General features: G+C 41.7%; 1 pseudogene; it reads left to right on the plus strand.

Moving 5' to 3' along the window:
• Positions 1 to 38,163: 38,163 nt before the first annotated feature.
• Positions 38,164 to 38,260, plus strand: LOC119810896 (annotated as a pseudogene).
• The last annotated feature ends 105,919 nt before the right edge of the window (positions 38,261 to 144,179 follow it).

The raw sequence follows: 144,179 nt of genomic DNA on the forward strand, positions 1-144,179 counted from the left end.
GAGTCAGGAGTAGGAGAACAGATAGGTAAAGGTGTGCATCCATATTCACCAAGTGCATTTTCCACAAAACACACACTGCTGGATATATCCTACAGCTATTTCTTAAGTACATTATTAGCAGTATTTAATGATTTTTTTTTTTAAGCCCAGCACTCGGGAGGCAGAGGCAGACGGATCTCTGTGAGTTCGAGGCCAGCCTGGTCTACAAGAGCTAGTTCCAGGACAGGCTCCAAAGCCACAGAGAAACTCTGTCTCGAAAAACAAAAAAAAAAAAAAAAAAAAAAAAAAAAAAAATTAAAAAAAAAAAAAGAAATTGCTGAAGGTAAGTTTCTCGGATAAATGAATTGAGGTTCTGTGTGGTTAAGTAATTTTCTCGAGGTTACAAAGAAATAAGGTGGCAGAGTTAGGATTCAAACTCAGATCCGTCTTACCTTCAAACCTAGGCCACGACTATAATGGCTTTCAGCTGCATTTCAGTTCCCCGGGAGACCTCACTTCCTTCATGTAAAGGAAACCCTGGCAACGATTTGTACAAGCTGATCAGCAGCACAGAGGCGATTCTGATTGAGTCGCACGCCATCAAAGGCACTGCAAGTTGACGCTACACTACTCAAGCTTTCTCCCAAGGAGGTCCTTGCAATCCGCGCCAGAAAGGAGAGAGTGAAAAGGAGGAGGCAGCCTGTTGTCGCGATGAGTAAATGACTGCAAGGGCATTGCTAGGAGACTCTGACCAAAGGTACTGTACTTACGATTACTTCTACAAAGATGAAAACAGAGAACCGAGGCTTTATCCTTACATAGACTCAAACGACACCCAAGAAAACCTCCGAGGAGGGTCTCATGGGGTGGGGGAACTAGTTTTTTAAATCGACCCCATAATGTGCAATCCAAATAAAAATCCTACTACCTATTCCCCCATCTTCATTTACCACCTCTATATGACTGTACAGCTAGCTATGCAGCTCCTTAGATGGCTAGGGATTCGGAAATAGTCACCGGCTGCCTACTCCAAACTAGCTGGGTTCCTGGACCCACTCTCAGATGGTCCCAGAGCTACTGTCACAGCCTCTAATGCTATCGCTGCACTAGCTGTGGGTGTGCAGTAAAGGGGGAAGGTATGAAGTGGGCTGCAAATAAGCAATAAGTAATGACATATACACCACGTATGCCACCTGGAGATACAGATTAAATGAATAAAACATCACCTTGTAACCATTAGAATGATCATAATTCAGAGCATGGATGCACCACATGGTAGCAAGGATATGGCACGTCAAGAACCCTCTTGATTGCTTTATTGATACAGAAGGGTAGATACACTGGGTGGCAGTTAGGCAGATTCTTAAAAAGCTAATCATCTCTTACTGTACAATCTAGAAGTTGCATTCCTTGTTATTTTACCAAATGGAGATGAAAAATTAGGTTGACATAAAAACCTGCAGGTGGTTATTTTTTTGTTATCACAGCTTTATTTGCATCTACCTAAACTTGAAAGCAAGATATCCATCAGCAGGTGAACACACAAGTTGCTACATCCAGGTGATTATCACTGTCTGAAGCAGTAATAGAATATTGCTCATCACTAAAAATAAATGGACTATTGAACCTTGACAAACCACAGGGGAAACGTAGGTGTGTATTACTAAAGGAGGGAAGCCATGCTAAGAAGGCAGCATATTATCTGACTCCAGCTACGTGACATTCTAGCATGGTCAAAACTATGAAGATAGTAAAGATTATCAGTGGTTTCCAGGGACTATGGGGAAGGGGAGATAAATAGACAGGAACACACAATTTTTAGGGCAATAACATGGCATTATAATGGTGGGTATGGATTATTTTAAATTCATCAACACCCAGATAATATACAACACCAAGCATGACTATGGACTGTGGGCGCCATTTGTCAACGCAAGTTCATCAACCACAGCAAATGTCCCATTCCAGTAGCAGCTGCTCATTGCAGGAGAAGCTATGCTATGCACCACAGTAGGGGATCGGTGTGAAATCTGCACACCTCTACTTAAGTCTTTGGTGATTCTTATGAAAATTAAAGGTATCACAACATGCAGTGAAATAATAGATACATATTAACCTGGGTTCAGGTGTCTTCCAGTCACTAATGCGGGTGCTGGGTCGGAGGTAAACAATGATAAACCAAATATATTCTTCGGACTTCAAGGAGGAGGTGGTTCCACAGCTGGGTGGGTAGAGCATGTTTACAGGGGAAGGGAGCATTGCCCCTGGCAGAAACTGAGATGCTAATCTACATTGCCTTCAGCAAATACTCACTCTCCTCCCCACTTCCACAGTGGGAGCTTGGGCTTGGCCACATACCTTTCTTTAGCCAGGGAATTCCAGTAACTACAACCTAACCCAAATCCTTAGTTGTACTCACATAGATGGCTTACTGTTATTGTTTACTGAGTTTTGTTTTCTATTTTTGTGTTTAGCCAAGAGAACATTCCCTTCAAACTGGATTCCACCCTATTTGACCCTTACCATGAATCAGAACAACCCAGGTGAGCCCATTTTAGATCAGTTGAGCTCACTTACAGATATGGCACCTTGGGCCGGACTATAGCTTAATGATATAGAGTTATTCTACCGTGAGTGTGGACCTGGGTTCGATCCCCAGCCCTGTAATTGATAGGTAAACAGACCAAAAGCCTGTCAAGGACAAGAAGAAAGTGGATTGTTTTAAGTCATTGACGTTTGTAGTGGGTTATTAGATAGCAGCCATATGCCAATACAAACACAACCAAGGGCCACCTAAGAGACATGCTGATATGCTCAAAGTTAGCTTGCAAATGAGCTATGAATTTAACTGGCCAGTGGAGAGGAAGACTTTGACATGCCCACAGGCATGACATGAGCAATGACAGGCAACTAAAAGTGGCAACGTGCTTTGAGGGTCCACTGAACAAACCATTTTAGCTAAAGCAGATGATTTCTAAGAAAAATGGCACCACACAGCCAGGGCTGGCCTCAAACTATTATGTCATCAAGGATGACCTTGAACTCCTGATCCTCTTGCCTCTGCCTCCCAAATCCTAGGGTTAAAGGCAAGTGCTACAAAGCCTGGATGAAGAAGACTTTCGTGACTTTCTTTTTTGGGCATTATCTTAAAAGTAAATTAGAATGAAGTTTCGGAAAGCTTTGAATATTGATGTGTATGACTATGACAAATAGCCTGGGAGGAATAGGGAAGAAACACAGTAGCTGCTGCTATGATTCAGACCCACCCCCCTTACATGAGTCTCAGAAACAGTAATGAAGCAATTCTTAAGGAGACAAGGTTTTAAAAGTCAGTTCTCCAAGTCATGAAATGGGCTCGGATGAGACAGCATATCTTGCTCTGTTACATGTTTATTTAAAGATGGGAGTTCAGTGAGGGGCTAATGAAGACGTTTTAGGTGTTCAGAAGATGGACTTTTCAGCCTAGATATAGATCAACAGAGGCGGCTGAATTACATCACTCTGTAAGTTGTCCAGACAGACTATTGTGAGTCATCTCCTCGGTGAAGATAAGGAAGGTGAAGGGAACCAGTGGAGTGAGACTTTGATTTGGATTTCTTTCTTGGAGGGTGCCGGAGTGACTGGAGAAACTGTGTGCAAAATGATGAACTTCTCTCTGGGAGAAGCCACCTAGAACAGATCTCGACGCTAAAAATCTCAATCCCTCTTGCAATAAACTCACCGATCCTGTAGCACAGGGAATGGGGAAAGTTCAAGGGAGAGCAGGGCCCAATGAGAGGTCACAAGTGACTCAAAGGACTGAAGCTCACACTTGCGGATGACAATGTCAATCTGTCAGCCAGAGCCAGGGAAGAAAGAGCTTTTCAAATGGAGTTCCTTCCTGGAGGAACTGCTAGGAAAAATCTGCTAGGGAAAAAAAGAGCATGCCCAGATGGCCAGAGCCTAGGGGAATATGAGATGGGACGAAAGGAAGTCAGGCAAAGGAGATAAAATAAATTCTACATGCACTGCTTCTTATTGCCACTTTTGTACAGTTGCTATGGGAACTGTATTTCGGAAGCTCTCCGAGGCTGTATCTTACCCAGTGCAAAGTGTTTGGGGCTGAAATGACCAGTCAGTTTGAGCCAACTGGTTTAATTGATTTATTTCCAACTTGTGTGTCGTCCCCCCACCCCCACTCAACCCCAGTCAAAATTGCTGGCTGCTTAACTGGATTCAGTGGCAGCTTGCGGCAATAAAATTGGTTTACCTGTTGTGTACATTTGTGTTCTCGCTTAATGATAAGCTTAATTGCAACCTGCCTTCTGTACCAGGGCCCCGTTATTTCTGAGGTTATAAGCAGCTCTAGGACAGCTTGCATACTGATTGGGAAGGCAGGAAAAAGACTATCTGAATAATTCATATACTGATGCCAGGGACCAAGGTAAACACACACACACACACACACACACACACACTAAAGCATTGGACCAGAGCCCAGACAGCAAAGCCCAAAGGAAGCAGGAGCAAGCCCGTACATGAAAAAGCATGGTACTGAGATGTTGGTGGGAAGCAAGGGTGCTAGGCTTGAGGCCAGAAGCTGCATATGTGGAGGTCAGAGGAGAACCTCGGGTACTCTTCCTCAGGAGCTGTCCACCTTGTTTATTCAAACAGGGTCCCTCACTGGCCTGGAGAACACCCAGTAGGCTAGGAGGACTGGTCAATGAGCTCCTGGGATCCATTTGGCTTGAGATACCCATCCCTGGGATTGCAAGCACATGCCAGCATGCCTGGATGGTTTTTGTTTTTTCTCCCAGTTTTGGTGTTCTGATGGAAGTCCTCATGCTTGTGTCCTCATGGTTCCTACATGTCTATCTGCTTCTTCCCAAAATGCCAGCTAGGCTGCTCTGAGGTCAGAGGTCAGAATTTCAGGCTAACTAATGATCTGAACAGTGTCTCAGCTTTGGTCCACTTCTATCTCTGTCTCCTCTCCACGCTTCTCCTCCAAAAGAAGGAATAAAAGGGAATGAAGTTTTATTACCAGTGAGAAGAACTTATAAAGTCAATATTCATTTAGCATTTCCTGGGTAAGGAACTCTGATGCTAAGTGAATCTTTACAAACAGAACTGCCTTTGATGTCATTACACTTGAAGATCTTTTTTGTTGTTGTTATATATTGTCCTGCCCCTTAGTTTCTGAGACACTGTCTTGTTCTCTAATTTGGGGCTACTCCACGTGACCCCAAGCATGTGGATTGCTACTCAGATAGCTTTATATTGTCACCACTTCATTCCTTTATCAAATGGCTGTGGCTGTCCCTGTGCCTTTTTCTTCATAGTCAGTAACACACCTTGCCCCAGTCATGAGCCCATGAGGGTCTCAGCTTTGGAAAACACCTTAGACATGGAAATAAGAGACCGTCTAAACAAGAATTCTTAATGAGAGGTCAGTTAGATTGAAGAATTAATTCTCTTTCTCTAAAATGTGCTTGTTGTTTTCTAGAAGCTCAAATTTGTACCCTGCTCTAATGAAAGTCAGGTTTGTTGTCAGTATTGGAAAGGTTCACCGATACCAGGTGTGGTGGTACAGGCCTTTAACCTCAGCCATAGGGAGGCAGAGGCAGGTAGATCTCTGAGTTTGAGGCCAGTTTGGTCTACAGAGTGAATTTCAGGACAGCCAGGGTTAGACAGAGAAACCTTGTACTAAAAGAGAAAAGAAAAGAGAGAAAGAAAGAAAGGAGAAAAAAGGGTTCACTGATGATTAATAGCTAACATGTCCCTTGAGTTTATGAAGGCCTTTAAGTATATTGTCTCCTTGACTTCTACTTTAACGCATAAGGTAAATAACTTGTTCTGATTTTGCTTTCTGTTGCTGTGACGAACACAGACGAAAGCAACTTGAGGGAGGAACAGGTTTATTTGGCTTACAGGTTATAGTCTAGCATTGAAGGAAACCCAGGCAGGAATTCAAATCAGGAATCTGGAGGTAGGAACTGAAACAGAGACAATGGTGGAATGTTGCTTGCTGGATCTCTCTCCCTGGCTTGCTCAGCTTGATGTTTTAAACAATCCAGGACCACCTGCCCAAGGGTACTACCAACTACAGTGAACTGGGCCTTGCACATCAATCATTAATCAAGAAAATAACACACAGTCGGGTCCAGGTGAAACTCTGAAGGCGATAACTCCTCAGCTAAGGTTTCTTCTTCCAAAGTGAATCTAGTTGATGTCAAGTTGACAAAACTAATCAGCAGAGATGTTTTACTCAGCATTTAAGAATTTAAAAACTTAAAAAAATCTAGCCTAAATGCTCAGACTGCAAACCCCACCTTCTTGCTATATTTTAATGGGACCCCTGGTCATTTAAATCTGTATTTTTCTATTGCTCCGGCCGGTGGTTTTGAAGGCATCAATTTTCCTTTCTTTCATTTTCCATATAACTGCCTGATAAACTATGAACTTAGAGTTGGATTCACATCTAAATAATGAATTGTACTGACATCTACTGAAGTTTCTCTTATTGTCAATAAAACATTTCAAACCCCAATCTTGCATAGAAACATTATTTTAAAATTCTGCCTTTCTCCACCAGTACAAGACAAAATCTCACGTTGAGACTGGATATCCAAGGGCACTGTGAACTGTGAATAGGTTGGCTCATTGATCTCTGATGGTATCATGTCATTGTTCAAATGGAACTACATATATAAATTGGGGCTCTTACTAGTGTGATCTAGTTGCTAACTTGTGTTTATTTGTCTCTGTGTGTCTGTCTGTCTGTCTTCTCTCTCTCTCTCTCTCTCTTTCTCTCCCCCGTGTGTGTGTGTGTGTGTGTGTGTGTGTGTCTACAAACACACATGAGTGCATGCATGCGTGAGCACTGGCTGGGCAGGCATATCAAAAGGGTGAGCGATGGGAAACATCAGCCTGTCCCTTTGAGTCAATTCATGTGTTAGCTATGAACGAACACTGTCAATGCTCCCTGGATTTGATCCCTGCTCTTTCATATTAGCGTATGACTAATATGAAATACTCAGTCATGATGCTGATTTTAAGAATTTACTTTAGGAGATGATTGATTTGTAATTTGGTTCAATCACTTGTGGCTGTTATTTTCACACAAAAGCAATTAATAACCATTGGAAATGTTCTAATTTGAAGCTAGTGTCTGCCCAAGAAGAATGGATTTCTCTGTGGATTTTCATAATGATTTGATTATGACTAGAATGGGACATATCCTAAACATCTAATTCAATGATAGAATGATGGACTGCCAGGGTGCATGGGGAGGAGCTCACTTTACAAATGGAGCAATCTTCCTCAGGACAGGCTTCTCACGGTGTTAGCAGAGTGCTGCCACCAACTCTTCCTTGGGGCTGGCTACAAAAACCAAACAAACATAAGGCGGGTTTTCAGATACTAGAGAGGAAGGAATTTTACAATCCTTGAGACAGATTTTCCTGAGGCTTAAGAACTAGCATTCTAGATCCTAGTGAAGAAATAAACATGATTTTATTCCATGAAAAAATAAATTGATCTATACATAGTAGTGTATGCTCCAAACTGAACTAGTTTGGGTCCTGGAGATTTGGAGTGTTCTAAACAGATAGAATCAGTTTGCAGATTAAAGTGACAAGCTTGGACTATTTAGTCTGTGGTTATGAGGTTCTTATCAATGGGACAAAGGTCAAGATTCCAAGGCCAGTTTTGGAAATGGTTTAGTAATTCTTCCTTTTCCTTCCAGGCAAGGGAAGGCAAAGAAAAGGGTCGCATCTCTACTTTCCAGTAAAAGAATAATAGATCCCTGAATTCAGCCCCTTACACAAGTTCGCAGGCTGCCCTGACCCCAAGAGACAAATAACTAAGGATAAGGCCGGTTTGCTGGCAAACTCAGGGCAGAAAAACAATGAATAGGTCCAGGGCTTGAGAGGAATGAAAAGGAGATCAGGGAACCTCTGAGACTGAAGACCTCAGGAACAAATGTAGGCCATCTTCAGGCCTGTCTTCTCCTGGGTCTTCAATTCCAGTGAGACGCAAATAGGAATCAGGCCTGTGACTAACCATAGTTTACAGAGGAATTCGGGCGCAATTGACCATAGTTTGCAGACAGAAATCAGGCCTGTGATTGACCATAGTCTGCAGAAGAATTAGGGCTGCAATTGACCATAGTTTGCAGACAAGAATCAGGCCTGTGATTGACCATAGTCTGCAGAAGAATTAGGGCTGCAATTGACCATAGTTTGCAGACAAGAGTCAGGCCTGTGATTGACCATAGTCTGCAAACAGCATCAAGCCTGTGGTTACTGCAATGCATCCTATTCTCTGATCTGCTCACCTGGCACTTCCGGAATCTATTTCTTGCATCAGTTATGTCTGGTACAGAGATTTCTTAAATAAGAGTTGGTGCTTTCCCAATGAAACTTAACTGGCTCCATGGAGTTTCTACAGTGTGACCGACACTGTGAGAGACACAAAGTTTACAAACCTGTCCTGGAGGAATGAAATGAGTATTCAACAATATTTGAGCCAAGATAAAAGTCAAGTATGGTTAGTGAGATGCCCAGGGCCTGGGGTGGGAGTGGGAGGAGGTATGTCTCAAGTAGAGGAATAGTCTCATTTCACCCTACAGACCAAACCAACTTTCTCAAACTTTCCAGGGTGATACTTTGTTTCAGTTGTTCAGAGTAGGACACTAACCCCTCCTTATCTGAGGGCTCCATATCCACAGATTCAACCAGCCTTGATCAAACAGACAGCTTCTGTGATAGAATTTGAAATAATACAGCACAATAACAAGATAGCAGGTACACAATAATTGCACTGTATCAAGTATAATAAGAGGTGATTTACAGCATATAGAAGGATGCGTGTGGTTACAGACAGACACGATGCCGGTGCCATTTTATTTAAATAAAAAACTGGAGCAGCCTCAGATTTTGGAATTCACAGGGGCTCTAGAACCAATAAATAATCCACTGTGGCTATGGAGGGACAACTGTCCTACAAACTGTTCCAGATGGTAAGGATGGCAGGGTCTAGGCGCCATTCTTCCAGCTGAGAACAACACTCTTAGTAGGCAAACTGCAGATTTTGCTTGCCTCTTTGGAAAAATCTGCCTCGCCAAAGCTCACAGCTCTTGTGGCCAGCCAAAATCTAATCTGAATGAAGGTGTCCCACCCATTTATTCCCTTCAGGGTCATCTGAAGCATGATGTCAACTCCAGAATTCCACCCAGGCATCTCTCAAGTTTTTGTGTGTGTGTGGGAGGGGGGGGCAGATCTTCATACATGAGCACAGCATCCACTACATTCCTGCCTTTCCCTCCCCACTCCAATTCCCATTCCTCCCTCCCCCTCCAACTCCTTCTACATATCTGTTCCCAAATTCATGACCTCTTCTTTATTGCTGTTGCAAGTATACATGTGTGTACATGTATATACATGTATTTACAACCTACTGAATCCAACTAGCATTGCTCATATGTGTAATGTTCCAGGGATGACTACCGAGAATTGGTTAACCCCAGGGAAATCTGATTCTCCATCATCTATGTGGACATATTTTTCTTTGCATGGGCTTCACACTCTGCACTACCCCGTGTCTACACCCTCAACCTCATGTACCAAGAAGTTGACCTGTCAGACAATCCAAACTAAGAATTGTACACAGCAATCCTTCCCAGAAAAGTTTAAACGTCATTGAGGGAGAAGATGATCAAAGATGCCATTCTACAAATCTACGTAGTTCTTTCTTACCCAACCCATCACGCAGCATGACCAAGGCATGGGGTTTTCTCCTGATGATGAACCAGAGGTAAAGACCACCACAACTTCTCCTGGCTCCTAGCAATGTCTGAGAGAAAACTCACCGCTCTCCTTTCTGCCAAATGAGGATCAGAAAGGTGACAATCCACAGAGACAAAGTCAAAGCTTTTAAATGTACCCTCTGGTCTAATTTCCTACAGAGTGACTTTTAACTGCTGCTTCTTTCTGTCCAATTTTAACCCAAATGTTTCACGTATCCTCTCTCCGACTTCCCTGAATAACTAGCCCTTCCATAAATAACTAACCCTTGCCTGAATAACTAGCCCTTCCCTGAATAACTAGCCCTTCCATAAATAACTAGCACTTCCCTGAATAACTAGCCCTTCCCTGAATAACTAGCCCTTCCCTGAATAACTAGCCCTTCCCTGAATAACTAGCCCTTCCCTGAATAACTAGCCCTTCCCTGAATAACTAGCCCTTCCCTGAATAACTAACCCTTCTCTGCCCTTTCGTCCTCCTTTTTTTCACCTCTTAGCCCAGATAGAAGATGCTTTTCAGAACGTGGTTGGAAAAGGAGGCCAGTGCAATATATGCGGAATTTCCACTTCCTGAAACAGCAAGGTTTGGCCCTAAGCAAAATAAATCAGTATACTCTCTTGGCCTCAGCTTCCTTCTGGGGGGTTCTTCTCTTGCTCCATGCTTACACTGCAGTGAGCACACCCTGGAAACTTACTCCTTTTGAACTTTCCAGCCTCTTGTGTTTTTTTGCCTAGTAAAATCTTTATAATTTATTTGACTTCTGGTAGGTCTTTGGGATACTCTTAACACATGAACTACAGTGTATTGTATATATTATGGGGATTTGTTAGTTATTCTTCTCATGTTTTCCAAGGATGTGGTCAAGCAGTTCTGTCAGAAAACAGAAAAGGAACACTCCTGAGCAAGGTGAGCTTTTCCTAGGTTACTGAGAAAGAAATCAACTGGCCTTTTCCTTTTTCTCTTTTGTTTCCCAGGCTCCAGAAAAGCCTATTCAGCGCTTACCATGAGGCTTCATTAAAATAAGCCCATAACAAATCAGTAATACAAAAATACAACGTGGTCAGTTTTCCGCAGGCACATAGAAGGGTTAGCTCTCTACCCATCTCACCTCCACTACCCTCAAATCTTCACAATGCTGTCCTCAGCAAGGACTAAGGGATGCAAAAAATCCAAACTCCAACTCCAACTGACCAGATAGGGGGCCAAAAGAGGGAAGCAGAAGTATTTATCAGTATCCCAAATAATCCTACCCATAAATCAAACCTAACCCGAGTAGAGCCAAGGGAGGGAGAGGCGCCTCAGGGCATAAGAGCCACTACCATCTTAACCAGAGAAACTGAGATCACACCCAAGGGACTGTCGCAAGATGATCAGACTTACTGATGTTCCCTCACAGCAGGAGGGGTCAGGAAAGAGCATTAAACCCTCTAGTGAGATTACAGATACTCACACACTCCTGCCCCAACCCAGGTCTCAGAGTTATGGGAGTGCCTATGAGGCACCGGGTTAACTGGGTGGGGCAGGAGACAGGGTGGGGAGGGGAGGAAGACTGCATGTAGGCAGCTTTGGTGCTGCAGCTGTCTAGGGTCACTCAGGCTCCTGTAAGTAACCCCTCATCTGCCTTAGTAAACTCAGTGGTTCACCAGGCTAGACCAGTGTGGAATCGTCTTTAGTTTTTATTAATGCTTTCTCTGAGGTAAATACACATTTGTTGATGTCTCCACAGGAAGCATTACTATAATAAGAATTTCATCCCAGGCAAAAAGGCCTAAGCCATCCTCACAAACCAGGCTTTGGGACAGGTTATTTCCAGAATTGCATGTCACATGCTAACTTCTACTTACCCTCAGCCATCTTTTCAAGGACATGCACAAATTACCACAAGTCCAATTAGCATAATGAGATGGTTGCAAATTAAACACATCCCTAGAACATCGTCTGTAAGAGCCACTTGTAAACGTCTTGTTTCTTACTGTGCACGCTTGGTTTCCATAGAAAATATTTTTGTTTCCTTCAAAAACATTTGCAACCAGTACACACTCAACTGATCGAGTTGGAAGGATAAAGAAACCTAAACCAACAAGCTTCGTATACTTGAGTTTCTCTCTCTCTCTCTCTCTCTCTCTCTCTCTCTCTCTCTCTCTCTCTCTCTCTCTCTCTCTCTTTCTCTCTCTCTCTCGATTATTCCATAATTGGTACTTACTAAGAGCTTTTTACCAAAATTGTTCAAGGGTTTTTTGGTTCTTCATCTCTTACGTTCCTGTGAAACTCAATAAGCAATCATTGCTAAGTTCCTCCAGAATGGTTTCTATTGTAGCATGCATATTTGATATAATTATCTCCTGGGTAATACTCTCCATACCACCACCTTTCATCAGGTGACTGCTGCTTGACCCAGGTCCTATTTAGCTGTCTTCTCTCCATGGCAGCAACAACTTCAGTTTTGTTTTCGTTCCTTGAGTGTAAAATGAGGGCCTGCTTGTTAGGGTTTCTGTCCTGCCTGGTCCCCCAGCTGTTTAGCCCCAGAGAAAAATCACACAGAGAGTCTACATTAGGTTATAAACTGATTGGCCCATTAGCTCAGGATTCTTATTAGCTCTTGTAGCTTATATTAACCCATTATTCTTTTCTATGTTAGCCACATGGCTCAGTACCTTTTTCAGCAGGGCAGGTCACATCCTGCTTCTTTGGTGATCTGAGCAGGACTGTGGAGGAATGGGCTTCCTCCTTCCCAGAATTCTCCTGTTCTCATTGCCTCACCTTTACTTCCTGTCTGTTTGTCCCACCTATACTTCCTGCCTGGCCAATCAGAGTTTATTTAAAACATGATTGACAGAATACAGACAATTCTCCCACACCACTTGAGGTCTGGTTTCTCTCTCCTAACGCTGTAGGTACACTTTGCAAGGTTTTGCTGCTGCCTGTTACTGCCTGAAGCCTTGAACAGCTGATGCTTCTTGCTCATCTTCCCAGTGGCTCCAACAACATCTCCTCCACAGCTCTGTCTGCCACTTCTGGTTCCATTATATGACATTCAGGATTTCTAGCTCTGAAGAATTTCCTGACTTCACTGTAAACAGTACTTGTTGTATTAAATACTAAACACTTAATTTCCCTTGTTTTGCTTCGTTCCTGGGGAAGAAAAGAGTAGGCCCCAAGCTATCTTTCACAACTGCGCCAGACAGCCTGCCTCTGTGGAACTACGGCAAAAGCAAGGCAGAGCCCTCTATATACTGAAATTACTTAAATATTCTCTTGGAGGGTGAATTGTGCAGGGGAAGAGCAGCTCACTCGATGGAGCAGAGAGAGCAGGTAAAGCGTGAAGAGGTGTCGTTGAACTAAGAGAAAATGGGCTGCTAAGGCACATCCCACCCTCTCCACTTCCAAGGGTCTTCCTGTTGTGCATTGAGATGAAGTCCTCAGCTAGCAAACACGTCAGCTGATGCAGCCAGCTGTAGCTCAGAACCCGACAGTCCATCAAGTTCAGCATGCATGGGCGTGGTCCTGTGAGGGACAGATTCTGTCCCTACTTCTCTGAGTGACTTACTGCGTTCTTGGCTTTTTCTCCCATTTTACAAAGTAAAAGGCGATAAATATTCTGCTCTCAGTACTCAGGAGTCTCTTTACTTTCATAAGCTTTCACAGGGGCAAGTGACTCAACACTCTACTTCAGTTTCTGCTGTTTTTTTCCATATGTATTTGAATTATTCATAATATATATGAATAATATATATATTTCAAGAATTTCATACATGATCATGCCATATTTACAACATTTCAATGTCTCACTCTCCCACCTTGGATTCATGACCTCTTCTATAATTATTGGTACACACACACACACACACACACACTACACACACACACACACACACACACACACACACCTACTGACTGCACTTAGTATTGCCCTTGTATACATGTGCTTTGTCTAACCAGCTAGGATTGGATAACCTATGAGGCTATTAACCTATCAGCTTCACAGAATAACTTGAAAGAGGCAGTGGAAAGATTGGAAGGGACAAAGGATGAGCACACCTGCTGTGAGAGGGTGACATCTGTTCTGTGTCCACAATCCACCTGTTGGTGTCCAACAACCTGTTGGGTGTCCCTTGTAAGGTTTTGCAAGCAACTCTGACTGACCACAGTTAAATCCATTAGAACAGTGGAATCTTCCATGATGAACATACTTTTCTTAATTGTTTTTATATAGTTTTTAAATAAAATCAAACCATTATTTTTTTAAAAATCTGGGTTGCAACAGAACATCATGTTAATCCAAGTCTGCTATTCCTCATTAAGAGGTTGAAATAATAACATACATATACTTGTACAGCCAATATGTTAGTTGCTCATGACTATAGATGAGTATTTATTTGGTTTTCAATTTTTACTGCTACAAATGATGCCGGGATAAGCACCATTATTCTCACTCCTCTATGCCATCGACACAATCCTCCTTTTGATCAATAGCAGAACAACCAAGAATACCACGATTCCCTTGGCTTGTTTTTACTTCTCTATTCAAGTCAATACCACTTCCAGTCCTACATGAGGACACATGTCCCCACTGTCACCACCACCTGCACAGTGGTCCTGTGTTCCCTGCTGTGGTTCGGATGCCCACTCCCTCTTTCCTGAATGATGGTAGGAAGTTGACTCTCCTTTTAAAATACATTGGTTTGGGAGTGCTACATTATACAGCATTGTCCCCAAATATCATCAGTCCTTTACAAACTGTGCCTGCTCTAAAATGGGGATAAGGTATGCAGCCTTCCTCAAAATTATTTTATTATACCTTGGGTTTTTTTTGTGTGTGTGCATAGCAAGTCTTACAGGAAAGTATAAAAATGATTTGGAAAGTGTTGTTCTATGTGACTCACCATCGCCAGCTTAGTAGAGTTTGTTCTCATTTTTTAAGGTAAATTCATGTCACACAGACACAGTCATACATCTCAACTTAACACTCAAGGACCACAATCCAATACTGCAGTTGCAAACTATTATTCTTCAGTGTCCATGGTAAAATAAATTGAGTAAGCCTTAAATAAAATATCACAATTTCAGGCAACTATGATGGGGAAAGGAATTGAAAGGAGCATACAGTTATATACAATAAGACATAAGTCATTCAATTCCATCTACAATGCAGAATTACCACTCCTAAATAGTAGTAAAATATATTTAGCATGGTTGTATCTATGGTCAAACCAACCACTTTAAAAGTAAAAGGTACTATTCAGACAGATCATATCATACAACAAATACTTAGGAAAGAAATAAAAAACTTTTAACAATACCAATTAACAGAATCTCTTCCACAGAAAACTCTAGACGGTTGGCACACACAGCAATGCTTGCTTCTAGGTCCTTTCTTGTCGTTCCCCTAGAATCTTCTAGATGAGGAAGTACATTTGCTTAGTTTCTTTTTTAATAGGCATCTGGCTGTACCTGGCTAAGGGAAGGGGCTGGTAACACAGCAGAGAGAGGAAATAAGGAGGAGACAGAGCAGAGGCCCCTCTCTTATCTGTCTTACTAGCTGTCTTCAGCAGGTGTCCCAGTGACTCAAGCCATAATGTGGATAGCATGTGCTTGGGAAGCCTAGGTGCTCTGCAGAGCTTTCCTGGACTTTGGACATGATCCCCCACCCAACTCTAATGTCTTTGCAACATTAGAGTAGTTACAGACTCCTGCTATTGCTGATCTCCATTTCCTCACCTTTCTCCAATTCTTTCCTTTCCACACCTAAACATTCTACTAACACCCCCAATATCAAAGTGGTCCTACCCGTAATAGCCACTAGAATGGAAAATGGAGTGCATGATATATTTTAGGAGATTAGTGAGGAGTCATATCATGACCCATTATACCTTATCAATGATATTATTTCAATGTAACTCTAATTCTCAAATGATTAAAAACACATAAATATATGAACATATAATAAAGAGCAGGGGGACCAGCTAAGCTGCCACTGATGAAGAATGGTGTCTGTTTACATGCTAATATGGACATTATGAGTTCTATAAATCTAGATAAAAAATGTTATCATGACATTAAAATAGAATGAGTCTACCACCACGATGATGAAACTGGAGCTAAAGAAGCAGTCTATCTGAAATAAGGCTCCAACTCCTTGGCTTATTGGATTCAGGGCTAAAATTAAGGTACTATCTTTTTGCATTCCCTCATCTATAAACCAATTAAGGAATGCATTGACATAGTGAATTTTATGATTGAACCCATGTAGCTTCTTACATGTTTTGGAGACTGCTTGCTATAGAGATTTACATTGGTATGGATTTTGGTTTATTGATACAAGCTTTAGGTCAGTTTTGTCATATGTATATTTCTGCTCTTGATTAAGGTGCTATAATTGTGCAGTTAATTTAAAAATGTAATGTATAATTAAGAAATATAACTTAATAGATACTCATCTATAATAGTTAAGCTTGTAGTCATGTTAGTTAGATTTTCTAGATGTATAGAGATATATTTCAGTTAGATAGGTATTCTTCAAATCTTTCAGAGGCCTTCAGAATATAGCATTTAAAATGTTTTAATAACTTAAAATTTTCATGACAGTGAGACACGATTGCTCCTGGCAGCACCAATCTATTCCCTAGAGAATGTTGAGCACCAAAGACACTCCACTCTAAGTTTGTTTCCTTCATGGCAAAATTGGCCTTTGGGCAAGGAACTGCCCATGCTTCAACCACTGACAAGGTACATGGTATCAAGAAATGGAAAAGCAGGACACAAGGAAAAAGACTGTCAAATCTTGCCAAGACAAGGTAATATGGCTTTGAAAAATTTCCTGCCTCTGAAAATGGTCTGTCAGTTAATCTAAGCCTTAGCCAAAGTTGGTTGCTTCAATGTTGCAAATGAAATTTTGGGTGATTACCCAGGTAGCCAGTTGCCTCTGTCAATTATTGCACATTTAGGAAGTTGCTTGATTGTACTTTCTGCTTACTCAAGTAATATTTTCCCTTCTCTGATCTTTGATGGGGTTGAAGACTCAATAGTTGTAGTTACTTTCTTCTCATGACTTGGCCAAGTTATTTATTATACAAGACTTAAACTCATTAGGATAGGATAATGATTGAATATATTTGCTCTTATTGTATATAATTTTGTATTAGGCTTAGAACTCTCTTATTTAAACAAAAATGAGAGGTACTTTAGGAAATCCTACAGCCAGTATTCTTTAAGTTACCTGCCTACTGGGGCATGGCCTCTTATACTATTTATGCCAATGTAGAATGAGCATCCAGCCTCTTTTCCGGCTGTGGGATTCCATTGCTGTTTTCCGTTCCAGCAGAGGATAGTGATTTGTGAGTCTACCCCCATGAATAACCATATATTATTCTCAACTCTGAGCTAGTGGGTGATTTCTTTTAAGCGTCCTTCTTCAACTGCTCACTAACTGTGGCCAGGTTTCACCACTGACATCTTTTTATTATTGGAAGTTCTAGGTTATAAAAGCTGTAGGATTCAAGAATAGAATCTAAGATACATACAAGGAAGTATTTCTGTGTGAATCAGGGGTCCCCAAAATAGTGTTCTCTCTCTCTCTCTCTCTCTCTCTCTCTCTCTCTCTCTCTCTCTCTCTCTCTCTCTCTCTCTCTCTCTCTCTCTCTCATAAAGATGTGAAAATTGTCTTTGTGCAGCATGGAGACATTTTATCCCTACAGTCTTATAGAGCTTGCTTCCTATAGTGAAGGGAAGGGAGTGGAGTGTGCTTGTTTTTCTTCTAAGTCTGGAGTGAGATTGAAACAGTGCAGCAAGACCTTCTGACTCTGATCTTCCTTTGTTTTGCAGGCCTGGGGCTTGAACTCACAGCCCGGAGACTGTTAGACAATTGCTCTACTACTGTGTTTACATTCCCAGCCAAGACCCCCTGAAGGAAATACAAAGAGTTTTTGTTTGCTGTGGTAGGTGCTATTGCTGCTTCCCCAAATACTTCTAGTTTCACCTCCATATCCCGATTTGGTGGAGCCACATAACAAGACTTGGAAAATGCATTTTGATGGGATGATACGGTTCGGTTCATTTGAGGACCAGAGCTGAACTCCCGTCACTAGGGCCTTTTTCTCTCTAGGGCCACAGTCAGCAGTATTGGAAATAGCTGCTATTTCGCTTGTCTGAGTGATCATAATGACTGGAAATGGAGCATAAGAAAGACACAAGCTTTGTGTGATAAGTCACTGGCATTTGGAGGCTATTTATCATTATACCATCACTGAGAATGTCTGGTAAATTTAAGAACTAAAAGAAGTAGCAAGAAATATAAGCACAGATTATCATTCCCAGAACCATAATGCATTTATTACAGTTGTAATTATTTTTGGCACCTAATAATTATTTCACAGTGGCAAGCAATTAAGCCTCTTGTACTAAAATGACCAGTGGCCAGGTCAGAGAGAAGGGGAGGGATAAGCTCAGATGGCCTTGCATAGTGGATAGGTTTCACATTTTGAGGCTTAAGGATTTAGGACACTCAGTTTACATATGCAAATGTCAGGAAGGCTACAAACTTCCAGGGTACAAGACTCACCACGCCCTGGGAGCATTTTCTTCTAATGTAAGGAAAGAGAAAAGTAAATTTAAAACTGAGTGGTGGTGGTACTCACCTTTAATCTCAGAACTTGGGAGGCAAAGGCAGGAGGATTTCTCTGAGTTCGAGGCCTGCCTGTTCCACAGAGCAAGTTCCAGGACAGCTGGGGTAACACAGAGAAACCCTGTCTCAGAAAAAGAAAAGGAAAATACAAATACAAAATACTAGCCAGGCAGTAGTGGCGCACGCCTTTAATCCCAGCACTCAGGAGGCAGAGACAGGCAGATCTCTGTGAGTTCGAGGCCAGCCTGGTCTACAAGAGCTAGTTCCAGGACAGGCTGCAAAACTACAGAGAAACCCTGTCTCAAATAACTGTGACAGTATCTGATATATTTTATTTACAATGAATAAAAAGAAAGTATTTTTAAACAAACAACAAAATTTAATATAATTGGGTCCTGTGTGATAGAGGAGTCCCCAGTATACTTCCTAATAAAAACTGAGATTTTTAAAAGCTCAATAGTTTACAATAAAAACACAATAATCATTTATAGATACACACCTTAAAATGGAGGCTAAGAATGTCATTTATTCTTCCAACTATATGGCTGTGGATCCATTTCTTACTTTGTCTTTTACCCCAAAAAGTAACTGTCATTCTGATTCAACGTTCATCATGGCTTCATGTCCCATAGTGCATATCTTTATTGCATCTCTACACATTTGTAAAACATATTTAAATTTTCACTGTTTTAGTTTTATTCAAAGAATATTATTTGCCATTGAGAAAGCCTTGACAAAAAAATACTTAAATCATCAGAATATTCTGTCTGCCCATATGGAATCAACTAGAGTTTAATAACACAAACAAAACCAGAATAAACTTAATTACATGAAAGTTGAACAGTATACTCATATATAAATTATGATTAAAGGAATTCCCAGTCTGTGCTGGGAATATACCTTGGCAGAGTGCTGCCCCTTATGCACCAAGCCCTGGATTTGAACCACAAAATTTGAAGGCAGAAGGATCAGGAGTTGAAGGCCACTCCCACCTACATAGTGAGTTCAAAGTCAACCTGGACTACATGAGATCCTGCCTCAAATTACCAAAAAGAAAGAAAGAAAGAAAGAAAGGAAGGAAGGAAGGAAGGAAGGAAGGAAGGAAGGAAGGAAGGAAGGAAGGAAGGAGAATAAAGAAAGAGAAAACAGGAGAAAAAATTAGAAAATAGAACACATTTGGAATTGAATAATGGTAAAGAAAACATACAAAATAAACGCTGAAAGTGGGGAGAATGTCCACAAACACAGCAGCTACAGATATCTGCAGAATGTCAACCCAGTCAAAACTCCAGCACTGATGAGAGAGGAACTCAAGATGTCCTACCTCCAATGGCTACTGGCAATTGATAGTTACTGAGGAGGGGTGGATAATTTTGAGGGTGTGGTCACTAATAGGTTGCCCATGCTCAACTGGATGGCCCTATATTCAAGCACATATAGGTAGCACTTAATGGATTTAGAGGGCTATCAAAAAAAGAAAAAGGATATGAAGTTGGGAGGTAGACTTGTGGCTAATATCTGGGGAGAGTGGAGAGGGAAAATCTAGGTGAATATGATCACCATTCATTGAACACACATATGACATTTGTAAAAAAATAAAAAGTTTGAAAAGAAGTAAATAATGAAAATAAACTAAAATGCTAGAAATTATAAGATAATTAAAACAACAACAACAATCCAAATGTTTTCTCACAAAAGTGATCAGTTCTACAAAAGAAAAAGATAAAGAATCACAAATGGAAATGAAGACAGAAACGTACGATTTCAAATATTTTAGAAATAAAACTATGTGAAAGAAAGGGCCAAGATGATGGCCCAATCAGTAAAGCTTTTGCTGCGTATGCATGAAGTCCTGAGTCCAGACCCCTGGCACCCACATAAAAACTGGATGCTGTAACCTGAGCACCTCTGTTGAGTGAGGAATTCTACCTCAAAATACAAGGTAGAGAGGAAGAATGGAAGACATTCTATGTAGACGTCTGGCCTCCATACACACGGGCACATAGGCACATGTGCATTCTAAGACATGTACATAGACAAACAGTGACACACAAGTACTACACACACACACACATACACACACAGAGAGAGAGACAGAGACAGAGACAGAGAGATAGAGAGAGAGATGCACAAGTAATGTTTAATTGGAAGCATCTTACGTAACCATCATGCAATAAAGATACAATTTATTGAAAAGTTTCTCAAACATAGAAGCTATTGAAACTAAAAGGAAAAATGGTAAAAATCTTAAAAGTTTTACATCTATTTAAAATAAATGACTGTTTATTTAAAGTCCAGACAAAAAGAAAAACTGACACCCAAACGGGTTTGTGGCAAATTCTTCTAACTGCAGAAGAAAGCAATCGCAGAATCTCACACATAGTCCTCAAGCATAAAGAGAAGCGGTAAGATTCTAGGAAAAATACAAGAGAGCATTTCCATGACCTTCAAGTAGTCACAGATTGCCATGACAGGATCCAAAAAAGCACAAACTCTTAAAATAAAATTCTAATAACCTAGACTTCATTAGAATTAAGACGTTCCATTTGTCACAAGACACAACTACCAAAGGAATGAGAGAGTAAATTACATAACAGACTAAAAGCATATAAAGTATCTATGTAAGTATATGTCTATAGAGACATATATATATAGATATGCCTGTATAAAAATAGATCTGGAAAGGACATGAAATCTATAACATATAAAGAATTTGTAAATCAAAACACAAATACTGAAAATATAATAGAAAAACTAAACAAAACTTGAACAAATTCTTCAGAAATGATGCTGCTTAAAATGACAATTGACAAAAAAATCATAAATGGTTGCACAGTCAGAGAAAATTTACATATAGCAGAGAATCACACAAAAGGATGCTTAGACATCAGTCACTGGGGAACACAAATAGCAACCATGTACAGTAGCAAGATGCACCTGCAAATGACTAAAATGTAAAAGCAGGATTATCAAATGCTGGCAAGGATGTGGGAAAACTTATAAACCACTGGGGAGATGTAAACTAGGGCAACCAACTCTGTAAAATGTTCTGAGGGGTTCATGACAGGCATTTGTATCCAAGGAAATGAAAGCTTATGCTCACCCAAAATGTGTACTCAAATGCTCAGCATGGCTTTATTCACAATAGCCCCAAATTGAGAGCAACACAGCTGTCCATCAGCGAGTGAATGGCTAACAAAGCTGTAGTGTGCACATACCACTTATCATCACTGAGGAGTGGTATTCTAGGGAAGCAGAGCCTTCTCAGGAGGCTGTCACTTTCCATGCAAATTATTAATATAGAAGATCATCATTAACACACCCTCTCATTAAGTGGATCAAGACAGTTATGGGGAAAGGCATCTAGACATGACCGACACAAAAGAGTGCAGTATTCTGGCAACAAAAGCAAACATTAGGGACATAAAGTGCTAAGAACCAACACATCTCCTTTACTACACTTTGGCAGCAAAAGTGACAGTTCCAAGCAAGGACAAGAGCACTAGACTTAAGTACTTGACATCCCCAAAATGCAAATGAGTTGAAAATTTAGCTCTGTCACTTGTCGTTGAGTTCTCCCCTCCTGCTCCACTTCATGCAAATCTTTAAGCTACACATGGTTCCTTGGTCTTAGTTAAAATTTGTATTGCTGTGAAGAGACACCATGACCACAGCAACTCTTATAAAGAAAAATTTTAATTGTGGTGGCTCACTTACAGTTCAGAGATTCAGCCATTATCATCACGGTGAGAAGCAAGGCAGCATGCAGACAGATATGGTGCTAGAGAAAAAGTTGAGAATTTTACATCTTGACTCACAGGCAACAGGAAGTGGTCTGTCTTACTGGGCATGGTTTAAGCATAAATGAGAACTCAAAGCCCACCTCTGGTGTGGGAGGTCCTTCTGTCTATGTGTTGCTTTTATTGGTTAATGAATAAAGAAACTGGCTTTGCCTGATAGGGTAGAACTTAGCTAGGCAGGGAAAGCTAAACTGAATGCTGGGGAAAAGGAGGTGGAGTCAGAGAGAAGCCTTGTAGCTCTGCCAGAGACAGATGCCAGAACTTTAGCTGTAAGACACAGCCACGTCATGATATACAGATTACCAGAAATGGGTTAAATTAAGATGTAAGAGTTAGCCAATAAGAAGCTAGAGCTAATGGGCCAAGCAGTGATTTGATTAATACAGTTTCTGTGTGATTATTTCAGGGCTGAGCAGTTGGGAACCAACAAGTAGCTTCCTCACTACATACCTCCACAGTGACACACTTCTTCCAACAAGACCACACCTACTCCAACAAGACAACGCCTCCTAATAGTGCCACTCCCTTTGGGTGTCATTTTCTTTCAAACCATTATAATGAGTGAAAAACTCCATCCCTTCATAGAATAATGGAGATATGTTTGGGATAAAGAAAATGACCATATATCTCTGGAAGATATTGAAGCAAGGCTGTTTTAGATTCATTTTACCACAGATGAGAATGGTTTCTTTGTTAACTAACATTTCAGAAATGAGTTTGCCCAACTGAAGAAAATCTAATGAAGGAAATAAACCACTTCAACACAATGTCTCTGCAAAGTCTAACCCAAGCTGCAACTATCAGTTTGTAGGATCTAGAATCAACTTTGAGATAAATCCTAATCATGTCTGTGAGGGATTTTTCTAGATTAGGTTAATTGTCATGGGAAAACATTTCTAAATGTGGGCAGCACCATTTCCTGGATTGGGGTCCTGCGTTGCATAAAAAGAAGAAAGCTGGCTGTTAAGAAGCATCCTTTGCTCTCTGCCTCGTCACCAAGAACACCTTAGCTGCCCAAAACCTCAGATGCCAAATGTTTCCTGCCATATTGGACTGTAAGATAAAAGACCCTTTTTTCTCTAAGTTACCGTCCTCGAGTATGTGGTCATTGCAATAAGAAGAGTAACTAATACACAAGCCAGGTGAGATTTGCACTAGAAATTCAACATAAAACCTGGAAAAAAGTTCAAGGCCAGGTTCTCAAGGTTAGAAAAAAAAGCAAACACCATGCTCCATCATCACCTACAACATTACAAATAAAAGGAAGTGACTGAAATGGGCCAGGCCAAACTCATTTTCCAGATTGCTTTGAGTCCACTCTAACCCCCGTGTCCCTTTAAGAGTTCAGATGTGTCAGGCATGGTGACACATGCTTTTAATTCCAGCACTCAGGAGGTAGAAGCAGGAGGATCTCTCTAAGTTTCAGGTCAGCCTGGTCTACATTGTGATTTCCAGGCCAGGCAGGGCTACATAGAGAGAGACCCTGTCTCAAGACAAAACAAAACAAAAATAAGCAAACAAAACAAACAAACAAATAAGAATTCCAGAAGTAAGCAGGTGAATGTCAGAATACCACTAGACAAGGTTCTAGAAACCACGGTGACTACAGAGAGCAATGAGCATGCAGCATCTACTGTTCAGACGGAGAAACTTAAGGGAAGAGGAGAAAAGATGACCATGTGTGTAAAAAGGCTTTGATGTATGTAAAAGGCTTCGATACCTTGGCTACACTAATTTAGAGTACATTTGAAAACAGACTGAAGTCATCAGCAGAGGGGTTTACAATAGAGCTTCTGGGAAGCCATCAATAAGGTCATGGCCGAGGCAGGCTTAGGCAAAGCCAGTCCCCAGCCATCTGGATGGGACATAGCAAAGCTTGGGGCACAGATTGAACCATTGCATCTTCTCCCTTAATTTATATTCTACCAGGTCACCTTCTGCTTCATTCTCAGGCTTCCTGTTATAAGGCTGTTTACACCACTTTTTTCAAAAGAGTTCAAGAGCAAGCAAAAATGGAGGGAGAAGTTCTTAAAATATTAGGTGGGAATTATGTGATAATGAAGTCAACCACTGGCGGGCCTCTGAAGGGAAAGCCAGCTGTGGGAGTCTATGATGCTTTGTTGAAAAAAATTATAGAGGAACGGCCTTAAACTCTATCCTGCTGTTAGGTAAAATGTGTCCCTCCCAACCCTACGGTCAATCTGGACAGTCTGCTTTTGAAGTCATTAATATTACATCCCGCAAAGACTTCAAACCACAGTATCAGTTGCAATGCCTGTGATAGAAATTATCCTACAGGAATTGGTGTTGATGTGAGACAGTAGAATTCAAAGACGCAGTCTATGACCTGAACAAGTCCCGCCCCAAATGCGACCGAGTTGCCGTGAGGCTCAGCTGACTTTTATGTTGTTGAACATTGAGATCTACAGTCAGAGGAAGAAATGTGTTACGGTGCTCTCGTTCTTCCCGTGAATATTTACCGAGCGAGCATCTGCTGTCTGCCAGACACACCCTGCGCTAGGTGTTAGAACACAAGAATTGCAACCAAGCTCCCGTCCTCCTGGCAGCTAGACTCTGAGAGAATGAGAGGAAATTAAACCAATGATTATTCTCTTGCTTATTAACAGATGGGGCGAGTCTAGTTGGATCATTTGGAAGGAGGAAAGAAAAAAGACGAAGCGGAGGGAGACGCTCCAAAGGTCAGCTGGGAAGGTGAGTCACAAAGGCAGACAGAGCAAAAGCGTGTTCTACGGAGCAGGATGGGGACCAGGTGGAAGGGCTGGCTCCACTGTCTAGGAGGTATGAGATATCAGAGCCTTTTCTGGTGCCTCTGTGTCAGAAGGATGGCCGCAGGCCACACGCCCGATCTCTGTAATCATTGCGCGAAATACGCTCACGGCGCACACAGCACTGGCAAACGCTGCTTGTCATCCCTTCAATATTGACAGTTACTACTGCTAAAAATAGCTGTCTTAACAGCAAGCCCAGTGCTTTTATCTCTGCATCTCTCTGCCTTGATATCATTTCATATTTTTTTCCTCCTCTTTTCTTCCTAAGCATAAGAAGTTTCCTGGAAAGTAGGTCAGACTCCAGCAAACTCTCAACACTGTGGCTTCGAGATGAAAGAGGGGGCATAGGGAGCCTTTCAGCAGCTCTGGGTGCCCATCCAGGCTTCCGAGGGATGACAAAATATTTCCATGAGGATTTATTTAATTTTGTCCCCAGGCTTGTTCATAATTCTGACCATCTGGTACTGGAGGTTTCTCTATTTTTAATATTTCTACTTTGGGTGTTTTGCTTTTTTAACCTATTCTAGGATTAGTCGCCCCCTTTCAGCCACCCCCATGCTCTCCACCAACCCCTGCTTTAATTTGCTTGAATGTATTCTTCTATATGACAAGTTCGCCCCAGCCTCTAACTCTGATAACCTCAGAGCTGTAAAGCGGAGGCATCTCAAGTCATAAGGAAGGTCACTGCAAAGTCAAATGTCATCCTTGACACCTGGGCCACTGTTCTAGCCAGACCACCCCAAGGAATAGAACTTCCTGAAAGGAAGCTCCCCTATCCCAAAGTCTTAACAATCACTCTCATCAGCGCTGGTCAGGTGGGTCTCCCAGAGAGAAGCAGCCTGAGCTACTCACGCAGGTCCCTATAAGGCAACTGTCCTAGCATGACTGCCCAAATGGTCACCTGGAGCAATATTGTCTTGAAAAAGTCAGTTTCCCCAAGAATAACTCTATCGTGAACTAGGTCATTTCTTTTATCTGGCTCATCATTTTATGTGGTTCAGGGTAGGAATCCATAAGAGTCCACGGATAACGACTTTGGGGAGAGTGATACAGAAATGTCCCCTGTCTAGGATGTCACAGTCCCTTGTGCTCACTACTCCCTTGCTCTCATCTGTTCTTCACACATCTACTCAGCTATTTCCTTATCAGCCCCGAATACTCTGCTTCTCCGTGGGGTTTCAAGAAAAACGTTGGAGTAACGGAGGGGAGGGGTTGGCGACCAAGTGTTGAAAATATCACAGAAAACCACAGAGACAAAGAGTGCAGAGGACTATATGGAGCTTGGAAAAGATGGAGGACAAGAAAAACGAAGGGTGTCTGTGAACTAAACTCCCAGGATGAACACAGCCACTCTCTCTCTCTGCCATCCCCACGAGGCTTTGTTTTTTGTTTTTGTTTCTTTTTAGAAGATAAGGCGTCTTTTATCTTCCCCCTTGTTCCCTGCATTTTATAAGCACTTCTGTCTTTCATTTATGGACCTGCTAACCACCAGAGCAGCAATACACAGGGCAGATATTATTCCCATTTCACCAATAATGGAACTAAAGATCTGAGAAGTGATAAAATGTGCCCGAGATCACACAAGTGGCAAATTTAGCAAAAAGAATCTAGATCTTTCCTTTTTTCCCCCCATCTGATAGAGCACCCAGTGTCTCTCTGGTTTACCATGCTCATTTTTTAAGGGGAATGGTTCAGGGCACTCAATAACAACAACAGAGAGAATGTAGGGTTGGAGTGTAAACTCCAATCTCGAATAGCATGTTGTTTGTGTTCGTTGGCTTCTGTCGCTGTGACACAGCCCTAGAGAAAGCCCCTTAGGGGAGGAAGGATTTATTTTGGTTCATAGTTTAGGCCCATGGTTACTTAGCTACTTTTTTCTGGACCCACATTTGATAAGACAGAACATCATGGTGGAAGGGCACGATAGAGAGGAGCTCCTTTCCTCTGACAGACGGGAAGCCGAGGAGGACAAATGAAAGGACAGCCCCTGGAATAAGACACAACCTTCGAAGGTGTGTTCCAGTGACCCCAGTCCTCTAGCTGGGCCCCATCTCCCAACAGTCCATTGGCCATGACCTCATCCACTTCTGAATCCACCAATGAAGTCAGAGAACTCGGGCTTCAACCACCTCTCCCAGGCCCCAGCAGCCAATCCTTCAGCACATGTGTCTTCAGGAAACAATGTTTACAGTCAGACCTTAACATGGCTTTGTTTCGACCCCTGCTCCCTTACGATTTGCATTCCTAGGAAACAACTTGAAAACTCCTGTTACGAAACACAGCAAAACTTGACAAAATAGAACATTCTTTTATTCTATATTGCTAAGCTCTTAGGAAAGTAAGAAACATCCTTGGGAGCCAAAATCCAAAGATAAAACCTAAAACCCTGAAAGTGTGCAGCCACACTGAGTCAGTGTGGCAATAATTACCATGGCAGACTCAACTCTTACCACTCAAAGGACTTTTCTTAACACATTATGTCATGTGCCCTTCTATATATACAGACACAAGCATATGAGGGCTCACATATATCACAGGCATGCATATACAAGGTTTATTTTAAATGGCAATAATAGATAGCGCATCTCAAGGGTAAAGTATGGTTAATATCAGCAGAGTGCTTCAAAGGCACATAAAATAACAATAGGACTCATTAATAGGTCTTACTTATATCTGCTATGTGCTATGTTTAAAACAAGAATTATATATATATATATATATATATATATATATATATATATATATATATGAGACAAACCAAGTATATGGGTAGGTCTGAAGTGATTCTAAAACCTATAATAGCAACCTAGAAGATATCAAAGGGTCAAAGATTTGCACCTTCATGATAGAAATATTTGACAACACCCTTTGTAAGTCTATCCATCCCCCTGGTGACCTTGTCAAGTACACACTGCCACAGTGTCCAGTAACTCTGAATTCAGAGGAAGGAAAAGCATCAGTAAAAATACTGTGGGTCCTCCCTTGCCTTCAGTTCAGTTGCGGAAGACATCAGAAACAATTACACCTTTCAGATCCATCATTCTAATTGCCGATTAAACAGACTCAGGTGGCGTCCCTTTCTCTTGGGAACCTGCTAGAGTTAACAAAACAAACACAGCCCTAGTCAGCAGGTCCTGTCTAAAAACAAAACAAAACAACTCCAAAGAGCACAGCGGCAGCTCAGGCCAATAAAAGAGATTCTAAACACATCGATCTGTGAGGGGACAGGCTCCAGGCTTCGGTAATTCTCAGGTTCCCCATTTCTTAGCTTCTGCGGGCAAAGCTGCTGTGATTGGACAGGCATCTCTCTCACGTGGCTGTGTATTATTCCATCATGGTACTTTCAAAGTCTATTTTAAAGAAATGCAAATGCCACTATTTTAATCTCCTAGTAAATAGATATTTTCTCCCTCAACAGAAACAAGTCTAGCATTTTCACAGCTTCAGGTTAGATTAGTTCCGAAATAATAACTGTTCCTTATTCCCTTTCTTTTGTGCTTTTGAGGATAAACCCATGAATTGAAATAACAGAATAAAAGGCCCAGTATCAAGTAAATTTTTTTTTCTTCTTTTGACAGTGGATTTCTTTCCTGGGAAATGAAAATACCTTCGCATTGCAATAGCAGGCCAAGGTGGTTTCTCTTCTGAATGGAGCGTTGAAAAGTCCACATTCCGAACCTATTCAGTTCTTATTTAGCACCATTGTTGCCAGGGACAAGTTATCAGAGCAAGCCCATCTCTCCAGAGTTACTGCATGTAACAAAAAAGCTCAGTTTGGGCCCAGGGGACTTGTATCAAGTCAGCTCTGCCAGTGTCTGGCTGTGTGACCTCAAGAACGTCACTCTAGGTCTCTGAGGCTTCGGGTGCCCATTGCACAAAGGCAGAATGTGGGGTCTCAGTCCCCTGCAGTGTCCAGGAGTTCTTTGTCTCCTGTACTGCAGCATATCCAGAAATACTCCGGGGCTTCGCTTCTTCTTCCAAAGACGAGATATCAAGCATTGAAGACATATTTACACAGTTCCTACTCTAGCTAGACGGTGTATTTCGTGCCAGATAAACTAAGAGATATAAAACAATGTCCCTGCTGTCACAGACATATAACCCATAATGGCAGATGAGCAGGTTGAGAAGAAATTTCAACAAAGGGGATAACCAGGAGTTGCCGAATCCTTTTTACAGAACCGCCTTTTGGGATGCTGCAGAACACAACGAACAGGATGGGGTGGGTACTGGAGCTTGAGGTTGAAGCAGATAATCGTTTTGAGTGGAAAACGTCCCGTTTAGGTGATAAAGGAAGGGTACAGACCCCCATAACCTTCAGAAAGCCTCATATTTAAAGTAATAAAGGAATGGTGTGAAATATTAAAAACAGAAGGATGGAGGAAGGCTGACCTGCACAAGGATGAGTACAGAAGAGAGCTTGTGACCAATTAGACTCAACTACCTTCTCTTATGGATGAAGAGATGGGCCTGGTCAGCCTGCTGGAGGGAAAGTGAACTGGGAGCAGCTTAAGGTGTCCTCCTCCTACACACACTATGTTGAGTTTTAGAAAGGGTTGAGATAATACAAGAATGGGCTGAGGTCCTTAAAAAAAGATTGGGACCCTTCCCCCAAATTGCTAAGTATAGATAAATGAAAAGAGTTTCCCAGGTTGATCCCCAGCACCAAATAAAAGGTAAAATTAATCAATTCAGCTTGCTGCAAAATTCCAGTGAAGGACACTCAGCACAGGGCAGTCACAGACCTGACCTGCTCCTTGGCATCACTGATACCCTCTTTCTCGGGGAATCATCAACGCAGCTTTCTTTCCCTTTTAAAAAAAAATACTTCTTTTTCTTTTGAGATTCAAATGTAATTACATCATTTCCACTTTCCATTTCCATCCTCCAAGCCATCCTAGCTAGTATCCCTCCTGGTTCTCTTTTAAATTCATGGCCTTTGCTTTCTTAATTGTTATGTATGTATAAAGTACACACACACACACACACACACACACACATGCACACATACACACATTCCTAAGTACATATACACAACCTGATCAGTCTGTATAATGTTACAGTTCCACACTGGTAAGACCGTGGGAGATCAGTCCTGCCATCCATCAAGGAAGTCCCTCATCCTGTTGAGTAAGTCTGTGACTCCTTCTGCCACTCAGAGCCTTTGGACAGGAGGCAGATGCACGCCGCACAGCCCTTTGCGCCACATCTCTACAGCTCTGGAGTTTATTTTGTCCCAGCGCTCGTACTCAGTCTCTCTAAGCATCAGTGAGGAGCATCCACTGCCTGGGAGTCCCTGAGCTAGGTTCTGCCTTCAGATAAAGCTCACCACATAATAAACTATAGCATCTGAGCAGCAGCCACGGTGAGAGAAGGGACAAGAAGAGCAGAAGCTGAAACTTCTTATAATGCTTACCTGTCCCATGGTGACAGGATGAACAAATAAACCAATTTTAAGTGCTAATATTTACCCCAAATTATATTATTCAAAATGAGAATGCTAACTGCCATTCACTCACTATCTCCATCCTCACCACAACCTTCTGAAGGAGGCACTATTGGTGTCCACGCTTTAGAGAGAAGGTCATTCTACCCCAAACAGAAAACAACCAAATTTGATAGCTCATGAATGATGGTGTCAGGATGCAAAGCCATATGAGTCTGCTTCTAGAATACACACCTCTTAGGAAACATGGTAGTTTGACACCACCAAGAAGAGCAAGCAGATTGAAAACCAGAGAATGAAATCCTCTAAAAGACACTGTTTAAATGCTCTGTGGTAGATTTCCATTCCGGTTTCCTGGCAGAGAACAAGTGTCAGTCTCCCTTAGGATTTTAAGTGACAGTGTGTGAGGCATGTGTGTGTGTGTGCGTGTGTGTAAGAGAGAGACAGAGAGAGTGGATGTGTGTGAGAGTGTGTAAGTGTGTGTGTTACTTTCAGTACTTGTGTAAATATGCTTCATCCTCTCTTCCTTCATGATGTAATGAATGGGGACCTTGTAGTCAGGGCACAGGTAGGAGCAAGCAGTCAGGGAAGAGGGCAGAGGGAAGAGAGGAGACAACTTTCCCAATTAATAAGTCGATGAAGGTTTCTGTAGTTACAAATCACAGAAACTATCTCCAACTACCCTATACAAATAATTAATTTATTAAAGGATATGAGTTCATACACAAAATTTCCTGGAAGGTCAGAGAAACAATAAAATGTCTACAGTCATGAATAATGGCAAAGTCATGCCACCAAGCTGTTTCATCAGGAGCATCATCTAACGCCACTGTGTAGTGTGGAGCTGTGGGCAGGCCTGCTTTTCATCCCGCCCGGCTCCAACATGGCCAGCTTTACACCCGAAATAACAACACACAAATTGTATTCTTTTAAACACTGCCTGGCCCATTATTTTCTGCCTCTTACTCACATTTTGACTAACCCATATCTAATAATCTGTGTAACACCATGAATGGTGTCTTACCGGGAAATATTCAGCATCTCTGACCTGGCGGCTGGCTTCATCGCATCTGTCTCACTGAGGAGAGGCATGGTGGTCTGTCTAACTTAGGAGAGGCGTGGCATCTGACTGAGCCATCTACCTCACTTCCTTCTTCCTGTTCTGTTTACTCCACCCACCTAAGGGCTGGCCAAGGCAGTTTCTTTATTAAAACAGAAGACCGTCCCACATCATTTCCCCTTTTTCTGTTTAAACGAAAAAGAAGGCTTTAACTTTAACAGCAGAATTACATATAACAAAACAGTTATCAAGTAAGAATTACAGTTACAATATTTATATCTACTTTATCTTTTATCATAACTAAGGAAAACTATAACTATCTATCCATTCTTCAACTCCATCAAAGACTCCAGAAGGATATAATATTACCTAAGTAAATGAGAAGTAAGCAACTTGCAAAACTCTAGAAATCACAGAGACATTTCCCTTCCTGGACAGTCACCCAAAGTTCCTCTGTACCATTGGGGCATCCATCTTCGGCCTATAGGCCCATAGTTTCCAGCAGACATTTCCATGAAGCAGGAAATTTCAAAGGCAGTTCAGTCACTATCTGCTGTGTCCTGCAGAATGTCTCAGAGACTCTTTCATGAATCAGGAACCCCGAAATTAGGCAAGTTCAGCAGTCCTCTTTCTGTGGGTTCTTTGTGTCCAGTTTATGCCAACAGTCCAGGCAAGAGCAGTTTCTTACCCAAATGGCTATCAAACTCCATAAGGATCCTCTTCGATGCCCATCTTTCTTTTTAAGTAGATTGGTGCTGCCAGGAGCAGACGTGTCTCATTGTCATGAAAAACCTTAAGTTATTAAAACATTTAAGTGGAATATTCTGTAGTCTTTGAAAGATATTAGGAATGCCTAATTAACTATATATAGTTAATTATATATAGAGATATATATATCTCTATATATCTAGAAAATCTAACTAACATGACTATAAGCTTTACTATTATCAATGATTATCCATTAGCAACCTATATTTCCTAATTACACATTACATTTTAAAAATGAACTACACAATCATAATACCTTAATCAGTATCAAAAATACATATAACAAAATTGATCTTAAATCTCTATCAATAAAGCAAAATCTATACCAATGCAAATTATTCATATCTATATCATATCCCCCTTTAAATGTAAAAGAACATTCATAAGCAATAGTTGGGAATATGGGCGCAGTTTTTTTCTCTCCAAACTGCTTCCTGCTGAATGGGGACGCTGTTAATCAGATCTTTCATGGTGTAACCTGTCTGCCAGTTTCATCTCAGTCATCAGTTGGGTGAAGTAATTTTCTGAAGTTGTTCACAGCAACCTTTCAGGAGGGCATGGTCTATCATACCATATTGGGATAGATGCAAGCCATAGGGTCTCATTTTCTGTAAAAACAAAAGAATCTCTTTTCCAAAGCATCATATCCTTAGATCCAAATTCTGAAGTAAAGGTATTTTCAAGATATCTTTCTTGGATTAGTTCAGCAGCATTTATAAACAAATATCTTTTAGTTGCTTCTTCCTCAGCATTCAAACAATTCAAAGAGAGCATAATAGCATACAGTATCAAGATTTTCTGTGTATTTTCCATCTTTATGCGACTTTACTTTAACCTCTATTTCTTTTATTTTTACTTTTATTTTTTGAGACAGGTTCTCTGTATATCTTTGACCTAGAATAACTCTGTAAGCCAGGCTGTCCCTGAACTCACAGAGATCCACTGTCTCTGCTTTCCAAATGTTGGGATTAAAGGTGTGTACTACCACACCCAACTACTCTTTCTATCTTTTTTCTAACTTTTAAGAACTTTAACCTTTCGCCTACGTATATTCCCAACACATAGTAAACCATTTAGACATTTTCTTCGACTTTGAATCTTTCTTTTACTGTATATCTCTCTTTTTGTGACCACATGAGTCTTTAGTTTACCAAACAACATCGGTAGGACTAAAGCCGTGACTTTGACAGCTAGATCCAGCCCATTCCTTAGCTTTCTGCGATTCCGGCCTTGTGGCGGAGATATCAGCCAGAGCCATGTTCATTGCCATAATTCTACAGTGTTTCAAGGTCCCTGCAACAGTGTTAAACAACAATCAAAAGCTCCATAGTCAGGACCACCTGCTTGAAAGAGTCAGAGTTTGCCCTGGCAGGACAGCCCAGAAAGCCAGCATTTTACAACAGCACAACCTTTTTCCTGCTACAGCTGAAAATCGAAAAACACATGTTCAGACCCGAGAAATTGCTGCTACCAAGAAGCCATGCTTTACTCTATTCTTTCCCAAGCTTTCTCAGGCTTTCTGTGGATTCAGCCATCCACGTGGGTGCCATTTGGGCAGGCCTGCTTTTCATCCCGCCCGGCTCCAACACCACTGGGGGCCTGAGAACTAGGATTGTAGCTCCAATGCAGTAATTAATGCTCAGTATCGCACGGATGCTTGGAACCTCTACCTTCAGGAGCCTGATGTAACACCACCACCCTTGCCATGGTGGTTTTCCCCACGCTTTTATTTTCAGTTGAGTTTGGCCCAAGTATCCTCTTTGCAAACACTAAATCCACATGTAGAAACACTAGTCACAAGGGAGACTGGGGAGACGGATGTGTTTGTCTTCCACAGCGGAAGGCTGACTTTAAGGCCACAAGTCAACCTCACAGAGAACAATGAAAAGAAGCTGAGTGACAGAAGCATAGCAATAAGATAACCATCCATCTGGTCACCTTCCAGAGAGAATGAGGACATATTGATTTGTCCGCATGAGAGTATTGACGGGGACAGAAACCCAGAATGGCCCACCGTGGAATTAATTACTTTTGAAATAATCAAGGAAGGAGAAGTAACCAGTACCAAACTACTGATTCCCTCGCTTCAAAACACATGGTCTACCTCTATTTTTAAAACACACTCAAGTCATTTTAAATAAAATAACATGAGTTGACTGTCAAAAGCATTCTCGATGGAGTCCTTTCGCGAAGTGAATGACTGCCTCACAGTGTGTTTATAAGCCCTGGTTGGTTTACTCTAAGTAGGACGCAAGCATTCAATTAATGAACTAGAAAGAAAAGGATAGTGGTTATTAAAGATGCAAAGAGTATCTGGTGAAGGGTAAAGTGTCTTTGGCCGAAACTTATGACCTGGTTATTTAAGAAGACTTCCTATGGGGGCCCCTCTGGCAAAATACCAAGGTTCACAGAGACCCTGGGAGACTCAATAGTGGAAGAGGGAACTGTCTTATTATATGGGAAGGCCCTTGAATTAAATCCCTTTCAATAAATGATTCAGCACCTACACCCTATCAACATTTCTGTGTCCCTTTGACATACAAAACACTGGCCAGGACTCACCACTGCGAAGACAGGCAATCGGCCCAGTCCCTGCCCATAGGGACATCTGAGCTCAGTTTGAAAGATGAGAAAGTGGAATGGGGATGACAAAGGAAAAAGTTACTACAGTGCAAAGGTACAAAACTGCACTGTGTACCAAGGCAGCGAGAGTGAAGTACGGTGCGGGTCTAGACAGCTGAACAGGAACAGACTAGGGACCTACAGGCGGTGGCATACAAACCACAGGACACACATGAGAGTGGGGGAGGGGCAAGCATGACATTGGGGCCATAGGTGTCAATCTATACAATGAATACACTGGCCACCCTGACCTTCAGTGTCACACCGTGACTTATTTCCGGTAAGTCGGGAAAATACTTTTGAGCCCAGCAGTAGCAGACATCCTGGCTATACATTTGCCGACACACTGAGAAGGACAAGGAGGAAGAGTTGTAGGAGAAGGCCAATGTAAGAGTTAGCTCAGAGGAACTATGAGCCCCTAGTGGGGCAGAAGCAGGGAGAACAGGAATTAGCCTGGGAGAGCAATAGGTGATATCATATAGGGGTGTACATGTAGCCACTAGGTTGGGTTATTTTTTAGACTACAGTGTACAGGCAGAGACAAGAACCCAAGCACATTACAGAATAGAGACTAAGAAGAAATTCTAGGCTGGGCTGCTGTGGTTCCATCCTCAAAAGTCCTTTGCCTCTACCCCGTAGACCACAGGGTTATATTTAACAACAGAAAGGGCTCCATGTTGTATGATTACAGTCCTGCCCCAAACTATGTGCCCTGCCTTTTAGTCACCGTCACCTGCTCCCCCACATCCGATTCATGCCTCTAGATCTCTGAGACTTCATTTCGCTTCATCCCCTCTCAACTACAATTCAAACACCCCGGAAAGGGAAGAATCCTTACATCCTTATTGGTGTCCACTCAATAATGCTTCTCTTATCAGACGCTCTCTTATCTTCGCCAGCTTCGCCTCGTCTTTACAGAACTAAGCCTTTGTTTATCTTTGCTCTCCCATCCCGGTTTCTAATCTTCCGAGGGCAGAGACCCGCTGTGTCTTTTTCATCTTTGGCATCTCAACCACTAATCGCATGCCCTGTATACTGAGTGATAGATATTAGATGGCAGATTTTCCATGAGGAGCTGAGACCTTAAACAAAGTCATTTAACCTCTTGAGCTTCCTTATCTCTAACCTATCTGCCAGAGGAAAGCAGTAAAATCCACTCCTTGGGTTGTTAAGAGGCTTGTATGGGGACAAAGTTGGCAAACTCTAAGTCACTGTACAAGAACAAATCAACATTTGCAAGCCGCCAGTGTAACTCCTGGCGAGTAAGTGTGCATTGATCAGATGAAGGAACAAGGGAGCATCTTGGTCAGGAGCACCCTTTCTCTCTTCCTCAGGAGGGGAGAACAGAGAGGCGTCAGAGGCCAGCCCAGGATAAGGATGCTGGCATCGCAGACAGGCGTGTGTACCTCCTTCTGATGCTGAAGCTTAGAAGGAATTGCATCACGCTCTGGTTCTGGGGCCTTTCTCTGGAAGAGACATCAGGCATGCCACACTGCCAGACCTCGGCTTCTCAGGCAATCTCCAATCGCAGCCTCCTCAGACTCCCTCCTTCTCTGTCCCAGTCAGGGCTTACGACTCATGCGTCAGCTGTGGCACCCAGTTGCAACTTATTTTCATTTACCGGGGTTTGGTAGCTTCTCCGAGTTTCTGCATCTGTTTCTCTTTGAATCTGTTAACTAAATATATATCTGCTGAGCTCAAAGTATTTTTACTTCTTTTCCTTCTAGCTCCCTAGTCAATTTTGAAACCTGCCTCTCTAAAACAGTCCATTTATAAGTGGGTTGATTTGGAACAGCCTTAAGCAAAGTTCATTCTCGTTATTTCTATCAACCCATTCTCATGATTTCTAAGCCCCCTCATTCCTTTCTGCTCTCCTCCCTAAGAAACATCAACTCCATTTAGAAAAACAAGAGGCACACACAGTGTGAGGGCTATGGAGACACAATGTGAAAAAGTCATGGAGAATGTGGTTAGTAGGGTTATGCCCAGGAGCAGACGGTAGAACTGAAGGAAGGAAGGCTGGCAACAGGGACTTCAGCAATCACCCCTAGAAGGGGAAATGCAATAAAGCAGTCATTTAGGAGAAGTAACCTTTGTCAGGAACATTAGGAATTATGAGATAAGAAAGCAGTGGAGGACCAGGGGTCAATACAAAGCAGGTGCTTTCATCGTCAGAGTGTAGCACAGGATCCCCTCCAGAGGACAGACAGCTCTGAGCCTTCATATTGGCATCTTTGACTATAAACTGAGAATTAACGGCATGGCTGGACACATCCTAGCTCAAGTTAGCTCTCAGTCCATCTGTTACCACTTATCTGGGTCAGTGAGAGTTAAGAATTGAGCGAGTTAGAAGGAAAATTGTCTAGTTTGGTGGGGCCTTTTATTTCCTCTTCCAACTGCAGATATAGCTGTTGAGTACCTGTACCACAAAAGCCTTTGGTAACAGCCTGGAAATCTGTGTATAAAATTTAGCCTCTGCACAAATATACAGCCATGTTTAAGTCTGAGCGCCCAAAAATCAACAATAATTGCTACGTTGGTGAAGCCAGACCGGGGTGAAATAAAACTTTTTGTCGCAGAAGAAAACAGTTATCTGTAAAATAAAGAACTGGAAAGAACCAACTACGAAGAAGAAAACCATTTTTTTTCTGGAAGAGAAGCCCACAAACACAATGAGTAAGTGAGTCTGAAGAATCTGTACCGGTCTGAACCGTTGGAACTGGACAGAACCGGTCTGAACCGGTTTGAACCGGTTGAAACCAGTCGGAACTGATTTGAACCGTTCGGAACCGGTCTGAACTGGTCGGAACTTGTTTAGACCAGTCTGAACTGGTCTGACCCGGTCTGAACAGGTCTCAACCAGTCTCAACTGGTTGGAACAGGTCTGAACCGGTCGGAACCGGTTTTAACCGGTCAGAACCGGTTTGAACCCATTTGGACCAGTCACAACCGGTTTGAACCCGTCTAGACTGATCTGAACCGGTTTGAACCAGTCTAAACTGGTCTGAACCCATTTGATACAGTCGGAACCTGTTTGAACCTGTCGGAACTGGTTTGAAACAGTCTAAACCAGTTTGAACCAGTCAGAACCGGTTTGAACCGGGCTGAACCGGTCTAAACTGGTGAAGCAGTTTGAACAGTTCTAAACCGGTTTGAACCGGTCTAATCTGGTGGGAACTGGTTTGAACCGGTTTAAACCAGTCTGAACCAGTCTGAACTGCTCTATACCTGTTTGAACCGGTCTAAACCGTTCGGAACCAGTTTGAACCAGTCGGAGCCAGTCTGAACTGGTTTGAACTGGTCTGAACAGGTCTGAGCCATTGTGAACCGAGAAGATTAGCATGGCTCCTGCACAAGGATAACAAGCAGATTTACTAAAGTGTTCCTTCTTTCTGTGTTTGATTTTGTCATTTTTCCTTAGATGCCTGTTTGTTTTGTGGTGAGATACATAAGGATGTGTATTTGGATGGAAGGGGAGGTGTGAAGGAGCTAAGAGGAGTAACAGAGGGGAAACCATAATCAGAACAGTGTGTAAGAAAAATCCATTTTAAGTAAAATAATAAATAAATAAAAATTAAGAAGTAAAAGGCAAGACTGTTGTTGGAAATTAAAATTGGTACAGATACTGTGGAAACATTGTTAAAGTTATTCCAAAATATGAAAGAGAAAGTACCACATGATCTGCTCATATTATTCCTGTGCATATGCCCAAAGAAATCTATAGCTGCATACTCATGGTTTTTGTGACACTATCCAAAACGGCTAAGACAGGAATTCAGTCTCTGTGCCCATTAACATATGAATGGAATATAGACACACAGATTTATGTATGTGTATGTATGTATATATGTATGTATCCATCCATAGTGGGGTACTATTTAGTCACACACACACACACACACACACACACACACACACACACGCACACAAAGATCCTTTTACTTACAACAAGAAGACACAAGTTAATCTAAATAAGCCAGGCACAGAGGGACAACTATCATATGATCTTTCTCATGTGTGAAGTTGAAAAGCAGAGCTGAAAATGAATGAGAAATTATGAGGGACTGAGAGAAAGACTAAGACTAAAGTGTGGTAGGACACCATAAAATTACCTACATAAAAATATAGCAGTGAACACCATTAATTTGTGCAACAAATAGACGGTAGTCATTATATATTTTTATATTGAGTTTTGATATGTTTAAGTGTGTTCTTGCATGTAAATACATACACCATATGCATACTTTGTGCACACAGAGGCAAGAAAGAACATAAGGTCTCCTGGGACAAGAGTTACAAATAACTGTGAGCTGCCAAGTGGGTTTTGGGAACTGAACCTGGGTTCTCTGCAAAAGCAACCAGTGCTCTTAACCACTGGGCCATTTCTGCAGCCTTTAAATTATTTCTAAAATGTGTAAATAAAAAACACCAAGGAAGAGAAAGGGGGAGAAGAGAGGGAGGGAAGGAAGGAGAAAGAGAGGTAGGGAGGGAAGAAAAGAGAGAGTATTCTCCGGTGAGGGCTTCTTTGTAAAACTCCATTCTCTTCTGTCTTACACAAAGTGATTTTTAAATGGCCAAAAGACACAGATGAGTATTGAGAGACAGTCTTCCTACATCCTGAGAAGGTTCTGGAATGTAGAAATGCTTGTTTGTTAGTTTTTTTTTTTTTTTTTTTTTTTTTTTGGTTTTTCGAGACAGGGTTTCTCTGCAGCTTTAGAGCCTGTCCTGGAACTAGCTCTTGTAGACCAGGCTGGTCTCGAACTCACAGAGATCCGCCTGCCTCTGCCTCCCAAGTGCTGGGATTAAAGGTGTGCGCCACCACCGCCTGGCTTGTTTGTTAGTTTTAAGGCATAATTTCAACATATACCCCTGACTTGGGATTCTCTAGATAGATCAGGGAGATCCACCTGCCTCTGCCTCCCAAATGCTGTGATTAAAGGCATGCACCACCACACCTGGCCATGTTCTTAAAAGAATCATTACCAGATGTGGCCTATTGCACAGATTGTCGAATCTGCTCCAATTCTATTCCAAAAATATTAATGAAAACACACTAAGCACCAGGCATTATACTAAGTGCCAGGCATCTAAAAGTAAATAAAGAGGAAAAAGGAGTTTGTGACTTAGATGGGAAAAAAAACAGTGCCATGTAATGTTATGGATATGAGTACTTTGCATTGTTATGGATCTTGGTCTATTGATACAAATTTAAGGCTAATTTTGTTATATATGTATACTTCTGCTCTTGATTAAGGTATTGTGTTTGTACATGTAATGTATAATTAAGAAATACAGGTTAGGATTAAAGGCGTGCGCCACCATCGCCCGGCAGAGGCAGGCGGATCTCTGTGAGTTCGAGACCAGCCTGGTCTACAAGAGCTAGTTCCAGGACAGGCTCTAAAGCCACAGAGAAACCCTGTCTCGAAAAACCAAAAAAAAAAAAAAAAAAAAAAAAAAAAAAAGAAAAAAAAGAAAAAAGAAATACAGGTTAATAGAGAGTCATCTATAATAGTCAAACTTGTAGTAATGTTAGTTAGATTTTCTAGATATATAGAGATATATTTTAGTTAGATAGATAATCTTCAAACCTTTCAAAGACCTTCAGAATATGGAATTTAAAAGTTTTAAGAGTTTAAGACTTTTCATGACAATGAGTTGCATCTGCTCCTGGCAGCACCAATAACTTCAAGAGGAGGATGGGCAACACTATAGTGTTGGTTAGCCATTTGGGCAAGAAACTATTTATGCCTGGACTGTTTGATCCTATGCTGTAAGAACTGGACATGCAGGACCCACAGAGAAATGACTGTTGAACTTGCCTAAAGGTAAGACAGTCCTTCGGGGACTGCTTCATGAAAGAGTCTGCCAGACATTCTGCAGGACACAGAAGAAAGTGACTGACAAACTGCCAGTAGAGGTGGAGCTTTCTTTGAAATTTCCTGCTTTGTGGAAAAGTCTGCTGGATACTATGGGTCTGTAAGCTGAAGATGGGTACTCCAAAAATACAGAAGAACTTTAAGTGATTGTCCAGGCAGCAAGATGTCTCTATTAATTCTAGAGTTTTGGAAATTGTTTACAAAGCTCTTCCTGGAGGATATAATTACTTATGTATTATTATATCCTAATTACCTATAATAATACCTAATTACTTAGGTATTATTATATCCTTCTGGAGTCTTTGATGGAGTTGAAGAATAGATAGTTATAGTTTTCCTTAGGTATAATAAAAGATAAAGTAGATATAAATATTGTAACTATAATTCTTGCTTGATAACTGTTTTGTTATATGTAATTTTACTATTTTAAAGTTAAAACCTTCCTTTTTATTTAAATAGAAAAGGGGAAATGTTGTGGGAGGTCCTCATGTATATGTGTTACTTATATTGGTTAATGAATAAACATTGGCCTGTTGATAGGGCAGAGTAGAAACTAAATGGGGAAAACTATACTGAATGCTGGGAGAAAGAAGGCGGAATCAAGAGACACCATATAGCCGCCAGAGGGGAAAGACACAAGCTACCAGCTGGAACTTTGCTGGTAGGTTGCAAGCCTTGTGGTAAAATATAAAATAATAGAAATGGGTTAATTTAATATGTAAGAGCATGCTAGGAATATGCTATAGTGATTGGCCAAGCAATGATTCAATTAGTACAATTTCTGTGTGGTTTTCAGGAGTCTAGGCAGCTGGGAAAGGAACAAGCAGCCTCCTACAACAATGTAACGATACCACAGAGGTATCTCAAGCGGCAAACAATTGCAGTAGTTACCTTCTTTATTGAAAATCTGTCTGAACTCCTTGACTGGGAAGAGGTGAGGCAAAGGAAAGAGGAGAGAGAGGAGAGAGAGAGAGAGAAGATGACGAGAGAAGAGGAGAGAGAGAGAGAGAGAGAGAGAGACGATAGAGAGGAGTGAGAGGAGACCTGAGAGAGGAGAGAGAGGCGAAGGAGAGAGAGAGAAATCAGGTGGCAGAATGATCAGGGCAACAAGTATCGGTATGTTCTTTTGTGGGGGTTGTCACCTCATATTCAAGCAACACAATCCTAACTTGCACGCTAACTCATGAAACAATTCTTGGCAAATTTGGCCATCTGTTGTATTCAGGATCTGTAGTCTTATCCTTCTGAGAAAAAAAAAAGAGCTTGTTCAAACATTTCACAGTGAAATGCCCATCGGTATTTATGGCATTATTATTATTATTTCTGGAAATATACTGATGTAAAATTCAGTTATGAGAATTTCAATCATGCTGATGAATCAGGTCAAGGGCAAGGCAGAAGTTGGGGAGATGGATCATTTGGAGCTGAGCATAACATTAGCCCAAGCATGTAGACACTTCTTGGTAATTTCTTGATGCAAAGCCATGTTGAAACAGCTGCTGTAAAAAAGAAAAAAAAAATCTATCATTGATTCGAGACACCCAGAAAAGGAAATGAAGGGGAAAGGGTGGGTTCTTTGTTTTGTTTGTTTAATTTTGTTTTTGTTTGCTTTGGTTTGGTTTTGGTCTGTTTAAATGTCTCTTCAGGAGCCTCATGTGGGAAAGGGAAGATAGATTGCTTTATGTTATGCAAAGCTCAGAGCACTTGAGTTTGCAAACGTGATTTGTTCTTTGCTCCTGCTGTGGTGGCTAAGATGTTACTAGCGGTGTGACCAGTTTGGGGTGAGGATGCTTGGTGAGACCATGATCGTAAATGTAGTGTTCACAAAATGTCTGGCAGTTGCGCAAGTGAAGAGTCTTCCTGATTCCAAAGCCAGTGGTGTGAGGTGGAGTGGAAGAGCCCAAAACACCATCCAAGACTGCACCTCCATCTGGAATTTACAGTGCACCGTGGAGGAACTGGGCCAAGATTACCGATCCTCAGAAAAATCTTTACTCATACCGAGTGTGAAAAGACATGAAAGTGGTATTTTAGAGAAAGGAGTGGGGGAAAAGCTTTTGAACTACATATCAAACATGTAGTTCATACGAAAATTACAAGCTAAATACTCACCAAACCCCATGTTGAGCAGCTATAGTGTGCAGAAGAAAAGATGTGCCTACTGCAGGGCCCTTTGTCCTCACATGGAGATAACTTCAAATGCATTAAAAAGACTAGGAAATGCAGGGCAGGGGAGGAAACATTAGCAAATATAGGTATCCTGGGGCTGGAAATGTAGCTGAGCTCGTGGATTGTTTGCCTAGCGTGCAGGAAACCCTGGAATCAGTTCCCCACATAGCATAAAACAGAGTATGGTGGCACATACCCATATCCCAGCATATGAGAGGTGGAGGCAGGAGAATCAGGAGCTCAAAGTAAATCAGAGTACCATCCTTAGCTTCATGGTAAGTTCAAGGCAACTTTGAACTAAAGGAGACCCTGCCTCAAAAAATGGAGGGGTGCTAACCAGCAAATGAAAGCCAGGGATTCATGACCTAAGTCTGTTACTTATTTGCTGTGAGGCCTCTTGTCCAACTCATGAAGCCTCTGTTCTCATCTATAAAGCAAGAGGCTTCAAATGCATTAAGGCCAGAAAACAGATTTGCAATTAGGCATTGACTCTGACCAATCAGTATGCAGGGAGCTGTGATGATAACGGGTTCTAAAACTACACCCAGGTTCAGTGGGGGAAGTGCCACTTGAGATTTGCAACAACTACCAGGAATTTTAAAATGCAAAACGTTGGAGGAAGAAAGCTGCCCATATGCCATCCCTCTGAGCAGATGATAAGGATGTCTTCCAGCTCTGAGTGGAAGAGGCAGGTTTCTTTTGCATCGGCTCGCACACCTCCCGAGCATCTCACGAAGGATTGCCACTGCTCTGCACCTGAGCACGGAGCTAATCGCAGAGACCCAGCACTTATACAGCTTGAACTGTTTTAGAAACACAAACCCTGTCCTTCTAGAACACAGTATGACTGTGTGATTATGTAACTGTACACCAAGCGCTCCATGAGCATAAAAGGGAAGATAGTACTGCCTGGGGATGTGGTCCTCGGGACTGACTTTGAAGAGCAGTAAGTGGCTTCTAAGTGTAACATGCAGATAGAGTTGCACATGTGTGCAAAGTGCTCCCCACGCTTAGGACAAAGCAGGGAGCCCAGTAAAGGCAAATATCAGGTTTTGCTTGGGAGTAACAAGAAATATCCCAGGAAAATTAAATCAAGACAATGTGGCATCCTCTTGGTAGGCCAGAATATAAAGGGTATGCTAATCAGGTAATGAGGAGTCCAACCAACAAGATTTTTTAAATGAGACAGAAATACTTGAACTTAAATGAAAGTGTTCTGTTCCTCCAGAGCCCAGGGAAGTCCAGACTGGATGAGCAGTCAGGTTTGAAATTCTGCCTGTGAGGCAAAGGCTATGTTTAGGAGATTTCTACATAATCCTACACCCGAGAAGCAGACCAGGATTAAAGCCAGGGACACAAAAGGCTCTTTGGAAAGAATGGCAAAATCAGGAAGAAGTAAATGTAAGAGAATTTCAACTCGATAAGAGGGGAAGAAGCTTAGGTTGATCAGGAAGAAGTCCATGAAGAAAGTTGATGCTGAAACTGGGGATTTTCAGTGACTGGGTATCCATGAAGTCAAGCTGAGAGCAGCTATTGAGACTATTCAAGTCCATGGCCCTTTCTATTTAGTCATTCACTTCTATGTCTTCAGTACTTGGTAAAATGTGTGTTCACAGATTTACCAAGTATTATTAGGCCTAAGATTATCGAGATCACCTGGGGGTGGGGTTGGGGGAGGTGCATGTCTTTAATCCCAGCGTTCCAAAGGCAGGTACAGGCAGATCTCTGTGAGCTCAAGGCCAGTTTGGTCTACAACGCGAGTTCCAGGACAACCAGGGCTACACAGAGAAACCCTGAAACCCTGTCCTAAAAAACCAAAAAGAAAAAAAAAAGATTATCAAATTTAAGGACAATAAAAAGCATTAAAGGCCAAGTTAGATGACTGAGTGGGTAAAGGCATTTGCTGTCAAGCCAGATAACCCAAGGTCAGCCCCCAGGAACCACATATTAGGATAGAATTGACTCCCAGAAGCTGTCCTCTGACCTCCACACAGGTGCTGTACCATGCGTGTGTATGCATGTACACACACACACACACACAAACATGTACACACACACAAACATGCACACACACTAATGTAAAAGCTAATGTTAAATAGGATTGTTTCTATAGGGCCTTGCAGGGTCTCTAATATATTATCAGTGTGCTTGTGAGTCCAATAGCCGTGGGATGCAGCATCCAGGGAGCACCTCACAGGATGGGAGCACCTCACAGGATGGGAGCACCTCACAGGATGGGAGCACCTCAAAGGATGGGCGCCCCACAGCAACCGTAGCCCAGGACCAATTGTCTGAAAGTACCTGTGGACTGTTTTAGAGAGCTTTCGATTTAAAGAAACATAGTTTATTTTTATTGTCATTTTTTTTCACAAAGAAGTCATTTTCTCTTTCATTTTTGAGGCGATGAGGTTGTGTTTCAAAGGGCAATAAAGTGCACACAGACAGAAGCTCAAGTGGAAATGAGGGAGCAGAAGGGATGAGTCGCTAGGGAGGGGACTGAGACAAAGCGCACCCTGGTGCAGCTAGCAACACCTACAGAGGAGCTATTTCTAGGGAGATGGAGGGGATGGGGAAGCGATGAGAGGAACAGGAAGCCAAGTGTGGGATGCGCCACACACACCGAGATGGGTTCTTCCCATCCCTGTGAGTTCCAGCACCGCGTTTCAGCTACAGATTTGCCTTTTGCTGTCGACCGGCAGCTACTTCAGTCTTTAAGCTACTTTTGATTATCAGTTCTCCAAATACAAACGTCCCTGGGCTACCCACCATCATAGCCTATTGGGGAGAAGAGTTTGACTTCATATTCTCCTTCGAAATATCATCAATGTGCAAAGTGGGCAAAGCCAGAGCCAGAGCTCACTGCAGTCTCTGTGAGGATTAGAGATGGGCGCGCCCTCTGGCAGGCGCACGGCTTGCTGAGGAATAGTGCTTGGTGGAAACCAGTCAAAGGAAATCCTTTCTCCAAGCAAATAAACCTGCTTGGAGAGTGTGTGGCCTGAAGGCAGAACACAGAGTCTCGGTTCACACCCACATCCTCAGCCTATCAGTCCCCAGGCAGTATGCAATCAGAATCACTGTGGACAGAATCCCTCTCAGGCTCAGCTGGCCCCTCTGAGCCCCACGGCAAATGCTCCAAAGGGGACAGGTTTTCTTTCTCTTCTAGCTTAAGTGTCCTAAATCAGAATTTTGTCATCCACCAACTGTGAAACTGTGACCAAAAAAGATGAAGCTATAAAGATGTACCGCAAAGGAAGAGAAGCACTAGGTATTCTTTCCCTCCCCCTCCTGCCCTTCCTCCTTCTCCCCCTTCTTCTTTTAGGGTGTTAGGTTCCCCTGGAGGCAGACTTCCAGGTAGTTGTGCACCCTCTGGTCTGGGAAACTGAACTGTGGCCCTCAGGAAGAGCGGTCAGCTCTCTTACCCGAACCCTCTCTCCAACCCCAAGCTTGGATTTCTCTGAAGATTCTTTTATATTTTTAGCCACAGAGCCTGAGAGTTTGAGAACATCAAGGATAAAGTTTATGGAAACCAAACATGCAATCTTAAAAGCGAACGTGGACCTAAGTACCTAGAAGCATCCGTCTCTGCAAGGTCTGTAACAAAAGTTAATATGGATAGAGGGAATAGTTTCAGTGGAATAGTTGACAAAAGAGCCTCGTCAGTGCTGGCAAAGTGACAGAATCTGTACATCCATCGAGGTCATGATGCAAGAGTTTCTGCGCTTAATGATGTTGAAAGAGAACATGAAGCTCCCTTTGTTACAATAGGGACCACGTTGGAACAATGAATCACCAGGAGCCCCGTGGCCGTCTTCTCCCCATTCCGGTTAAGGAGTCCCTTTGTTTTGCAGGAGTCATATTTTAGATGCATCTTGTAGATCTCAAAGTCCTGGAAAGAAAGGGAGCACACACTCAAAGGTAATTTAGCCTCTGATACTTGACACTAATCTTTTGACATATATGTGTGTGTATATATATATATATACACACACATATATATACACACAAATACATACATGCACACACACATATAGCATGTATATATATGTACATATATATATATATATATATACACACACACACACATGCGCGCGTACACACACACACACACACACACTGGTGTTCATTTCAACCAGAAGAGATAAAAACAGTAGACTATCTTGGAGCAAGAAAAGTCAGATGAGAAAATACAAAGAGGGCCACAAATCTGTACACAGTGACCTTTGATTGTAGTTTCGCATAGCTATAAAAGGAACAAACTCCCCTGAAGAACTGGAAGATGTCTCCTGGATGTGACAGGTCATTCTTTCCTGGAGGACCAACAGATGGCAGAGAAAGAATGCGCCATGGGCGACTAGACACAATGTTTATTCTGAGATTTGTTCAGGAGAGCCTTCCCTGTCTGCTGTGCTGTGAGAGAAAGGGGATTTCAAGAAGACATCAAGAGCAGCACTTTCTTCCTTCAGGGTGATTGTCTAGAAGAAACAAGCAAAAGCTACTCGGGGCGGGCTTGGTTTTGAAGGGTCAGATGCTGACATTTTTAACTTCTAGATAATCTAATAGACTTGAGTTTACAATATGTCCAGGTCTGACTTCATTTTATTTCCCCCGTCTCTAGTCAAGTATGTAAGCACTCTCAGTGACTTGTCCATGGGAATAAATCACCCAAACAAGGATCCATTTCACAGCTTTTGAGAGTCTAGGGTTGTCCCTTAAAGAAAGGACAATATTCACATAGAGAACATCTCCCCATTCACTGTAACACTGTGCCCTCTCAGTCAGGTACCCGAAGCCTGTTGAGGATTTAGAGCTAAAACACCTCTAGGACACCAGCCTCTTGCCACCCAGGGTCTTGGAGTTCTCAGTTCTCCTGTAGTAATCGTTGCCCTTGTTTTCCCTCTGCTACCTGCCTACTCAGCTCTTGGAAAGCAGGCAAGAACCTAGCTGGAGATAGTCAACATCTCCACCAACTGACTGTTTCATTTCAGTGTGTTTGGTCAGGAATCAGGAATGGCTCAGGATCATTGAGAATCAGGTAAATCTCCTGCTAGGTCAGAAGCCCAAGGCAAGGAGGATTCCCTGCTCATCAGTGACCTCTACTTCTACTGCAAGGATGTCAGGCTTCACAAATGTCTAGGGCTGGTCATGTTGACCTTGGATGACTTCCTAGCCCCCTCCTCCAGAAACTTCTGCAGCCAATGTGTGTTGAAGTCCCAGGCCTGCCAAATTTGCTGAGGACTAGGTGGACCCTGATTGGCTATCTTTAGTAGATTATAGCCATTCAGGGAAAAGATTTTAAAACATTACCATCACATTTGGTTGCTATGGAGGTCTTTGAAGGTCCCAATTGGCTGTTTTTCTGTTGCTATGGTCAGGTTTTGGGCTCAGGCCTTGTGCACCTGGGGATTTTGTTTCTCTCGTGTCCCCTGTAACTTCATGTTTGAGTTTCCCACCAGTCAGAAGGCCCTGTACCAGACAGAAAGCTCTGCACTCATGGGCAAGCTCTGTACTGAGAGCCCTTCTACCCCACCACTCGCATGACCTACGCGACCATCCCTTTACATCAGCACTACACCAGCATGTGCATACATGCGTGCTTCAGAATTTCCCTGTTTTCTTAAGCAATCAGTCATGCTGGCTATAAAATAGTCTGATACCCTATGACTTCATCTTAATGACTATATGCAAAACTCTTACTTCCAGATAAGACACATTCATAGGTTCCAGTGGACATGAATTTGTGGAAAAGTCTATATAATTCAGTCTAATACAGGAGACTGGGTTTATCTTATTGTCACTGTTACCCCAGCATATGGCTAATGGTAGATTCTATATTTTTCCATTATATACTTAATGTGTAGCTCCATGTATATACATGTACATATTTTCATATATATTAGCAAACCAAGTAACCATTTTATTGGAAAGCATAAATTCATAGAGTACATTTAACATATAAATCAGTTAATTTGATATAGCAATAAAATATTATAAATAGCAGGCTGGGGATACAGCTTCAATTTCTGAAGTGGAAATATCAACAAATTCCTCTAATGGAAACATGTAAGAATTTCTGCATATCTAGAGCCTCACCAATGCTTAACATGCATAATATTTTAAAAAATGTTTCCAATTCCAGTGTGTTTTGGTATCTATTTGTAGGTTTTCAATTTATATTTTTTGTTAGCACTAATAAAGTTTAATACCTTTTGGTTATTGAACATTTTTTATAAATCCTCCTTTTCAAATGCTTCACCAATTTTTTTTTTCTGGGATTCTTTACTGTTCTTAACTATCAGAAGTCATTTAGACAATTCTGTTTCTGTGCCCTTTGACAGTTAGGTAAATTGAAAATGCTTTCTCAGACTCTATAGCTTTTCTTCTTATTCTTATTGCATGTCAAAGCTCAGCCTTCCTAGAAGGCAGGCAAAATTTAATAAGCGGAATAATTCTTAAAGAATCTTCCCATGCTCAATAACTGTGTCAAGGAAAAGCCAGGAAAGGAACAGCACACCCAGGGAAGCAAGCTTGCGATGCAGGATTTGGCTAACAGGAGCAGCCTCAGCTAGGACAGGCTAGCCTGCCCTTCGGATCTGACACCAGTAGAGACAGACAAATAGCCCTTGTGCTTCTCTATTAATGACCTCTGTGACTGAGACAATTGCTGATGCCAGTCGCCTGGGCTGTGTGGCCACCAAAAATTGTGTGCCCCAGCAGCCCAAGCAGTAAGCTCTACCAACCTCAGCGTGATGCTTTTCTTTCCAGGGACAGACATTCTTGATTTTAGCGTTACCCATTTTAACAACTATCGCTCTTTATCTTTAATGCCATTTAAAAGCATTTTCTTACTTAAAACCATGAAGACATTCTCCAGAATCTCTTCATATTTAGACACACGACCTCCTCAAAGGTTGACCTTTTTTATATAGTATGAATCAGGCTTAACTTTTTTCCACACTGATTTGTAATTCCTCTCAGCATCAATCTATCAGACAAACAGAACAGAATTGATCATGGTTGGTCAGCAGAAAGCCAAGTGACTCTTATGTATGCCTCAGGTACATAGGAGTCTGAGAGAATGCTCAGAAGAAATATTAATTTGAGCTGATTCAATTCTACTTGAAGTCTTTTCTTGTGTTTTAGAATCTCGACAGCTTGTTCTTATAAGCCAGTTAAAGACAGTTGCCTATAAGGTTTAAATTAAGAGCTAAGTGTGAAATGATAAGCACATTCTGGGAGCTCAGTAGATTTTTGCTGTTGCTATTATTCCAGGGCTAGGGTCAGTCCCAACACATGGCTTGTTCAAAATACTAAGAGTGATCACAGTCTCATTTCAGTAGAACATATTCCATGATTGGGGTGTGTGTGTGTGTGTGTGTGTGTGTGTGTGTGTGTGTGTGCTGTTTAATTCAGGGAAAATCCCCACATTCATCCTATCAGTCTTATTTTTATGATTCCTTCTATAATCAGATGAGCCTTGACCAGTAGCCAGACAACACTCTCCACAGGATGTCACAACACCTGTTTGAAAGCAGATGCACAAAGTGCTGCCATTTCCAGGAGCGGACAAATGGCAACTCACCCAGTCCAGAGTGGAATGTGGCCAGCATAGCTCCTACCATCACATTTGCCAACCTTCAAACACTTTGCAAAATAAATTCTAAGCAGCTCAGTAATGCAAATAATTCATGAAGAATCTGTGCTCCTAAAACACATATGCACACAAGGAAAGAGCAGCCTCAGCTGAACTGCGTTTTCCTTCACTGGTGTAGTGTCTGGTCCAGATCCAATTTCTGAATAACACAGGCATAGGCGAGAGCATCTCCTGGACTGTGGTGGTTTTTAACTGGTCATCTAGTTAAAGACCAGAGCTCTTTCCAACTTCCCACTCCACTATCCTTGGAGGATTGACTCGCATCCCAAAGCATGCAGCTCTCGGTAGCAAGGGGATGCTCATCCTCCACAGGATCTCTAAATGCTGGGGTGCAGAAGCAGTTTCACCTTTTTCATCAGAGACTTAAAAAAAATCCCTTGGGTCTTTTTGCTCTTCCATCACTCTGTTCTAGGAGACATTCCCACGCAGCGGTGTCGCGGGACACTCGTCTCCTTTTAGCTTGATCACTGGTGAAGAATAAGGAGCTGTCATCATTGGTTTCAGTCCCTCCTGTGCTGACTCTCCATTTACACCAGGTATACCACTGCTCAACAGGGTTAGAGCTCCGACTTTAACAAAGGGGACTCTAATAGGGATGGAACCGGCAAGCCACCAACTCTACCCCACACTCTATAACACACGAACACTCGGTTATGGTGGAGGAAGGCCTACCCCCAGAGGATAATACCAAGTCCAAACTATGCCTCTCTTTGGGTGCAGATGACTGTGCTGGCTAGGTTTTGTTTTGTCAAAATGACCCTAACTATGCTCATCTGGGAAGAAGGATTCTTAACTGGTTAAAACGTCTCCATCTGTAGGGAAATCTGGCAAGGCATTTTCTTGATTAGTGGTTGATGTGGGAGGGCCCAGCCCACGGCAGGCCATGGCACCCCTGGGCAGGTGGTTCTAAGTTGTATAAGAAAGCAGGCTGAGCAAACCTTAAGAGCAAGCTGGTGGGTGGTGCCCCTCTATGCCCTCTGCTTCAGTTCCTGCCTCCGGGATTCTCTGTAGGCTGTAAGACGAAATAAAGGCTTTCCACCTCAAGCTGCTATTGGTCGTGAAAACTACAGCAATGACTAAATTCATTGTGTTTGGGACATGTAAGGGTGATGTTTCTTTCTCTTTCTAATGTTGCATATTTGTATTCTACAGTAACTCAGCATTGTTTTCATAATTAAGGAAAAGACTTAAGAATAAAAGCACTTAGAAGCTCCATTACCTACAGAGAAACCAAAGGACAAATATCTTAATTGCAAAAAATCGCCCTGAATCTCCTGAGGAATGAATTTGAATGGAAAAAGAACTTGATACATTTGGCAAGGCCCCTTGCTATCAACAATACCTGCTTGAGAAAGCAAGTTCTTGGCTCCTACGCTCTTTTCATCAGTATTTTGAGAGATTGTGGGAAACCCATAAGCTTAAGTGTTCATTTTTGTGGCCACATGTTTGATATCAATATCCTTTTAGAGAAAATTCTTGCTGTAATTTTTACCATTTCTCTGAACAACAAAGCCCTAGATGGATTTATTACCAGGACGGCATTGCATGAAGCTAATATCACAAAAGTACTTGAAACTTTTTACTGGTGTTCCACTCATGAACTCTGCCCCTGGAATTTTAAACTCTGCCTGAGAAGGATCTTGTTGTGTTGGTTCCTTGTGTCATGGACGAGGAAGCAGTAAAAAAGAAGAGAGAGAAAGCGCATGGGCTTCTACTGTCACTATGGGGGTTTTGTTTGTGCCAGATGATACTGATTCCTCTAAAGAGAAAATAGCTGAGTATCTGATGCCTTTATAAAAGGTAATTCTGAAATGATTCCAAAAATCTTTATTCTGCAGGGCAAAGGACAGAATAAATACAAGGTATTTATCATTTATTCATCAACTAAAGCATATGATGTATTATTACCTGAAATACAGCAATACACCATTACTAATAGTAAAAACAATCTCATCTGTTTAGTTTGAAATAACTTTCCAAAATTTGTTCTAAGAGTTTTGCACAATTTATCATATTTAATCCTCACACGAAACACAGAAGCTATTGTTATTATTTTACCAATGAAGAAAGAATTTATATTTTCGCAACATCACAGGTTAGGATGCAGCTAAACCAAGTTTTGCAATCTTCCCAAATTCCAGATTCCATACGCTTCCTTCCTGCTGCCCCCACATCAAAGCGTCTAGCAAAGGAGGCAGAGTGATAGGTGCTGAAGCCACAGGGAATCTTCAGAATGTGGAAAGAGTAAATTCATACAAAAGACCCCAGATCATCGAGGCAATCCTAACTGAGAAGAACAAAGCTGGAGACATCACATACTTAATCTCAAAGCATTCCATGAGGCCATAGGACCCCAAACAGCACAGAACTGGAATAAAAGCTGACTCATGGATCAAAGAAACAGAATAAAGATATGAGAAACAAACCTATGCACCTGTCCAGTTGATTAGGCAAAAATGGCTACAAATACACTGGAGAAAAGGCACTCTCTTCAGGAAATGGGAAAACTGAATACTCAATACACAGGGTTAAAAACTGACTCCGCTCAAGGTGGATCAAAATCTGATATTATAAAATTTCCAGGAGAAAACAGAAGAAATAGTCCCAGACATCAGTATAGGCGAGCATTTCTTAGGCAAGATTCCAAAAGTATGGGAAACAAACAAATGGGCAAACAGGATTAATTCAACTCTGCTGTGCTCAACAAAGAACGAATCAACAGATTAGAGTCAACCCTTGTCATGTAAAGAAAATATCTGTAAACTATCCTATTGCCTAATATCTGGAATATAAAAGGGCTCAAAGATCTTAGCAGCAACATAATTTACAAATAGGCGGATAGTTTTAGTAGACATTCTTAAAAGAAGAAATACAAATAACCAACAAGTTTACGAAAAAATGCCCAAAACTATTACTCGAGCGATCGGGGCCACCTGCTTGAACAACAGGTGGTCACAATCTTCTTGGTGCAGACTTGACACATCCATCCCAGGCCATCAAACCATCTGGAGCAAGGTTCCCACAACGACAAGTCAGAGAGATGCAAATCACAACACAGTGAGACATCAACTCACCCAGAATGAAATGGCTGTTAACAGAAAAGGCAAAACCTGACACGTACTGGATACCGATTTGGAGAACACAGAACTCTCACCACACACTACTGGCGGGGATGTACAGTCATTCGCGATGGAACATTGTAGGGAGGTTTGTTCTCCAAACAATTCAAAGCAGATCCCCTGAATAAGCCAGCTATCCCATGTGTAGGTGTGCATCCAAAGGAAATGAAATCAGTAGATGCAAGAGATGTTGCATGTGTTTATCCCATCATCGGTCACAACAGCCAAAATTCACACTATGTTTGTCAACGAGCAAGTCAAGACTGTGAGATTTATTGGTCCCATGTACTATTATTTAGTCATAAGAAAGACTCAAATCCAGCCATCATGACAAAGTGTACGGAACTGGAAGCTACTGCTCTAAAGTATCATCGTTCTTCCACTTTGTCAGACACAGAAAAAGGCATACGGCATGCTTGCTCTCATATGTAGTAGCTAAAAAACCATGTCTATCTGGGTAGAGAATAATGATTACCACTGGTTACAAGTGGAGGAGAAATGAGAGCGAAAGGCTGAACAATAGGTAGCAAATCGATAACGGAGTTAGTTTTAGTGCTATCCAACACAATGCACTTGCTGACAAACATCTTGATTAGCTAGACGAGATTAAGCCAAGGCTTTGGGATACAGTCCAGTGGCAGAGTGTTTTCCCAATATCTGTAAGGCCCTACGATCAGTTCCAGTCCTACAAAATTTTTAAGTAAACACAAAACATTGAAAAGGAATTGGAATCACTAATTACTTGGACTCGATTAGTACAGGCCTACATGGACAAAATTGCCATAATGTACCCCGTAGAAAAACAATTTTAAAAGAAGAAATGCATAAGACTTTTAGATGAAATTGGTGTAGGAAAGGCAAGGAGGCCTGAGGCGGCCTAGCATTAGCACTCCCCAGAGATTAAAATATAAATAAAACAATCATGTTTCTTACAAGACCGATGTGTGTATTAGCTCGAGTTTGTCAATATCCCTGATATTGATAAAGCAATGGTTCATACTTACAGACACACACTTAATACATTCACACCCCAACATTAGGGTATTATAGACATACTTAACATATAACACCCCAACATTATGGATTTACAGACACATACTTAACACACACACACACACACACACACACACCAACATTAGGGACTTAGGACAATTCTATTATCTGGAGATGGTGGGACAGCAAGCTCCAGGCATTAGATTATATTTACACTTACAGTGTGGCTTTTACAGGAAATAACTGCTTCTCCTTTGCAGACATATGAACTAGAGAAGCAAAACCATTACACCGGCATGCTGCCCCATGGCAGTTTAGAAATAAACACCTCAGACAGTGAAGCAGAGGAAAGCCACGGTTCAGGGCCAATGACAATGAATTGGAAAGAGAAGCAAACTGACCATTGTGCTGAGGTGCCGAGATAGCTGTATTTGCACTCAAAATCTATTTTCTCCAGAATCCTGGTCTGTCTGAGCACAACCCTTGGCCGCTTAGATGATTCTTCACCAAATGCAGATTGAATGCTTGATGGGTCTGTCCCATTCTGGGCACTATGACTAGAGAAGACTGTCAGACTAAACTGTACCTCTATAGCACATGTAAGACTCCCTATTTCAGAAATGCTAAAATATGCTTATGTTTGCATTACTTTGTGAATAAAGATGATCACAGTTTCAAAAGATAAAAGTCAACTTTAAACTTTTCTCACCTCCAACCTCAGCCAAGTAAATGTAACTGAAAGTGTTCTAACACATGTAGCTGGAGAATGTGGCAATACATGTGGAACATAAGACCAAAGGTAACGAGGTTGTGAACTCACACAATCAAAGAAGGAGAAAAAAATCAGGACGAGGCAGGCACGGTGGGACACACTTATAACCCCCGTATTCAGATGTCTGAGGCAGGAAGTTCATAAGTTTAAAGCCTACCTGGAAAACACAGTGAGTTCCAGGCCAGGCTGTACAAAGTCAATCAAATATAGTTTCAAAAAAATAAAAATGGATAAATAAGATTGAGATAATGCTGGAAGTTCTATCTGGATACATTACTCAAACAATGTTTGATATATCACACAGAGACAGGGAGTGCATGGCGTTCTCATAGAGCCAGGAGGGAGAACAAAATGATAGACCAGAAATTTCATTTTCTCACAGATATATGAGAAGGTAACTATAAGCCAGATACAACAAATCTACAGAAGTTCTAGAAAACTGCCAAAGTTCTGCAGGCATGAATTAAACAATCAATCAAGAAGATGTACTTTCCAACCAGGAAGAAATCTTCAGGTTATCTCTTCTGGTCCTTGCCCCATCCATGCACTGTCCTAGTCTGGAATCAGTCTGGAAGAATTAGCATCCCAATTCTCCTCTGAAGAGAAAGGACTGTGTGGAGGAGACCCCCACTGGAATACATTTTACCTGAGTCAGATCTTATACAAGCCAGTGTTCAGTTATGTATATATAACAGCAAGAAGATGATCGGCCAGAGTTGCCTGAGTTAAGATATTAGGGATAAAACATAACAGAGCATCTAAGACCACATGGAGGATCCAGAGTGAGGCTTGGAGAAATGAAGATGGTTTAAACATAGCCACACAAATTAGGAAACTGAGAAATGCATACATAAATGAAGGCAAGAGGCGTGCGTGCTCAGAAAACCGTAGCAAAGCTAGAGCCCCTGCCTGAAGCCAATCCCTCGGCTCAGGACATGTCCAGCTAATGAATGAAGAACTGCCTAGGCGACAGCCAGACTTCCAAGACTGGTAGATCAGGTTCCTCTGCTCTGTTTGTTTTTATTTCAGTAGCAACAAAAACACAAAGCATACAAAGTTACAGGAAAGCACAGCCAATTAAAACGAATGAAACAAATTGGCAGAAAATGGCTCTACAGATGTACAGGCATAGAATACCCTAAAATATGTTCAAAATATGAAAGGCCAATGAACACACCACAAAGGGAAATCAGGAAAACTATGATGAAACAAAATAAGAACACTGACTAAAGGGCAGAAGTCATAAAAAGAACCAAGATATGAAATATAGACATTGAAACAGTTACTAGAGATCATCAGCCATGTATCTAAACAGGAGAAAAAGGATGAACTTAGAGACAGAATATCCGAAATTTGTTGGAAGGCCTTGTTGATCAGAGGTTGCAGTCTATCATGGCCTGGCAGCTTTTTCCAAAGCTTGGACCCCCCACCCTTTGAAGCAAGACTTTCTGCTCTCTACCTGCCTCTATCTAGAGAATGTCCCTGGGCCTGGAGGACTGACTTTATCTGAAAACAGTCTCTAAGCCTGGATGCCTGATTTATCTTTAGCATGACCCTTGGCCAGTCCCCTGCTAGAAGCCTCCCCTACTATATATATAGTAACTAAGACTTGTACTAGGAAATTTGTTATAGGATCATGCTGCCACATATGAAGTCTTATGATAGGACCATGCAACTTAATGCTACTTAGGGTTTGTCCCCAGGCTTCCCAGTCCTACATATGTCCTATACTCTGGAATAAGGCCGGGCTGATTCACTGAACTGATCTCCCAGAGGGTTGTCTCCATCATACCCACAGCCATCTGAACCCTGTTCCCTGCTTCCGCTCCTTCCACCACCAGTGCACCAATGATCCTAAGGAAGAAGCAGAGCCACAGAAACTGATTTGGAGAACAACAGAAAAGAAGAGAGAAAACTGAACAGAGTCTATGGGACAGAAAGAACACTGTTAGTCACACTGCTATACGTCTGTATAGTGACAATCCATAGTGACAGTCTCAGTGGAAGAGATAGGTAAAGACAGGAGAGATTACTTTTTAAAACAATGGTATAAAATTTCATCCACAAGATGACCCCAGCGAAGACCCTAAGCAATAGAGGAGAGGGTGCCTTTCCCTGTAGTCAGACTGATGAATATCTTAAATATGACTATAGAACCTTCATCCAGCAACTGATGGACACAGAGTTAAAGTCCAGTTGAAGAGTGGGAGGAGTGAGACTATGAGCAAAGAGGTCAAGACCATGATGGGGACACCCACTGAAACAGTTTATCTGAGCTAATGGGAGCTCACCACCTCCAGCTGGACAGGGAAGGAAACAGCATAGGCCCAAACTATTCCCTCTGAATGTGGGTGACAGTTGTATGGTTGGGGTGGACTGAGGGGCCACTGGCAGAGGCACCAGGATTTATTCTTACTGCATATATTAGTTTTTGGGAACTTATTCTCTTTAGCTGGATACCTTGTTCTGCCTAGATATGGTAGGGAGAGCCTTGGATGTTCCCCAAAGTAATGTGCCTTACCCTCTCTAAGGAGTGGATGGGGGCATGGTGAGGGGGTCAGTGGAGGGAATGGGAGGAAGGTAGGGAGTGGGAACTGGGATTGGTATGTAAAATGAAAAAAGATTGTTTTCATTTTTAAAAAAATTAAATAGAAAAAAAAGAATTCCCAATTTTCTCACCGAATCTGCTGATGGTGATGATGAAGATGTGAGGCTGATGATTGCTGCTGCTTAGAACATTATAAGCCTGACCATATTTCAAGGCCCCCACTTCGTTTTGGCAGCATCTGGAGAAGGGGGTCCAGGGAAAGCCCACCAGGAGGAAAGATTAACCTAGGGGGCGGGGCAGTGACTCCAGTCGAGTGTAGCTCAGGCATATGCCAATTGCTGCAAAGCCTGTCCAGTCAAACAGCTTCCTCATGAATCCATACCCAAAAAGTTAGGCACCAGATGTAGCTTGAATTGTAATTGTTCTTAATAATAAAAACTCGGAGTCAGCTATGAAGGGGTGAAAGCTGAAGAATCAGAGAAGCAGAGTGGCCAGCCATTAGAGTTCATACCTCTCCCGATGCTCAGACCAAATGGATGATTCTGTCCGTCAGACTGACTGCAACGAGAGCCTGTCTCCTCCCACCTTATATTCCCTTCTCCATTTAGCTGTATCACCCCCGCCTCCACCTCCCTAGTGCTGGGATTCTAGGTATGTGATCCCAAGTGCTGGAATCACCTTTGGGAGCTCTGTTTCTCTTTTAGAATGGATCAATAACGTGTAGCCCAGGGTGGCCTTGAACTATCAGAGATCTGCCTACCTCTGTCTCAGCAACAATAAGCTAATCGTATGCCCTCAAACAAAGGATGAAGTTATGGTTTTTTCAAGAAAATGGAGATGCCATATTAAGTGGATTAAGCCAATTGCAGGGAGACAAATATATATTTTTCTCTCATTTGCGTTTTGTTGGGAGCAGTGAGACCCCAGATCCTGAATTTCTTGTAAACCCCTGATCTGAGTGCCTACAGCTGCTCTGAGCACGAGACCTTCAGGCGTTCCTGATGGCAGGAAAGTGGTTTCTGGTGGGTTTGGCTGGGGCGTGCCTATCTCTATATAATCTGCCCCTGAGCACAATAAAGGGGGCATTCTTGGTGAATTCAAGGATGACCCATGTTGCTGTCTCTCTGTCTGTATGTGTATCTCTGTATTTTAACCTCCAGCCCCTTGCCCGAAGCTCGCAAACTGGGTAAAAGCACATCGAACATAGACACGGGGGGGGGGGGGGGGGGGGGGGAGGGGAAGGGGTGTGGCAATTGGAGGTCTCCACCAGGGCAACCGGCTGGGACCGGATCTGCCCAACCCCAAAGGGGTCGAGGCCTGCCGCTCTGCTCCGCTGCGCCTCCACCTTCCAGCTTGGTGGGGAGGTGTAGCCTCCGCCTCTTCCCCACCACCACAACTCGAGGACACGAGTCCGAGCATGGCTGGAAAACAGTAGTAAAAATTGTAGTAAATACCCCTAAGAATGCAGCGTCCCCTCTCAGCAGGAAGTAGCCAGACAGATTGACAATGTCCAAATTAAGGTGTCTTCTATGCACTTAGCTGACAAGAATGAATGTGTCACCGGGGTATGGCAGCTGGGGTGTGTTTATTTAGGGGACTGCTGAAGGAGCAGTGGTTTCTGACTGCTCCTGGGGTCATGGCAAAGCCACTCCTAAAAGTCCCGAGTCTGATATGGTCACACACCTTTGTTCACTTGAGGGGAATAGGGTGTGTGGGAAATAGTATGAGGAGCCAACAGTCTCTGGGATACTTGAATCTACCTGTCTTACAGGCTTAAGCTGCTCTCTTGTGTTCTCTAAAAGCCAGTATTCTCCTGAGGAGATGCTGTCACTCTCTCCTGAGTACAGGTTAAATCAAAGTGACCAAAAGGCTGTGTGGTCAGGAGAGTCTTCTGTTTTATAAAAAATTTAGGGGGGAGAAGTTCCTAGATTTTATATAGATACATAAAATATATGTATGTATATATGTTCATATATGTATGATTATAAAGTGAGGTATGCTATTTTTTCCTTTGAGATATGATTTCATGTATCCCAGGCTGCTCTCAAACTCACTATGTCTTTGAGCTTCTGGTTCTCCTGTCTTCCCCTCCTGAGTGCTGGGTGACAGGCATGCACCACCACACTTGGTTTACATGGTTCTGGGAATGGACCAGAGTCTCGGTCACGCTAGACAGTCACATTACAGATTGAACTACATACATCCCCAGATCCCTCCATAGAATAAACTCTAATGTTGCACAGTCAAAATCCAGTTTGGGGCTGTATTTCATGGCGAGGTGTTGGGAAAGTTGGTCACAAATCTGAACTTCTTTTTCTTCTTCTGTGAAGAATCATGTCAGTTTTCTAGAGTCTCCGTGAGGCTTGGATGACACAGTTCATGCAAATCAATTAGTTCCCGGTGCCTGGCACGTAGGACAGACCTCTGTCACTAAGTCGTTCCTTCCTGCCGTCTCATGTTTCTGACACTACCTTGAGCTACAGTTCTGTGCTCTCCTGACTTCTTGTTTTAGAAAACGCTCTCTCGCGTTTGTGTTCTCTCTCTGCTGCTGTCGTCACTGACTGTTTGCTGCCAGGAGTGAAAAAGAGGCTAAGCTGACGCATAACTTCAAATGGACATCAGTGGACAGTAGACGTTTGAATGACACAGACACAAGCCCGTTTCTCAGGCATCGCTGGCCATGAGGCCCTGGCGGCTTGCTCTCCCAATGGGGTAGGCAGATTGAACGCCTTCCCTGAACGTCCCTCAGTGGCCTTTGTCCAGAGAAGCTGTCTGTTTCCCTTTCCAGTTTTCTGCTAAGACATTTAGATCATGTTGATTGGTTTTCCTGAAGTGACAGTGGCTATCTCCCTAGTCGCTGCAGTACAGAAGGCAGTGTGTATGGCCTGCTGGAGGTCAGGCTGCATTGTCCTGGGCTCCTCCTGGCATTGGGGAAACAGGTCTGAGATCTCCAAATGAGACAGCCAAAGAGAATGTTGATGTGGTCACGTGAACCACATCTAAGCTGATCTTTATCTGCAGACACTTGGGTCTCCTGCAGCCAAAGTCTCTGGAGAGATGTAGCTTCACTTTTGACTTTGCACTTGGCAAGACTAGTCATGTCTCCTCTGGCTCCAAGTTGGTAGACTCACTTTTATGAAATTACTGTCTTGAGACACACTTTCTAAGTGCCCAAACTTGCCAAGCGAGGCTCTACAGGCACTAGGGGTGGGGAAGGCAACAGAGGTTCTTCTTCCCTGGGATGGTACAAGGTCTGCCTGACCCTAAGGTAGAAGGCAGGAGGAACCCTTCAGAAACTGAAGACACATGCTCTCTTTTCCACTCAGTGATCCTCAGTCACAGGAGTCAGGGACATGGAAAGGTAGACTGGTTCTCAGGAAACACCTCAGGACCCCATTTGAGGGCTGCTTGTGGAAAGGGTGCAAGCCCCCTGCACATCAGGATTCACAGAGAGCTGGTTCTGAACTGTAGCACCTCCCCCACCTTCTTTATGCGATTGCCATAACTTTCGTCTCCTGGACTTTTGCTTCTTCATCTAAGACATGCTAAGACAAGACATAGTTCTGTTGTCAACATCCCCCAAGAACCCAGCACCAATATGGAGTTAAACATGCCAAAGTTTTATTAGGGGAAACAGATGGTTAGGAGACCAATCAGGCAGTAACACAAGCCTGGCCTCCATCAAAGGAGGGAGGGGTCAGAGGTTGGTGGGAAGTATTCTCAGTCACCAAGGAGGGTCACCAAAGCCATCTAGGAATCATTTAGTCAAGTAAACTTCCAGAGGAGTCCTGAGTCTCCTGGGAACAGGCTTGCCTCTGTACTGATGGAGGAGGGTCATCTGTCTATGTGTTACTCTCATTGGTTAATTAATAAAGAAAACTGTGTGGCCTGATAGGTCAGAAATAGGTAGGCGGAGTAGACAGAACAGAATTTTGGGAAGAAGGCAATGAGGTCAGACGCCATGCCTCTCCTCTCTGAGACTGATGCAGGTTAAGATCTTTCCCGGTAAGCCACCACCTTGTGGTGCTACGCACATTAATAGAAATGGGTTAATCAAGATGTGAGAGTTAGCCAGTAAGAGGCTGGAGCTAATGGGCCAAGCAGTGTTTAAATGAATACAATTTGTGTGTATTTACAATTCGGGTGTAAAGCTAGCCGTGCAGGAGCCGGGTGGCGGGATGCAACCCGCTGCTCCTTCTACACCCTGTCATGACTACCTTAATTGTTATCATAGAACCTTCATCCAAAAACTGATGTCAGCAGATACAAAGATATACAGAGAAGCACTGGGCCAAGCTACTGGAGACCAATTCAAGAGAAGAAGGAGTGATAATATGAGCAAAGTGTTAAAAATCATGATGGTGATATCCACAGAAACAGCTGACATGAGCTAGTGTGAACTCACTGACTCTGGACTGATAGTGGGGGAACCTACATAGGACCAAACTAGGCCTTCTGAATGTGGGGGACAGTTGTGAGGTTTGAACAGCCTGTGGGGCTACTGACAATGGGACCAGTATTTATCTCTAGAGCTTGAACTGGCATCGTGGAGCACATTCTCTTTGAATGGATACCTTGCTCAACCTAGATATAGTGGGCAGGGCATGGTCTTGCCATGAAGTGAAGCATCAGACTATCTTGACTCCCCATGGAAAGCCTTGCCCTTTCTGGGGAGTGGATGGAGGTTGATGGGAAAGGAAGGGAAGGGAGGAGGGGATAGAGTGGGTATGGGAATAGCTATGTAAAATGTCAAAAGATTTTGTTTTAAAAAATTCTTAATTAAAAAAGAAAAAAAGGGTAGATTCATATATATGCACTATTTGTGTGTGATTTTTTAAATTTTAGCTGTGTCACTTTTCTTATTAAACTGTTAATTCTTAAAAAAACACAGAGATGATAGGTGGCTTCAGGTCAAGAACATTTGATGCTCTTCCAAAAGACCAAGGTTCAGTACTCAGCACCTACATGGTGACCCACAACCATCCACAGCTCCAGTTCCAGGAGATCCCATGCCTTTTTCTAAACTCTGTGGGCACCAGGCACACGTTTAGTTCATGGACTTACATGCAGGCAAAATACTCATGTACATAAAATAGAACAAATAAATCTAAAATGAGCAAGCAAACGAATTGACAGCAAATCCTCATGAATAATGGGTTCACAATAGTGCATCTGCACATTTCTCAGCGGTAACCTGAGAAGCCAGGGGCAAAGAGATGATATTTTGTTGTTATTTCTAAGGTTTTTTTTTAATTTTTGGATTTTTTTTTTACTTTCTGTCTTGCGGGGGGGAGTTAGAGATGATATGTTTAAACTTCTGAAAGAAAAGCTCATTGTCTGAAAATTCTAGATACAACAAAACTGTTGTGTTTTATTAATCTGGGGTGGAGCACAAAGAACAAACATAAAAGAGGATTCTGATGAAATGGCTCAGTGCCAAGGCAGACAATTTGAGCTTGACTTCATGAGCCCATATAGTAGAAAGAAGGAACCAACTCCTCAAACTGTCTTCTGACACCTACATATAAATAAATGTATATGAACATTCATTCAGCTGGGGATGCAGCACCATGGCAGAGCATTTGCCTGGTGTGTCCAGGGTTCTGGGCTCAATTGCCAGTACTTCACAACAAAAAGCCAGGATTCATTCAAAATTAATCAATATGTAAGAGCTGTAAGAAAACACAAGATAAAATAAAACACAGGGTGAAATCTTCTTGATGTTGGATTTGGCAACATTCTAGCGTGCGATTCAAAAATCTACAATAATCAAAATGTGAAAACAGACTGCACCTCATCAAAATTAAAAGCTTTGCCCATCAAATGATATTAAAATGAAAAGGAAAATGAAACCTAAAGAATGGGAGAGAATATTAAAATGGTGTATCTGTTAACAGATTGATGGTCAAAGTATACAGGCATACACACACACACACACACACACACCACTTTGTTGAAGCAGAAAAATAACTCAAATGAACATTTCTCCAAAGAAGATAAACGAAGAGCCAATAAGCACATGAAAAATACTCAACATTACTAATCCTTATAGAAATAATGTCTAAACTGCATGAGGTAACACTTTGATGCTAAGCGTTACGGTTGGCAAAGTTTGATATAGACTTCTGGATAGTGTGATGGTCGCACATATCGTGAATATATTTAATGGTCCTGTACTGCTCACTTTAAAAAGGTTAAAAGCATTAATACAACATTATGCATTTTCTCACAATAAATACTGAAGATTGAAGTGATTTGAAGGAAAATGAAGTGCATCAAAGCATCTGTCCGAACTACTTAGGAAAATACTAAGAGCAGAAAAAGAGTCAAGACATAATAGAGAAAATGTCAAGCATCCATTCAAAATTTCCTAGATTTACAATGACTATGTGAAAATAAAATCTATAACTTGAGGACAAACCAATCCATAAATAATGATTGTTATGTGATGAGCAGAGTAAGGCTTTAAGAGCACTGTTATAACTTTGCTCAAGAATTTTTTTAAAAAAAATTAGGAATTTAATAAAGAAAGAAATCAGGCATAAAAAAGAGTCAAATGGAACACTTACAGATAAAAAGATACAGAAATTCTGAAATGAAAAATTCACTAGATTGGGCAGAATGTAGTTTAGACATAACAGAATTAAAGATCGATGAATTTTAAGACATAGTCAGAGGAACTATTCAAAAGAAAAGTTCACACAGAAAGTGAACAGAGCCTCAGTGGCCCATGTGACAATCACAAGTGACTTAATATGTATTCACTGGAGCCCCAATATGTGAAACACTAACAAATTCAACTTTCCCACCCCCAATCAATTAAGCCTATAAAGTCATAGATCCAAACAGCTTGAAAAAATAATCCCTGGAATAATTGCTATTTTAAAATCTGTTCCCAAAATACCACAATTATTGAAAACCAAAATAAGCTCTTAAAAGCATCCAGCAAAGAAGGGTGTGGTAAATACAGGATTATGATGAAAATATCATCACTTTCCTCTCTGTAGAAATGTCACACTCCAGAAGACAGAGTGATAGCATTTAGAGCATTCTAAAGGAAAAGGAGGGGAAGAGTCCTTTTGAAGCTCCATGTCCGCGGAAAACACACTTCCAAAAGGAGTGGTGGAGCATAGTGTCTTATTTTTTAAATACTTTGGAGCCTTTTCAAATATGGTTGGTTTTATTGATAGGTCAGGAAGCCCCAATTAACATAGCATCTGATGATCCAGGTGGAAAAAAGAAGGGAAGAGAAGGAAAGAGGAATTGGACCATCATCAAAGGCTACTGGAACTAATCAGAAGGTTTTAAATGGTCAAAGCTGGAAGGAAAAAGAATATTATAGCAGATTATACTGCAAAAGATAAAATATCCAGGGATTCATACCAAAATAAACTAATGATTACATAGAGAGAGTAAAAATATTTCTACAGAAGAATTCAAATCAATAAGTGTAAGAGGAATGGACATAAAGACCATTAGAGAAGCACAACTGCAGAAAGCAAGACTCAACAAACAGGAAAGCTAATGGATGAAAATTGAAAGAGAAACAGGATTGTTTGCATAGAGCCAAGACATCATCTCCAAAATGTTTATTAATAGGGAAACCAGTAGCTACACTGGTGAAAGCTGCCAAATCACCTTAGCCAAATGAGGAAAGCTAGCCTTATCAGCGATGAGATGGCTGACGTCACACTCTCTGAGATGTCACACACTCCAACTGCCACATCACCATTACGCTATCATTGTCAAATATGTACCCAAATCTAATCATTAAAAAATATCAGATCCACATCAGTCAGAAAATAATTTAAACAATGTCCGACCAGTAAAATTCTAATGGCAAGTTCATAAAACACCAGAAAGGGCTATGAAGTTGTCATAGATAGAAGGGTCGAGGGAGATGTTACAGTTTAACAGTCCGATGCAATGTTAGATGTGAGGTTGGATCTTGGAGCAGGTAAAGGATGCTGAGGAAAAGAATGAGAAATGTCAATCAAAGTTCATAGCCAGCAACAGTATCATACTCATATTAATTTCTTAGTTTTCTTAATTGTGTTATGAAAACTCTCTAAGAGGCCAACATTAGAGAGAACTGGGTGAAGAAGGCAAAGGAATTCACTGCGAATTTTCCTTCAACTTTCTGAAAGCCTAATAGTTCTTCAAAACACAAATTTAAAAATAAAGTGCGTGGTCTAGAAGCATCCACCTGAGCTGAGTTCTGACCCCGCCCCCTTGCCCATCACCTGTTCCATCAGAACTGCCTCTTCTTTCTAAGCCTCTTTCACCTAAAACAAGAGCCACGGCACTGACCTCAGGTATTTCCAGAGAGTAACTATTAAAGTAACAATGCAAAGTGCATGCAGGCTTCAAACACTAGCTATTATTAAATACAATTGTTTTTGTCCTAGAGAAATTTCAAATTTTAATGGTTGTTGAGTTTTATTTCACTTAGTCAGATACTCCCGGCTCCCTAGCTATAAGAACTTTTCCTATTTTTTTCCTGAGATTTTTTTTTATAGTTCCTTTTTTATTTTTAAGTCTTTGCTCCATATGGAATGTATTTTAATGTACGAAGTGAATTTAAAGCTTGCCTTTATCTTTTTCTTTCTTTCTCTCTTCTTTTTATCCCCCTCTGCAGATGGCCAACCATTTGTTACATCATCGCTTATGAAATAATCCATCTTTTTTTCATAAGCCAACCTCTCGCTCAACAGTACACGAGAAGACAAACCTTTCAGCTACTTCTGCTGGGTTCCTTGGCCTACAACCTGAGTTAAGGAAAAGTACACTGAAGTGTTGAGAAACTAGTATGAGAAGAACATAGAGCTCCAGGAAGGATGCCATAAACATCAGATATCCACAAGTACAGCTTCTCTCGCAAGCATGAAACTATCTTCCAAGGGTGCTACTGAATGTTTGGTTCCTAACTCTGACAGTCACTCTCACCCTGACTTCTGGCACTTGCCAATCTTTCTGCAATACTCTCTTCTTTGGCGCCAGCATCTAACAAAGAAGTTAGAGGCATGTTGCTGTCCTCCGAGGACACTGATGAGACATAATGCCATCTTGTCCTGCTGTTTGCTCTCCCTCTCCATTGTTTCTATTACCTTGTATTCTAAACACTCCCCCCCCACCCCGCCGCCCCTGAACTTCTGTCTAAAGCCAGTGTACTTCAGAATTTATATTTGCATCTCTTCCTGGAAGTTCTCATCCATTCTCATTAGAAACTCAGTTTGGATTACAAAGAGACAGAAAATGAAACTAGGATTCTTGCTAAGTGATGTATTTGTAGTCAATTTCCATGAGAAAGAGAGTAAAGAAATTAGAAAAGGGGGGAAATCCTAGACAAGCACATGGTCTCCCCTGGAAACCAGCGGCAGCCTCTTGAGTCAAAGTGGCCAGCCTCATCTGCCCCACATGATGCAGACACCAGCTTCTGACTCCAGCAGATAGATGGAGACATATCTTCTGGGCAAGATGGGTCCTGTTCAGCAGAGGGCAGGTCTCTAGAATGGGTTATTAGCAAACATCTTACAGCACTATCAGGTCGGTGCACTAGTGAAGGAAATCAGGGCAGGGCATTGGTGTATGACCTCACAGTTACTCTGCTCAAATCTACTTTCATCTCATGTGAGCTCTGCACTATCGTAGCCTATCTTCTCCTAGACTCTGATTAGTCAAGGGAATACTAAAAGAAAGTTTCATGGTGGGAACGACTGCTCGCATTGCTCAATTTCTTCTTGAGAGTTGACAACTTCTTCCCATCCTGGATAGGGCTCTAATTGAGATTGCATGCCTAGGGGCATGACCCAATTCCTCTTCCCAAGAGTTTTGAGCCCCCTCAAGTGATGGTTTCAATTAGAACATAGTTGTCACTAGGCTTTCCCATTGATAGTGAAAGATGCCTCTACTGAACATTTAAGTTCTAAACATATGTCCCCATTAAATGGCAACAGTCTGGGCTCTTCGTGGTGCCAAGTTCAGCTATCCTGAAACAAAGCTAAACTGGGGTGACCAAGAATGCACTGTATATATCAAATGCATGGCACTCACATTGTCCTCTGAAGAGGTACAACACCTCCAGAATACACAGGTCTGAAGTCAGAGATGAGAAACTCAATACTCTCAAATAGGCCACTAGAAACAAGGGCAAGTAAAATTATTTCCCATTCTACCCCTTGATTATTGGATCCATGTATCGGGGACATAGCACCATATGGCAGCCTGATATTTAATACTCACATCCCTTTTGTAGGAAAGCCTCCTGGGGATAGAGATGTTTATCAGTGGCAAGAGCATTTGCCTAGCATGAGTGAGGCCCTAGTCCTTTTACTAGAACTGCTCAAAACTAATAAAACAAAACAAAAAACTCCACTTATATCATGTGCCAGGTAGATCTTCTGGCTACTTTCCTACTGCTGTGACTTCTTGGATATGAAGTGTCCCTTGGTCTGATCAACATCCCATGCTGTTAATATTTTTTAAGGCTTCTCATGGTCATGCCGGGCTGAGGCACTAAAGCCAAGAAGGCAAAACCATACCCAGTATGTCAGCCCAAACCAAGACAAGATGTTCTTTCTAATTCAGGGTAGAATTGATTACTCAAACTTGCTTATGCTTATCTAGATGATATCATTATGATTTGGCACTATATTGAGAGGCTCACAACTTAGGTTCTATTACAAATAAGTCAGGAACTTAAAAAAACAGAAGTTACATGAGCCTTGGTAAGAAGGGTCCCACGCTGTTAGCCTATGCGCTATCTCTTTATCTATCATCTTCTCATTCATGAAATTACTGTGCAAACACAGGAAAGGCCAAGAACGTTTGGTTATTCTAGCTGAAATTAATATTCAATACAAACATGCTCATACTTGTATCCACTTCTACAAGTCACTTGAAATTTTTTTCTTCTCTTCGTTCTATGGACGCTCTTATCTCTTATCTCCCTCATACTGATTCTCTCATACTGATTTTTGCAGGAACTTGATCAACCACCCACTTCATTGACCCCTTCCAGGAAATTTCTAAATAGTCATATTCTGGACAACTTCTCTCTTCACATACAGTTCATGGTCAAGTGCACCACCCTCAGCTCTATTCATTGAAAGAGTGTTGCCTTTGCCAGTTGTCTCTCGTGGACACCATGAGAGAGACCAGAGTGGAGCATCAGGCCATCTCCAAGTGTATTTCTGAAACCTAGGCTCACCTCTCTATCCTTCACTCAGTATAACCCATTCTGCTTCTCCATTCTTGAAACTGAATCTTTACCCATTGCCATGTCTTTAGTTCAAGCCCTCATTGCTTCATTTGAATAACAATATCCATATCTCAAAACATGAGCTACTCAAATTGTATACTGTTTTAGGGGTCAGAAGCCTGTGCCTATTCCCATATCTGGGATCCCACAGACCTTGCACCATGCTATCTTAAGTCCAACTTAACTCAGAGGAGTATATATCATCCAAAGAGTAAAGCCAGCTTAGTGCCCTGTAGTGCAGGAAGTTGATTTCATGTAGTGAATGAAGAGGGCCATCCTTAAGAGTCAGAAGTCCTGAGTGCCTGTCCTTTGGGACGAAGGGCATGCCCAGTTGTCTATGAACTCATGCGGGTGCCAACATTGAAAGAGGGTGCTCATGCAGTTCCCACCCCTCCCCGACTCTCATACCCTAAACGTGAATGCAATGCAAAAGGGCTGGAAGTAAATGTGGCATTCCCACTGCTGCTTCACTCCTGCATGCTGCTGAGAGGTTGGGAGTAAACCTTATCTCACTTCCATGCTACCTTTGGGTGAATGTTGTCCACAGGGCTTGGAGTCGACATTGTATTTCCTACCAGTACCTGGGTACACACTGATCAAGTGGTTAGAGTTAACACCATGACTCCTGATGCCACTGAGCTATTGAACATGCACTATAGTGTGTATGAACACCAAACAGAGGGTTTGGAGGCACTGTGGTTTGGGGCCAGACGCCCTTGCCTGTTTAAGAGGCCTCTTATCATCAGGACCTGAAGAAACAGCATAAACTCATTAATGTCACTACTCCCTTATAGGAATGGCCACACAGTGAACACCCCACACCACTACCTTCTATTCATACTTGCATGAGATGCTAGAGCATCCTGTGCAGCCCTCACATAATGGTTCTTTCCAACTCTGTAGCAGTACACATTATATCTAAAGTCATTAATTATAACCAGAAGCATTGTGAAAAGACCACACTCTAGTGTCCAGAAGGAATTAAAGTCAACAGTGTACATCAAGCAGACACCCTAAGTGAAGTGTTAGGAGAGGGCAGCTTACCCTGAAGGCTGACCTGTAAACGCGGTAGGGATAACTGACCCACTAGATGTACAAATCTTAGCCTAAGAACACAAGGACTCTGTGACAAACTCTAAGGTATCTTGATGCCTTGAAAGGAATAAAGTAACTCTGCAGCAACCAATTTCAAAGAAAATGATATGGTAAAATGTATTGATTCTATACATATAAATATCTAGAATCCATGAGCATGAGAATTCCAAATAGAGAAATGACACAGAGAGGGAAAATTAGTACCCTTATTTGATCTGTGTGCACATGATCAAATATTTCACTGGACCCCACAGAAAGGTTAAAGGAAACCATTTAGATGGGCTGGAGCAGTGGATCAATGGTTAAGGGTGAGCACTGCTCTGGCGGAGGACACGAGCTCCGTTTCCAGTGTCCATGTCAGACTGCTCACAAGAGCCTGTAACTCCAGCTCCAGGGGATCTAAATCCCTGGTCTCCACAGATACCCACGTGTCTGTGCACATACCCCTGCAGAGACACACAATTCTCTTATCTAGCCAATGGAAGCTATCTTCTCCATGGTGTCGCTGGTAAGATTAAATAAAAAGGTGCAGCTGTCAAAGCAGCACACGGGACCAGAGAGATGGCTCAGCCACTAAGAGCATGTACCACTCTTGCCGAGGGCCTGAGTTCAGTTCCCAGCATAAACGCTGGGTGGCTCACAATCACTTGTAACTCTGGCTCCAGGTGAATCTGATACCGCTGGCCTTGGCCGGTACATGCGTTTATATGCACCTACCCCACACATGTAATGAGCAGCACACATTGCCACAAAAAGTCGGTATTACATAACTGAGAAGTCTAAATGTAAACATCATTTGTTCACAAACAAGACCAGGAAAACAGCCCACACCATGTATCTCTTCCACAAAAACAAAGACTGAGGAAATGGAATAGTGTTTGAAAAAAAGTCTATAAAGAATAATCAAGAGTGGATAGGAAATGTATTAGAGAAGCCATCACTAGGGGACAGTGTTAAAAACCCCAAGTGTTCACTGCTCTGGCTCTTCTCCAGGATATCTTTATTTTCCTGGCCATTATCAGAGGAGTCAGGGCGTTCAATCTCATTTCTGACATCCAATATTGATTGATGAGTTTGGACGGCTTGCTGGCATCTTGCTGGCAGGAGTTACTGTTTACCCTCAGCCCTCGCCACTGAGGGCCAGCACAGCCCTTCCCGAATCCAGCACTGAATCACTTCCAAAGTAATTTGCTTAGCAAAAATGGGCTGTTCTTACACGCTGCACTCAGCTTGAGTTCACCTTTCTAACCTTCAAATATTAAAACTCACTCCACAGAAAATGATTCTGGGAGGCTAATCAGAATGCCTGCGCTCAGTTCTGAGGGATACTCTTCTTCCAAGCATGCATGTCTTTTCAGGAGACATTGACCTCAACAACAATTGACTTCCAATGGTGCTTCTTATTTCTGTTTTTAATTTTTTTTTTTTTTTTTGGTTTTTCGAGACAGTGTTTCCCTGTAGTTTCTAGAGCCTGTCCTGGAACTAGCTCTTGTAGACCAGGCTGGCCTCGAACTCAGAGATCCGCCTGCCTCTGCCTCCCGAGTGCTGGGATTAAAGGCGTGCACCACCACCACCTGGCTTATTTCTGTTTTTAAATGAAAAAAAAAATCCAGTGTATTCCAAAAGTCCAAGAGAACAGTCCTAACAATTACAAGAGAGGAACTTTTTTAATAATGGTGTTTAAATCTTTTCTGCAATAAGATTTTTTTTAATATCACCACAAGAAGGTGATTGGAGGATAGCTTCTGTTTGTTCATTAAAGATGTTAAGGTTTTTCTATTTATTTCTATGAGTTCACAGTAAGACAATGAGGTTTATGCTTTAAAATAAGGAAATCCAAAAGGTATGAAAATAACTGAAAGAGGTTCCCTGTCTTCTCCAGAAATGTTTGAAATCCCAGTGACATTTACTTGAGCATCTATTAACTGCCTGCTCTGTGCAGGTCATTCTGCTCAATGAAATGGAGACGGCAGATGACATGTACCATGAGAAGCTTGCTTTCAATAAACTTGCAATCAAGTTGGATGTAGAAAACCTACTGTGCATGAAATTAAAAACAAATTAAGCAATTAAGGGCGAATTTGGTATTGACTAAAAGTATAAATGGGAGATTAGTGAGGAGAGAGCCCTCTGTGGACCAGATTAGCTGAGGGAAGATTTATGGAGCTTGCCTTCAGAGGGAGGCTCTCAGGAGGTTAACGGAGGATGTGGATCTACAAAAGGGGACTTCGACTTATCCAGCCAAGATACCAGCTGGAAAGAAGAATGTCAGCAGCAAAGAGCATACACAAGTGGGGGCCAGAAACATGCCTTGGCAGAGGGTGTTACATTCATAAGCACATTGAAAATTAAACTGGTTCTCAGCTATTGGGTGGAGAAATGAATATAAACACAGAACGTTAAGGAACCACATCCTTAAGGAAACAATTCCCCCTCTTCCGGAAGCCATCAGCGGTCCACAGCTCCTCCACCCCCTCCATGCTAAAATCGCAACTGGCTTGATCTCATGTAAGTCTTCTGCAGGCAACCACAGCTGCTGTGAGTTCGTTAGCACAGTGGGTTGTCATATCCAGGGCACACTGCTTCACATCCGTTGGTCATCCCCAACCACTGGCTCTTATGGACCCCCAGCCATGTTTTCTGTGATGATTCCTCGTCCTGGGATGATGGCCCCACTGGCATTTACACTCCGCGCATCCATCAGTTGTGAACCTATGCATTAATTGCCACCTAATGCTCAAAGAAACTACCCTAATGAGGATGAACGCTGGGCAGACTTAGCAAGAACACAAATGCAGGAGGAAGTCAGAGGAAAGGTTGGGAAGTAAATTGTCAAGAGCTTTTGAACTTCTCTTGATGCCCAAAGGTTTGAACGTGGAAGGCAAAGAGCGGGGATGACACTAATGGAGAGGAAATCGTTATGGGAAGAGGCTATAACAGGAGAGGAGACAGATGAATAGATCCCAGAAGAATGTGTGTCCTATTAAGAGGGCTCAGTTCAGTACTAGATTAGCCAGGAGTGGTATAGGAGCAGGCAATATTGAGCACAGCATCAAGCTTCTGAAGACACTGAGTGGATTATGAGGCGAGGGCCAGGACTGATAGGTAATTTACCAGAGTTGGTAACAAATTAAGCTCAAATCTGCCATGGGTAATTTGAAATGTCTTGAAGCATTCAGGTGAAAATACTACCCACTCTGCAGATGCCAGGTCAGGGAAATGTACCCAGGAGTGACCCCTTTCTTCCCACTCGCATGACAGCTGCCCACATTTGGAGATACCCAGGGGTCACAGCTGCTACAGGAAGAAGGCAGAATTAGCATCACATAGCTAGTAGGTAAAAGGCATATTGCTAAACACTATATAATGCATAGGATAAGCCCCACCCAACTCTAAACATCAGTCAGAGCGAGGTCGAGAGATTCTGGGGCAGGAGATGAGCACTTGGGGGACGTTAACTGGCATATGGATATTACAAAGCTACAGCACATACAAGTGCAGAATGAGGGGGAAAATCATCATTTTGAGTCTGGAGAAATATTGACTGGCCATATGGAGGAGGAAGAGCCTGGAAAGAAAAACTAAAATAAGGAGAGGCCAGAGAAATAAAAGGAAAACCAGTAGGTGGGGGTCACAGCAACCATGTCAGGAAGTATTCTGAAGTGAGAAGATACTCATCAAGAAGGGGAGTAACTATAGCCATTGGGTTTAGAAAGACAGAGATAGCCACCAAGCTTGGGGAAAGAAGCCTCTGTGCACTGGTAATAAAGCTAACTAAGAGTGAAGTAGAGAGGCAATGGGGGTCATCTGAGCTGTGGTCAGGGGGCTGGAGACAAGGGAAGTGACTAAAGGGAGGTTTGTTCCTGTTGACAAGGCTGCTTTTAAGAGAGAAGGGCTTGCTGACTTAATTTTATTTAAAACTGAAGACCCAACTCAATGGTGCAGCTTGAGTGTCTAGGACACAACGGTGGTCAAAAATCAGCAATGAGACATTAGTGGATCATAAAACCAATTTGGGGAATTAGAAAAGCCACTTTATACCCAAAAGTGGTATTGCTGGGTCTTGAGGAAGGTTGTTTCCTAGATTTCTGTGAAATCGCCATACTGACATCCAAAGGGGCTATAGCAACTTGCACTCCCATCAGCAAAGGAGGAGTGTTCCCTTTACCCCACAACCTCTCCAGCATAAACTGTCATCAGTGATTTTGATCTTGGCCATTCTTACAGGTGTAAGATGGACTCTCAGAGTTGTTTTGATTTGCATTTCTCTGATGACTAAGGATGTTGAGCATTCTTAAGTGTCTTTCAGCCATTTTAGATTCATCTGTTGAGAGTTCTCTGTTTAGGTCTGTACTCCATTTGTACCACAAGGACATTGCTCAACTATGTTCACAGCAGCATTTTTTTGGCATAGCCAGAACCGGGAAACAACCTAAATATCCCTCAACCAAAGAATGGATAAGGAAAATGTGGTCCATTCACACAATGGAGTACTACACAGCATAAAAAATAATAACATCTTAAAATTTGCAGGCAAATGGACAGATCTAGAAAACATCATATTGAGTGAGGTAACCCAGACCCAGAAATAAAAATATCATATTACTCAATCATAAGTGGCTTTTAGACATAAAGCAAAGAAAACCAGCCTACAATTCACAGTCCCAGAGAACCTAGACAACAATGAGGACCCTAAGAGAGACAGACATCTAATCTACATGGGAAGTAGAAAAAGATAAGATCTCCTGAGTAAATTGGGAGCATGGGGACCAGGGGAGAGGGTTGAAGAGGAGGGGAGAGGAAAGGAGGGGAGCAGAGAAAACTGTATAGCCCAATAAAACCAATAAAAAAAGAAACGTCACTTCAATAAATGACATAGAGTAGGATAGAAAATAATAATACTGCATACAGTAAAATATTTCATGGAACTGCTGTTTCAGGGGTGTGTATGGGTGTGTGTCCTTAGTTTCCAATTTGGATAACTAAGTGACCATAGGCAATGAATAGAGTTCAGTCTGGGTTCAACTCCAGATAACTTGGAAAGTAACTACATTAGAAAAGAAATAGAAATAGAAGGAAATATGGTATATTTACACAATGGAGTACTACACAGTGGGAAAAATAATGACATCTTGAAATTTGCAGGCAAATGGATGGCTTAGAAAGCACCATATTGAGGGAGGTAACCCAGACCCAGAAAGACAAATATAGTATGTACTCACTCATAAATGGCTTTTAGACATAAAACAAAGAAAAACAAGCCTACAGTTCACAACCCCAGAGAGCCTAGACAACAAAGAGGACCCTAAGAGAGACATACACAGATCTAGTCTACATGGGAAGTAGAAAAAGATTTCCTGAGTAAATTGGAAACGTGGGGATCATGGGAGAGGGCAAAAGGGGAGGGGGGAAGAAAGGAAGGGAGAGGAGAAAAATATATAGCTTAATAAAAACAATAAAAAAGAATATTAAAAATATATAAAAGATCAAAAATAAAGAAATGAAGTTGGGTATGATAGGGCACACCTACAAGCTCAGCCTTTTGAGAATCATGAGGCTTCAACCCTAGCTGAGGAGCTACTGACAGTCGATGGCTGATGGAGGAGGAAATGTCAGTTTTCTTCAGTGGTGTGGTCCCAGAGTAGGTTACCCAGAATCCAGCAGATGATCCTACACCTACACGTAGGGGCAGTACTGACAGGACTTCTGCACTTAAAAAAAAAAAAAAGGACATGAAGTTGGCAGCAAATGTAGAAATGAGTCCTGGAGCAGTTAGGAAGAGAAGTATCAGTAGACATGATCAAAATACATTGTGTGTGTGTGTGTGTGTGTGTGTGTGTGTGTGAAATTACCAAAAAATCAATTTTGAAAAAAATCAAAAACAAAAGTGAAATGAAGTAATGAGGGAGGAAGGAGAAAATCCAGATGAGTTTTAGACAAAAGTCTAATCTTCCAGTGCAAACACACCCTGTGCAGGTGAGCCATCCCCCACGGAGCTGGGCTGGAGAGATGGTGTTCCTGGACACTCTCATAGCCCTGTCACAGACTCTAATATGACCACGGTGAAATCATGAGCTGCTGTTACATCCCCACCATGCAACAAAATGTCCTGCATACATCAGGGATTCATTAAAGGTCAAGTTTAGTGACTACATTAACGCTAAGACACTGAAATCATAAAATTCAGAAGTCATTGAGTGTAGGCTAACTATAAAATGATTTTAAAACCTCTACAGAAAAACTGTGGCAAGTCCCAGTCTATATGCTTGATTCCAGAAAGTCATTTCCATTTGAAACCTGGGTATGCACCCTTTGTCAGTCAGCTTCGACTGAAGCAGAACCTAACTTTGGCTGGCATAAGCAGAAAAATCGATTGAGTACTGGATAGTTCATAACTGCCAAGAAACCAAGGTTTGGAAAACAGTCAAGAACAAGGGAAGCTAATGCATTAGCGTGGACCATATCCAGAACATTCACACTGTGAAGCCAGAGCGCTCAGGACACTGTCACCTCTAACCCTTAGATAACCCAGATGTAGTTACTACCAGCTCAGACATTAGTCAGTGGCAACTCCTTTTTCTCTAACCACTTCTATTGCTGTGCTTCATTCCCATTCCAATTTCTTAGCACTCCTAGTTCCTGGTTCAAGATTCATGGTGGCTACATGGGATTGGTGGAGTCCAGGCTTTGTTTTTGAGCCTAACTGCAAGGAGACATAGGAAACTGAATATCTGTGCATCTTGCGTTTTAAGTTTTTATTGAGGGAGACAGGCTAATTCATTTCCTAGTAAAAAGAAGATGCTGGTTGTCAAGCAGTAAGTGATAAATATCCGCTACATAATAAATGATATAAAATCCCATAAATTCCATAGCCATTGCCTGTGACCAGCTTCCAGTACCACCTTGAACTGAACTGATTGCAAAAGAAAGTCTTTAGCTACAAACATGCCCGGGACTCAATGTCACAGTGGTGTGATACCTGGTCAGGTTTGTTCTTGAAGGATGCATGCACACATGCTAAATCACCCTGAAGTGACAAGTGAATGACACCCCTTAATTGAAATCACTGACCCTGAGATTTATGTCTTCTTACCCCAGAAATGGTACCTGTCATCATTTCAACTTGTTGGTGGATGGTTCTGGCCCCTTAGTTTAAACAGTGCCAATCACTTCAGTAATTGCTTTGGAGTCCCTAATACTGCATTTCCAGTCACATGAACCCTCTCTCTGCAGTGACCTTCATGAAGACCCTCTGCCTCTCAGGCATTCATTTGAAATGACCTTGCCCATGCAAGCCCAGTTTTCATCTCTGCCAGTTTTCAGACAACACATTTTTACCAGTCCATAAACTTCCCACCCCACCTGAACACACTTTTCCATTCACTTAGGATAAAGATATGGGTTTCTACCATCCAGACATGTGCTCATTAACTTCTAATCCATCTATAGAAAATCTACATAAAGTGTATAACACCTGTTTTGCAAGCTTGAACATCCACACCAAATAATCCCATTGCTGTTCATCTTTGTTTTACTCTCTGTAGGTTCACCAATAACTGTCCCTTTAAAAACGGAGTATATGATAAAAATCTTTGAGAGAATGCCAAAGGTTCCATTAAAAGAATAACCATTACCATTCAGAAAAGGTCAATAGGTCTTAAATTAACAATCCAAAATAAAAAGCAAAAATGTAACTAATTTTCTGCTGCACTGAGGAAGTAGCTCAGTTTTGAGCACTTGCTTGGCACACCTAAAACACTGGGTTTGATCCCCAGCACTGCGTAAACCAGGGATGGTGTCATTCCCTATAATCTCAGTACTTGGGAAAGGGAAGAAGGAGGATCTGAAGTTCAAGGTCATTCTTATCTACCTGGTGAGTTTGTCTCTATTGCTAAGTATGCTTGCAAAATAGCCCAGAGCATGTAGCGCCTTATTGACTCCACTCCTCATTACCTAGATGTTATATCAACCCAGACACGTTCCTTTATGGACTTATATGAAGATGCTCCAGGAAGTTATCCCTGAAATAAGATTGTTGGACTGCGGGGCAAAGACAGGCCTGCCTTCCCCCTGGACTGCCATATGGCTTCACTCAAGGCCCATGCCAGCTCACATCCCACAGGCACGAAGATGAATCCTGCCTCGTTTCTTTGCTAACACTTGATGTCACACAATTTCAATTTACACCCAGATTTAGAAAAACACTGAAGAGGTCATTTTAATTTTCACATCTCTGGGTATTAGCAGGTTAGCGCCTTCATATCTATTTTTAAAATACTGTGTTTCCTGGGTTCTTTACCCATTCCCTGCTGTGACTCCCGTCTTTTCCTAATGGAACAGAGAAGCCCATTACAGAGTTTAGATAATATTTTCCCTTTATTCTAGATATCACTAATATCTCTCCCACTGGGGTCCCTTCCCACACAGACATCTTTAATGTTTGGCTAATCTATTAATTCTTGCCTAATGGCCTATGATCGCCCAGTGTGATCTGCAGTCAATCAAACCACTTTTTACAAACTGGAACAATCCAGTCTTAGTATGTGAAGACTCCGGGCCTTTAGTTTTTGTTCCACAACTGTTTGTTGTTTTGTTGTTATTGTTGTTGTTTTGTTGTGTTTTGTTTTTATTCCTTTCCTATTAGGTAATTCCTCATAAATGGCTATTGGTTCAATAGTTCCTAAGGCAAAGATCTCAAAAAATTTACTTGCTACTTTGTGTGGTTTTGCTGGGTACAATGCTTGACATTTCCAAATAATGACCTTCAGTTTTCCCTAACTCAAGCCTCCCTAGCCAGGCTGGGAAGCACACACCTATAATCCCAGATATTCAGTAGGTGAAGGAAGGAAGATTCCAATCTCAAGGCCATCCTGGACTACACAGTAGTTCAAGGCCAACCTGGTCAACTTAATGAGACACTGGCCCAAAAATAAAAAGTTAAGAGTCTTAGGATGTAGAGAGAAGTTGCCTAGTAAGTAGAAGATCCTGGGATAACTCCCCAATATTGGAGCAGAAAGAAGCAGAGAGAAGAAAGGAGGAGGGAGGGAAGAAGAGGAGGAAGAAGTGGAGAGAACAAGGATGAGGAGAAAGAAAAAGCAGCAGTGGCAACAACGTCCCCCACCCATATTTAATAATATTTAAATAATAACATATGGAGGAAATGTTGCTTGCACCCTGTGGTAGATCTATGCCTGAGTTATAAAGATAAATCAGAAAACAGAGTCCAAAAACAGGTAAAAACAATATATTACATCCTCATAGAAGTCCCACCCAATGCATCTTGAGCTAAGCAGCTTTTCATAACAAACAATTGGCTTCTCTGTTTCCAATGTAAGCACAGAATATTTGATTTGCATGGATATTTAAAGTGTGGGGATGTTAGTAATTTCGAGGAAAATAAGACTATTTCTAAAATTGCTTTGATTTTATTACTGATAACTTTCCAGCTGAATATGGAGATAGAAAAGTGCTGCGAAAAAAATCTTTGGACATTATAAATATATAGTACTCTCATTGGTTATTAAAGAGCTGACTGGCCTATAACTGAGCAGGAAGAGACTGGGTAGGAGAGCCAGACTAGGAGGATACTGGGAAGACAAAGGGCAGAGTCTTGGGAATCTTGAGCAAGACACAGAGGAAGGAGAAGATAAACAAGTCATACTGAGATAAGGTACTGAGCCACATAGTAAAACACAGACAGAAATGGGCTAATTAAAGTTGTAAGAGCTAGTTAATAACAAGCTTAAGCTATTGGTCAAATAACTTATAATAAATAGTAAGTCTGTGTGTTTATTTGTGAACTAACAGGCAGGACAGAAAAATGGCACCCAATTTGAGGCACCTACCTCCACATAAGACCTGAGAGAGATTTAAAAAGTTTCTAGAAACACAAAAATGGAGCTAAATATGACTTTTTAGTCATTGTGTCTTTCATACTGACTGCAGTGCAGATAGAAATTGCCTGGCGGCTGCCTGCTAAATAGAACTAGCCACCAGCCACCATGCACTACTACCATGTACCATGCGCTAAGCTAAGTGGTGCCAGCGACTGACATAGCAGTTTAAGATTTGTCTCATGCAATCAGAGAACAATACAGATGCTTAGTAGAGGCAGATCCAGATGAACAAAACCTCTAAATGGGATACAGTGTGTTTGGGAGAAAAAAGGATAACATGGAGACAGTATTAGGTTAAAAAGTAGTTTGAAAATAATAAAGTCCTTAAAAAGAAATAAAGTAATAGAAATAAGCCATGTAAAGATGGGAAATACACAGAGAGTCTGGGTCCCGCATGTTACTGAATTGTTTTTGAAGTTTTTGACTGCTGATGAATGAGCAATAGCTACTGAGAGACACTGGATTATGAAAGATGCTAGATTAAACCAACCTATATATTTTAAAAACATATTAACTTCAAAATGAAAGTCAAAAGGTGTGTTGCTTTGGGAAAGATGTTATGCTTTTATTTCCATGGGAAATGAAAGGCTATAGATTCATTCCAGGTTTGAAGGGAAAGACCCCCTGAGAACCCTGGCTACAGACAAAAAAATATAAACCTTAAAAAACTACAAAACATGTAACTCATATTTTACCTGTTCAAACATAAAACAAAAAATCATCTTTGGCTAATTTATACAAAACTGTCTATACTTGCATTAGTGCAGATATGTATGTTACCTTTAAAAGTTTATATATTTTCAGAACAAGGGGACCAGATGCCATTAATGCCGAATAGGTGAGGTGATCCAGCACCTCAGAATGCCTCTGATGCGGTTTCCTCAGAGTTCTGCATCCAGAACATGTCAAGGCTGCTGCCTAACATGGTCCACCCTCACAGCCTACTTCAGTCAAGACTTAACAATTATCCTATATTTTCTCAGGGTCCCCCAAAGATGTCAATGCCCCCAGACAAAAGGATCTGTGGTTCTTGCTGGCTGACAGCCTAGCTCCAGGTTCAGTGAGAAGAATAAGGTAGGGAGTGACTGAGAAGGATACCTGACACCCTCCTTTAGTCTCTGGAACAAAGTATACATGCTGCATATACACACATGCATATACACCAAACTCACACACATAGACAGAAAAGAAAAAGAAGAAAGGAAGATATACTTCACTGTCTATAAGGATAGAAGAACACGGTCACTTAGGTATCTCCTTCTGTGCCTCAGAGCACCGTGCAAGATCCTACACAGTGTCTTCTTAATCGCAACCAAGGCCACCATCTCCCTTTTCCTTGAAGGCATATTTAAGAGGTTGAATATTTTTTAGATTCATATATCTGGGAAAGAGAAAAGCAAGAATTTGCCTTTGACATCCATGGACCACGGAGAAAGAATATTATTAAGTGCTCGACCCTAAGATGACCAGCTTCTTGGATCCTATAGGGTGAGAAATACTCTGTTTCTCACTTGAGTGCAGTATGAAGTCCTTGTCACTAAAAAGAAGCCTCTAAATAGTCTTGTGTTTGGAGGTAGAGAAGATCTGGGAAAGTGCTGATAGGGAACCAACTGACATTCCTTGACAAGACAGAACGGCTTTAAGTGGGGGCCAGTGTTAGCTTCTATCCAGGTGAGGAGCATTAACGTGACTATAATGACACCACCCCTCCTACACCTGGAATCTGCAGGTCGAAGTCCATAAAATTTGGTTTCTCTTCATACATGCCTTGGAAAGTCATTTAGTAGAAGCGGAAGCATACTATGTGCCTCCTGTTCTTCCAGATATGAAAGGCCAGGTGACTTGTACCCAAGAGCAGTCTGCTTCTTCCTTGCCCCTCTATGACCTTCCCCTGTGTGTGCTTCTCACAGCTCCAGTCAGAGGTATAAAGGGCATTTGCCAGGGGGAAAGTGTGCCAGGCCAGGATAAAGACCTAGAGGTTAAGTTCAATAATCTCCCTAAGGTGGGCTGCTTTTTACATGGTAAACCTATGGCTATCCACAAAGGCCTCTCAATCCACTATTCCCAAGTCTTTGAATTCATGTTCCCACTGTCACTCCTTAATGCAGCAGGAGCAGCTCAATCCAAATCTCTAGACTGTGACCGGAGCACCTACAGGTCAACAGGTTTCTCAATAATCCCTTAGAAGTATTTTAGTTGGTGTGTGGGTTTGTCCACATGTGCCAAGGATGACTTGCATGAGTGTGTTCTCTCCTCCATGTGGGATCTGGAGATGAATCTCAGGTTATCAGGTTTAGCGTCGGGTACTCTTAACCAATGCGCCATTTCACCAGCACATCCTAGCTGATTCTTAAGGAGCAAACCCAACTTAAGGATGACTGGGGCACAGGTGGAAGTGTTCTAAAAGGGAAAGCGTGGCCTCAGAGGAGAAGATTCACTTACTGGGAAACGCAGTGAATGCTAATTATTAGGGTCAGCTCTACAAAGCCACCACAGATGCAGAATTGGAAAAAGGCCAGCCATGGCTCCTAAAAGAACACGGGGTTATGTTCCTGCAAGCTTCTGCCCCTACCAATTTCATCAAATGATGAGCATAACCTTGTTCTACGTGGGTTTCTGTTTGAAGTCGCACAATTGAAATGTGCACCGTTGATACATTAATAATGAGCCCATGGCCAGCAACTCCATGGCTCATTTTGAACAATGCATGTGTTTTTATCTGTAAGGCACATCACAGCCTTCCCGCATTTAGAAGCACTTCAACACTGTGCTCAGGGCCATTCTAAATGGTGAGGTCACCAGTGCAAAGCACAAAAATGAAGGGGGAAAAGTGGCAAAAGGATCCTTATTCATAACATGGAAGCTGAGGCGAGACTACATCTCAGTTCCGAACATGCACGCCAGGTGACTCAGACTTTTCAGAGCTTTTTGTGTGTGTTTGCAAATGACCTCAGAGATAATGCAAGCACCGATTTTCAGGTTACAAGTAAATCTTAGACGGTATGCAGATTTACAAATTTAGAATCCACAGATAATGATGGTGTTCATTGAAATTTTATTTAAAAATGTTTTAGTATTTCTTTATTCTCTAAGTAGTTTGAGTTTTTGCTTCTTTCATAGAAACAGACTTCTCTCCTAACTGTAGTGATATATGTAATAACAACTAGGTAATAGGAATGCTTTCTTTACTGTATTTGTACAATAACTATTGCATCTTTACTGTATTTGTACAATAACTATTGCATCTTTGCAGACCATTGATGAACGGGATGCTGCACTACCCAGCAAGGCAATAGAAGGATAATTTTCATTAAGGGATCTAAGATAATGCACAGAAACTGGAACTCTGGCAAGGGTGCTCCAGATACAACTTGAGTCCAAGATTCATGTGCAGTATTACTTTTCCAGATCTGTATTTTGCTATATTTCAGTAAGTCTATTTTTCTTTTTTTCTTTTTCTTTTTTGAGCTTATGACATGATTTCATCATTTACCCCTTAAATCATATACATACAAGTAACATTATACAGATGGAGCAGATACATATACATACATACATATATATACATATATACATAAACAACATGAATTTGGAAGAGCACAAAGAGGGATATATGGGGGGGCTTGGAAGGGGCAAGGGAAGGAAGAAATTATGTGGAATACTTTTGTATGCCTTACTTCATTGTCTCCTTTGATCCTATGATAAGTCTGCAATGGGGGAGGTGCTATTTTGATTCCCAGCATTGAAATGAAAGTCTAGAGGCCAACAGAGCCGGTACACAACCCAGGTCTTTTAGCTCCAAAGCTCCAAAGCCCTTGCTTTTCTACTATGCTATAAAAGCAGGACATTGTGCTAATGGTACCACATACCAGTCTGTTCATCCAGATAAAGATGCCGCAGAGAAATGGGCTGGATGGTAAACTGGTAAACTCACAGAGCATGCCTAACACTGGAGAGGATCTAAGGGAGCCAGAGCAGGCTCACTGTGAACACAGAGGGAGCTTAGAAATGATTTGCATTGTCTACACAACATTGCCATTTCTGTGCAGTGAGGTTTGCTTTGAAGTATTTTCATCAGGAGGCAAGCCTGGACTGGGGCTCATGGGTGTACTCTTGTAAGTAATGAGTCAGAGAAAAAAAGAAAAGACCGTGTTTGACCTAAATATTAGAGGAAAGCAAGAAAGCTTCATCTAAATAAGTAATCCAGTCAGAGTCGAAGAAGACAGATGGAGAGAGACCCAGAGAAGCCATTGAAAAAGACATAAAGATTGGGTATGCAAAATAGAAGGAAGATGATCCCATGCATTTAGAACTATTTGGGAAACAGTTGCAAAGTCCTAACATTATAGGGCAATGAAAGTCATAAAGCCACCACACAGTTTCCCTGTGTATTAAAATGAAATTAGGAAACAGGGCTGCAGAGATGGTTCCATCAGTAAAGTGATTACTGTATAAGCACGAGGACCTGAGTTCAAATCCCCGGGACCCGCACACAAAAGTTCGGCAGGCAGCAGTGAACTCTTGTAACCTGAGCATGGGAGCGAGGCTTCTAAGAGACAGGTGGCTCCCTGAAGCTCATTTGGCCAGTCTAATTGAATGGGTAATCTTCATGGAGAAACCCTGTGTTCAAAACAAAACAGAAACATTAATAAAAGGGTAAAGCCATGGAGGAAAGACAGTGTTGACCTCAGGCCTAAGGAAAGAGACAGAGACAGAGACAGAAACAGACAGAGACTGACAAAGACACACACACAGAGAACAGCACAATTCTGTGGCGCAAGAATCTCCTGGCAGGGTTTAAGGCGGGGAGTGATGTGGGTGGGTTTGTCTCTCCTGAATGATTACTGTGGTAGCAATGAAGAAGAGAAACTGGGAGTGGACACAGCTAGAATTGGAGTGGACAGCATCTGTCCGTGGTCATTCAGGTAGGTGCCTCATGGGCTTTTTGTAAGGAGCTAATAAAATGTTTGAAAGCAGATTTTAAACCGCAGAACAAAGACATTCAAAACAGTATTTTCATTACGAAAGCAGCAAACGTTGGAGGGCAGCATGGGAACAAAACAAACATGTAGAAGCTGCATTTGCTTAAAAAAAAGGGTTGATGCCTCACTTGGCCTGTGAGGGATGTTAAAACCAGGGTCAGTGCCTGATGTCTCTGTGTTCACCCTGTGTGTCAAGGGATGGGCCTGATGTCTCTGTGTTCACCCTGTGTGTCAAGGGATGGGCCTGATGTCTCTGTGTTCACCCTGTGTGCCTGTCTTCTTCACTTTGGCTGAGGCACGGAGGTAATTAACTGTCACTTTGGATTCTAGGAAGAATGGGACCTTGTAGGGCAGAGCTCATGCTCAGAAGAGAGCAATTATCCTTGAGGACAGGGCAAGCTGTGCCCTGAAACATGGCCATCTTCTTACGGGAACCAGATTCGCCTCCCTGCATCCTGGCAGCTGTAGGCCTCCTTCAGTTACTTTGCAGAAACTGAACTCAGTGGTCACCCAGACCACACCTTGACGGCGATTACATAATTAGGCATACTCACCTACCTCCAGTATCAGTTCTCCTTCTATTTCTAAACCCGAGTCCACGTCAGCAACCACCAGAAGATGGGCCTGGGCTCAGTGGATACCTTTATTTGTTTCTCTTCCCAGTGTGGGCACCGTAAATAAATCTCCCTCTGCTGTTCATTATTTCCACGCATATTAGAAATGCAGAGCCAACCAAGCTTTTAGGAGCCCAGGGTTTTGCCTTCAAATTTTCAGCTATGACTTGATAGCGACGTAAGAACACAAGCTTTTCTAGAAGGAAAAGTACTAGAAAGAACTGACATGGGATGAAATGACTGGCCCGGGATGCTTTAAGGCTACAGGAGGAGTTGCTGACGCTTGATCATGAAAGCCAACAGAAGCTTCTGGAGATTGAGGGCACAGAGCATGGGAAACGGGCACTTTGTAGCTTCTCAGAGGAACGAGGAAGTTAGAATCTGGTGAACAAGGAGTTCTAGCCATCCAGATCCAGCCTGTGTGTTTCTGCTCTAATACCAGGGCCTTAAGGAAGAAATCTTGAAATCCCGATTGGGACTCTCCAAGGACAGCACAATGATGGGTAGATGGGCAAGATCTGGAGCCAGCTACTGAGCGATAGATCCCAGGTCTGCCACCTTCAGCTGCACGGGATAGTTGGCTGTCTCTCTGTGCCTCCAACACTTGTGCTTTAGAGCAGAGATCGCCGTGTGTATGTATACGTACACACACACACACACACACACACACACATATATATATATATACATATACATATACATACATATATATATATATATATATATTGTTTGGACTTCCCACATAGCTTTAATCTGTTAAGCCATTGACCCAGACAGCTTTATTCATCAACCAATAAAAGCAACACATATACTGAAGACATCCCACAACAATTGTATGCTCAGTAAATTTTAGAATGCATCAGTTCTACCTCCCGTTTTACAAATGAAAGTGCTGAAGTCTGGAGAAGCTGACTCATCTAAAATTTTAGAATTTTTATAGTCCTCGCTAGTTTCCATATTAACAGCAAAATTATGGTTCCTTCTGTGTCTAGGAGGCGTAGCCCGAAGCTGCATCCACTTCCATACTGGCACTGAGAAGGCCCCAAGAAAGAGGAGACTGATCACAACAGATCAGACCAGAGCTGGAGAAAACAGAGGACCAATCTGAGCTTGCAAGGCAGAACCTAATGCTTTGAATACTTTCTCTGGAAGTGTTCTCCGATAAGGAGGCCTGCCAGGGGCTGGGCACTGATTGCCATCTAAACATCCACCAGGAAATAGCCGAGCTGGAGAAGGCAGAGTGGCAGATGGGGAGGTGTGCAGAGTTACCCCAGGAAAGGGAAACAGAACCCACCTATTAGCTCGGGCGCTCTCTATTTCTACATTGGAATGGCTGGCTGGCGTGTGTGCCCTCTCTTTTTTCCCTTCTCCTCTCCCAGCACTGTTCTTGGCTATGCTTTTAATCCTCGAGCAGATGGCTGCAGCTGCTATAGTGGCATCTGTTGCTGCTCTTTCACCTTCTAGCTTTGGCAGGAGCAGTTGGCAAGACAAGCTCACAAGGTCTGTTGGTACCCAGTAGTATCACTATCTGTCAAATAGTGTTCGTGGAAAAAAAAAATCTAGGCAGAGGAAATGCTAGTGCAAAGCAGTTATGACCCCTAGGACCTACTTGATCCAAAGCCTTCCTTTAGAGTGGTCCCTCTCATGGGATCAGAGCCCGGAAAGAGAAGCACAGTGTGCTCTCTCGCTCATCCCCCATCTTTAGGCTAGGGGGACCTGCTGACTGGAATTAAGAAGGCTTGGATGCAAAGAGTGACATGCTTTCAGATGGAGCACGGAGAACCCAGAGCAGCAATCTAAAGGAAAGAAGACAATGCTAACCACTGCTCTCCTAGATTCACTCTGCAGATCATCCCTATGGTGGTTTGAAAGAACTTGATTCCCAAAGGAAGTGACACTATTGGGAGGTGTGACTTTGCTGGAGTGAGGTATGGCCTTGTTGGAGCAAGTATGTGACTATGGAGGCTGACTTTGAAGTCTCATATATGCTTAAGATACCGCCCACCATCTCAGTTCACTCCCTGTTGCCTTTGGACCAAGATGTAAGGACTCTCAGCTCTAGCACCATGTTTGTCTGCATGCTGCCTTGCCTCCGGCCATGACAGTTGGGCTAAAGCTCTGAACTGTAAGAGAGCCACCCCAGTGAAATGTTTTCCTTCATAAGAGTTCCCAGGGCCATAGTGTCTCTTCAGCAGTAAAACCCTAAACTAAGACAATCCCCAACCTGGTCAGGGTCAGTCCTCACTAGGTCTGGAGGGACATATAGAGGGCACTCAATATCCCATCTAGATCAGTGGGTGGCATCATGTGTAAGCACTGGCCAATCCCAGGTGTCACCTGAGTTGTCAGGGGCAGGGCCCTGGCAGCACCTAACAGGTCAGGTTTGACCCCCAGTTAAAGGAACAAGTAATAGTGAAAATCAGAGAGAGGAGTTGTATCCAATGTGGCCACACTGGAAAAAGGAACAAAAAGACATATTGACCGCCAACCCCCACCCCAAGTCCACTCTTGGGTGCTGATATAAGTTTTAGGCTTAAATAGAAGGCAAGGAGTATGTACAGAGAAGCAGTGCGGGTCAGGGTGTGGTCCCATCTGTTACTGACCCATCACTGTCTGGACTCCAGTCTCTCCGACAAGCTTTCACAACTCTGTGGTAATCCTTTCTGGAGAGAGGCTCCCTCCCCTGCCTGTAGCAAGGCCCCAGCTCTTTCTTCCCCTGGCCTGCGACTCCTCGGAAATTCTAATTTCTTAGGGTCCACCGTTTCAACAGGATCTTCATTCCTGCCAGGATGTGGATGTGGTCTTCGTCTCCACTGTTGACTGCTTCCTGAGAAAAAACGGTTGCTCTAGTTAATTTGTTTTCCCATGCATGTTCCTTGTAGAAGCCAGATTTGTGTCTCATGCACTAGCTGATTCATACTGAGATCCAGGTTGCTATTTATCATCCAAACCAGAGAAAGCCCCTGGAACGAGGGTGTGTGTATCTCCTTGGTGGGTGATCATCCCTGCTCTGAGACTTTTGCTGCCAAGCCCACATCAGGAGTCAAGATTACTAGATGCTGAGCCAAGCCCACGGAGAATTTGTGATTTGAAGAGAAGATCTCCATCACTTCACTGCCTTCATCAAATTACTACAAGAGAAATCTGTGAGCCATTAAATTGCTCTCTCAGACATTGTTGGAAGTCAGAGACTCAGCAGTTGCGGAGTAAAAGACCAAGGCCTAGCAAGAGGCCAGAATTTTCCAGTGGCTGACCATCCGTTTATCATCTGACAATCCGTGAGAAAAATGACATGATAATTTTTGAAGAAAATCATTTTGATGGCAATACACAAAGGACATGAGGGAAGATATCACATTTTTCTCAGATTCCTCAAACAATTATTTAATGTCCAACAGAAGCACTCTCCTTGAGGAGGCCCCACAGAAGGAATGCCAATTAGGACAGAGATGCAAAGCTAACAGACATGAAACTCAATCCAGAGATAGAGGACATAGCATCAGAGGGCAGTCGATAGTGAGACAGCACAAAGAGCAAGAACAGGAATGCCCCGTGACCTGCCTTCCCTCTTGCCATGGGTTCTTCTGCAGTGATGAAAATAACCAGACACTTGGATGACATCGTAGTAGGGGATGCATATGGCAGACTCAGCAGAGCTAACCGATGAAAACACCTGGAAGTCTCTGAGGGACAGGGAAAACATCCGTTTAGCGGCCAGAGGCTACTGTGGGTCTTCTCATGAAGTGCCCTGCCGAAGCTCCAAGATCAAAACCACCCAATGCAGCACTAGTCAGTGAGGCCAATGTGGCAATCATGAGACAGTTAGTCAAAGAACTATGCTTGGAACAGCTGGGTCCACGAGGCCTCTTGCCATCACCCGCATGTACAGAGCATCTGGTAAAATAGCTTTAGCTTGGAGGCTTAGCTCTGATAGGGTTCCCTGAGGGACAGCATGCTCTCCCTAGGAAGATTTGCCAGGGTGCATTTGGAGCCTGGAAGGAGAGAGACTGTCTTTCCTTATGGTAAGGAATGGTGTAAGGGCTCTGCATTAAGAGTGGTTGAGAAAATAGAGATGATGTAAAAAGAAAGGGCAGGAAGAGGACAGTTCCCCTTACTAAGGCATTGTTCCTAACGCACATAACACGGTCTCCCATTCTGTTCTCATCGCACAGTGAGGGTGTTATTGTTACCAAATAACTCATAGAAATCAGGAAAGTGATACACACACCAAAAAGAGAATGAGGTATACAAAGAGAGAGATGGGGGGAGAGGAAGGAAGAGAGGGAGGGAGGGAGAGGAAAGGGAAGACTAAAGGAAGAAAAGAATGAAGGGAAGAAGGAGAGGAGAGGAGAGGGAAGGAGAGGGAAAGGGAGAGGAGAAAAAGAGAGTTGTACACAATACAGAGTTGCTAGAATTCAAGGTAAGCATTCTCCCAGTGAGTAGTATCCACAGGCTAACTTTGTTCTCTGTAAAGACTGTTTTGACTATCCCAAATTATTCAAAATTCCACATGAATTTCAGATCACTTTGTTAACTGTTGTATGAACACAAACACACACACACACACACACACACACACACAAAGTTATCTGGATGCTGAGATTGTGCTGATCTGATGATGTACACTTCTCCTGTTCATCTCGCTTGTCTCCTCAAAGTCTCACATGTAAATAAATAACAGGTTGTACTTTCATAAAAAAAAAAAAGAGAGAGTTGTAAAGTCACAGTTAAGTGATAGAGAAGGAGGCTACGGACCACAGTACTCCAACTCCAGGCAATAACATCCGTGACGTCTGAGGAATCTGCCTTCTAATGCACAAGCAAAACATCCCTTTGAAATATTTGTGTGGATTATTTGTTTGCTTGTTTTTTTTTTTGTTTGGAAGTAATATACACATGTATCAAGTGTAGAAAAAGAAAAAGACATCTCAATAAAGCAAATCCACATGTAATTGCTACCAGAGATAAGAGCTAGCACAGACAGCAAGCAGAAGCTCCACCTTCCCACTGTCCTTTGCAATCCCTACCTCAGTGACATCCCTGCCCTGGAGATAACATGCCTCTGTCTACTACCACTAAGGTTTAGAGTTGTACATTATATACTGTATATACACTGCTGTTTGCACCTTATATGTATGAAATTATGCAGCATTTCTTTACCAGCTTCACCGCATGTGGCATTATATTTAAAATTGTTATGTTGTATCATGTACTTATAGTCTATCTGTGGTTATGGCTGTATGACATTCCCTTTTATGAATACATCACCATTTATTAGCCAGTCTGTAAGGTGCCCATGTCTTGGTTTGGTGCTCACCTGCACGCACTTCAGTTCCTACCTGAGAGAAAAGTCATTGAGTTTCAAATAGATGTGCCCAGGACTGTGTCTAGAAATTTACATTTTCATCAGCTTTCTGTGTAATAATAGTCTCACCAACACTTAGTTTCCACAGTCTTTTTCATTTTAGAATTGTCTTTATTTCAAAACACTGCTTTTTAACAAGATTGAATCTAACATATTGAGCTAGATTATGTCTTTTTCTCACAGATTTTTTTTTTACTATTTATTATACCCATATACACACTTCCAAAGAAAAGCCTTTTGGCCATTATACATGTTGTGAAATATTGCAGCATTTCTTGCTCCATGGTTTTGCCTTTCCATTGACTTAACAGCAATTTTTTATTAAAAGCTTGGGTCAAATATTTTGCTAGAGAATTTAGCAATGTATAGCAAAATTGCATATGTACTTTGGCCTAACAATACATCATATCAGCAAATGTACAGAAAGATGTATACAAGAACTTATATGCCACAGTGCCGTTCACACAACAAAAGACTAGAAATAGCACAAATGCCCATGAGTGCAGAGCTGGTTGGTTAAATTAGAGCTGAGCCACATTACAGAGTGCCATTCGTTTGCAGGAAAAAGATGCAATAGTTCTCTATACTATTACATGGCTAAATGCCAAGAAGGAAATTCAGAATGGTGGGTTGTATGCTTACCTTTCATGGAAAGGGGAAGGAGAGAAACAGGTATATATTTGTATGAACATGTGTTTATGTACACATATGCATATGTAGATACACATACTGCATGTATTTACATGTGTATATTTATTTTTCAAAAAAGTGAGAGATAATCTATAAACCAAAACAATTGTTACTTAGAGGAACAAAACAGAGTTTAGGGATCATAAGTCAGAAAGAAAGCCAGACCATCTCTGGTTTATTTTTCTTTAGAGCCATGGAAGAATCATCTTAGATAATTATGAAATGCCATTAAGTGAAAATGAGCAAATAAAAAGCAATTTCTAAAAATTAAAAGCAATAAAAACAACTGGTGTGATCACATAAAGGGAAGTAATTTTAGGTGGCTTTCAAATACAATAATTTCAATAATTTGAGGACATAGTTAGGTGGAGACTATCTCCCTCAATTAAAAGAATTTCAAAGAAATCTTGAACGATTTTAAAAGCATTCCATTAATAATCATACTATATCTGAGTTTCTGAAAGCTCTCTCTTTTCTCTCCCTCACCCACCTCTCTGTAGTGTGTTTAGGGTAGTAATAGGATAGAACACTAAAAATAAAATAAAAACATGGGTGCTATTAGAAACCAAAGTTTCCAAATAAGAGAAAAGATCTAATTATATAAATACAAAATTAGCATCAAGCAAAATCCTTATATTCTTAGATGCTATTTGGAAATACCAGTTTAAATGTTGTATATTTTCTCCTTTTAGAAATTTCTGTTTATTAAATCTATCCCTGAAAAGATATAAAAATTATTACCAAACTGGCAAAAGCACAACTTTGCCTAGCTTAGAAAAGATGATCAACCACATATAATTTTACCTTGGTATCATGAGAGATTGTTTCTCAGATTCACCCCCTACAAAAAACAATTTCAAAATCCATGTGTGCATGAATCCCTACAATGGTATCTACCTATGGCCTAAATGTGTTTCCCTTTACACTGTAAATCACCTATAAGCTATTTAGAATATCTAATACAACATAAATACTTTCAATGATTGCTGTAATGTACTGGTTTAGAAAATAAAGACAAAAAAATGTCTGTATGGGTTCAATACAGATTCAATCTTGACACTACGTTTTCCACCAGAGGTTGGTAAATGAATAGGTCAGACCCCATAGATACTGAGGATTCCATATAAGTGAAGGTGATGGAAATGTGAAAATGGCCTTTCATCATGTCAGAGAAGAAGGCAAGTTACCATCTGAGTCTACTAATTAGAGAGGGTTCCTTGGCCCAAATGGGACATTTTACACATCAAATTAACAGTAACTGCAATATCCCAAAACATGTAATGAAGGTTGAAAAATCCATGAATTAGTGATACTTAAATTTTAACAAAAAATTGAGGACCATTACAGAACATAAAAATAAAATAACTCAATAATGAATCTTGTACTTCTTATATGAGCCATATGCAGATTAGATGAGTAGTTGGTGGAGTTTTTGTCTTCTTATGTAAGAATTCAAATTAGTTAATAAAGATGGAAATTTTAACTTTTCTGGTTTTGCCACCTTTAATGAAATAATGAATGTAAGCAAATTATCAAACAGACCTAGTTGGCTAACTTTATTAGGTAAAATGATAATGTGAATTTTAATGGATTAAATGAACTGAGAATATCTGAACATACTGAAATATTAAAAAAATCATAGAGACTAGAAATAAGTGCATATGATATGCTTTCATTTGTTGTTGCAAGAACGTGGATCAATATTCCTCACAAAAGATGTAACCTGAATCTAACCAAACCTCCATTAAATACTAATTTATTGAAAGCATAAAGCCAAAAGAATATAAGTGATACTGCAACGATGCAAAACTTATGATGTAACAAAGAAAGCTCTACAGTGAAAAACTCATGATGTAATGTGGGAAACTCTACAGAGAACAGAACTCAGCAGGGAAAGAGATCTAGAGATCTTGACCATTCAAAAGCTGTAACAGTACTTGTAAAATGGAGATCTCGTTGCAATGACACTAGCCAGCCAAAGTAAGCAAAAATTAAAGATACTGCTTGACTATTTGAGTACAATAAGCAATAGAACATTTTATGCATGACTATTGTATCATGGTTATGTTAGTAAAAACATCTCTTAGATATACTTACTTAAGCATTTACAGGTAAAATGTTAAAATATCTGAGATTTGCTTCAAAAGAACTCTGCTGGGCATGCAGTTTATAGCCAATTAAAGGAGCAAAAACTTATTGAAGATCATCCTCTCTTCAGTGTCTCACAGTGCCACCAATATGTGAATGAGGCAGCTCTAATGCATGGGGATTCTCTGGGACTTTGTCTTATTGCATTGAACCATCTGACTTCCGATGCGAGTATGATGCTATCTCAAGTGTGGGAGATTTTTCATAAGTCTTGACATTTGGAATTGAAAATTCTCTCTCCCAAGTCTTAAGAGTGTTGTGGCTCTTTTTAAATTTTTTACTATTCTGTATAAATATTACAATAAGCTTTGAAATCCTACTCAGGAATCCATTTGGATTTCCATCAAAATTCTTGTGATAACGCATTATCTCTACTTCCTTTGGGTTTAACTTTCTGCTCTTTTTCTAATAGTTTGCCATGGTATTTATCAGCTATTATGGGCCTAGTTATTAGACTGATCATTTTGATTATGTAATCTTTTCTCAGCTGTAATGGTTGCATGCTTTTACTATGTTTTAGGGATTACTCTGAATATTTAATTATGCCATCTTTATCCATGTTTTGCATTTAATGGTTTGTGGTTTTGTCTACTTTCCAAAAAATGCAAGCCCTTAAAATATTTATACACACTTTTAACCTATATACTATGGGTATTTTAGTATGTTTCAAGGAGGAGGGGAGGAAAAGTTTTATTTGATATACAGGCTCCATATCATCATTGACCAAAGCCAGGATAGAAACTCAGGGCAGAAACCTGAAGACAGGAACTGAAGCAGAGACCATGGAGGAATGCTACTTTAAAAAGCCAGCTCCCCGCCGGGCGATGGTGGCGCACGCCTTTAATCCCAGCACTCGGGAGGCAGAGGCAGGCGGATCTCTGAGTTCGAGACCAGCCTGGTCTACAAGAGCTAGTTCCAGGACAGGCTCTAAAGCCACAGAGAAACCCTGTCTCGAAAAACCAAAAAAAAAAAAAAAAAAAAAAAAAAAAAGCCAGCTCCCCACAACTTGCTTAGTCCACTTTTTTATATAACCCAGAACCCTAGCCCAGGGGCAGCATTGCCCACAGTGAGTTGAGTACTCCATATCAATCATTAATCATGCTTTTGAGTATGTTAAGTGAGTTTATTTTAAACTCACAAGATATTGTTACTGTTGTATTAGTATTTAGTTACTTCTTTTCCTTTTAATGCTTTCTGAACCTTTCCAACCTAAAATATCAAGGATGTTTTTTCTTTCTTTTACTATGACACTATAATGAAAGAATTGTTTTAGTTTTTCTTGACTTAAAATTTTTTCACCCCTATTCTTGAAGCATATGTTCATATGGCAGTGCTAATTTGTATAAGGAGGCACATGTATATGTGTATGTAGGTGTATGTGTGCGCGAGCGTGCGTGCGTGCGTGCGTGCGTGCGTGTGTGCGTGTGTGTGTGTGTGTGTGTGTGTGTGTGTGTGTATAGACCACAGGCAAACCTTGGGAGCCATGCTTTAGGTGCTACCCATCTTGTTTCTTAAAACAGTAGTCTAGAATTCACTAAGGAGGTTAATAAGGCTAAAACTGGGGTTCCAAGCCCATGCTATTATTCCAGGCTTCTTTCATGTGTTCTGAGGGATAAGACTAAGATCTTCATGTTGCAAGACAAACACTTCATTGATTCAGCTATATATTACCTACCCTATTATCTTTTGAAATGTGGATTCTGATCTATACTGCCTCTCCTGTACTTTTGGGAGGCCAATTGTGTCCGACTTTTTGGTTGTACCCATTGCTTACCTTCTCCTCCTTATTTTCCATCCTTACATGTCCCACAACATTTGCAGCTGTTCACAACAGCTGTCATGCCCACCGCTGAGTTCTCAGCTTTAGTCGCTGTGTGTTTTAGCTCTAGAACTTGTACTCACCCCACCACACGCACCCCCAAACCTGCATTCTGTTGAATACTGTCCACTTCTTTATTAGGATTTTTAATGTTGTCTCATATATATGAACATAACTAACATGACTATCCTCACATCTTACTATACCTTAACTCAAACATCTGCAGTCCCCATAAGTCATTTCTGTGGCCCATTATTTCTGCATATTTTGTTTATGATGCCTCACCTCATACCACTAGTTATCTGTGATGCTAATGCTATGTGTTACATCCTCTTTGCAGTAGAGATTCCTAAAGGCTAGGACTCCCAGTTTCTCCAAAGACAACTTCCATTAGTTTCTGGCCATTTTGGTGGGGCATCGGGCAGCAGTTCCTAAGACAGCCAGTTTCCTCCTGGCTTATTTTTTTTTTTTTACCTGTAAAGTTAGCATTTCCATGTCTAATCCAGAGCAAAAGGGATTTACAGTCTTGACTTGGAAGTTTGTGCGTTCCAGTATCTGAGCCTCACCCCACCCCCGCCCAGCATCAGAAGGCTTCCAAAAGCTCTGATCAGCTGTTCCTCCCATTAGCAGATGCCTAAGGAGTTAGGAGACGCCTCTAGGGACAAAAGCAGCCTCAAATAGATTTGACTTTTTCCAGCTCTTAGCACAGCGATTCTTCACTGTCTTGTTAATTTACTCATTACTTTAATTAATGAGGTTTTTTTCAGCTTTTCTATTTATCTTCAGTGGAAAATTTAGTTCAAAGAACCAACTTTGCAAATATAGAGTTCCTTAAATAAGTTTTTAAACTTTAAATTTTTAATTACTAGTGCTAGACAACTTTCTGGCAAATAAAGGGGAAATACAGTTTGACACTTGCCTTTACTACGGCTCACATTTATTGATTGTCAAGACAGGAGACCATCCCAGCATCAGCGAAGTAGATGGACATTTACGTTGGAATACCACCACCACCTTGTGCCAGGGATGTGTGCTGAGAAACAACAGGGCAGACTCTAGAGAGAAGCATTGCTCTCAGCAAGGAGAAAAAAACATGTAAGGTCATTCTCCTAGAAAACTGAGTAGCAGCTGATGGTTGCCAGATGCAGTCAAAAGGAGCAAGGCTTACTGCAATCATTGTGAAGTCACACCCAGCTGAACTCGCCACCAAAAAAGCCACTTTAAAAAAAAAAAAATCAACATTCTAAGTGATTCCTTTGCAGCTATGGAAAAAAATATTCATTGAATATAATTTTAATTACTTTAAATGTATTTATTATTATTGTGCTATGTGTGCATGGTGTATTATGGAATAATCTTTTTGTACACTGTGAAGTTGTGTCTCTGCCGAGGCACCTTCTGATTGGTCTAATAAAGAGCTAGACAGGAGAGGATAGGCAGGACTTCTGGCAGAGATGGGAACTCTGGGAAGAATTTGAAAGGTGGGAATTTTGCCAGGTAGATACAGAGGAAGTTGGACATACAGTGTGGAGAAGAGGTAACAAGCCAGGTGGCAGAACATAGATTAATATAAACAAGGTAATTTACGTTATAAGAGCTAGCTGAGAACAAGCCTAAGCTAAGGCCAGGCTTACTTAAGAAGTCTCCGTGTCATTATTTGGGAGCTGGAAGTCCAAAAAAAGTCTAACTAAATGGTGTGTGTGTGTGTGTGTGTGTGTGTGTGTGTGTGTGTGTGTGTGTGTACAGGTGCTATAGCACAAGTGTGGAGGCCAGAGGACCACTTTGTGGATTCGGCTCTCTCCTTCCACCTTCATGTGTGTTCCTGGGATAAAACTTAGGCCTCCAGTCTTCACTCTAAGTGCCTTTATCCACAGAGCCATTTGTCAGCCACCAAATGAAGTTTTATAGCCGGTCCTTATAATACTTCTTTTATCTCTTCCCTAAATTGGACAAATATCAGAGAACCTTTGATATGGAAGAAAGGTGTGGTGGTGTACACACATCCAAAGCTCACAGTCACCTTATGATGAAGAAAGAGGTTTCAAGTTACTCCTACAAGCTCTCAAGAACATACACTTAGAATTCATAGGAATGCTTGGTAAATTAGGATATAAAAATACATAATTTTACAGGCATCCTGAACACCACCAACAATTATCCAAAAAAAAAGTCTATTTTGGAGCCAGACCTGGTGGCTCACATCATCAGGAGGGTGGGGCAGGAAGGTTATTACAGTTGGAGGGCATTCTGGGCTACACGCTAGCATAGAAAGTGGCATGAGGATTACTCGAGCTCAAGGCCAGCTTTTCTACACAGAGAGCTCTAAACCAGTCAAGGCTACACAGTGAGGTACCAGCTACAAAAACAAGGCACTCTTCATTGTAAGTAAAAAGACAAGCTATATCTTGAAAGAAATAAGAAATGTGAACATTCATATTGCCCCAGATGTTATTTTCATATCTGGTTTCAGGCTAGGGACAGATCTGTGTTATTCAGGAAAATATCTGGGTGAAACACTTGAAGAGAAGAGAAACCAGGACAAAGGGAGTTGCCTGGTTGTTCTTATAACAAAGAGAATGGTACTGGCTGGTAGACACAACAGGAGACAGAAGGAGTCTTAGCAACATGAGATTTTAGGATTTGATTTTATTAGCCCTCTGTCTTGTAGGCAACTCATTAAAATCTGCAAACACCTTTTGAGACAAAGTGGCTGAAGGTGCGTGGTTGATCGGCAGTTATGATTCACCAGACAAGCTTTAATATATATATATATGTCAGTTTTAATAAAGGAAAGGAAAGGGAACTTACAAATCCAAGGTTCCAGCGAGGAGGGCAGGAAAACAAAGAGCAGGCAGGCCGCAGGCCCGCAAGATTTTATAAGTCAATATTAGCCTAAGGGGGACACGCCTAAGAGGGACACGCCTAAGAGGGACACGCCTTTAGACCAAGGGGGACACGCCTTTAAACCAAGGGGGACACGCCTTACAAAACAAGGTTTTGGGCTAGGCTTCCCCTTCATCTCCCCCTTTTGTCTAAATAAGACAGAACCAAACCAAATACAACTATATTCAATAGGAACAAATAATAAATATAAAATTACAAACAATATTAAGAAGAAACATATAACAAAAGTTTTACTAAGCATTCTATTTCAAGGAGTCTAAATAATGTAGAGGGTAACTACAATTATCTAATCTTCAACCCCATCAAAGATCTGAGAAGGGAAGTAATATTACTTAAGCAACCAGGAAGTACAAACAAGAAACTTCCAAAATGTGCAACAAATGACAGAGACAACTAACTACCTGGGCAGTCACCCAAAGTTTCGTTTTGCAATGTTGAGGCAACCAACTTTGGCTAAGGCCTAACACAACTGACATAACATTTTTCAAAGGCAAGGAACTTTTTGTAGAACTGTCCAACCCTGTCTTGGCAAGATAAGACAATCCTGTTTTTATCCATTTACGGATACTCTGAAACTCTGTCAGTGGTCGAGGTATGGGCTTTTTCTTTGCCTAAAGGCCACTTCTGCCAAGAAGAAGACAAGCTCCCAGTGGAGTGTCTTTGGTGCTCAACATTCTCTCGGGAGTAGAGTGGTGTTGCCAGGAGTGATTGTGTCTCATAAGTACCAAACTCTAGGTTAGATTAAAGGCCATGTTCTACAGCTCTTCAAAGAGGTCGAAGATTATACTATCTATACTAAATATAATTTCTATGTATCTAAAAAACCTGAAAAACAACTGTGCAATAAATGAGGACAATATCCCCAAACGTAAACAATGTCATTATACAAATAATATCAGAGGTAGAAATGTACATTGCAATATGATAAATATCTCAATATAACAATTGTTTTAAACAGAGGTAGAAGCATACTCTCATACAATAGAGGTAGAAGCATACTCATATACAATGTTCAATATACAAGAATCAATACCAATGCAATTTTCTAATAACAATAATTCACAAATACCAATCATCCCATCAAACCAGGTAATTCCCCCCCCCTTTTTTTTTCATAAACACCCCTGAGTCCATATAATACCTCCCCCATCCCCTCAACCCTATACCATCTACTAAATGATGTCCCTAAACCAGAGGGCAAACTCTGTTGGGAGAGGGGGCGTCATCCTCTAAGATTGCTTCTAGCTGACATGGGGGCGACGTTCTTCTCAGGGGGTTCCATGAAAGCAAATGATGGTAAAATTCCCAGAATAACATTTTGTCGAGGAAATTGTAACTAGCCTCTGAGTGTTTTGAGGAGGTCCAGTCCGGCCAGAGTGTTGTCAAAATTGTACACCATTTGAAACTGTCTTGTGTAGTTGGTACCAAAAAAAAAAAAAAAGGTCTAATTTTAGCGCTATTAAAAACATGACGTCATAGTAACCAGGTGAAATTGATGTTGTGGGGCCCCATCTTCATCCTGGAAACTTCAAAGATTACTGAAGGAAAATTTGTTGTTTGTTACAGGAAAGGTAAACATTATCTACAAAGACCTATACAGACATATATATTCGATGGAAGGTATAATAAAGACAGACAGATATGAGGAAAGGCAAAGAAAGTTTATCAAGTATCATCATCATCATCATCATCATCATCATCATCATCATTATCATTATTATTATTATTATTATTATTACTATTCTGTCCCATTTCATGGCTCCTGACCTGAGACAGAAACTCTGAGATATCTCTTATAAACAGGCTTGGAATTGAAGAAGGACTGAGCCATAGTCCAACTCCAAAACCAGCTCTATATACATATAAATAAAGGCACAGTATATATGTAAAAAAATGTTTTATACTTACTAAACATATTCGGGTTCTGTGTTGATCCATATTAGGTTGTAACTAGTGTCCATGCATCAGTATTTAAATATCCAGGGTCCCTTAAGTTCTTTGAAGATGAGTGGTTTCCTGTGGAGATAAGAAAAGAACCCTGCCCCCAACCTATATGCTTTTCTTACCATCAGTATGATCATCATCCTTGTGAATGAATTATTTTTCTTTTCCAAGGGGCTTCTTCTCTTCAAACCGAACCTTTATTAATTTTGACGGTATCCACAATTTTTCCTCTCCTGTGGAGACAAGAGCAAAACCCCTTCCCCAACGCAGCACATCTCCTGGCTTCCACTGCGAGGTCAGCACATCCTTGAAATAAACTGGTTGATTTAATTCAGCAGACTTTTCCATTATCCAATGTCTTTCTGCAGCCGTTGTCCCCTTCTCATTAGCGTTGAGAAAATTCAAGGTTAATAAAGCACTATGTAACCTATTTCTAGGGGTATTTTCCACCCCTTTCTGTTTGTTTAACATGTCCTTTATAGTTCTATTTGATCTTTCTATGACTGCTTGACCTGTAGGATTGTATGGTATACCTGTAACATGCTTAATATTGTAATAAGCAAAAAACTGTTTCATTTTCCTAGAAACATAAGCTGGACCATTATCCGTCTTTATTTGTGTAGGTATACCCATGATGGCCATAACTTCTAATAAATGAGTGATTACTGAATCAGCTTTTTCTGAGCTTAAAGCAGTTGCCCATTGAAAACCTGAATAAGTGTCAATGGTGTGGTGTACATATTTTAATTTGCCAAATTCTGCAAAGTGAAACACATCCATCTGCCAGATTTCATTCCTTTGAGTGCCCTTTGGATTAGCCCCTGCAGGCAGTGGTGTTTGGTTATAAAAAGAGCAAGTAGGGCATTTCTTTACAATTTCCTTAGCTTGTTGCCATGTAATAGAAAATTCTTTCTTCAAGCCTTTGCTATTGACATGATGTTTTTTATGAAATTCAGAGGCCTGCAGCACACTACCAATCAACAATTGATCAATTTCTGCATTACCTTTTGCTAGAGGACCTGGCAGACCCGTATGAGATCGGATGTGTGTTATATACATAGGGCAAAGCCTGTTCCTGATCATGTCTTGTACCTGGATAAACAATGAGGTTAGTTCTGTATCATCAGGTATAAATTCAGCAGTTTCAATATGTAAGATTACTCTTTCTGCATATTGTGAATCAGTAACTATATTAAGCGGTTCTTTAAAATCCCTTACCACCATAAGAATGGCATATAATTCTGCCTTCTGGACAGAATCATAAGGGCTTTGTTCCACCTTACTCAAATCTTCTGATTTGTAACCTGCTTTCCCTGATTTATTAGCGTCAGTATAAAATGTACGTGCTCCAGTTATTGGAGCATCACGGATGATTCGGGGGAGAATCCAAGAAGTTCTCTTTATAAAGTTAAGCCTCTTGCTTTTCGGATAGTTGTTATTGATTTCTCCCAAAAAATTAGCGCAAGCTCTTTGCCATGGTTCGTTATCTTCCCACAATTTTTTTAGTTCATCAGCAGTGAAAGGAACTATAATTTCTGCTGGGTCTATGCCTGCTAGTTGACGAAGTCTCAATTTGCCTTTTATAATTAATTCAGAGACTTTTTCCACATAAGTTTTTATTTTCTTACTTGGTTTATGTGGTAAAAAGATCCATTCTAAGATAATATCATCTCTCTGCATTAAAATTCCTGTAGGAGAAATTTTGGAAGGCAATATGACGAGAATACAACTGAGCTTTGGATTCACCCTGTCCACATGTGTCTCTTGTAATTTCTCTTCAATCATTCTCAGCTCCTTTTCTGCTTCAGCTGTTAATTCTCTGGGACTGTTTAAGTCTTTTTCACCATCCAAGGTTTTATTTAAATGAATTATCATATCAGGTGTTATGCCAACAGCTGGTCGTAAGCTGGAAATGTCTCCTAACAACCTTTGAAAGTCATTGAGAGTCCGTAACCGATCTCTCCTAATTTGTGCTTTTTGTGTCTTAATTTTTTGTAAACCTATTTTATAACCTAGATAATTAACAGAATCTCCTCTCTGAATTTTTTCAGGAGCAATCTGCAATCCCCATTTAGGTAAAAGTATTTTTACTTCTTCAAACAGTCTTTCTAAAGTAGCCATGTTTGAATCAGATAACAGAATATCATCCATGTAATGATAAATTATAGAGTTGGGAAATTGCTTGCGTATTATTTGCAATGGTTGATTTACAAAATATTGGCACAGGGTGGGAGAGTTCAACATGCCCTGTGGGAGGACGGTCCACTGGTATCTCCTTGTAGGTTGAGAGTTATTATAAGTAGGCACTGTGAAGGCAAACTTTTCTCTGTCTTTTTCTTGTAAAGGTATAGTGAAGAAACAATCCTTTAAATCAATTACTATGAGAGGCCATCCTTTTGGTAATAAAGATGGCAGAGGAATTCCAGATTGCAGAGAGCCCATAGGTTGAATAACCTTATTGATAGCCCTGAGATCTGTCACCATTCTCCACTTACCAGATTTTTTCTTAACAACAAATACAGGAGAATTCCAAGGGCTGGTAGATTCTTCTATATGTCGAGCATCTAATTGCTCTTGTACCAGCTGTTCTAAAGCCTGCAACTTTTCCTCAGCTAATGGCCATTGCTTTGTCCATATTGGTTTCTCAGTCAACCATTTTAGAGGCAGTGCTGTTCGTATCTCTGAAGGGCCATCAATTGCTTTGCATTCTTGTACAGCCCGAACAGCCGGTTTCTGCCTTCTGTAATATCTTTTAATATTTCCCTCGGTGATATAGGCTCTAGAAGCAGCAGGAATGTTAATTTGGGTATTCCATTGCTGCAACAGGTCACGGCCCCATAAATTCACTGCAATATTGGCTACATATGGCCTTAATTTTGCTCTTTGTCCTTCTGGCCCTATGCATTCAACCCATCTCGTGCTCTGCCTTACTTGAGATAGGGTTCCAATTCCCAGGAACTGAACATTTACATCCTGAAGAGGCCAATGCGGATGCCAAGATTCTGGAGTAATGATACTTACATCCGCACCTGTGTCCAGTAGGCCAGTAATAAAAATGCCATTTACACACACTCTTAACTTTGGTCTTTGTTCATTTATAAAAGTCTGCCAAAATACACGTAACTCATCTTTCAGGCCATTTTTGCTTTTAACAGCAGGCATGGGGCTTTCTAATTTTCTTGACGAGGCATGTTCTCGGCAGTAACTGGAAATGACTGGACCACATTCGCCATGGGGGCCTGCGAGAGGCCCCCCATTGAGTTTCCCAGTGGCAACAGGTTGCCTTGTCTATCTCTTGTTGACCTGCACTCATTTGTCCAGTGTCTGCCTTTTCCACATCTCCTACATATACCTGAAGGCTGAGTCCTCCTACGTCTGTTATTTCTAGAAGAGGCATTATTATTATTATTGTTATTATTATTATTATTATTGTTGTTGTTATTATTATTATTATTATTTCTGAAAATCCGTTGTCTGCAATTCCTTTTAATATGTCCCATCTTGCCACAGTTAAAACATTTGGTAACTTGATGTCTCCTTTTTGCATTAGAAATTGCTTCTTCTACCCATGCTTCAGTGCCATAGTCAAATGATTCAACATTCATTGTATGTAAGACCCATTCGTCCAAGGGCGCTGATCTCATCTTTAAAGGCCCCAGGATCCTTTTACACTCCACATTGGCATTCTCATAAGCCAAAGACTCAATTATTATACGTCTTGCTTCTGGGTCAGATATCCCTATCTGTACAGCTTTAGTTAGCCTTTGTAAAAAATCACTAAAGGGTTCTCTCTGACCCTGTTTAACTCTGATATATGATTCCAGTCTCTGTCCTGGGTCTTGAACCCTGTCCCAAGCCTTTAAAGCTGCTGTAGTACATATGGATAGGGTGTGTTCATCATAATTCGCTTGTTCCAGAGGATCGGAGAAAAGTCCTTCACCTAGAATTTGATCTAGGGAGATCTCAATTCCCTTTGCTCTTTCCTGCTGTTCTAAAAGTTTAGCCTCTTGTCTGAACATGCATTTCCAATTTAATTGTGACCCACTCTCTAGAACAGCTGATACTAATTGTACCCAATCATGGGGCGTTGCCTTATTGCTTATAGACCAAGTTTTGAGCATCTCTCTAACAAAGGACGAATGTAGCCCAAAGTTCATAATAGCTTGTTTAATTTCTTTGAGATCATTCATACGGACGGGTTCCCATGTATATTCCTTGATGACTTTAGGGTTTTTGGAACCAGTCACCTTTTCTGACGTTACTATTGGAAAGGCAGGTAGAACTTTATGGAAATTATCCCGGAGAGTTTTACTCATTGACGGAGTTAAATTTCGCCTTTGTACCGTTTGCTCCTGTTCTATAATTTCCTCAATCTTTTCTAATCTGCTTACTATTGCCTTCTGTAAGGCCTGGATCTCCTGTCCAGAATTATGCTCCAAGGCCTTCATGGAGGATTCCAAAACATGAAGTTTGTCCAGTAGAGTTAGTATCTCATCCTTGGATAGAATTTTCATGGCATGAATTGTGCCTTCTTGTATTGACAATCTGTCAGCCAATCTGTCATATCCTTTAGACAAAATCCGATTTTCACATTCAGCAGTTTTAATTCTCTCTGATAATGTTTCAGACAGGGACTGAAGTTTACGATCCAAATCAGCTGTTCTCTCCTCCGCAGCAATGAGTCTCTCCTTAATATCAGACTGTAGTTTTTCTAAATTTTGCTCATTTGACCGAGTCATATCAGACAAAGCCCTATTCCCTTCCTTGAGACCTTCAAACTCTTTCTTGGTGTCAGTCTGAATTGTTTTTGCAAATACCTCGACCGACTTAAAGTTGTCACTCAAAACAGTTGTGCCCTTTCTTAAGCATTCAACCTCTGTCCTAAGAATCCTGGTTTCATTCTGTAAGGACTTTATCATTTTTCTATTTTCAAACCATGTAAGGGAGAAACCAAATACGAGAAAAATTGCAAGCCCTATAAACATCCAAGTTATGGGAATATCATATGTGTCCTGTAATATTTCTACCATAGTATAATTAAATAGATTGCAGAAGCTTTCAACGGTGATATGGTCAGACATTTTTTTTTTTTTTTTTTAATCAAAAGAAATTTTACCTGAAATGACCGTTCCCTGCCAGTAGGTCGCTAGGGCAATAACCGCTCGGCCAAACCGAGTCTGCAGTACAGGCGGAGCTCGAATGCTGGGACTCCGGCAGTAACCGCTAGTCTCCGGCAGGTCAGGGCCCAGGCCGAACTCAGCCGGGACTGGTGCTGCCTGAGGGGTTAGCGAGCTCGGACTGAGTCACCCGCGCACACACACACGTCCTTTGCTCCGTACAAGCGGGGCTGGGACAGGCTAGTCTGGGAAACTGCTCTGAAGCAATCAAGAGCCCAAGGCCGAATCCCTGCCACGCAGTGTGGGAACTGGAGCTGAAGGCTCCCAAATGCCCTAGTTGGACGCCAAATGAAGGTGCGTGGTTGATCGGCAGTTATGATTCACCAGACAAGCTTTAATATATATATATGTCAGTTTTAATAAAGGAAAGGAAAGGGAACTTACAAATCCAAGGTTCCAGCGAGGAGGGCAGGAAAACAAAGAGCAGGCAGGCCGCAGGCCCGCAAGATTTTATAAGTCAATATTAGCCTAAGGGGGACACGCCTAAGAGGGACACTCCTAAGAGGGACACGCCTTTAGACCAAGGGGGACACGCCTTTAAACCAAGGGGGACACGCCTTACAAAACAAGGTTTTGGGCTAGGCTTCCCCTTCAAGTGGCGTGTGTGACCACGTAAATTTGCGTGTGAGTGCGTACTTGTGGGGAAGTTTGGGGGTGCCCTCATGTACACACCAACGAGGGAATGAGAACACATTACACGTACAGGTGACTGAGAAAGAGAATAGGTCAGGAAGGGGGGAGCAATGTATCATCCATAGTCTGAGCTGCTTAGAGAAAGAAGTGGACATTTCAACAAGAATGTTGCAATGTGTGTTTTAGAAAAGGTAACAAACCCCCACACATGGTAAGAAGGGAGTCAGGATAACAGTAATTCTGATTTTTAGAGATTTTATTTATTTATGTGTGTGTGTGTGTGTGTGTGTGTGTGTGTGTGTGTCCACACATGGGCAGGGGCTCACAGAGGTGAGAAGAGCTGGAGTTACAAGAGGTTGTGAGCCGCCTGACGTGGGTGCTGGAAACCAGATTCAAGTCCTCCGTAACAGCAGCAAGTGTTCCTAACTACTGAGCTGTCTTTTCTGCCCCAATGCTTTAGATTTTAAGAAAAATGGGTGAGAAGTTAAAATAGTAAGAAGTATACAATCTTTCCAAGCCTGTTTTCAGATGTAATCTGTTCCCAATCAAAATCCCAAATGTGTCTTTACAATATTTTGATGAATGACTCCAAAGTTCATCTGGAATAGCTAATAAAAAATTGAGAAGGAAGAGTAATGGACTTGCTAGAAATTAAAGCAGTGTGGGCTTAATCACTGTGAAACTAGCAGAAAATAGACAGATAAATAAGGCTGTGCATGGGCGGGCAACCAGATCGCCCTGTTCAGTGGGTTTGCAGACCGTCACACATCAGGGCCAAAGGAGAGCGAGGCACTGAGCGTGAGTGCTGAGAACCATTTTCAGCTACTTTGAAATAATGTGTTCAAGTCTGATATCATTTCATGTAAATAGTTTCCAGATACATGAAGAAGTTAGACCGGGGACCAGTGAGATGGCTCAACAGGACAAGGTGGTTGAAAACAGACCTGACAGTTGATGAACAGTTCTCAACCTGGGGGCCGCGACCCCTTTGGGGTCGCACATCTGATATCCTGTATGCCAGATGTTTACATTATGATTCGTAACAGTAGCATAATTACAGTTATGAAGGGACAATGAAAGTAGTTTTATGGTCCGGGGTCACCACAACGTGAAGAACCATATTAAAGAGTCGCAGCATTAGGAAGGTTGAGAACCAGTGGCTTAGCTCCTATAAAGCGGTGGGAAAGAGCCAACCCCTGAGAAAAGTCTTCTGATGACTTCACATGTGCCACACACCTGCACACTCACACACACACACACACACACACACACACACCACACAATAAATACATTTGAAATTTTTAAATAGAAAAGATGTAGAAAGAAGTTAGATCTAGTAATGCAAGATGCCTTGGTGGGTAAAAGTGCTCCCTGAGGAAGCTTGACTACAACTCCCAGAATCCCCATCCGACTACCACTCACAGAATCCCCACCTGACTGCCCTTCCAGAATGCAGATGTTGGAAGGGGACTAGACACTACACAAAGTTGTTCTCTGGTTTGCACACATGCACTATAGTGCGTGCATGTGTGTGTGCATGCATGCACACAGACACACACACAGAGTAATAAATAAAATAAAGTTAGATTTTTTTAATGCAGTTATAGAAAACAGAGGTAATATACTTAAATATCTGTGTCTTATTGAGACAGAGAAGGACATTCTAGGTCTAAAAGGAACTTTGCAATATTTTAGAAATATTGACACTTAATAACATAAAAACATTCACTGTCTGTAATTTAGATAAACCACTGGCAAGGCAACCAATAAAAATATATGTATTCATATCAAAAATAAGCAAATATAAAGTATCTGAAAGCCAAATAATTTGGTAAGAAAATGTTAATGTTGTCCCATGTGTCTCTTCTAATAAAAAGGTATAAAAGTTGTAAACACAAGGTCACCAGAAAAACATTCATAAATATCTGAAAGACATTTTAATACATTATTAATACAAAGGTAAAACATTTGAGAAATTCATATTGGCCAGCTTTTTAAAAGTATGTGTTAGCAATCTGGGCTAAAGAGAATGGGTTATGAATATGTGAATACCAACTGGCTCAGTGATGCTAGATCATAATTTCATGTTATATAATGTCGAGGTGTAAATGGTAACAGTTTTAAACACAGAAAATTTTACAGTTACTTTAACTTACCTTAAAGGGGAAAATGAAGCACATATGTTAATGTCACCGATATTAATTACCATGGCATTTGTAATCAGAAATGCTAGTAAACATGTCTCAAAACTAGAGACGTGATTCTTCTGTTTTTGCATTACAGAACATGATACAGTCTTTAACAAGGACTTTTAAATGGACCTGGAAATGGTGAGAGAAAGAGAAGTTACAAATGTGTTTGACGAGAGCTGAGTAAATTAGTTTGCCTGGACAAAGGAAGGCAGAAACGTGGACAATGAGTAAAGACAGTTGAAGGTGTCGTCGGGTGAGGATTTTCTTCTCTCGTGCACAGCATAGTAATTCCCTCTCAGCTTTGCATCATGAACCTCCATTATTTTCACGGTATTCCCTGATCTTTTTGAAAAGGCTGTTTTGTCAATACACCCTTGACTAGGGCCCTGGGAGCTCCCTGTGCACGAGAATGGAAAATGCCCAGTGTGGGTGCCTGAAAGGGAGCTCCACAGAAGACCACAGAAGGCCTGGGTTCTGGTCAGGCCAAGCTGACCTTGCTTTCTGGGTTACCTCTCTGAGCCTTGCCTGGCTGGAAAATGCATATGACCTGTGCGCTAATGTGCTCCCTGCCTAACCCTTTGTGTACATTCCTGAAACAGTTAAGCCCTCCTCTCTGCAGGCCTGTGGTGTAGACTGTAGCCTGTAGCCTTCTCAGAGGTACCTCAAGCTCTCAGTAACTGAGCTGTTACCGAGAAAAAAACAAAAACAAAAACAGCAATGGTTTTTTTTTTTTTTTTCCGCCTTAGATGATTTTCCATTATAGGAGATCATGGAAGATTTCAGAAATGTTGGGAACTTAAAGAAAGCTACAGAATTTATGAAAAATCAACTCTCCCAGCACTGTTTCTGGAAATAGGTTCGTTAATTTAACAAGGAAGTTAATTTAACTTCCCCCCTTATGAAATGAGTCAAAGGTGAATACAGACTGATATGTTTCCTTGAGGGCCTGCTAGCCAGAGAGAACTCTTGACTTGTAGAGACGATCAGGTATAGGAGAGACTGCCTTAGTCTCCAAACACTTCCCTTCTGGGATTCCTGAATCCCTTTACCCTTAACGACAACAGGGATAGCAGCTGAACAAAAATACTGAAATCCTAAAACCACTCCCTTTATCTGAACAGAACATTTAAAGGCAGAGACATGAAAACAAAAGACAGTCCTTTTTTGTTTTCTCCAATTCTCTCTAGTTAGTCAAAAATGGTTTGGAAGCTGAAAATGAATTCAAATCCAGTATATTTTTGGAATGTGTTTGCAAGTTTGTACTTTCATTTTTTACAAAGAGGAAACATAATTTGACCCGTGCTCCCAGGAGTCCTCCTCTCCAGTCAGAACAGTTTTCCCAATGATTAGCAAAATATATTGAAGCAGGTTCAAATGTTAATGGAGCCTTGGATCAGGGTTCTAATAATGAAAATTGGTGTACTTTAGCTTCCAGACTGCAGCCTGTCCTCTGCATGTCCTGTGAGAAAGCCTGCCCACAGCATTAGCCCCTCACCTCCATTACAGAAGAAAGCCAAGGGGTGAGCTGGAGCCGACCTGAGTGACAGCCAGCAGAGGGACGAGTATAGGACAGCTTCCTGACTCCCAGACCAGGCTCTTCAAGCACAAGACACTGTCACCCTTTCAGGGTGCTGGGGTAGAGCAGTGCCAAGCACAAATGACAAATCAAACTAAAGAAGGCTGAGAGGTCTTGGGGCTGGTGCTCAAGGGAGACGCTGGGGCACAGCATCCCCAGGGGAAGAGACTCGTTGGAAGAGTCATAGATGCCAGACCCGTGCCGACAGCTCTAAGATTCCAGGCCCATATGGTAGGCTGGAGGATCCTCTCTTGAGCTTTTGGGGGATGTCCTGTGCTGCATGGTTGGTGTGTGGTCAGCAGTGAGTGACTGCGGGCAGACTGTCTCTTATGGGGAACAGGGAGCAGAGACAGGGATGATTGTGAATGTGGGAGATGTTGGGGGGGGGGGGATTCCAAGAAGCTAGCAGTGTATCCATTGCAAAAGGTGCACCACCAATGGCCCCGATAGCTTGGAGGGTGGGGCCTATATGCAGAATCAGCTATGAGGGTGGGCAGAGACACACTGGGTTCTGACAAACACAAACCTTCCAGTAGCAATGGAAACTCCTCAGGGAAATGAGTCAAGCCTTCAATACTCAAAGCATCTCCAGAGGCGAAATGGTGATGGCCCTGGCTGAAGGTCGGGTGTCCATCAGGACACGTGCAGTTCTTACTCCAATAGAAAAGATGCCAGTCACGCGGGATCCATTCTGATATGTGCCCCCCGCCACCGTTCTGATCTCCTACAACTCTGCTTGGTTCTATGGTGGTTGGCAGAACAGAGCCACCCTGATCAGCACTGAACAATGTTGGGCTCCCACACATTCTGCACGTTCACTCAAAGTGTACAAACACTCAGTTACGAGGGCTTAAGTGGCTTATTCGGGCTAAAGGAGATGGACCAAAACATCTATGGCAGAGGTTCTCAACCTGTGGGTTTATCAAATATTTGCATTATGATTCAAAACAGTAGTAAAATTACAGTTATGAAGCAGCAATGAAATAATTCTGTGGTTGGGGGTCATCACAACATAGAGTTGTGTTAAAAGGTTGCAGCATTAGGAAGACTGAGAACCACTGATCAATGTATAGGACTGGGGCAACTATCCTGGGAAGGGTCTTCTCTGGCCTCTAACTCCCAAGCATTTAGGTTTGCTTGTTTGGGACAGGATCTCAGGTATTTCAGGAAGGCCTTACATTTGCGAAGCAGCCTTGCATTTCTTAGCCTCCTGTCTATACCTCAGAAATGCTGGGATACAGGCTTTGTGATATCACACTTGGTGTATGTGGTTCTGGGGATCAAGCCCAGGACTTTGTGCATGCTGAGTAAGGACTGTACCAACTGATCTATACCCTAGCCCAATGTGTGGATCTTCATAGAAAAGTCTCTGATCCTGCACCTCAGAGAAGTGAAGAGGGGGGAACACAAACAAGTTGGTCAAGATACCTACTTTTGACTTTATTCCATCTGTGAGATCTGTCTGAACTGGCAAGTGTTGGTGAACACTTCTCTAAAACCCTTAGTCATCTTCGGCAGTTAGTACTTTTTAGCTAATTGCTTCAGGCAGCTTTGGCTATCATGGGAGTTGACACTCTCTTCATGTCTCTGTCTTTCTGCCTTCCACACACTCAAACACCCCAGATACATACTCAAATACTGTCATCATTGATATTTACAATTGCTTTAGCCACAAACAATAGCACTCCACACTGGAATGACACTCTAGAGCCTAGAGGATATTCTATGACAGAAATTTAGAGCCATACAAATACAGTACTGAAATGTCAGCCTTCCAAACCATCTGTGGACTCAGCAAAGAGATTTGGGAATCCAGAAATTCACTCACCCCTTGTTCATACTCAGCGAGCACACAGTCTACCAGGCACCATGATCGAGACTAGGAAAAGAGGGAGAATAGTCATCTCAGATTTCAATGGTATTTCAGTGTAAAGGGAGAAAATGTGACACCCTTGGAGGAGCTAACCAATGAGCTGGACTCAGTATACTAAGAGCATCAACACTGATAGGTGTTTATTGAGTTCTTATTAGGTGCCAGACTGTACTGAGATCTCAGCGCATATCATTATCATCTTACAGAATCTCCAAGCAACCTTCTGAGGAAATCGCAGCCTCCTCTCATGAAGGACACTGAGGCATGGGGAAGGTGACTAACGTGTGTGTTTACATGTATTGTCACTAATTAGCTAGACGTGAGCTTGAGTGACGTGCTCCTACAGCCTGAACTTCTAGCCTGAACAAGTCAGATGAGGAAGGAAGCACAGAGCTGCGCACGAAAAGGTCAGAAAGATGGCTCCCTCAGCAACTTCGTGAAGGAGTAAGAAGGGACCAGTCGGCAGAAAGGGAAGTTCAAAGGAACTCAAGAGAGGGGTTTATCCAAAGACCCAGAGGTGGGAGGGGCACATCCTAGGGCTAAGAGGTGGGCGGGTCATATCCAAAGATCCAGTGGTGGGAGGGGCACATCCTAGGGCTCAGAGGTGGGCGGGTCACATCCTAAGGCTCAGAGGTGGGTGGGGCACATCCTAGGGCTCAGAGGTGGGCGGGTCATAGCCAGAGATCCAGTGGTGGCAAATGCCATAGAGCTTTCAAGATCTTACTGCCTGGGCTTTTTTTTTTTCCTCAATGAATCCACAATCCACTCTCAGAGAATTCTCTTGACCTTGGAAATTTGAATGAAAAAAAGCAAAAACAAAACAATGAAAGTTTTTGTTAACATTTTGATCAAGAGGATGAATCAAAACAAGGACTATAGAAACAAAACTAAGACAGCTCTGTGTGTGTGTTTAACAGATCAATTTCTATTAGGCATGGATTTATTTCTCCACCATCAGCAGCATCCACAGGTCAAGTTCACATCGAAGAAACTCATCCTTCAATGCAGACCAGATACTCACGGTTATACAACAGACACACAAATGTATGAATGTCAAGTGGCCTGGGAATGAACATGGAGCAGAAAGAACTTGTAATTCCTATATCACACCAGAATCAAAGTATCCCGACTGCCAAAGAGACGAGATAAGAACAGAATGCCTATAACCCCTGCGTACGATCAAAGCCCAGATCAAAACTGTGAGAGACAAGCTCCATCCACGGCTGCCAAAGCTTCTTGGCGGCCACTCCTTCAGCATTCCCTTGAAACCAATTCTGACCGTGCTCATTTTCATCTTAATGTCTTTCATGAGTTATGCTTTGGAAATAGAATCTGCGTGGTACAAAAGTGACCTCGATCTTATTAATACAAACCAGAGCTGTGTCACCCAGTGCTGGCCTTGGGGCCTAGAACATGAAATGAAAATTGAAGGTTTCCTGAATACCTTACAAAAAAAAGAACATCAAGAGACTTAAATTGACAGGCATATTCGGCTCTTCAGACTGACCTCACGGTGGACACATGCTTTTAACTAATTGTATTTACAGAATATACTGCGTATCTCTCCATCCAGTGGAACTTCATTTTTTAAAAACTTTGTACTTTCTTTTGGGGATACAAAGAGTAGCTTTCCTGAAAACCTGCTACCAAACAACAAAGCTACAAAGCAACTAATTAAAATAATTGTGAATGTGTTATTGCTAATAATAGCAAGTTCATGTATATGTAACAATACATCTTGTTGAACAATGTGTGTACGTGTGCATGTGTATTTGTGTGTGCATGTGTGCGTATGTAGAGTGGTAAACTGATAACTTTAGGAACAAAACATAAGACTCCATCTCTATCTCCCTTCTCCCCACCCCACCCACCAGAAACACCAACTTAACAGCCATCCCACTAGCAAAATACATTTAACAACAGCTGCAGAGTATCAGCGAAAAATTGTAGCACCCAGGTAGAGGGCAACAATGGAAAAGGGAAACAGTACCCAGATCAAACTCCCCTCAATCCTGTAAAATGTAACAATGGCAGAGATCCTCTCTGCCAGAGAGCCCCCTGTGGAGAAAAGGGAGAGAAGTGAGCTTCCAACAGGAACAAGATCCTCCCACATAGCTCTGGATAATGAAGCTGTAGACAGCAGCTTCAGGCCAAGCCACGGACCCTGGCAAAATGTCTAATTCTAGAATCGGCATATACCACTACATATAGATCCTGACGACAGCTACCCACTGCTGCCAGGGAAGGCCTACCGACAGACTTCATAGCCATCCTGCCTACAATGGGCAGTTAGGACAAAGAACAGAGTAATTTTCATCATGAAACCAAAACACAAGACTAGGAGAAGTGACAGGTTATTCAAATGTACAAACAAAAAAGCAAGGAATCTGAGAAATAAAATACCATCAGAACAACTAAATGAACCCCTGCTTACCAATCCTAAACCGACAGAGTCCTGTAAAATGCCTATACAACTCAAGCTCATCATTCAAAGGTGGTCAATAAACTACAAGCGAAGCAAAAGCAAAGGTAACTAAACGATAGCATATTAAAAACAAACAAATGCAACAACAATAACAACAAAATGAGAAGAGCATTTACAAGATGGCCCAACAGTTAGAACACTGGCTGCTCTTCCAAGGACCTGGGTTCAACTCCCAGAACCCACATGGCAGCTCATAACCATGTGTAACTCCAGGTCCAAATGAGCCAGTGTCCTCTTCTGGCTTCCTTGCCACCAGCCATGAAGCAGGTAAACACATTTTTTTTTGAATGAGAAATTCAACAGAGTTAGAACCTATTTGTCTTATTTTCTTTTTAAAAAAAAATAAAGTTTCTAGGTTTTAAGTTTCTCATTTAAAATTATTTTATTATTTTATCTGTGTGAGTGTTTTGCCTGTATAAACTAAAACACTCCCAGCCTGGCATATCCCAGGGCTCAGGATCCATGGAACAACGGGAGAGACTACTGATAATAATGAATGTTCCTCCAGCACTGCTCCTCCCCCGTGACTCTGACCAATCTTGGACCTCATTAATCTTATTTGTGACTATATCAACACTGAACATAGGTCAGCAAGCCCCTCCCCTGCTGATCCTTCCACCCATAGGGCATCCCCCCCAAAAGTTAATGTATGCTCACTGTGAATGGCAGTATTCTTACAAGACTCAAGGGAGAAATTTTACAGGACCAAGATGGCCCATTGAGAAAAAGCCCTTTATTTGAATTGGTAGTAAGACAAGAGTAGCATCTCAGACCACACTGAGACCACAGTGATGGCGCCACAGGGTGTGTTGGCACAGCAAACCCTAGAACTCAGAGGCTAATACCTACCCACAATGCAGCCACATCCTCTGATGCTTTTATTTATTCATAAGAGGTGGGGGGGAAAGAGTTCCGTGTTATTCTTATTTCTATTTTTTCCTCTTCTCTTTGAGCCCCTGGCTGTTACAGGAAATATCTTTTCTCTGTCAGACAAAATGTGCAGTTTTCATCTGCATAAGCAAGTTTAAAATGTCAGGGCTTCCTATCAATTTACAAATGAAAGGAAAGCGACTTTTGCTGAACTTTGAGCATGTATGCTAAGAACGGCACCTTCTGTGTACCCCATTGACTCAGCCCAACAGCCACAAAGGATGGGACAAAATTAAAGAGAACTCGTCCTCTTCGCAGAGCCATGGGAATAATGGGGTTTGGATAGTTTAATGCTCAGGTTTTACTCTGAAGCCCTTCGGTTGCACAGGTGACAGGAATGTCGGGGACAAAGTCACTTTAACTCGTCAGGTCATAACAGCTGTGCTTGGAGCAATTAGTCTCTCAGCGTTCGCCCGTTTTCAGATGTTTCCTCTTCCAGTTCTCTGCCCAAGACGTTAGTATGGTTCAGAGAAAAGTCGGCCTGTTCTCAGCCTTTCACAGGTTTTAGAGGGGAATCATAAATAACATTCTTCAACAAAATAAAAAAAAAATTGATTCAACAGTAAAAATGAGCTGCAGCAGGGAGGTGGGGACTCCGGGTGAGGAGAAAGGTCACATTTCTGTGAGGAGCAGTGCTTCTGCCTGGTTCCTTAAGAAAAAGACAATGAGATCCACAGGCTCTGAATTATAGGCCCACAAGGCGCCCCGAGAAAGCCCCATTTCAAGTTCAAAGTGTCTGCAAGTCCACAGTAAATTAAGGGAAAAGACTTAGCATCAATGCAGGAAGACACAACAAAAGTAACACACTGCATACAGTATGCCATAGCAATACTTCCCACATCAGAAAAACCCTTTCAGGGGAGAAATAATTTGTAATACCTATATCCAAATGTCTGCCTTAATTTTGATTAGTATTGTGTTCTCATGAAATATCTGATCATATTTCTGTTCCCTGAAAGCCAAATCCACTTCCTTGTGTATATTCATGGTTGGTTTAAAAATTCAAATGTAAGTATGCACTCTAAGGGATGAAATCACACTGCTTCTTAGGTACCTCCCTGACTCCCAAATTGTCTCCGTACATTTTTTTTAAGTTAGACATTCAGCTTTTTCATTAAGATTTCATAGTGTTGTGAGTTCCTAATAAGCATGTTGCCAATACCATCATAAGTGCTCATTCATCCAACCCATTATTATCTTTTGGAAGTGGGCAGGGATCACATTTTAAACTGCCTAGATAATTATAATAAGCATGATATTAATTGAAAACTCTGTAAATAAGCATGAAATTTTTAATTACTTTGGGAATATGGAGACTCTAATTGATTCTGACGGAACCACGGTAGCTGCAGAGTACATCCAAATCCTCAGTACGAATGCAATGGCAAGAGACAGAACTGAAGAAACAAATGATTCACCCACTGTTTTATTCCTGCTCCCAGAAAGAGCCATGTAGAACTCCAGTCATTACCTGAGCATGCTGGGAAATCTGGCCCTTCCAGTAAGATATTCACAGCATGAATTTAATGAGTATCGAATACAAATAGAAAGAGGGCTTGTTTAGCCTCAGTGTCTCCAGAATGGTCACTTAATTAAATTACCTATATTATAGTACAGACATGATAGAAGGTAATACCCCATAAAAATAATATTACAGGCTATTTAATACGATAGAAAGATATTGGTATTTTAAGAGCCCATTGATCTTACCTTTTGCAAAATGAAATTTACTTGCAAATAAATCAAGTTTTTTTTATAGCTTGAAGCTCATGCGATCTATAGAAGCATCACATTATGGGGGGAAAAGCCAAAATAACAAGTATAAAATTGTCCACATCCCTATCAGGGGCTACAAGAAAAGTATGCAAATATCTTTAGCTCCAAATAAATCTGATCTTTTCTGAAAGTTTCTACTGCAAAAATTTAACAGGCACATTCTCAAATGATAGGATTACTGTGACCTTTTGTGCTCTCTGTCTGTAGCTATCTTCTTAACTGTCTCCAATAAAACATACACTTAACGAGGAAAACCAGTACTTTAATCAAGTCTTGGTACAGTAGCATCCAGAGACAGATGCAACCTCCCACTTTGCCTACTTTTCCCATCACTGTGACAAAATACATGGTAGACGCAACTTAAAAGAAGAGCGGTTGTATTGGGTCCACAGCTGCCGCCCAAGGTAGCAGGGAAAGCCCAGCGGAGCTCTTGGCAGCAGTGGCGTGTGATGGAGGCTCACACATCTTGGCAGATCTGAAGTGGGAAGCAGGGGCAGAAGTGGAAGCGGGTACAGGTTCCCAGGGCCTGCTATCAGAGGCCCTCATCAACTTGGCAGACCCGAAGTGAAGGTCCCACAGCCATCCTAAAGCACCGCCAACACCATGAGATCAAGTGTACACAGCGTGATCGTTTGGAGCTGATTGCTAGTTTCAAACCACAACGCCGACAAAAAAAAAGGTCGTATAGGGCTCCAAACTCATTGGAATTATTCAGGAGTGGAACTATGTGTTTTCTTTACAATATATTGAATTTTCTAAAATGTACAACTTTTCCTTTATTAAACAAATAAATGGGCAATTTGTTAAAATCTCTGAACTAGTGAAGAAAACCCACTACTTATCACTCTGTAAATCACCAGTATCTACTGAGTGCAGTCCCTGCAATGGTGTGGATCCTGAGCCTACAACTGCTAATCCATCCATAGCCCCAGGGGATGCAGAGACCAATGTCCCAGCACGTGTAGTCAGACAGAAAGAGCAAACTCCCATCCCCTGTTAGTGTTGTATTCAACTTCTCAATAGAGAGCACAGTGTCCCTACACTGATGAAAAGCATCCACTTTTCTCAGCATGCAGAATTAAATGCGGATGGATCTCTTCTAGAAGCAGACCCAGAGGTACACTCAGAAATAATGGTTAGCCAAGCATCTGGGCCCCTCATGGTCCGGTCAAGCTGACTCATGAGATTAAACATCACAGAGGACAAGTTCTAGGAAGACACAGCACTCTCCTCTTTCGGGAGAGTGCCGCTGCCAAAGAGGAAAGGAAGCGCACCCTTACATTCTTGCTTTCCCTATTCCCTCCCTGACATATTTATGAGGCACCTGTCCCTTCAGCACAACCTCAAGTGGCACCCCATCACCATCACCTTGCAGTCTAAATGGCCATCATGTGCAATCAGCCAACAGAGGGCCCCTGGCTGTAGGTCCAAGCATAGCAGGCTGACAGTTCATAGAGAGACATTACCCTTTTTAGGTTGAATCTCACAGGCACTATGACTTATCACTTTGCTCTCTTTGAGAGTTTCCCATGAAGGCCCAGTCTCTCCCTGGAGTGTGAGCTCCTTCTGCTTCTATAATGATAATTATATAATTATATAATTGATAATGCCAGAGCACAGCAAGTATGGTTTGCATGTTTGTGAGTGAAACCCTGGAGAAGAGCCCAGTTGGTGTGTTTCCTTTATTAGATCAAGGTGAAAGAAAACTACAATAATGTTAACTGTGTCAAGAACTTTACTCTGCCTATCATAAGTTGAATCACATGAATTTTCACTGGGGATAAGTACACACACGCACACACACACACATGGGGGGTTAGACAGGGACAGGAAAGTTGAACAAACTACAGAAGAAAATCACTATATGGAATTATATCTACCCCTGGCACTTCACATCTTGTATGAAATGAATGGCAGCTTCCACTCAAATTGTTCCTTCTACAGCCATTTATCCCCATAAACATGAGGAAGAAACATGACCACAAGGGCTAATCTGGTTGGGAATAATTAACATAGTATGTTTATAAAGAGACTGAGATCAAAATAAGTATTAATTCAAGTGAAGAGGTATATAAACTCCTCTGTGTGCATGTGTGTGTGTGTGTCCCTGTCTTTGTCTACCTCAGGTTCTTACACATACACACCACACACACACACACACACACACACACACACAAATGCTAAAGGAAAGATCAGAAGGGATTGCTCAAGGCCTCCCCCAAGAAACTCAGATCAGTGGATATGTTTAATGCCGCTAGATATGGTTTCCATGGCAATAAATACTGAATGGAGATCTTCTTATACCTATGCTGATGAGAGGGGTCAGAAATCAGTAAAATAGCTCATTCAGTAATAAAACATGATTATCAAAATCAACTATAGTTGCTTTTTACCACTGTCAATATAACCATTTTAGGAGACTATGGGGTTCTTACCATAGTTCAAAACAGAATGAAGGGGCTATTTACAAAGTTGTCATACAACAACTTGATGCCGAACCCCAACAGATCTACAAAGGAAGCAAACAGCAGAGTCAGTGACACCCCAAGTCACTGAGCCTGAAGTTGGTCAACAGAAGCAGTGCTTAGCAAACACCAGAAGGAACTGTGATAATGAGGTCATCCATGGCTGTGGTCTCAGCATTTCCCTACAAACAACGACCTTGGGTCTACAAGGCTTTGTAAATAAATGCTTTAGCAAACGAAGCACTTCTGGTCATTTTTACTTAGACCCCAGACTAAACTGAGGAACACACAGGACAACATACATTCATGGAGCAGATTCTTCCAAAGTGACCTGTGAGTCAATTTTGACTTGTATTTATTTGTCAATGATATAAAAGGCTAGTCTATGAATACAGTTATAGAATACTATAGATATTTCTTCTGTCTAATCTACAAATATCATTTACCCTAACATGGCCACACATGCAAAGTAATTACCAGTCACTGACACTACCATTCATTTTGCCTCAGCAATCTGAAATGCATTTAGTCTGCCTCTCCGATGCTCTTGGACAGTCAGTGTAGAAATACAAAAATAAAAACTTTTCTCTCAAGGAATTTAGGGTTCTAACAGAGATCCCTGTCTATACATTAGTGAAATCAAAACTAGAATTTAAAAACAAAAGCCTGGGCCCCAAACAATCAAGGCTCGTCCGCTTACCCCAATGTCAATTAAAGAGACAACAGATGATAAAAAAAAAAAGAGAAAGATTTATGTTGACAGAGGTTTCTGTCCTACCCAATCCCAAAGCCATTCAGCCCCAAAGAAACACACAGAGGTCTACATTAATTATAAACTGGTTGGCCTATTAGCTCAGGCTTCTTATTAACTCTTACATCTTAAATTAGCCCATAATTTTAGCCAGGTGGCTTGGCTCCTTTTATCAGTGGGGAGTTCTTGTATTGCTTCCTCTGTGTCGACTGCAGACTGAACCTTTTCTTTTCTCAGAATTCTCCTGTCTGGTCGCCCCACCTATACTTCCTGCCTGGCTATTGACCAATCAGCATTTTATTAAACCAGTACAACTTATAAAACTTTACAGGGTATAAGACCATTGTCCCACAGCAGATTTAATCAATATATTGAAAAAAGAAACCAAAAAGTAGAGAGCAGTGACCCCAAGTTCTTCTTTGAGGTACTGATATAAATTTAAGGTTCCGAGGGTGGGATTGGGACAAAGACCAAGAGGTATGAGCAATTAAATGGTCCTGCTCAAGGTCTGGTCCTACCCATCATCACCTCAGTCAGTCCTGAAGGTGGGCTGCTAAATCATTCTAGACCTGTAGTTTCTTAAGATGGTCTGCCTCTCCATCATTAGAAGACCATTCTCATCTTATGGCTTACCTGTGTGGCTTTGCTCTTTCTTGAACCTACGGTGACTACAGGTTTAAGAAAAGGATTTATCTTTGTGACTCCAGCCTTGAGGGAGGCTTAGGGGGTGAGATAGGTAAGGAAGCCAAATCATAGAGCTTTATTAGGATCTAATTTGTCAAGCGTTCATTTACATTTATTGCTCTCAGATCCCTTGGGAGGTTAGCATGCCAATGCAGAATCAAGCAGAATTTAACCGTGAGTAAACCAGACAGACACAGAATGAAGACAGAGATGGTGGGCTCAAAGCTTATCTTTGCCTCAGATTCCATCTACGTTATTATAAGGATCAAAAACAATGTTTTTCCAGCTGCCCCATCCTATCTGTTCCATTTTATCACCATGGACAATTTAGCTTTGCAATTTCAGTAGCAGACCAATGGCGGAACGAAAACTTCTTGCATGTATTTGATAATCATATGTGTGCTTTGCTGCTGAGGGTAAAGACAAGAATAGAACTGGGAGGCCATAAGGTGCACATATGTTCAGTTTCATAGACGCCGTCTGACAGTTTTCCTAAGTAGCCGTGCCAACTCTTAACCACACCTGAGTGCACGATAGCTTCAGCTGCCTCGCATCCTCCTACTCCTTTGAATGCGGTCCTGATACAGCCCGTTCCATCGGCATTAGCGCAGTTTGAAATCAGAATCTGCCTGGTGGCTAATGAAGTGAGGCGTCTTTTCTTGGGTCCTTTAGCTGATCACACATCCCCTTTGGAGAAGTGCCTTAATTACTCAGCATTAAGATAAGGTTTGATATTGACAATGCATGTTCCAACTTAGTTCAGTTATTTGAGACTGTCCTATTACCCAAGGTGCCTCAGTCCTTTACATGGATTTCTAAACTAATTTGTCAGATTTTAAAAACAAATAACTCACTGGGGCTTTGGTAGTAACTGAAGGGGGTCACATCATTGCAATATTGGATGGCTACAGTCTGAGCAATCTGTCCTACGTATTCATGTCTCTCAGCTTTACACATTGCACTATGTAGAGATGACACAACTCCCTTAATAGACTATGTCCTTAGAATTTTTGTTCTGCTTACTGTTTTAAATCCTATTATTTATAAATTCATTTGCTAAATATTCACTGCAAATCTATAAAATAAAACTAACTTTTGTCTATTGCCTTTACGTTGGCTTATTCTGCTAGGCTCACATACTCTCTCACTGTCTGTAGATTTTCAGATACACCAACTATGGACAAAGACTATGTGTTGTGGAATAGCAGTTTGAGATGTGTTACATTCTTTTATCTGTGAAATATTTGTTTAATGATGCAAAGGTGTGTTGCAATCTTTTATGTTACATTTGTTTGACTCTGTGAAGCTGTGGGACGTTGCCTGTCTGAAACATCTGATTGGTCTAGTAAAAAGCTAAACTGCTGATAGCAAGGAAGGAGAAAGAAATAGTCAGGCTGGTCAGGCCGAGAAAATAAATAGAGAAGAGAAAGATCGAGGAGCAAGAAAAGGAGAAGAGGAGGGGGATGCCAGGGGCAAGCCACACAGCCACACAGCCAGACATGAAAGAAGAAGGAAAGAAAAGATATACAGAAATAAAGGTAGAAGCACAGAGGCAAAAGGTAGATGGGATAATTTAAATAAAGAAAAGCTGGCTAGAAATAAGCCAAGCTAAAGTCAGACATTCATAAGAAAGAATAAGTCTCCTTATGATTATTTGGGAGCTGGGTGGTGGGCCCCACAAAGAGCAAAGACACACACACACACAAAAAAAAAAAACAACAAAAACTACAACAATGTAAATCTTTTTCTAGCTCTTTTGTCCCTGTTGAACTCTACCTCCTCCCACATTTCCATGTTGCTGTCAGGGATTTTTTTTTTCTGCATGAAACGTCCTTGTAAGGAAGGATTTCTTTTGCTTTAGGTCTGATGGCAGCAATCTGTCTCAGCTTTCATTCTCTCTGGAAATACATTTATTCTACCTCCTTCTTCTAACTATCCGCTGAAGTATAATAGAGACATAGAAAAGTATACATATCATAGTTTTATAGCTGCACGAATGTTTTTCCAGCTAAACTGACGGCCACATAAATGTTCATACAATGCACCTCACCCTTGAATAATTATGACTCTGACTCTTAATAACCTAGCTTTCTCTGTTGGAGTTTTTCATAAAAAATAAAGTATGTATGTCTTTGTGTGGGTGGTCCCCTTCATCACACATGATGTTTTGATATTCACCCACACGGCTGCATGCAAACAGATTCCGTCCCCATCGCTCTTGAGTCTCCTTTTGTGTGTGTTCAGGTGCTGACTCTCAGAAAAGGGCAGGAATGAACGATTATGTCTGTATCTTTTCGTGGTTAGAAATAGTTACCTTTGTTAGATTTATGCTTTGGAACACAGCTGTGGGGTCACGGAATTTGCAACATCTCGCTTAAAATAGATTCTTTTTTCAAGGTGAACTTATACTGTTTTATAAAGTAATTTCTACCACCAGCAGCAGAATACAGAGGTATCAGCAGCTCTTCCCTCTTTAGCCAGTCCTGCTGTAGATCATCTTTTCCAGCATACTCACTTTCGTGCTCATAGACTCTCAAAAGATAGTCATTTGGAAAAGATTTTTAAAGGGTGTGCATTGTGTATATGTGTGTGTGTGTGCACACGTGTGTGTTTGCCACGTGTGGGTATGTGCAGGGGCCAGAAGAGGGTGCCAAATGCTCTGTTTCTGGAGTTGCAGATGGTGTGAGATGCCTGGTATCAGCAGCTGGGTGCTGGAAACTAAGCTTGGACCCTCTTGGAGAGCAGTGCAGTCTCTGGCTGCTGCACCATCTCTCCAGCATCTCAAAATCTAATTTTAATCTTCCCGACAGCGAATGCAACAGAGCATCTCTCACAGGTTTCTTCATCACTTAATTTCTCTACTTTATTTTCTGCTTATTTTTACTCATTTTTAATTGTCTTATCTTTTGGTTTTATAGGATTTCTTTATATGTCCTGGATATGTCTCATATCAGAGATGCATATGATAAACATGTTCTCCAACCTTGTAGGCTATGGTTATATTCTCTCTCTCTCTCTCTCTCTCTCTCTCTCTCTCTCTCTCTCTCTCTCTCTCTCTCTCTAATTTTGTGGCAAAATAATTTTTCTGTGTAGCTCTGGGTGTCCTAGAACTCACTCTGTAGACCAGGCTGGCCTCAAACTCACAGAGATCCTCCTGCCTCTGCCTCCCGAGTGCTGGGATTAAAGGCATGTGACACCACCCAGTGGTTACACTCTCTTAATACTATACTTTGACAAATAGAAAATCTTAACTTTAGGATTTTAGTTTTTGATTCCTTTCTTTTTTGTTAACAAAAATATGGCTGATGGCTGATATATAGAAATATGTTTGCCTTTTCATATCGGTCCCATACAATCCTCTGGCCTGGTAATTATTTATAGAAACTATTTTAATAGACTGTCTTATATGTTCCACATATACTACCATATTATACTGAATTAGATAATTCTGCTCACTTCTTCCCAGTGTGGCTACTTCTTATTAAATATTCTTGCTTTAAAACACTGTCTAGAACATCTGGGACAACGCTGAGAGAAAAAAGTATTCCCGATGCTGGGGGGAAGCATACGGACTGTCTCCATTAAGAATGACATCAGCTGCACACTATTAGTAATGAGACTTCCCAGAACCAGCAAGAGGACAGGGTGGCGAGGACAGCCGAGATGCTGCATTCAAGGAAGCAGGTGCTGAAAATTACTCTCATCCACACGTTAACTTTAATATAAATCATTTCTGCTTACAAATTGGTGATGATATTCACAGGTCCTGGGAATAGCCTGCTAGGCAAATAAAATACTTGTTTTCTATTCAGAAAGGAATTACAGAAGTGTTTCATAGTCATTTGGGTGTTTGCTGGAATGTCTGTTTACCGGTTGAGGGCAACAAAGAAGATCTAAGTGGTAGATAAAACTAGAAAAGTCATCAGAGAAAGAATTATCTGAACCAGAGGCAGGGTGGTGGAGCACAGAGGTAGAGAGGCAGACAGAGACAGAAATCTCCAAGATACAGGTCTAGACCTCCAAGGAGTAGAGGGAGCTCAGTATAGATCAATAGAACAGACAGAGGACTCAGAAACAAACTGATGAAGCTGCATAACTCTGGAAAAAGAGACAGGAACCCGTGTTGAAGAAAAGACAGACTCTCATATAAATAGTTCTGGGGAAACTGGAGATTCACACATAAGAGAGTAAAACTAGGTCCCTGTCTCTTACTCTATACAAAAATAGATTCAAATGGATCAAAGATCTTAATGTAAGATCTGAAACACTGGCAGGGGAGCGCACTCCAAGATCTGTGCCCAGGGCCCCAGACTTGCTGAAAAGAATTCGAGGAGCTCAGGAAACCACAAGAATTGACGAATGTGGTTGTGTCAGATTAAAAAGCTTCTGCGCATCATAGACACTCTTTCAAAATGTAGACAGCTTGCAGAAAGGAAGATCTTAAATAATTATCCACCAATGGGAGAACTAATACCTAATAGAAGAATTACACACACAAGAACAAATAACCCAAACAATAAATGGCCCAGTGAACTGAACAGACACTTCTCAGAGAAATATAATGTCTAATAAATACATGAAAGTTTTACCACATCCTTAGCTATGGGGGAATTGCAGATTGAAAGAAGAGCTAGCATCATCTCACCTCAGTCAGAATAGCTGCAATGAAAAAAATAGAAAACAAATACCCATGAGGGCTCAGGGAAAAGAAGACCTTCATACACTGCTAGTGGGAGTGTAAATTGCTATGGCAACTGGAAATCAGTATGGAGGTTTTTCCAGAAAATGCACAGAACTACCATATTACCCATCTATACTGCTCCTGGGTATGGACCCGAGACAGCCTGAGTCGGTGCACCACAGGGATTTCCACACCTGATGGAGGAGGATGTGGCGAAAGCATATTACATATGAAGGTGCCATAGGTGAATCCATTAATGCATGAAATAGCCACTAGTGATACGTATAAAAAAGAATATGGCACACACACACACTCATGGACAACTTGGACATCATCCTCCAATGAGTTTCTTGACCAGAAACACTCTCGGGACCACCACATTTTTGGTATAACCCTTAGGTATCAGCAATCTGCATTACAGGAATGTCCTTTAATTATATTCATAATTATAGTCATGATAGCACTTTGCATCCAAGGTATATGGAGGCTGGCATTGCCCATCTCGGATTCCTCTGAGAACGATCCTATTATTTCTCTCTTACCTGATTTCATAAACCTGCAGTTGACAAGAAAAGCTTCAATTTAAACTGCATTTTCACCTTTGAAATTACTCCACAGCACTGCAGAGCGGACAGGCAGCCTTTACCATTTCTTCAGATAGCGGGAATGAGGAAGGCAGGTTGGATGCTGTGTAAGAGTCATTGATTGACTAACACATAGAAAATCCAGTAATAAAACCCAGGTAATCTGAGTTCATAAGAGCACAGCACTCAGTGGGTAAAGGAGGTAACTGTTGTACCTGAGTTCAACCCTAAGAACTCACACGATGGCATGAAAGAACATATTCCCACAAGTTGTCCTTTGACCTCTGCTTGGTATTATAGTGTTTATGTGCACATACAGGTATGCACGTGCATGTGGGAGCGTGCACACACACACACACACACACACACACGTAAGTAAATAAGTAAATGCAATGATAAATTTTAAACAAATCTCTGATTCCAAATCCAATTATCTTCTCAGTATATTATGCCACTTAGCTAACACTTAGAACAAACATGGAATTAGAGAACTTTTCTCTAGAACGTTTAAATCTACCTTGATTGAAATGTGATCCAGTCCTTCTTACTGTATATCTTAATGAGGACCATCATGTGTGCTGAGGTTTAGATGTGCTATGTCATGCTTCTTTCTTTCCCTCCAACAACTTCATAGAATAGCTATTGTCCTTGTCACTAGTGACTCAGTGGCTTGCAGGTGCACAGAACTTCCCCAAGGCACAAAGTAACAAGTGAAATCAGGAGGCCCAACCAGAGGTTCCTAGGCAGACAGACAGACAAACAGATACACAGACAAACTGACTTGTGTTCTGGAATCATGGTGAAACAGGTGACTCTATATTTTGGGAGGTTTCATATTCTGTTCTCAAATACGTGTAGGTCTGCCCAGGGCAAGGGAAGACTTTATGGGACGAACAGGACCAGTATAAAAAAGTCCCCATCCAGCTCGTTAGCTTCCTGCCTCTACCTCCTGCTAGCCCTTATTACTTTTAAAATAAACAATATGTTGATTCACAACCAAGAAAGCAAATAAAGGGTAAATATCATTCAGTTGGGACTCTTAAGTTATGGTCACTCAGCCTGCAACCAGGTTATGGCCCTACAAACAATCCCACTTCCTGGGAATAACCGCATGTGCTTGCCCTGGTTCGCTAGGAATTGACCTTTGTATCTAACAGGTGATCTTCCCTTCCTTTCCAAGTTCCTGGAAAGCTTTGCAAGCATTGCGCATGAAAAAAAAAAAAAGATGCAGTCTTGTGGAGCCGCTACCGCACATACTGTAGCCAGGCTTGCTCTATTGTGTGGGGAATGTGGAGCTATTGACATAATACAGCTCTTGCTTTAAGGATGCTTGAAATTCAACAATGGAAACTGAATGGATGGCTTGTCATCAGGAGATGTGGCACGGAGACCAATTTCTCTACACAAAGGAGCGTGGGAATACAGATCAGCTACTGTGGCTTCTCTTCTCTTTTTCACTGGAGGATGTGCCCGCGCTCAGTTAATTCTCCATTCCTTTTGCTTGGCCTTCCTCTTAAAAGTCTCTGAATATTCATTAATTGCCGTCTATGCCAGATTCCCTGTGTCTCACAACGTGCTTTACTGTGAGCAATGCCAAATTTCAACAGGGACACAGGTGGCAAATGGTTTTGGAAAGGAAAGACTCCATTTTCCTGTACTAAAAATAGGGCAGGGATGAAATTAATATTTGTTGCATGCCTAGTTTGTGACAGGCTCGACTCTGGACATGTTAATCTTACCAGTCCCTATGTAACTATACATTACAAGTATTAAGCTCACTTTGTTGGAGCAAGACTTGAGATCATCGGACTAAGGGCTAGCTGTGTGACTACCACGCAGCAGAAATTGCATGTAAAGCCGATCCGTCTGATTTGAATGCCTGGTTTCTATTTATGTACTTGGTGTGCTGGTGTCAAGAGTCCTAGACTAGAGTATAACAGTAAGAGATTTTGTTGTTGTTAGCGTCTTAACAACAGTTGTTAAGACGTTAACAACACGCTGGGCGGTGATGGCACACGCCTTTAATCCCAGCACTCAGGAGGCAGAGGCAGGCGGATCTCTGCGAGTTCGAGGCCAGCCTGGACAGGCTCCAAAGCTACAGAGAAACTCTGTCTCAGAAAAAAGAAAAGAAAAAGACACTAACAACAGTCGATTCTCTGAAAGCTTCCTTTAGCATACTAGACAGTTAACCACACACAAAAGTGACCAGAAGACTTTTCACAACCATTCACCCCAATCATCTGAATGGTTACAGAAAAGGAAGCTAAAGTTCTGAGCTGCAATTTATAGCACTGAGGACATTTTAAAATGTAATTAGACAACACTGGGTAGAATTCTGTGAATACTCTCAGCTGTGCCATGGAAACTTTACAAAGCAAAGGAAGAGAGAGATTTCAAGGACCAGCTGCCGCCTTGCTGGGAAGCTGCCTGCCATGGCCACTTCTCTAGAGAGCTTCACAAAGGAACACTGCCAACATTGCTGGGGCCAAATCAAAGCTTGGTGGTTTCAAGAGCAAACACATTGGGAAAGGATTTCCCAGGAGACTCGTCTTTTCATTCTTAGACATCCCCAATCCCCCGTCAGTGCTAGTGTTTGTCCTGGGCCCCGAGAGACACTCACTCCTACCAACATGAGGAGAGCATTGCTTTTTGCTGTCATTAAGTATACTGCACTCGGCATACACCTTGTGAATGACTCAGAAGTGAAGCAAATTAACACAGACGTCTGGACTCCTGGAGATGACCTTTCAGAAGGGGCGGGGAGATTTGACATTACATTAGAATTGCATTGGGATGGGAGACAATTATATCACTCTACATAGCATGCATAGGGATGTAAGACTTAGGGATAAAGAAGGGTCCAGAAATCTAGGACTTGAAGAAACCAGCCTAAGACAAAAAAAAAAAAAAAAAACAGTCTCCCTAATGGTCCTCACGTTGATAGTGATACAAGGCTCTCGGTTGTTGTTATTATTTTAAGGTTTTTGTTTACATTGCCTTTGTTTAACTTTGTGAAGCTTTGATTCTTTGCCTGTCTAAAACACCTGCTGTCTAATAAAGAGCTGAATGGCCAATAGCAAGGCAGGAGCAAGGACAGGCGGAGCTGGCAGGCAGAGAGTATAAATAGAAGGAGAAACGAGGAAGAAGGGAGCAAGAGAAAAGGAGAGAAGGACATCAGGGGCCAGCAACCCAGGTATACAGCGAGCCAAGGAGAAAGAACTAAAGAAAGGAATACAAAATAAAGAAAGATAAAAGCCCAGAGACAAAGGGTAGTCAGGATAATGGCAAGAAACAAGCCAAGCTAAGGCCCAGGCATTCTTAACTAAGAGTAAGCCTGTGTGTATGATTTATTTGAGAGCTGGGTGGTGGGTCCCTCAAAAAGCCAGAAGAGTAAACCATCACACAATACTTGGTATTGAGGAGCTGGGCGGGTCTGGTTTGTTGGATGCATGGAAAATTCTGGGGACCCTCTACATGTGATAGTGTATTAGAGATGACAGAAAGGATTATTTCATCTTGAAAAAATCAAGTTCCTGAACATTCACTTGAGAAGATAAAGTTTGGGGTGGGGAGAAGGAGAGCTATTATCAGCTAATAAAGTCTATCACAAATGTCTCATGATTTCAAAGTGACATTGAACTAACCACAGAACAAATAGATAAGTCAGACAAATTTAACCTCTCCAAATAAGTCCAAGACACACGAAAACACTTCATGTTTCAGGTCAAGGGTAACATGTAGAGCCTGTGCACCTGTTTTATCAACACACATCATATGGGATGGCTCTAGTACCCCAAAGTTTTTTCTCACACCCATTCACAACTAGCACCATGTTTCTGCTTTTATAACCACTGCTCTGTGGTTCTTCACTGTTGGTCCTAAACTTCCTATAATCGTTCTATACAGTGTGCTCCCCTCTGGTCACCCCTTTGCCTTTCTTAGGTCTCTGAAGCAGGCAGCAGCAATTTGCCTCTGTCTTTTCTGTGTATCACAGCTCTGCATAAATGTGCCACGGCTTAGTATTAGGTTATCTGGGTGATTTGTAGTTTGGAAATATTATATACAAGTTTCATATAAACCATTTGCTATGCATGATTATGCATACCAGTGTGTACCCAGGAATGGAACTGTTGGATCGTGGGGTGTTACGCATTTTGTTTTAGTAAGTGGTAGTTGTCTAAAATCCTTACACTAATTTACACTCTTGCTAGAAAGATCTTATTAATCCTAGTTGTTTTATATCATCCCAAAACTTGCTATTTTCAAGTATTATCAATTTACAGATACCTGAGATCAGGGACTGATACCTGAGAGCTCCTCTCTATGATGAGGGACCAATGGCTAATCAATAATTCCCACAGCGCTTTCACCAGGAGATACGCTATTTCTATTATTTACCTATGATCTCTGCTCAGCTCCTTGTGCTACACATATTAGAGAGTAAACTTCACTGTACCATGGAATTTATGACTGTATTGTCAGCTAGAACTGGTAAAAGGCAGTACTCAAAAAAAATGGTGAATGAGTAAGTTATAAAGAAATTGCATACCTTACTTATAGGCAAATTAATTAATTCTGTAACTCTGGATTTAAAACCTACCATAATGAAAATATTAAAATTTTGGATAAAGATTTACATAGAGAAAACCGCTACATTTTATAATATTTATAACGTTTTTATAATCACACTGAATTGGAAATAGTCTAAATATTGAATGATTAATCATCAACCATGAATGCACACTAATGATTAATGCAATGAGGTACATGGTACTCAAAAATAATGTGTGGCCCTTCAGTGATCTCAAAGACTATGTACAACCAGCTAGCATGCATTCCCCAACTGCATTAGAAGTATACTGCCACGTGGGGGTGAGAACATGTGTTTAGGAAGGGAAAGCGGACACTCAGGTTTATGGAGTAAGAGAGGATGTATTAGCAGTCTTTCTGAGTGATAAAATGGAAAGGGAATTCTTTTCCTTACATTTGTCTGTAGTTTCTCAAACAAGTATAAGTTTTCATTAGGGAAACAGTATCTTATAACAAAATTCTTTGGAGCTCTGGCAACAATGGAGCAGGCCAATTCCTCCTAGTTCCCATCTCGAACTAACATAGCATAACATAGCATAACAAAGTAGAAAAACTCTGAAAGGCAGACAGACGTTAGTTATTGATTTTGTTTTCTGTTTTTTTTTTTTTTTTTTTTTTTTTGGAAATCTTAGATAATAGGATGACAAGGAACAACCCTTCTGGGTTTCTTTATTATTTTCCATACAGCCTCCCAATCGATAGTTCTATAGGTTTCCTTCATTTGTATCTGCCAATGGATACATATTCAAAAAGAGCCAGGGGTCAGGTGGTGGAGGCGCACACCTTTAATCCCAGCACTGGGGAGGCAGAGGTAAGAAGATCTCAGTAACTTCGAGGCCAGCCTGGTCTACAAAGAGAGTTATAGGATAACCAGGACTGTTACACAGAGAAACCCTGTCCCAACAAAACAAACAAGCAACAGCAGCAACAAAGAGCTTGGGATTCTTTTTGCCTTCCCTTCTTGTCCATCTTCGTTCCCTTGTATCAGACCCCAAAACCTGGGACCACCTTCTACCATGTATCCCAGCGGCCATACCTGCTGGGACTCGGGTAGATGATTTTCATTGTCCTTCCTGTCCTTTATGATAATCTGCCTCACCCTCAGCCCTGCAGCAGGCTCCTTGTAGGTGCCCCTCCTCCACCCCACCTCCACCCCTGAGCTCGTAATAATGAACTCACGAGTTTAGAAGTACTGCTTTCTCTTCTATTTTTGGCAGAGTTTGAAAAAGATGGGTGTTTGTTCTTTTTTATAAATGTCTTATAAAATTCTCCCATGAAAGTATCTTGCCTTGGGCTTTTCTCTGGTGAGAGTATTTTCATGACGAACTCAGTCTCCTCTCCTCTGATAGACTATACAGATTTTCTGCTTATTTACAATTCTATCTCGGTAGAGTTTAAGTTTCTAGAAATGCATCCATTTCTTACGGATTATCCATTTTGGCCTCTAATTACTCAAAGTAGTGTCATATTTGCCTTTGTATCTCTGTGACAGTACCTGTGATATCGCTTTCATTTCTAGTTTTATTCATAAATAATCTCTCTCTATTGTGGTCATGCTAGGTTTTAAAGAATTGTCAATTCTCTCTACCTCTAAAATATTCATAGTTTCTTTACATTTTTCTGTTACCCTGTCATTTAGCTTCTATTGTAATCTTTTTGTTTTACTGTGTGCATCTGCCATTGCTGCTGCCATTGTCTGCTGACAGAACATTCCAGCTTCTTTGCCCCTTCTATGTGTACTCAATATCATGACTCTGCAGGCCTTTGGCATCAAACTGGGAGCCATGAAGGCATCCGGTTTCGTGGATAAGCAGCTTCCAGGTCACAATCTCTCTAGCATTTGGACAGCCACTGTTGGACTCTATAGTCCCTATCAGGTAAGCCAAATGAATAAGCCCCTTTCGTAAACACTCTGGGTTCCTCGAGACAGCGCTATCTGGTATGGCACTTATCATTATAAAAAATTCTTCTTAGAGCTTCTTTGATGTATACCATGAATTCCATTGTTCTGCTTTTGTATTTGTCTCAATACATCCTTAATTTGCTTTTAAAGGATAAAAGCAAAACACTTACACCAAACATCATAGTCAACAAAGGAAAGTTCAGGCTCCACCTCTCAGATCAGGAACAAAACAAGGGACACATTAGCTGCCCACAAAGCCTTGGAAGTCACAGTCACAGTAACCTGATAAGAGAAAGAACAGAAAGCACTGAACCCACAGAGGACTGATAAACAGCCCACACTTTGTGGATTCAGAGAAAACCTAAATATTTTACCCCTCAAAACTGTAAAGAATAAATAAACTTCATAAACTGCAGAATACAAAGTCAACATAAGAAATGAGTATTTCTGTAGACCAACAGTGACCTGTCCAAAAAACACTGTTTACTTGACATCTATTGGCAGAATTACTACTGACATCATCAGCACAACACAAGGTCGTTGCGGCAGATGACTATGAATAGATTCTCAAGGAAGCTGCAAGGCTAGCATTTTATAAACTTAGAAAACACCCACAAATATAGGGGAACCTAGGTACAAACACCAGTCACACCTACAAAAGACCTAAAAATAATAACAGTAAACGCTTACAAAATTCGGGGGAAACTGGATAACATCTCTAGTGTGAATTTAAAAAGAATAGTGCATCTAGAGCTGGGGAGATGCCTCGCCATCAGAACGAGGCAGATGAAATGTACTTGAACGCTCTTTGGATCATTTCTTACAACAGCATGTTAATATGTGATTATCTCTAAGTAAAAATAACTTGAAACCATGCACCCAAAGAGAAAAGGGAAGGATGGCCTTCGCAGCGAGGAAAGAGGAACTGCTCTAGCACCATTGTCTCAGCTGCGCCAGCAGCTCTGACTGACTTCACTATGGAGCTGGCAGGGCGTTTGCGAGTGCACGCTCTTTTTCTGGAATCTGCCTCACTTCCTTGTAAGTTAGCCTAAGAAAACTGGCAGTCAAGGAAGATACAGATGGCATTATAGGAAAAAAATACCAACTCATAAACCCAAATATGAGAAATCTGGCAAGGATAGAGTATAACCACCCAAAATCAGAGCATGTTTTAATGAAACTGGGGGTTTCATTCGCCTAGCACATGAACTTCGGACATGTGGGATTACACCATGGAAGGTAGACATCCCGTGTAAAGAATCACACAGGAGCCATATGTACCAAGGAAAGACACAAGTGCAAGGGCTGCCTAGGGCCCGCTTCAGTCGGTCTCTACAGTAGGCCCAGCAGAATTTTTACACTAAGCTGAATGAAGTTATAAGCATTTCTTAGCTTTTACTTCTAAAATAGGCAAAGAACATACAACTGTGTTTGAAAACAAAACAGTAATGTGACCTTATAAAATTTCTTCCGCGTTGGCATTAAATGGACTCAATAGGTTTTATTCACACACATATGTGTGTATATGTATGTGTATGTATGTATGGACATGCAACCATTATAGAAGTCATGAGTTTAAGAGAGAGTGGGAAGGACATGGGGAGATATTGGAGGGAGCGGGGGATGATGCAAATATGGTATTCAGATTTGAAATTCTCAAAACTGATTGAAAATACTAATGAAAACAACATATAATATTTTTAAACATCAAACTTATAAAGGAAAAGCTACTCCAAGTTATTAGGACTTTGAGAAATTTTTATATTGTTATAGTTTGAGCTATGGAAAATCATTTTAATGATCTGAACAAATTCTATATAATTGGCATGTTTTTTTAAAAAAATAGAAAACAAGCCAGGTGGTGGTAGCGTACAACATTAATTCCAGCACTTGGAAGGCAGAGGAAGATGAATCTGTGGGTTTGAGGCCAGCCTGGTCTACAGAGTGAGTTTCAGCATAGGCTCCAAAGCTACACAGAGAAACCTTGTCTCAAAAAGTCAAAAAGAAGAAAAGAACACAGATAAGCAAATAATTCCTTTGTTTTTATTTTTTATTTCTTTTGAGACAGGGTATCACTATTTGCCCCAGCTCACCTAGAACTCACTCTGTAGACCAGGCTGTCCTTGAACACACAGAGATCCATCACCTCTGCCTCCTGGGTGCTGGAATTGAAGGTATGTGCCACCATATCCAGCTCACCTCCATCTTTGCATAAACATTTTGATCCTAATAATCATATAGACAATAAATAATCATCCTATCAGTCAGCTCAACCTTCACAGACAACCCTAACAATTTCCTTTTTCAAAGGTATAAACGCTAAAACATGAGACAAGTGTCCTAATTTCCTTTTGACAAGGACCTTTCCGAAACCCGGCTGACGGACCGCTGAACGGTTAGAGTTATGGCTCTCACCATTACTCATTTCCTGTGAGAACGATAACAGCCTGTAGTCAAAAAGGTGTGAAAAGACATTAAGAGAAATGAGAAGACACTTTACACTGGCAACTTTGACACCTTTCCAGAATTTTAAAGAATGCTGTAAATAAACTTCCCACTTAGAAATCCATCCTGCTTACTCCATCCTGTTGGAAGGTGAATAATGGCAATATCTGTGAACAGAAGCATAATACTTCGTTACAGCGAGGTACAAAAACAACTCAAAAAGACAGTTTTTCACCTTGATTTCACCCTAAAGAACAATAGGAAAAAAACACTAAAAAAATCATACAACTTAACCAAAAGATAAACTAACACAGTTAGAGACGGCTTTGAGTATTCTCTACATTTTGGATAAGTAGCCAACTAACTGATGGATTCAGACAGAATTAAGATGTTTTCATTCATGTAAGTTCAAATTTACATAATGCACACTCTCTGTTCCCACACAGTACTGCAAGTGAATGGTCCCATTGCCCGCCGGCACCAACAAGCTGAATTCACCTCCAGCCCAACTTTCTTCTACCTCACTAGGACGCCTTCCTCTCAGAGCACCTGGAATGCATAGCTTTGACACAACCTAGAATCTTTTCGAAAGAGTCTCAATGAGAGACTATCTATGTGGTTGACATATGGGATGTCTGAGGTGGGGATTCAATTAAATTCATTGATGTGGAAAGAGCCAGCTCACCGTGGGCGCCACCATTCCCTATGCAAAGACGCTAAACTGTATGAGTGGAGAAATTGAGCCAAGGGCAAGCAACCAAGCAACCAAGCCAAGAGTGGATACATACATTTCTCAGTGCTCTTGCCTGCGGGTGTGACTAGCTGCTTCAAGTTCCTGACACCGGGACTTTCTCACAGTCATGGACTGCTATGGGGAAGGGAAGTGTGAGCTAAAACAAACTCCCTCCCCTGAGCTCTTTTCTGTCACCGTATCTTATCACAGCCGTAGAAAGGAAACCAGCACAGCACCCACCTGTACGCTGAGCACCTCTTTCCTGGACCGCTGGCACTAACTGGGGCTTCTTCATTTAAAACTGGCCAGGTTCTTTCGAAGTCAGTCTGGCGTTAGACTGTTTCTGACTCTCACACTGTGGCAGTTATCTGACCCTAATGACACTGAATACCTGTACATATTTCTCTTCTTATTCTCAATCCAGTTGGGCTCTGCACAGCTGGTATTTGCTAACCTCACCTTCATTTCTTATCAGCTTTTCTTCAACACCAAACACAGTCTGATCACACCAACCTCCACGTTATGTCCCAAACAGCTTACAGACAACCTTGGTTTTGATCAAGCTGGTTTTTTTTGTCTGTTTCCCCCTTCTTTTCACATTATCCTGCCAATCAACCCATAAGCCTTAAAGGAGCAGAGAAGTGGTCTTTTTTAGTTGCTAACCACAAGTGCCAACCTAGAACAGAAGCCGACTTACAAGACAGACATGGAAAGCTTTCAAAGCTAAGGCTAAAACTGTTGCACATCAATTCCATTACTAGTCATTATTTAGAATGTATCCACATGGCTATATCTAGCCTCAAATCAGGCTGGCAGGAGCAATGTTCACTAAAGGAAGGAAAATTGGACTTGGGTGGGCATTCAATAATTTCTACAATAGACTGTTTAAAAAGTCAACAGAAGAAATCAATTTGTTTAGCTTGATTTGAAACTGCACAGTATATACAAGCATTAAAACATCACATAGAAATTTAGAAGCACAATTTCCTATGCATGTTGTGGGCTCATGTGTGTATGCATGTATATGCACATGTATAACGAAGTCAAAGGACAGCTTCAGGTGTCACCGTCAGGAATGCCATCTGAACTGGGTCTCTCACTGACCTGGAGTTCATCCATTAGTCTATACCAGATGGCCAGTGAGCCCAGGGATCCTCCTGCCTCTGCTTCTCCAGCAGGCACCATCATGCCTGGCAATGGTATGTGATAACCGAGACTGAACTCAGCCAGGTCCTCATAGTTGGCAGTCAAATGCTTTACTAACTGTGCCATCCCTCCAGCTCCAAATAAACACAATTGTATACACTAATTAAAATAAATAAGTAAACAAAAATAATTATAGTATCAGTAAGAAATGCAAATGTGCAATAAAAAGAAACAAAAAGCTACTTGTGCTTACCATAAACACCCACTAAAAGCTAAACTAAAGCTAGTATATAAGTGCAAAAAATGGGTAGCGAGTCTTCAATTATCTAGATGTTATGCTAATTGTCTATATGTTTTATATAATCACTGTATTTATTAAGCTGTTTTAAATCATTCTTTTTAATATATAACAACAAAGGGTCTTGTATTGACATTACAAGATGCCATATAAACAAATCTGTGGGCCAACATTACTTATAAAACATCTATGAGATAATTCTATAAAATACCAGTAAGGAGACTATACAGAATATTACAGAATTGCATCATTGTAACTATAAATAGAGTTTACTTAAAGAACATAAAAATGCTAAACACTAGGAATTCCATGATATAACTCAGTATAGTAGGGCCTTTGAGATGGTTCAGTAGATGAAAGACTTGCCACTGAGCCTGATGGCCTGGGTTCGATCCCCAGGATCCACACCCTGGGAGGAGACAAACAGACAAACAAGCTAGAGGTTCATCCTACAACCTCAGACAACCATGGAAGCCTTTCCTCTTTGCAGTTACAACCCCATCAACCCAGTTAAAATAAACTGAATGCCATATCTAAAAAGAGTAAGTGCTATTCTCAGGAAAGGATTCACAAACGACACAGATAATAATTTTCAGCCCCAGAAGGCTGTGCTAGATAGTTTTATGTCAACTTGGCACAAGCTGGAGTAATTTTGAAAGAGAGAACCTCAATTGAGAAAATGCCCCCACCAGATTTGCCTGGGAACAAGTCTGTGGTACATTTTCTTGATTAATGATTGATGTAAGAGGGTCCAACTCACTGTGAGTGATACCACCCCTAAGCAGATATCACCTGGAGGTGTACAAGTACAAAACAAAACAACAACAACAACAACAAAAACAAGCTGAACAAGTCAAGAAGAGTAAGCCAGTAAACAGCAATCCCCATGACCCTTGCTTCAGTTCCTGCCTCTAGGTTCCTACCTCTAGGTTCCTGCCTCTAGGTTCCCACCTTGAGTTCCTGTCCTGGATTCCCTTCATAATGAACGATAAGAGTAAGATGAAACAAATTCTTTTCTCCCCAACTTATTTTTGGTCATGATGCTGTCCCACAGCAATGGAACCCACAACTAAGACAACAACTTTGGGGAGAGGGGAAACGGCATTTGATCTAGGAATAACTGCTTGAGCAAACATTAGATCTCTTTCTGAGAGAAGCTAAGACCTCCTGACAGTACAGTGATCCTTTGGGTAAAAACCATGCCTTAGAGCCTACCCGTCAAGTGGCACAGATGGCCTCTACGCAGCACACCTGTCATCTTTCGCACCTGCCCAAGGAGCTGGAGCCAGTGATTTCCCTATCAGGCACCCGGGCCAGCCTCTGTGAAGATTGCTCTTGGTGACTCCATTTGCCAGATGGTGGCAAGTGGGCCTCACAGACAGGCATGCCTTGACTCTGCAAGGAAGGGCCAGTGAATGCTTTAAGGATGACTTGGGATAAAGTTTCAGGTAGCATGGCAAAGCTATAGATTTCTAAGAAACAGCAGCAGCAGACAGATCCTCTCAGTGAGAAGCTAGTAGAAGCAGCTGATTTTAGAGCAAAGGAACCCATCCAAGTGAGGTGGAGGCAGCATCTCTAATGCCGGCAAGTTCTGTTCAAGAGGCTCCACACCAAATAATCAGAGATGAGCCCTAAAAGGGTCAGAACTCCCAAACTGATCCTTAAAAGTTTTCCCAGCTCCACCCCAGAGCTCAGGTCCAATATCAACTGTGCCAACAATGTGGGGGGAAAAATACACAAAAAGCCACTACTAACTCTTCAGATTCACAGGAAAGACTTTATGCATAACCTGGAACCTTCTTCAAGAGGAAACCAGACTGGAAACTTCCTTCATGGCTCCAACAGCAACAGCCTTGCCCCAGGTTTATCTTTTCTAGTGCTGCTGCTACCACAGACCAACCAAGGCTTTTAAATAGAGCCTCTCTGGGCCCAACCCAATGCTGGTCCCTAATAGGACATTAGAAGAGCCTTTAAGAAAATATCTCATCACTGAAATCAAGTCCAGGCACATTTAATACTGGAGGAGCTTGAGATTGCACACAGAAGTGTGGTTGGTGATGCCAGTGAACAGCAGTGCAGAGAAATCCAAATAAAGAAGTGGGATGTGGGCCTTGGAGGGAGGAGGGGAGGGGAGGACAGGCAAGCAAAAGGAAAAGGAAGAACACTGTGGGTGGGAAGAACAGAATGAGTGGAGGCTCAAACATGGAGGAGAGCTGGCATGAGATGAAGGTCACAGCATCTGGTGAGGATTCATGGGCCTAGTTCTACTGGGAAGATATTTGATGCTGATCATGGCTCTCTTTAAGCTCCCAGCTTTTTGTATGTATTATGTGAACATTTCAAGCTGGCCTAGGTCACCGTCATATCTCACACACTCAGCAAGGGTGACCTACAGTATCAATGCTGGTTAGACTGCTAACCGGGTTTCCAGACAACCCAATTCCTGCAGCTTTTCCTCTTGGCCATTTTTCTTTGTATTTAAACCTTATAAACATATTCTCCCCAGTGTGGCCATTTTACTAAAGACCATGCTCCATGAAAACAGCTACATCTATAAACTTTGTCAACCATGGAGTAAGTAAGTATTAAACACCAACCAGGAATGAGGCATCTGGGTATTAAGATAAATAACATAAAAATCAGGGGAAAGGTCATGAAGTACTAAAATAACGGATGTACTAGATAACTTCTGGGTATCATATACTAGAACAGGATTTGTGAATCTGTACATCCAAAAGAAGATATGAGGGAATAGGAAAAATACATAGAAAACCCATCGCACTCCAGAATGTAAAGAAAATGACACTCAAGAGCTCTGAGCATTAGAAATATCAGGTTAAGACTATTAATCCAGTTTAGGTTTGTGGTAAGGAACACCAGATATCAAGGACTATTGAAAGCACTCATATCAGAATTTTGTCTTAAAAGTGTGAAAAAAAAACTGTACTGGCTACCTTTATGTCAACCTGACAAAGCTAGGGTCATCTGAGAGGAGTGGATCTCAACTGAGCAAATACCTATATAAGATCTAGCTATAGAGCCCCAGGCCCCGCTGAACCATGGTGCCAGGCTGCTGCCAGCCGACCAACTCAGCTCCCTTCTGAGCCCAGATCCAGCACTCTGAGTAGGTTCACTCCAACATCTTTGAGAAGCTGGAGCATGTGCCAGTCCTGCAGAACCAGATATACAGGATCACCATGACTCTGGCAACAGCAGTCTCAGAGATGGTCCAGTACTTGTGGTGCCTCAGAAGCCAGAAGCCTTAATCCAGACAGTGGCTGGTTGAAATGAATATTGGCATGCAAAGCTATCTGGGCAATATTATTATTATTCTCATTATTATGATGATTATATACTATGTGACACATCACCATGGTGATGTCCAGGTCCATGCCACTTACAAGGGCCATGTCTGTGTCTGTGGTCCGACAGTGTCCAGGATCTGTACTGACGTCCATGGCCTGTGTTATCACCAAAAGCCATTTGGATACACATAGCTTGCGCTGCCACAAGAGGCCATGACTCTGACTGGGTCTGTGCTGTCACCAAGAACCATATCTGGGTCCATGCTCCTACTGTGCCAGAGGGCCTTGTTGATGTTTGCGGCTACTGCTGTTTCCAGAAACCATGTATAAGTCCAAAGTTCATGCTCCCGCTGACCATAAGGGGCAACAAAGCTACTTTTGCCATGGTATTGCTGACTGCAGACTCACAGTAGGGAAAGAGGGACATATAAGGCTACTGTCACAACCCTAACCCCACCCCCAAAAAGTAATAGCCTAGACAGAAAGTCAATGAAGAGGATTCTTAAAAACTGTAATAAGGATGCTGAAGTGTAGCTCTCCACAGTTGATTGCTTCTGGCTGGGGTGCAAGCAGGGAAGGGCTCAGTTTCCTTTCTTTTTTGCGAGTGGGGGATGTTTTGTTTGCTTTTGGTATTGTTTGTTGGTTGGTTAGTTTGTTTATTTGAGATAGAGTTTCTCTGTGTAGCCCTGGCTGTCTTAGAACTAACTCTGTAGACCAGGCTGTCCTCGAACTCACAGAGATTCACCTGCCCCTGCCTCCTGAGTGCTCAGATTCAGACTCAGTTTTCTTTAAGGGGCTGGCCACTGGAAGTTTGATCATGCTCTAGTGAGTATACGGGCAACACAAACTGGGCTTGGTTTTTTCTTTCTTTTCTTCTTCTGCTTTTTTTTTGGAGGGGGTCTCATAAGGGGGGCAGACTTGAAAAGACTTGGAAGAGAGTATGCTCCTGGTTCAAGATGTGAAATTCCCAAAATATCAATATAAATATTGTGAATAAAAAAAGATCTATCTGTGGATCATTTTCTTAACTAGTGATTGATGGGGGAGTGCCCAAAACATTGTGGGCAGTGCCATCCCTGGGCTGGTGGTCCTAAGTTCTCTAAGAAAGCACACTGAGCCAAGTCATGGTGAGCAAGCCAATAAGTACCACCCCTGCAACCGAAGACTGCACATTGGTTCTGTATCAGTTGCTGCTTCCAGGTTCCTGTCCTGATTGAGTTCCTGACTGGATGTCCTTTGATGATGAACTGTGATGTGGAAACGTAAGACAAATAAACCCTTTCCTCCCCAAGTTTCTTTGGTGTTTCATTGCAGCAACAGAAACCCTAACTAAGGGTTTTCTAACTAAGACATGACACAGAAAAGGAGAAGATAGTGGTGGCAGAAAGGCCAGAGACCAGAAAATCGGGCAACATGACCACCCAAGAGCTGACACTGTCTGTATAAATGAAGCACAACACTACAGAGCAGGCGTGATAAAGAAAGACGTGGTCAGCCAGCCACAGACCATACATCACGGGCCCTGTATACCAGGCAGAGAGCTTGATTTTTACCACAGAGGTCCCAGGGAGACACAGGAAAATGCGGCCACGAAGCCGGGGGTAGCATAGTGGCTTGCAAAGCACACATGGGGCCTTGGATTCAACAGCGAGCATCAAACACACACACACACATGACCACAAAGAAAACTCTGCTCAAATGTTTCAAATTTTTGAAAAGTATTTTTAAGAAGTATTGAAACCTTTAAGCACCACAATCCAAAATAAAGTTCTTTCATAACTAAATAAGAGAGTCTGTTAAACAAGAATTGGCATTTCAGAGAATAAGAGAGGCTGGGGAGACCGTTCAGTCAATGACATGAAAATTTGCAAACATGAGGCCCAGAGTTAGAGTCCCAGAATCCATACCAGGCATGGTGACACACTTACTGGGAATGCAGAGACAAGCAGGTCCCCCAGGGAACCACTGGCTGGCTAGCCTTGCCTACTTGGTAAGTTCCAGGCCAATGTGAGACCCTGTCTCAAAACACAAGGTAGATGACAACTGAGGAACAACACCCATTGCTGCCCTAGAAAATAGAATGTCAACACAGAGATTTTGCCGGCCAAGTGTTAGCTCCTAAATAAAAGGAAAAATACCTTAAATAAATCTAGGTCTTTACAGGGAAGAATGTCAATTAGATTAGATATCTTGGCAGCCAAAGGTCACACTAGAAGGAAACGTGGCACTTTAAACATAGTCAAAAAAAAAAGGAAAGAAAGAAAGAAAGAAAGAAAGAAAGAAAGAAAGAAAGAAAGAATATACAAGCTAGAACTTAAATCTCCACACAATATTTCAGCACAAGGGTCAGTGTTGTGGGAGAAATTGGGCAGCATCCTTTCCAGGAGCCTATTTTGAGGAATTTACCACGAAGAAGCTTTACACTACCACAAAATAAAGGAAAAGGTTTCAGCAATGCTTCAGGGTTCAGTGCCGAATATATTTGCCTACAGAAATAAGACTTAAGGGTTGAGATGATTATATTAAAACAATATAAAATAGCCGCCAAAGTAGCCAGCTGTACCCTGAGGGGCTTCCCTGATGGACCTCCACTATGAGCAGACCAAATCATGATTTACACTGCAAGAAAGAATTTTAAAGAGTCATGATGAAGAAGTGCAGGTTGTGGTGTGTGCGTGTGTGTGTACATGCATGTGTGTCTGTGTAGTTCATCTGTAGTATGTTTCCTAGGGCACACATGTATGCGTGTAGGTGCATGTGCGTGTGACTGCAGAGACCAGAGGGTGATACCTGGTGTCTTCCTCTAGCATTCTCCACCCTATATTTTGAGACAGGGTCTCTCACTGGGCTCAGCCGCCAGCAGCTGGCTCGACTGGTTGCTTAGCAAGCTCCAGGGATCAGCCTGCCTCCAGGTTTTTGTGGTAGGGTTACAGGTAAGTACCACCACACTTGACTTTTGTGTGGATGCTGGGGTCTAAATTTAGCTTCTCATGCTTGCATAGCAGGCTCTTGAATTAAGAAGTAATCTGGGGATTATGAGGCACAGATAAATCAGAATATGACTAAGAGGTGAGAGCAGGCTTCACAAAGAGAAAGCTGTCCTGAACTGCTAACTGGTGTGTGTGTGTGTGTGTGTGTGTGTGTGTGAGTGTGTGTGTGAGTGTGCGTGCGTGCGTGCTTGTGTGTGTGTGTGTGTGTGTGTTCTATAGTTTCTGGTTTTGTTTTCTTCTCTGGTATCTCA

This window comes from Arvicola amphibius, chromosome 3, assembly GCF_903992535.2.
Source record: "Arvicola amphibius chromosome 3, mArvAmp1.2, whole genome shotgun sequence".
Lineage (NCBI taxonomy): Eukaryota > Metazoa > Chordata > Mammalia > Rodentia > Cricetidae > Arvicola > Arvicola amphibius.